The sequence below is a fragment of the Neoarius graeffei genome, chromosome 21 (genome assembly GCF_027579695.1).
Source record: "Neoarius graeffei isolate fNeoGra1 chromosome 21, fNeoGra1.pri, whole genome shotgun sequence".
In the NCBI taxonomy this organism is placed as follows: domain Eukaryota; kingdom Metazoa; phylum Chordata; class Actinopteri; order Siluriformes; family Ariidae; genus Neoarius; species Neoarius graeffei.
In genome coordinates, this window is record NC_083589.1 from 40990567 (window position 1) to 41134745 (window position 144179).

Sequence of the window (144179 nt, forward strand, 5' to 3'; positions counted from 1 at the left end):
TCAGGTGGAGGCTATTCACCACACGACAGTTGGAGGCTCAAAAGCTGCCTCCCACACGAGGGGCCTTACATGAAGCCATTGCTCGTGCACATTTTCAGGCAATAGTTTGGGATCAAGACCATGTTGCTAATCCAAATATACCATCCCACTCGATAATGGATGGGAGGAAGAGGAAGGCCGACTGTTACCAATTACATCGCGTGTTCCCAATGCCCCAGCCACAATTACACAGCTAGTAAAATGTGGCTGCAAGAAGACCCAATGCATGTCACACTGTTCTTGCAGGTCTCAGGGTATCAATTGTTCTGAGATGTGCCTGTGTGGAGCAGATGAAGAGGTTTGTGGAAATGTCAGCCAGGGAGATATGGTAGGAATTGATGATGAGGAGGAGGATGGAGACTGTTCAGTGTGATTGTGCAGTAGACAGCAGCACATAGGAAATTATATGTTTAATTAAAAATTGCTTCAGCTGTTCAGTTGTTTTGTTGTTTTTATTATTGTTTGTAATCTGTTTTCCATTGTTGAAATATTACTGGTTGAAATGAATCTATGAAACAGTTTTGTTGTTCAAAATAAAAAAAATTGAAATGTAGCTATTTTTAACATACAATGCCCAGCATTTTGTTCTGTTTTAACCTGTATGTTGCAAAATACCTTCATAAAAAAATTTAAAAAATAATAAAAAATATCTAAAATAATTATAAAAACAACTTTACCTGTAAAGAACATTATCTGTAAGATTTTTAATTAAAAAAATATTAATATAGGCCATATTAATGGCGCCCATTGCCGCAATATATAAAACATGATGAAAAAAAGGTGAGAAACTGGGGGAAAAAAATGGAGACATCATTTTTCTCAAAGTTCAGGGACCCCAGAAGACATTTCAACCAGTCTCCAAAAATTAACATTGAAATCCCACGAAAATACATAGGCTCCCCTACTATATGGGAAAAAGTTGTGAAACACATTGGGGATGCCACCCTGATTAATTTGACCAAGTTTCATGTATGCAAGTCAAGCGGTCTAGCGCCACCAATGGATCAAATTTGGAGTTGCGTCCATGAGTGTAACTTTTGAACCCTATGCCCGATTTTCAAAAATCAGGTACTGTTGGAATCCTTGGGTCAAGCCGAGTTCAACGCATCCTATGACGTAATTTTCCGCCATATTGGATTTTCCGCTATTTTGGATTTTGTTGAAAGTGAAACAAAATTTTCAGCGGTCGCAAATTTAGCCCGATTGTCATGAAAATTGGAATACATGGTCTTCAGGCCATTCCCCACAAAACTTACTTATAGCCGTTTAGAAATTCCAAAGCCTTTGCCTGCCACAGCCCAACGAAAACGGCGGTGAAGCCGCCAAACAGGAAGTGAGGTCATATCTTAGGAAAGGTTTGATGTTCCAAGTTCAAACTTGGTACATAGACTCTTGACCCCATCCTGAGGGCACTCATTAAATATGGTGACCTTTGACCTCTGGGGGCGCTATAATTCGTGAAAATGTGTTATAGCTCAGTAACGCTTTCACGTGTTGAAACCAAATTTGGTACATGGACGGATTATTCAGTTAAGACTATGAAACCATTATATGGTGACCTTTGACCTCGAGGGGGCGCTATTTTCCCCCATATTGAATTTTATCAAAAGTGAAAGCAAATTTTCACAGGTCACAAATTTTGCCCAATCTTAATGTAAATTGGCACAGATGGCCTTCAGGCCATTCCGCACAATCTCTACTTACAGCCGCTTTGACATTCCAAAGCATTCACCCCTCAGAGCCAATCAAAATTGGTTGCGAAGCCGCCAAACAGGATGTGAGGTCATATCTCAGGAACGCTTTGATGTACCAACTTCAAACTTGGTATATTGACTTGGGTCCACATCCTAGTGGGGCTCAACAAATCTGGTGACCTTTGACCTCTGGAGGGCACTATAGTTTGTGAAAACGGCTTTTTTTCACAGGTCACAAATTTTGCCCAATATTAATGAAAATTGGCATAGATGGTCTTTTGGCCATTCCCCACAATCTCTGCTTATAACTGTTTTCACATTTCATTTTAACATTATGTTATAAGACCATATTTTATAGGTCACACAGGTCACACATTTTCTTATGAAATTGGTAACAGCTGATCTTCAGACCAATCCTCACAAAAGGTACTAATTGTCACAGTGTCAATTTTTTAAAGCATTTACCCAAAAGCCCCCAAGCAGGAGATAAGTTCACATCTCTGTGAATCTTTGGTTGTTTGTCATGCAACATGCAGTCAGCGTTGCACCTGAAGACCATTGCGGACGCTGCCATTTCTGCTAGACCCTCACATTGCTGCTTGCAGCTATATTTTAGTACAAACTTTGTTATATATCTTTATTTTATGACTTGTACATTATCGAGTCAGGACAAAGACATTTTAGATTCCAAACAGTTCTCAGCACAAAAAAAAAATTCAATGTTACAGAAAAATGTTTGTATGTCAGTAAAGAAATCAGTATATTGTGTAAGAGACACTTTTCAGACAATATCAGGGCTCGACATTAACTTTTTAATCCACTTGTTCAGTCAGACAAGCAGCAAGATTCTTCGCTTGTCCTGATCATGTATTAACTTGTCCTGACCATAACATTTTTATTACTACGTATTTACTAGTTCAATGAAAGGAAAGTGATTAATAAAGTTTATCAAAAAGCAGGTATAATCATTATGCTTTCACGATTTTTAATTTTTCAATAAAACTCAAACTTTAACTGTAACAATAGACAGAAATTATCCAATGCCCCATTATGGTGCAACAGGCGAGTGGCCTAATGGTTAGCGTGTCTGCCTCTTGATCAGGAGATTGCGAGTTCTACTCACAGTTGGGTCATACCAAAGACCATCATAAAAATGGTACCTACTGCCATCTGGCAAGGCATGCTGCAATTCAAATGTGAATGGGGAGTTAAACTCTCACGGTTACCAGAGGACTAGCCCCCCACTGTAACCCTAGCTATGTAATAGGCGAGAGGCCGAGGGCTACGGAAACAGAGATTGGCATCGCCACATGGCGTGGGAAGGGCTTTGGCCATTATGGTGCATGTGTTGTTATTCTAACTTCTTCTTCAAGTCCATTGCAATCTCAGATGTCGTTCTGCCAGTATCGGGCACAGGCCACAGCTGATGGGGTAGGTTCTGCCAGGTCTTCTGGACTACACCGGGGAGTGTCAACACATTCCAGTAGATGGGACATTGTCTACACCTATCCACAGCTGCATGTGTCTTCTGTCGTGTACTTCCAAGCTTTCATCAGTGCTTTGCACCTCCCCTGTTCTACACGCAGTCTGTTTAGTGATTTCCAGGTTAGCCAGCCAAGGTCGTGGCCACTAGCAAGGCTTTCTGTGGGTGTGATTCCTCTGTCCAACCATTCAAGTGTTTGTGTGTCATAAGTTTGCCATTCACCTTTCCAGATGTTGGCCCTTGCTTCCTGTTTGGTTGTCTGGAGGGGCAGGACTGTTTGCATGAAGCTGGCTCTGGATGGAAGCCTACGTTGGGGTGCTACATGGCCATGCAAAGGGTGTCTGGTGTCTGTCTCCTGTGTTCTCCGCTTATCTCGGGCGATAACTGATCATCTGATGTGTGGGGGAGAGATGTCGGCTAGCACATAGAGGCACGGGATAGGTGTTGTCTTGACACATCCCGTGATAATGCGACAGGTGTCATTTAGGGCTGTGTCTACCAGTTTGGTGTGACGTGATCGGCTCCAGCTTGAACGGGCATACTCTGCTGTGGAGAAACACAGTGCACGGATTGTTGGTGGGTCTGCGCCCCACTTGGAGCTCACTAGTTTACGCAGGATGTTGTTGCAGGTGTTGATCTTGGCTTTGGTGTTTTCCATGTGTTTCTTAAAGGAGAGTGTCCTATCAAGTGTAACTCCAAGGCACATTGGGTGTGGGTGGTTAGAGAGTTTGTGGCCATCCCAAGTGATGTTCAGTTCTTTTTTGGCATCTTGGTTTCTCAGGTAGAAATTGCATAGTTGGGTTTTTAATGGGTTGGGTTTCAGGTGGTTCTTACTGTAATAGCTTGACATGTCTTGGAGAGCACTTTCAATGACAAACTCAATTTTCCAGAAGTCAACTTGTTGGGTGGTGATGCAGAGGTCATCTGCGTAGATGAAGCGCTGGCATTCTGGGGGCAGTGGCTGATCATTTGTGTATATATTGAAAAGGAGAGGGGCTAGTACGCTACCTTGTGGTAGGTCGTTCTTTTGGGCTTTCCATTTACTCCTCTGGTCATTCAGCTGGATGTAGAAGTGCCTGTTGTTGAGAAGGCTCTTGATCACTTGACACAAGTTCAGGTCACCGGTCATGTCAAGTAGTTTCCTGACCATTGCACAATGTTGGACAGTGCCATAGGCTGCAGTCAGATCTATAAATGCTGCTCCAGTTATGAGTTTGCCTTCAAAGCCACCCTCAATGTGTTGGGTGAGTTTGAGTAGCTGTCCAGCGCAAGAACTGCCAGGACAAAAGCCAGCTTGATCTTTAGTCACCTTGGTGTCTGTGAGTGGCATGAGGCATTGTACAACCCCGATTCCAAAAAAGTTGGGACAAAGTACAAATTGTAAATAAAAACGGAATGCAATAATTTACAAATCTCAAAAACTGATATTGTATTCATAATAGAACATAGACAACATATCAAATGTCAAAAGTGAGACATTTTGAAATTTCATGCCAAATATTGGCTCATTTGAAATTTCATGACAGCAACACATCTCAAAAAAGTTGGGACAGGGGCAATAAGACAGGGGCAATAAGAGGCTGGAAAAGTTAAAGGTACAAAAAAGGAACAGCTGGAGGACCAAATTGCAACTCATTAGGTCAACTGGTAATAGGTCATTAACATGACTGGGTATAAAAAGAGCATCTTGGAGTGGCAGTGGCTCTCAGAAGTAAAGATGGGAAGAGGATCACCAATCCCCCTAATTCTGCACCGACAAATAGTGGAGCAATATCAGAAAGGAGTTCGACAGTGTAAAATTGCAAAGAGTTTGAACATATCATCATCTACAGTGCATAATATCATCAAAAGATTCAGAGAATCTGGAAGAATCTCTGTGCGTAAGGGTCAAGGCTGGAAAACCATACTGGGTGCCCGTGATCTTCAGGCCCTTAGACGGCACTGCATCACATACAGGCATGCTTCTGTATTGGAAATCACAAAATGGGCTCAGGAATATTTCCAGAGAACGTTATCTGTGAACACGATTCACTGTGCCATCCGCCGTTGCCAGCTAAAACTCTATAGTTCAAAGAAGCCGTATCTAAACACGATCCAGAAGCACAGACCTCTTCTCTGGGCCAAGGCTCATTTAAAATGGACTGTGGCAAAGTGGAAAACTGTTCTGTGGTCAGACGAATCAAAATTTGAAGTTCTTTATAGAAATCAGGGACACCGTGTCATTCGGACTAAAGAGGAGAAGGACAACCCAAGTTGTTATCAGCGCTCAGTTCAGAAGCCTGCATCTCTGATGGTATGGGGTTGCATTAGTGCATGTGGCATGGGCAGCTTACACATCTGGAAAGACACCATCAATGCTGAAAGGTATATCCAGGTTCTAGAGCAACATATGCTCCCATCCAGACAATGTCTCTTTCAGGGAAGACCTTGCATTTTCCAACATGACAATGCCAAACCACATACTGCATCAATTACAGCATCATGGCTGCGTAGAAGAAGGGTCCGGGTACTGAACTGGCCAGCCTGCAGTCCAGATCTTTCACCCATAGAAAACGTTTGGCGCATCGTAAAACGGAAGATACGACAAAAAAGACCTAAGACAGTTGAGCAACTAGAATCCTACATTAGACAAGAATGGGTTAACATTCCTATCCCTAAACTTGAGCAACTTGTCTCCTCAGTCCCCAGACGTTTACAGACTGTTGTAAAGAGAAAAGGGGATGTCTCACAGTGGTAAACATGGCCTTGTCCCAACTTTTTTGAGATGTGTTGTTGTCATTAAATTTAAAATCACCTAATTTTTCTCTTTAAATGCTAAATTTTCTCAGTTTAAACATCTGATATGTCATCTATGTTTAAACTGAGAAAATGTATCATTTAAAGAGAAAAATTAGGTGATTTTAAATTTCATGACAATAACACATCTCAAAAAAGTTGGGACAAGGCCATGTTTACCACTGTGAGACATCCCCTTTTCTCTTTACAACAATCTGTAAATGTCTGGGGACTGAGGAGACAAGTTGCTCAAGTTTAGGGATAGGAATGTTAACCCATTCTTGTCTAATGTAGGATTCTAGTTGCTCAACTGTCTTAGGTCTTTTTTGTCGTATCTTCCGTTTTATGATGCGCCAAACGTTTTCTATGGGTGAAAGATCTGGACTGCAGGCTGGCCAGTTCAGTACCCGGACCCTTCTTCTACGCAGCCATGATGCTGTAATTGATGCAGTATGTGGTTTGGCATTGTCATGTTGGAAAATGCAAGGTCTTCCCTGAAAGAGACATCATCTGGATGGGAGCATATGTTGCTCAGAACCTGGATATACCTTTCAGCATTGATGGTGTCTTTCCAGATGTGTAAGCTGCCCATGCCACATGCACTAATGCAACCCCATACCATCAGAGATGCAGGCTTCTGAACTGAGCACTGATAACAACTTGGGTCATCCTTCTCCTCTTTAGTCCGAATGACACGGCATCCCTGATTTCCATAAAGAACTTCAAATTTTGATTCGTCTGACCACAGAACAGTTTTCCACTTTGCCACAGTCCATTTTAAATGAGCCTTGGCCCAGAGAAGACGTCTGCGCTTCTGGATCATGTTTAGATACGGCTTCTTCTTTGAACTATAGAGTTTTAGCTGGCAACGGCGGATGGCACGGTGAATTGTGTTCACAGATAATGTTCTCTGGAAATATTCCTGAGCCCATTTTGTGATTTCCAATATAGAAGCATGCCTGTATGTGATGCAGTGCCGTCTAAGGGCCCGAAGATCACGGGCACCCAGTATGGTTTTCCGGCCTTGACCCTTACGCACAGAGATTCTTCCAGATTCTCTGAATCTTTTGATGATATTATGCACTGTAGATGATGATATGTTCAAACTCTTTGCAATTTTACACTGTCGAACTCCTTTCTGATATTGCTCCACTATTTGTCGGTGCAGAATTAGGGGGATTGGTGATCCTCTTCCCATCTTTACTTCTGAGAGCCGCTGCCACTCCAAGATGCTCTTTTTATACCCAGTCATGTTAATGACCTATTGCCAATTGACCTAATGAGTTGCAATTTGGTCCTCCAGCTGTTCCTTTTTTGTACCTTTAACTTTTCCAGCCTCTTATTGCCCCTGTCCCAACTTTTTTGAGATGTGTTGCTGTCATGAAATTTCAAATGAGCCAATATTTGGCATGAAATTTCAAAATGTCTCACTTTCAACATTTGATATGTTGTCTATGTTCTATTGTGAATACAATATCAGTTTTTGAGATTTGTAAATTATTGCATTCCGTTTTTATTTACAATTTGTACTTTGTCCCAACTTTTTTGGAATCGGGGTTGTACTAACAGCCTCTCATACAGCTTTTAAGTGATACAGAGGAGGGAGATGGGGTGGTAGCTCTTTGGGGATGATGGATCTTTGCCGGGTTTGAGGATTGCAAAAACTTTGGCCTTTCTCCAGACAGGAGGAATGCTTTTCTGTGCCATACATATGTTTATCATCTCCAGGAGCCAGGTCTTTGCATAAGGTCCCAGGTGCTGTAGCATTTCCACCAGTATGTCATCAATCCCTGCTGCTTTCCCGGGTTTCAGCTTTCCCATTGCAATTTTGAGTTCTTCTATATCAAAGGATTTGGTGAGAGGACTGGCTGGTTGTGACTGGTCTGATACCACTGTATGGCGGTGTTCTCCTGTGGGACGGCGGTGATTTTGGCTACGGCCGTTAGCCACCAGCTGTGATGCAACAGAATTTATTGTGACTATTGCGTTTATGGGAAGTGTGGTGTAGTCTTTGCCAAGATGGCAGATTGTGGCCCATGCCTTCCTGCTGTTGTTTGTCATATTGCTGTTTTCTATCATCTCCTTCCAAACCTTCCTTCGTTCTTCCCCGACTTCACAAATCAAGGTCTCTCCAAGTTCCATGGTGGTAGACGAGAAAGGGTCCTTGTTATATTCCTCATAATAGGCTCTCAGCAGGTCGCTGGATATTTCTGATAGCCCAGGAATATACTGTGTCTGACACCCTCTGGGTATGTGACGTCTGGCTGCCCTCTTCACCAAGTCTGTGAAGTTGGTGTAGTTATTGGGGTGCGGTGGTATGTTGGATATGGAGTGCTCAATCTCCTTTTGGAATGACAACCAGTCAGCTTTCTGTATGTTAAACCTTCTGCGGAAAGAGACGGTTATTGCTTGGAGTGCAGATCTGACTGTGATGGCAATTGGTCGGTGCTGGGTATGAGGGATGGGATCCAGGACTTCCTTCACACTTCTGGAAGTGATTTCACTGCTCACACAGGTGAGGTCTGGGTTATATTCCTGTTTCCATCTGGCGCTGTGGAAAGACTTGGGTAGTTTGGTATTGTGGATTAGTGTCAGGTGTTTAGACTCAAGCCAGATTTCAACTTCATCTCCATCTTGGTTGTTGCTCTCATAGCCCCATGATGTGCTGTGGGCATTGAAGTCGCCGATGCTGATGTGGAATCTCCTTTTGCATCTTTCTGGTAGTTCTGTGTGAATAAAGGGGGTGGTTTGTACACAGATGTAACAGAGACATTTGGGAGGGCAACTGTGATGGTTTCTATGTGCCCCTCTGTGGTGTGGGTACAGACTTCCTCAATCTTGAGGTTTGGTCGGCTGAAAACGGCTGATCCATACTGTCTGTGTCGGATCTCTGCAACCAGTTTCATTCCAGGGATGACCGGTCGATATTGTGCAGGGCTGATGTGGGTTTCCTGCATGCACAGTACTGTATGTCAAAGCGGTTGGCCATTGTTGCCAGTATGTCTGCCTTGCATCTAGAGAAACCTTCGATGTTGATTGAGACGATTGACAGTGCAGGTCTGGTGAGGGGCAGGTGCTTGTGGCGCTGTCAAGATTTAGCATGTGTCTTCATCGTTTGATTGCGCGGGTAAGTATACAGAGATTGGCCTACTGGCAGTATCAGATTAGAAAGTCCTAACCCATTACCTGATATGCAGTTTTAAAGGAGAACTGAAGGCAAATTTTTTATTCTCAAAATTCTATTTCTCTCATTTTATTAAATATAGGAATGAATTTTTGATAGCTATTTTGTCACTGCTGTAGCAAGTTATGAGTGTTTGAAATATGCTCTGTAATATATCAGTCCATATGTCGAAGCAATGGCCGTAAATGAGATTCAATGACACCTGTGCAAGACATTGTAGGACAGAAGTAAAACGTACAGCGGAAATCAAAGTGACCAACATCTGTCAGCGTTGTCAAAAGATGTGCGCGCCCTCCTTTGAATGCTGATGTAATCAAGCTGGAAGTTTTGTTTGTTTTGATAGCAATCAGGAAACTTTGAAAAAAGTAGGCAGTAATTGTCATTTAAACTCGTTTTTGTGCAATATTTCGTTTGGAAAATAGTTTTCAAAATGGCGGCACTGATACCTGGCTGACACTTCACGTTTCGAAGTCTCACACAAGTCTCGTGAAGATCGCGTGGATAAGCAACACCTGACGTGGACCAAACGAACTAAATTCAACATGGCTAAAAACCAAATAGGCCGATAAGTATAATATTTAATTGCAATTAGTTGCCAATATGAGTCACGATATAAGGTTACTAAAACTGAAAATGTAATTGAATAACACGTTAATTAAGAAATAAAGCAAGTTTTTAAAAAATGACTCCTTTAATAGTTAGACTCACCCAAATTCAAAGCTTTTGGAGGAAATACAGTTAAATCTTGGTTAATCCAGTAAAACCTGAAGTATAAATTAATTTAAAAAAACTGAAAGAAAACAAGTTGGAAATAACAGTGACAGTGACAATCACTTTGTGAATGAAAAACTGTGAGTTCAGCACTGTTGTAAAATTCCTGCGAAATATTTTATGACATGTGATGGTTAATGTGTATCACACAAGAAAAAAAAATAAAATGAATGTCCGAATGAAATGAAGATTCACCACAGATATTTATTTTATTGAGGTATTTGATCACAATTTCTCTGATTTTGATTAATTCAAAGTCTAATAATCTATAATTAGATATTATGATATGGTTATTTTTACACACGCACCTGCTGTACTCGGCTTCCCCGGAATTTCATAAACAATAACACGGCTGGATCACTGAGGTGACTGAACTAGTTTTGTTGGAATTTTATTGATGTAACTCTGGAATAATTACTATAAAAATGTTGATTTTTAACAATCCCTAAAAGATGTGGTCTCTAAAAGATATGAAAGCATAAGGTATCATTACTATATTGTCTGGGGCGGTTATATGTAATACTCTGTTGAGAAATTTTCTCTCATCTGTAAACCAGATTAGATAGGCTTATATGTAGAAAATGTGACAAAATATGTAGACTACTTATACTACTTATGTAAACTGATTATTACCATTATTTAACTCTTTTTTTTTTATATTTGATTACAACTTTAAGCAAGTCTTCAAGGAGTGTGGCCTTATCATGTAGCCTTAGCAGCAAGCCAGCTAGTGTAAATAACATGCACATTAACAAATTACACTGTTAAACTCACTTCAATATGTCTTTAACAATCGTTTAAGCCACCATGGGCAATGCTAGTCACTGTTACAAAGTCACTGTCACAAATAGCACAGCACGCAACGCCGTCTTTTTTTTTTTTTTTAAACCCATATAAGGTAAGGGTACACTTTCGTGTAGTCTGAGGAGAAATGGATTTTGTATTTCCATTTTATGGGGCATTCTGGCATGACGCTCCTGGATACATCGAACTGATGTACTCTCGGTCCGGGAGAAAAGATGTGAAGCCTGCCCACACAGAACACCGATTGGTCTGCTTAACAAGACAGAGCAATCAGGATGCATGTGTGCTTTCTCTCTCTCTCAATACTGGGAAATTGTATCTAATTTGCAGTCGCCAGGGAGCTGCAATGCAAGAGACTCTTGGAACTTCCAGAAGAGATGGGAATAATTCAACTTGTCCTGTTGAACAAGCAGATGCAGATTTGACTTGTCCAGACCAAACGTTTGGTTGGCCCGTCCAGTCGGACTAGTGTTAATGTTGAGCCCTATGTGTGTCTATATATATATATATATATATATATATATATATATATACACTAGTATATATATACAGTGGGGCAAAAAAGTATTTAGTCAGTCACCGATTGTGCAAGTTCTCCCACTTAAAAAGATGAGAGAGGCCTGTAATTTTCATCATAGGTATACCTCAACTATGAGAGACAAAATGAGAAAAAAAAAATCCAGAAAATCACATTGTCTGATTTTTAAAGAATTTATTTGCAAATTATGGTGGAAAATAAGTATTTGGTCAATAACAAAAGTTCATCTCAATACTTTGTTATATACCGTTTGTTGGCAATGACAGAGGTCAAACGTTTTCTGTAAGTCTTCACAAGGTTTTCACACACTGTTGCTGGTATTTTGGTCCATTCCTCCATGCAGATCTCCTCTAGAGCAGTGATGTTTTGGGGCTGTCGCTGGGCAACACGGACTTTCAACTCCCTCCAAAGATTTTCTATGGGGTTGAGATCTGGAGACTGGCTAGGCCACTCCAGGACCTTGAAATGCTTCTTATGAAGCCACTCCTTTGTTGCCCGGGTGGTGTGTTTGGGATCATTTTCATGCTGAAAGACCCAGCCACGTTTCATCTTCAGTGCCCTTGCTGATGGAAGGAGGTTTTCACTCAAAATCTCACGATACATGGCCCCATTCATTCTTTCCTTTACACGAATCAGTCGTCCTGGTCCCTTTGCAGAAAAACAGCCCCAAAGCATGATGTTTCCACCCCCATGCTTCACAGTAGGTATGGTGTTCTTTGGATGCAACTTGGCATTCTTTCTCCTCCAAACACGACAAGTTGAGTTTTTACCAAAAAGTTCTATTTTGGTTTCATCTGACTGTATGACATTCTCCCAATCCTCTTCTGGATCATCCAAATGCTCTCTAGCAAACTTCAGATGGGCCTGGACATGTACTGGCTTAAGCAGAGGGACACGTCTGGCACTGCAAGATTTGAGTCCCTGGCGGCGTAGTGTGTTACTGATGGTAGCCTTTGTTACTTTGGTCCCAGCTCTCTGCAGGTCATTCACTAGGTCCTCCCATGTGGTTCTGGGATTTTTGCTCACCGTTCTTGTGATCATTTTGACCCCACAGGGTGAGATCTTGCGTGGAGCACCAGATCGAGGGAGATTATCAGTGGTCTTGTATGTCTTCCATTTTCTAATAATTGCTTCCACAGTTGATTTCTTCACACCAAGCTGCTTACCTATTGCAGATTCAGTCTTCCCAGCCTGGTGCAGGTCTACAATTTTGTTTCTGGTGTCCTTTGACAGCTCTTTGGTCTTGGCCATAGTGGAGTTTGGAGTGTGACTGTTTGAGGTTGTGGACAGGTGTCTTTTATACTGATAACGAGTTCAAACAGGTGCCATTAATACAGGTAACGAGTGGAGGACAGAGGAGCCTCTTAAAGAAGTTGTTACAGGTCTGTGAGAGCCAGAAATCTTGCTTGTTTGTAGGTGACCAAATACTTATTTTACCGAGGAATTTACCAATTAATTCATTAAAAATCCTACAATGTGATTTCCTGGATTCTTCCCCCCATTCTGTCTCTCATAGTTGAGGTGTACCTATGATGAAAATTACAGGCCTCTCTCATCTTTTTAAGTGGGAGAACTTGCACAATTGGTGGCTGACTAAATACTTTTTTGCCCCACTGTATATATATATGTATATATACATATATATACATACATATATATATAGTGGCATGCAAAAGTTTGGGCACCCTTACTGAAAATGTCTGTTACTGTGAATAGTTAAGTGAGCAGAAGATGAACTGATCACCAAAAGGCATAAAGATGACATATTCCTTTTCAGCGTTTTCTGCAAGATTTGTGTATTATTTTTGTTTTGTACAATTGGAGAGTGAAAAAAGAAAAGGAACACCATGCGAAAGTTTGGGCACCCCAATACATTTGAGTTCTCAGGTAACTTTCACCAAGGTTCCAGACCTTAATTAGCTTATTGAGCTGTGGCTTGTTCAAATTCTTCGTTAGGAAAGGTCAGATGATGCAGATTTCAAAGCTGTATAAATTCTCTGACTCCTCAAACTTGTCCCTAAAATCAACAGCCATGGGCTCCTCTAAGCAACTCCCTTGCATTCTGAATAATCAAATAATTGATGCTCACAAAGCAGGAGAAGGCTACAAGAACGTAGCAAAGTGTTTTCAGGAAGTTGTTTCCTCAGATTGTAATGTTATTAAGAAATGGCAGTTAACAGAAAGAGTGGAGATGAAGGTGAGGTCTGGAAGATGAAGAAAACTTTCTGAAAGAACTGCTTGTTGGATTGCTAGAAAGGCAAATAAAAACCCCTGTTTGACTGCAAAAGACCTTCAGAAAGATTTAGCAGACCCTGGAGTGGTGGTGCACTGTTCTACTATGCAGCGACACCTGAACAAATATGACCTTCATGGGAGAGTCATCAGAAGAAAACCTTTCCTGCGTCCTAGCCACAAAATTCAGCGTCTGAAGTTTGCAAATGAACATCTAAATAAGCATGATGCATTTTGGAAACAAGTCCTGTGGACTGATGAAATCAAACTAGAACTTTTTGGCCACAATGTGCAAAGGTATGTTTGGAGAAAAAAGGGTGCCAAATTCCAGGAAAAGAACACCTCTCCAACTCTGAAGCATGGGTGTGGATCGATCATGCTTTGGGGTTGTGTTGCAGCCAGTGGCACAGGGCACATTTCATTGGTCGAGGGAAGCAAGGATTTGAATAAATACCAGCAAATTCTGGAAGCAAACATCACACCATCTGTAAAAAGGTTGAAGTTAAAAAGAGGATGGGTCCTACAATAAGACGATGATCCAAAACACACCTCAAAATCTACAATGGAATACCTCAAGAGGCACAAGCTGAAGGTTTTGCCCTGGCCCTCACAGTCCCCTGACCTAAACATCATTGAAAATCTGTGGATAGATCTCAAAAGAGCAGTGCATGCAAGACAGCCCAAGAAACTTGTAGAACTGAAAGCCTTTTGCAAGGACGAATGTGTGAAAATCCCCCAGGTAAGAACTGAAAGATTATTAGCTGGCTACAAAAAGTGCTTACAAGCTGTGATACTTGCCAAAAGGGGTGTTACTCGGTACTAACCATGCAGGGTGCCCAAACTTTTGCTTCGGGCCCTTTTCCTTTTTTGACATTTTGAAAATGTAAAAGAAGAAAATAAAAAAAAATGTTTTTGCTTAAAATATAAAGGGAATGAGTCATCCTTAACTTTATGCCTTTTGGAGATCATTTCATCTTCAACTTGCTTAACTGAGGGCGGCACAGTGGTGTAGTGGTTAGCATTGTCGCCTCACAGCAAGAAGGTCCGGGTTCGAGCCCTGTGGCCGGCGAGGGCCTTTCTGTGTGGAGTTTGCATGTTCTCCCCGTGTCCGCGTGGGTTTCCTCCGGGTGCTCCGGTTTCCCCCACAGTCCAAAGACATGCAGGTTAGGTTAACTGGTGACTCTAAATTGACCGTAGGTGTGAATGTGAGTGTGAATGGTTGTCTGTGTCTATGTGTTAGCCCTGTGATGACCTGGCGACTTGTCCAGGGTGAACCCCGCCTTTCGCCCATAGTCAGCTGGGATAGGCTCCAGCTTGCCTCCGACCCTGTAGAACAGGATAAAGCAGCTAGAGATGAGATGAGACTTGCTTAACTGTTCACAGTAACAGCAATTTTGACCAGGGGAGCCCAAAGTTTTGCATACCACTGTATATAAAATGAAGGCTGCTGGGTCTGTAAGCTGCTCAGTAAAACTTACAGCTTATTTCCTTATAAAACTGCACACATTGTACCTGAGACTGTTTTTTTAAGCAAATTATCATCACACCCAATATTAATTTTGTTTCATATATTACTGTTTACTGCTCTTTATAACTTTTACACAGTTCTGTGTGTGTGCACAGTACCAGTCAATAGTTTGGACACGCCTACTCATTCATAGACTTTTGCTTATTTTTATTAATTAAAAAACACTTCATGTCTTAAAGTAATAATGACCTCAGTGGAGCTTCATATGCATATACACTTGCCCACTTGAAAGTAAAAAGCTTCCACTTGCATTGTGTAAAAGTTACTTGCAGCATTTAACTCGTCGCAATGGGTAAAAAAATATTTGTAATGTTGCCTGAAGATAACACCGTACCATAGAGGGTTAAACATAAGCCTCATCATCAGCTCTTCAGAGAGCTGATAATGTTTTGCTGATTAACTCAGACTTTTAAACATTTCTTCCTCATATTTATCCATGATTTTTTACATTGTAGATCAACAACAATATCTAAGGTCAGTAAATCACCGTATGTGATGAATCAGTAAGATTAGAACACTTACCAGCTCACAATAATGTATTTATCAGCTCATCCTGTGTTTTGCCAAGTGACTGCTGGATTTATTTATTTAACAGGATTATCAAAATAAAATGAATAAATGCTCTTTTTTTTGTGGGGAAAGTACTTTATGTATTTGCAAAAAATTTTAAATTCTTTTATTAGTTTATGTGTATTCCTATGAAGGTAGGATAGTGCCATATATCCGAAGAAGAGCAGACTATGATTTGCACTTGTAAAACCCGTAATTCGCAACTTGTGAATGCGCATCTCAGAGTTTGTTACTATGAAGGTAGGATAGTGCCATTCTTCAGATATATGGCACTATCCTACCTTCATATATTCCACAATACATGCAATGGCTCATGCTTACAGCTGGTGGCAGCAGATTTTGTGAACAAACTGCAGCTTGACTGCTGTCTTTTCACCAAGCACAACTTGCTGCTCCAACAGAGACACAGCTGAAGTCATTATTTCTCTCTCTGATACAAAATCTAATTTATTCCAGTTTTCCTGAATCGGGCTGGTTGGTCTCCAAATCCACACAAGTCTTGATATAGATATAATCGTGCAAAGAACTTGAAACAGGTCATTGTTATTGATGGATATTTTGGTTCAGGTTGAAGTACTGAAGATTTTGGAAAACGTGGAGAATACAGTCTTTAATTTGCGCATTTTGATGTCTGTTCAGTTACCTAGATTTATGTACATTGCACCAATTAGGTTAAACTGAATTTTGAACTCATCAGGTATTTATTGATCAAATTTTAAATTGTACCGCAAATCTAAACATGGCTTAGGAGTTAATCAGTGATGAAATTTTGAGTATGACTTTCATCTGGGATTTGTTTTGATTATCCATCATGAAAAATTGAATAGGTCTTCGTAACAATGACCTCAGGAATAATGATTACTGGTATTTTCCCCCTTTTTTTTAATGAAAGCTACAAAAACCTTACATCTGATTAAAACTCATTGTTTTCTGCAGTTTAAATCTGCACATTGAAATTTAACTTTATTTTAGTGTATATTAATGGAATAAAAAGATTAATGTTAACTTGGGTTTACTATAGAACTAAAACCAGAAATAAAAGGTTTTAAATGGGTATAATTGTTAAATTTATTTAAAAAAAAAAAACCATCCACCCCACCAAGGGTGGCACAGTGGGGACTGAATTTGCTGAAAGATTTCTATACAATTTTCCAAATTTTTACTATTTTTCTATCATTTCCATCTTGGAGCTAGCCATTTTTACAGCAACTTACAAAAGTTATTCCTGAGACAGGTTGACAAATATTCACACGCACACACAGTACTTTGATAAACTAGAAGGCCAACATTTATTGGTTAATTATATCTGCATTTGGTCAAACAAAACATATAAGCAATGTGCTTTTGAAACTTTGCACTGGAATGTCCTTATTTAAAGCATGTTCTTCTGTACATTAAGTAATTTCCACTCTGGTTATTCAGATTGATGTTACTAATGGCCTGCGCCATGGCTCTGCATGTGTCTGTTCAAGTGTGTGCGACGTGTGTAGCTCTTCTGGCAGATAGTACAGGGGAAAGGTTTCACCCCCGAGTGAGTGTACATGTGTTTATTCCAGTCGTATCTCCGTATGAAGGTCTTGCCACACTGAGTGCAAGAATATGGGCGTTCTCCCGTGTGAACTCGCTTATGAGCCGTCAGGTGGCTTGACACAACGAATCTTTTATCACAAATGCTGCAGCAGTAGGGCTTCTCACCAGTGTGACTGCGCTCGTGCACCTGCAGCTCTCCGGCAGAGATGAAGCCTTTTCCACAATGACGGCACAAGTAGGGCTTCTCGCCAGTATGGATTCGTACATGGATATTGAGGTTACCTAGCAGCGAGAAGCATTTCCCGCAGTGAGGGCACATGTGCGGCCGCTCACCTGAGTGACACCTCATGTGTGATTTCAGCTGGACCTTGCTGAAAAAGCGCTTGCCACACTGTGTGCAGAGGTATGGCTTATCTCCCGTGTGGTTTGAGAGATGTGCAAGCAGACTGTGGTGCAGAGCAAAGCACTTCCCACACTGGTCGCACTGATGCGGTCTGTACTCTGGGTGAGTTTTCAGGTGCACTCTCAAATCGCTGAGCAGGACAAACGACTCGTCACAGAAGCGACACTTCCCCGGTTCACGTTCCTTTCGAGAAGGCTGCTTGGTTTTATCCGTATGGACCCTCTGGTGCAACACCCTGCCTCGATACGAGCCAAAAGTCATGTCGCATTTGTCACAGGTGTAAACACCATTTACTGCAGGACCCATGTGCTCTCGTCTGTGAGCCACTAAGCCTGTGAGACTTCGGAACACCTTCCCACACTCCGGGCACTTGTGTGTGCAGACCACCTTGTGGGCCTGCTGGTGTTTGTACCAGTTCGAGAGAGACCTGAAGGCTGCCCCGCACTTGATGCATTTGTATGTCCTCATACGACAGCCTCTCTGCCGGTGCAGAGTTAGGAGTTTTGAATCTCTGAAAATTTGCCCACATTCAAAACACTTGACAGATGCTGCGAGTCTGTGACTCTCCTGGTGTTTATGGAGCTCTGAGCGATATGCAAAACGCTTTCCACACTTCAGACACTTGTGTAAAAGCCTGCCAAGTAGGTAAGAACTCTTTAAAGGTATCTTTGGAGAGTCGATTGCCAATGGATTGCTGGGAGATTGCTCCAACTCTGGTACTTCAGCAGTTACCTCTGAAAACACAAGGGAGGAGGTCTTAGAACAAAACAGCTTACTTAACTTTAAAACAAACACAATCCTGAAGTGAAATTGGTACACTATACAAACGGTTCTCAAAATGGGGTCTGATGTATACCCAGGTGTCCATCAATTATTTTCCAGTGGATTAAAGGCCAATTTATGCTGACAACCCAGTCCTCGCAGATGGTGTCTGCGTAGCCTGCCCCACCTTCGCAGACGCTCTGCGCGCACCTCCTAAAAACTGTGACCACCACAGAAGCCTCGCAGACAAGAGGGCTCTGATTGGTCCACTCTACATCCGCTGTACACGCACTTCCGGTTCCCTGCTTTCCCGGTTTGTTTTGTTTTCACGACCGCCATTTTTAAAAACACGAGCGAAGATGGAGCAGCACGAAGAGCGGTTGATCGAGGAAGTGAGGAAGTACGTACATCTATACGACTCCAGTTCTAGTCATTATAAGTAACCGGAGGATAAACACTCCACTAACCACACCCACCAACTACGCCTAGCAACTTCGCGCCCCCTTGCGTTGTGGCGGTGAATAACATCGCGCACGCCTATTACTCCCCGCTCAACGATAAATTACAACTGTCTGCGAAAAGCTATCTGCGAAAGCCTTGTCGCAAGAGCATACAGAGGCCTTAAGACTCAAGCAATAGAATGAATTTCAATATTTCGGTTATAAATAAATAAATAAAAATATTCCAAAGTTTATAGCACCAGCACAACCTGCCCAAATGGTTAACACTGAAGAATAATGACCTTTTTTTTTTTTTTGTTAATTATGGTTCTTGTTACCTTTTGATGTTTTCAGTACAGTATGGAATTTAATTTTTCAGACCTACTGGAACCCCCACTTCAGTGATTACACAAGGAACAAAACAAGACAAGGTGTGCTGATCTAGGAAAATAATTAACAACCGGATGGTGTGATGTCACCTGACACAAAATATACAAGTTTTATAAGAAGCTACACAAGTGTTTTTATCAGCGATTGTCTTTTAACGAACGTTGGTGGAGGCTCTTCGATTGCACTTTCTGTATTCAGTATTTCTGTGGTTTACTGAGAATCCCCTTCCATATTTAATGATGGAAATCTATGCAATTTATGCAGTTTAGCTTTAATGCTGACTAATTTTGGGAAAAACTCGACAAGCATGCTGTTAATTATACGGAATGCATCAAATCTTCATTTTAAAACTGTAGCCCCGTTTGGTTTTGAGAACAGAATTAACTGCTGCAAGCATTAAAGAGACAGATTTAAACCCCCCAACCCCAAGAAAGGATCCCTAGCTTCATGTTATTTAATAATAAAAAAAAAAAATTAAAAAAAACCCTCCAAAAATGGCAGTATTATTGCACAACTATACACTTAAGAACATTACAGTACCCACCTCCCTGAGCTGCTTCCTCCACAACAGTCCTACAAAAAGAAAAAAACATTTGACTCATTTGATAAAATAATTTACATTATTTAAAAAAAACAAAAAGGGGGGGGGTTAGCGTTTCAGTAACTTACTGCTGTGGATCACATTGGTCAGTGACCCCCTCATCATTCTCTCTGTTTGCTGCAGATTGCAAAACCTCCAGTGGTTGAGTGATCTTTGTATGTGCAACTCTGGGAATCACCATTTGCTGTTCAGCTGCAATATCGTCTGCTGCAGGTATTGCTTCAGATATGGCACTTCCTGTTTCATCAGTAGTTTTCAGCTCCAAATCAACCCCTGTGCTCTGCAGAGTTGCAGCCACCTCAACTGGCATATCGGTCTCCTTTTCCAAATGTTTAATAGCCTCCTTGATCTCTCTCTCAAAGGTCTGTCTCTCTGAATCTTCCTCCATTGCACTATCGCTGGCTCTTACGTATTCTGCAGCTACAGTTCCATCAAGGCCTGAACTGATGTCTTCATCCTGGATACCATCATCTGGTGCACTCTCCCCATCCTCCGGTCCTTGGGAGAGGGGCTGCGTTTGTGTGGTTATCACCATATCAGTTAGGGACAAAGAGGAGAGGATTCTGTCTTCCACAATCGATGGGAGAGCTAAAAACGTAAACATATATATATACACAAACAAATCATCAATCCTCTCAAAGACACTAAAGAATGACGAATAATTCTTATTTCCCCATGTCAGTTATTATATACAGAATAAACCTTACCATTATCCTCCAAAGTCCCGCAAATACCAATTTGCATCAAAGGTAATAAACTCTCCGTTCTGCAAACAGACTCCAGGTACTCGTTCCACTCCCAGGGGCAGGCACTGAGCCACGACGAAGTCTGGAGGAGGGGGAATACAGTAGGTTTCACTCATTTGAAGCATGACAGCAATCAGGTGTAACACACAAACCTGCAGAGAGGCTTGTGATCGTGGTCCTACCTGTTTAAAGCTGGGTATTGGCAGCAGCTGCTCCAGTCTCGAGAGAAAATGGCCAACCAGAACTTGCAGTGCTTGGTCAAATTCTGGACCATACTCATGTGGGAACACCTCCTAGAACACACACATTATCATACAGTACAATGACTTCAGTCTTTTTAAACCAGTGTACCTGCAACACTACAGCCACATGCAGAACAAAAGTCAGTCAGATCACTGTTTAAAAGTGGCCACATGTACTTGGTACAGGGTAATTCCGCCCCAAATAACCAGATTTAGAAAAATGTTCACCACTGACCATCTCAGATTTGCTTCATACTTTCTGGAAATATTGTCAGTGTGCCCAATAAATAGTGTACAAAATTTTAGGCTTGTACCTTCATTAGTTTCTGAGATATAGGGGCTTTAAAAAAGGGGCGTGGCCCCAATGTCACTGTTGAAACGTGTGCTACAGAAAACGGACCTAACTTCCAGAAGTCATTACTTTTAAACCATTCATGCAAGATACATGAAATTTTCAAGGATTGTTCTTCAGTGCCAGACACCTTTAAATACTAAAATAGAAAGTTCACAGTTCAATATTTGCCAAGTTATGGCTTGCTGAAAATCATAAAAAAAATGTCTTCTTTCGTGCTTTGGAGCAACTTTGACACCCCATATCTCCACATTAAAGCACACCAGGTCTTTCAAATTTTCTTATTTATTACTCATGTTATAGTACTCTTTAGGCAACTAGGTGTGTGTTCAAAAGAAATCAAACTTTGATTTATTAGGCTTTTAAAAAAAAATTGCACCTATAATTCAAATGCATATTACAAATGTATGACAAGGTTTACCATAAAAACAATTATACCACTGGAAAGAGCTTTTTTTTTTTATTAGCAAATGCACAAAATATGAAGTTGGTACCCTAAACCAAACTATAAATATTAAGGTATCAAGTACGGCATGTTTTACGATAGACAGAAATGCTGTTTTAAGACATATAATCTACTTGGATGCATCCAGAGATGCACAAAAACTGAAAACCCACAAAATTCATGAGGATTTTTATCACCATCCCTTAGAAGCACACATTTGAGCTTACATTTGCCAGCCAGATACATCCCCAGCTGAAAAAAGGTCATTTACTTCAGTGACGGATCAGCAGCCCAATACAAAAACTATAAAAATTTCACAAATCTAATAAAGCATGCAGATGATTTTGGACTTTTGGCAGAATGGCATTTCTTTGCCACTTCTCATGGTAAATCACCCTGTGATGGTATTGGAGGCATTGTAAAGCGGTCAGCAGCTCGAGCTACCTTACAGGCAGTCACAAGTGATCACATACTGTGCTCACTCTAGGACCCAAATTGTTTTAGCAAAAAGTGCTAAAGACTCAAATTTTTCTTTAGCAATTTGCAATTTTGCTTAGCAAGAAATGCTAAAACAATTTTCTTTTTAGCAAAGTATTTTTTTTAGCAAGATATGTTATACTTCTAAATGTTTCTTGCACTGACATAATATTAAAAATGAATTGTTATTGTAGTTTGTTGGTGAATCCTCTTATTTTGATCATTTCATCAACTGTATATATGTAATGAAATTGTGTGTTTAATTTAACCCGCTTAATCTGGTTTACAGAGTCCATATTTTTCATTATAATTATATCTAACATCTGGTGTGATGTGCTTTGCATTCTTTGCTATCTATGCACCTTTTAGCCCTTAGTCACCCTCTGTAGGCCCGTGTGTGTTTAGGGGGAGGGGGTGTCTTTATGGGTAGGATGAAGGGAGCTCAGGGAGTTAAAATCAATGGTTGTTTCTTATAAATTAATTTCATAACCCAAATATAATGATATTCACCATTAATTTATCAAATGAAACACTTGCAGTCAAAACTTTGAACCATGTGCGTCAAAACGCTCTGAAAACAAGGTACACTTGGTCGATATATCCTGGTTCATCTGGGAGTTCTTGCAAAGTTCTGTCAGGGTTGATATTATGTAGAAAATACGTCTTTAGAATGGTTATATCGTGTTTTTATCCCTAACTGAGAAAGCTAACAGAATATTCTAATATGTTCTCACTTTTTAGATAAGTTTTTGTCATACGTAAAGTCGGATAATTTATTTTAAACAAACCTCGCTATAATCTTGTTCACTAATGAGCGAGAATTGCCGACATTATCAGCGCAACTCGGAAATTGATCATTTTATATGTAAGGTCTGATGCTATTGGAAGACGTAATTTGCGGTCAACCAATAAGAAGCTTCGAAACTCGGGGGCGTTGGTTATAAATCAAAACATCGAAGATGGACACGAAAGGCAGGGCCTGAATTTCATTTTTCAGAATGGGGGGGAATTCCCCCCCTTAGTGACTCAAATTGGGGGGGATTTACACAGTTTGGGGGGGATTTATACAGTTTGTGGGGAACGCTACTTGTGGGCTTAAATAGCTTAGGTCTTACCTTCTGCCACTACTCAGATTGAAGATCTCTACAGTATGTAACCTTTTGTCACCATTTGAGGTATCCTTTTTAGTAGACTTTTCATTTTGATATCTCCAAATTTGGATAGCATTGTCAGACAAAGGCCGGGTGGATAAATGCAAGTATTATTCCCACCAGCCGTCTAAGATATGGACTGTTCAGTTTCAGGTGGAGGGTAGAAAACCACCACAAAATGAAAGAGATCCTTTACAGCATGACATTGCTGACTGACTGTATTATGCCATCAAACACCAATAGCCTTTTTCTAGCAGTACGAGTAAGGCTCTAGGAAGAGTTTAGAAGGTTGTGTGCCTTTTAGTTAAGCTAATTTTACAACCTCCTTAGTGTTGCTTTACACAGCTGCTTCTTCCTCATCTTCATGCACTATTCTTTAAGTGTCACTGCTTTGTTTAATTATAAAAAAGAAAAAAAATCAGTCTGTTCTTAATAGCACTCAATTAATTTATTGACACAACAAGTCTAACTTAAAATCTAACTTAAACCAGTCTGCTGACTTTTCAGGATTCTCTTAACTATGTTTGTGTTATTTGTCTCTTCTTTTAGTGGCCATCTCTTTAATCAGTGACCTTTGCTTTTTCCTTTTATATCATCTTTTTTTATCAGCTTTTATATCATTTTTCTATTCTCATGTTTGATCTGATCATCCCTGTCCTCTGTTTAATGTCTACAATTAAAATAAGAAAACACTATCAAACTGTTCTTAACACTGAATGAATTTACAAACTTTGTTTCAGTCCACATATAGAACGTTAACATGACAACAGTCTTTGTTGACTTTTCAGGATTCTCTTATACCATATAACCCTGTCTCCTGTGTCATATGCCATCTTTAATTTTAAAAAAATCAAATTGTTCTCAACACTGAACAATTCATCTTTGCTGAGTGCAGGATTCTTGTACATATGTAGTCTTTCCTACTCTTTCTCCTAGTGGTCATCCCTTTTGTCAGCATCAGTGTCCTTTGCTTTTCCTTGTAAATACTTTTTTCTTATAGCCATGCTCTGATCTAATCCCCTTCGCAACGTCGACGTTAACGTTAGCTGTCTCGTCCTGTGTATTCTCAACGGTATCACTCACACTGCTATTACCACCATCGGATTCAGGAGTTTTCCTCTTAGCAGGGGAAACTTCTGCCACTGCACTTGTACGTTTTAGCCAGCGGTCCAGGTTTGTTTTACAGCTAAAGTCCGAGAGAGGAAGAGTGCGCACGCTGTATCTGTGTGTGAACTGTCTGTGTCTGCTGTTTTTTTTTTTCTGAGTAGGCTACAGGGGGAGAGGGGGGGGTCAGTCAGTAAAAGGACTGTTCAATTCAAGTAACCTTGAGAACAGAAGGTAGTTGCGCATTCACACTGATCCATTATTAGATTGACGTTGTCAGGCAATGCAGTAATGTGTGCGGGAATCTCTCGCACTGGAATCGTTAAAGGTGCGGGAATTTTAAAAAAAAAATATATATATATATATATATATATATATATATATATATATATATATATATATATATATATATATATACACGCGATACCCGCAATTCCGCACCCAAATTCAGGCCCTGAAAGGTACTGTTTATCTTGAGAAATCGCAACTGTTTGATGGATTTTGCTTAAACTTTAAATGACTTTCGCATAAAATGCGAATACAGATGATTTTCTTTTCGCAAATTGGAATAAAACTTCGCAATTTGCGGACGTGCGAGTGGCTAGCATGAGCCCAGACATATTAACCCCATCTGATCTGTTTTTGTGGGCAGAAAAACATCAAGAACATCCATTTCATCTGGGTTGGTACAGGGGAAGTTATGGAGAGTGGAAAGGCATTGGAGACAAGATTATCAAGGTCAGCTACTATTCCTGGAACAAGAGACAACCACTCATTCATTCCAATCATGTCCAACCGGCTGCAGGTCAGCAGGGTGTCGGGTGGCCCTAGCTGCATTGTGGGAATCGAGTGGGAATCGGCCACAAGTAATGCATAAAACCCCTGTTAAATCAGCAGTCTCTCTGGCAGATACAATTCCTGGTAAATATGTTGTATGTTTGTATGACAGACAGTGGTGGATAGGCAACATTCGTGCATTATCAGAGGAGGAACAAGATGTACAAGTAACATTTATACATCCTCATGGTCCCTCTCAGACTTACAGCTGGCCCAGGAGAGAGGATAACTGTTGGGTCCCTCTGGTGCATGCCATGAAAATCATTGATGCCCCATTTACATCAACTGGCAGGCAGTATAAACTTCCATCTGATGTGGAAAAGCAAAATCACTGTTTAAGCTCTTCAAATAAAGTATTTTTAAGGTGGTTATTTTTCCTACACTGTAGATTTGTAATCATATTGTAATATGCCTTAAAACAGCATTTCCGTCTATCGTAAAACATGCCGTACTTGATACCTTAATATTTATAGTTTGGTTTAGGGTACCAACTTGATAATTTTGTGCATTTGCTAATCAGAACAAGCTCTTTCCAGTAGTATAATTGTTTTTATGATAGACCTTGTCATACATTTGTAATATGTATTTGAATTATAGGTGCAAAATGTTTTTTTTTAAAGCCTAATAAATCAGAAAGTTTGATTTCTTTTGAGCACATACCTAGTTTCCTAAAGAGTACTATAACATGAGTAATAAATAAGAAAATTTGAAAAATCTGGTGTGCTTTAATGTGGAGATATGGGGGGGGTTGGGGTCAAAGTTACTCCAAAGCACGACAAGATATTTTTTTATGATTTTCAACAAGCCATAACTTGGCAAATATTGAACTGTGAACTTTCCATTTTAGTATTTAAAGGCGTCTGGCATTGAAGAACAATCCTTGAAAATTTCATGCATCTTGCATGAATAGTTTAAAAGTAAATGACTTCTGGAAGTTAGGTCCGTTTTCTGTAGCACGCGTTTCAACAGTGACATTGGGGCCGCGCCCCTTTTTTTAAACCCCTATATCTCAGAAACTAATGAAGGTACAAGCCTAAAATTTTGTACACTATTTATTGGGCACGCTGACAATACAGGTAGTCGTCGACTTACAACCTATGCAACTTACGACCGATCGACTTTACGACCGTCTGGTTATGACTGGCAAGTGTTTCCCGGCAGCACCTCTCGCCGCGTACGACAGTTTCCGCCTCAGCTCCCGGCAGCGCCTCTCGCCGCGTACGACAGTTTCCGCCCCAGCTCCCGGAAGCACCCCTCGCTGGATACGACAGTTTCCGCCCCAGCTCCCGGCAGCACCTCTCGCCGCGTACGACAGTTTCCGCCTCAGCTCCCGGCAGCGCCTCTCGCCGCGTACGACAGTTTGCGCCCCAGCTCCCGGAAGCACCCCTCGCTGGATACGACAGTTTCCGCCCCAGCTCCCGGCAGCGCCTCTCGCTGCATACGAGTTTCCGCCCCAGCTCCCGACAGCCTCTCGGCACATACAACAGTTTCCGCCCCAGCTCCAGGCACACGCGCAATCTCTCTCACAATCCGTCATACAGTTTCCGCCCCAGCTCCTGGTTTATGAAACGAGCAAATGCTCCTGCCAGCCCGAGTGCTGCAACAGCTGATGATGACGTAGACGACCCACAGCCAAGCACCAGTGATGCCAGCGGTCACTAAATTTTGTATTTTGCTATGTTTTACATTTGTATTTTGGTACGTTATAAACTAAAATGTTTTCTATTTTTCACACCTGTATTCCGTATTTTTTGATTTGCACATATTAAATGAACTGTACTGTACGCAGTGTAGTATGCAGTGTTTGACTTAAACCAAATAATGAGCCAAGGTAATGAAATAAGAAAATGTTGATAAAATAAGACTTTAAGATGATTACAATATCATTACACATCACAATATACTTACGTTCATTTAACATAGGCCGACTTACGACCAGATCGGTTTACGACCGGTCAGTCGTAACCAAACGCAGTCGTAAGTCGACGACTACCTGTATTTCCAGAAAGTATGAAGCAAATCTGAGATGGTCAGTGGCGAGGCCTCTGGTGATTTCACATGGTTTGACCCTACAGTGACAATAAATTGATTCTGGCCAACAGACTCAGGGTCAGAGTGTCTTACTCCTAGTCTTGACTGCAAATGGGCCAGTATAATCAAGGTTATGCTTGGTCTGATTCATATCTTTATGGTGAATAAAGTGTTGAGACCAGCTGTATGCATCAGGATACACAATACAAGTGGGAGCTTTTTACTCTCAAGTGGGCAAGTGAAAATGTATATGAGAAGGTGAATATGTATATAAAGAGTCACTGAATTAAGCTCTCCTGTCATCCATTTTGAACTACTTGCAAAAACAAATCCTTTTACTACAGTACCACTCAGAAGTTTGGACACACCTAATTCAATGGTTTTTCTTCTATATTAAGACACTTCATGTCTTAATGATGGACTGTTGTGTCTCATTACTTAGTTGAGCAGCTCTGGACATAATATGGATTACTACAGTTGTGGAACAGGGCTATTTACTGAATTTTTATTACAACCCCGATTCCAAAAAAGTTGGGACAAAGTACAAATTGTAAATAAAAATGGAATGCAATGATGTGGAAGTTTCAAAATTCCATATTTTATTCAGAATAGAACATAGATGACATATCAAATGTTTAAACTGAGAAAATATATCATTTAAAGAGAAAAATTAGGGGATTTTAAAAATTCATGACAACAACACATCTCAAAAAAGTTGGGACAAGGCCATGTTTACCACTGTGAGACATCCCCTTTTCTCTTTACAACAGTCTGTAAACGTCTGGGGACTGAGGAGACAAGTTGCTCAAGTTTAGGGATAGGAATGTTAACCCATTCTTGTCTAATGTAGGATCCTAGTTGCTCAACTGTCTTAGGTCTTTTTTGTCTTATCTTCCGTTTTATGATGCGCCAAATGTTTTCTATGGGTGAAAGATTTGGACTGCAGGCTGGCCAGTTCAGTACCCGGACCCTTCTTCTACGCAGCCATAATGCTGTAATTGATGCAGTATGTGGTTTGGCATTGTCATGTTGGAAAATGCAAGGTCTTCCCTGAAAGAGACGTCGTCTGGATGGGAGCATATGTTGCTCTAGAACCTGGATATACCTTTCAGCATTGATGGTGTCTTTCCAGATGTGTAAGCTGCCCATGCCACACGCACTAATGCAACCCCATACCATCAGAGATGCAGGCTTCTGAACTGAGCGCTGATAACAACTTGGGTCGTCCTTCTCCTCTTTAGTCCGAATGACACGGCGTCCCTGATTTCCATAAAGAACTTCAAATTGTGATTCGTCTGACCACAGAACAGTTTTCCACTTTGCCACAGTCCATTCTAAATGTGCCTTGGCCCAGAGAAGACATCTGCGCTTCTGGATCATGTTTAGATATGGCTTCTTCTTTGAACTATAGAGTTTTAGCTGGCAACGGCGGATGGCACGGTGAATTGTGTTCACAGATAATGTTCTCTGGAAATATTCCTGAGCCCATTTTGTGATTTCCAATACAGAAGCATGCCTGTATGTGATGCAGTGCCGTCTAAGGGCCCGAAGATCACGGGCACCCAGTATGGTTTTCTGGCCTTGACCCTTACGCACAGAGATTCTTCCAGATTCTCTGAATCTTTCGATGATATTATGCACTGTAGATGATGATATGTTCAAACTCTTTGCAGTTTTACACTGTCGAACTCCTTTCTGATATTGCTCCACTATTTGTCGGCGCAGAATTAGGGGGATTGGTGATCCTCTTCCCATCTTTACTTCTGAGAGCCGCTGCCACTCCAAGATGCTCTTTTTATACCCAGTCATGTTAATGACCTATTGCCAATTGACCTAATGAGTTGCAATTTGGTCCTCCAGCTGTTCCTTTTTTGTACCTTTAACTTTTCCAGCCTCTTATTGCCCCTGTCCCAACTTTTTTGAGATGTGCTGCGGTCATGAAATTTCAAATGAGCCAATATTTGGCATGAAATTTCAAAATGTCTCACTTTCAACATCTGATATGTTGTCTATGTTCTATTGTGAATACAATATCAGTTTGCATTCCGTTTTTATTTACAATTTGTACTTTGTCCCAACTTTTTTGGAATCAGGGTTGTATTTACTATTTGATCTCAAATGCATGAACAATGCAAGAAATTGCACTTTTTAACTTTTGACGAGGCACACCTGTTAATTGAAAAAAGTGTTCCAGGTGACTACCTCATGAAGCTGGTTAAGATAATGCCAATAGTGTGCAAAGTGTCAAGGTAACCGCTGGCTACTTTGAAGAATCTAAAATATAATTATTTATTTTTTTACACAATTTTCATCGACCACAATTCTGTACATGTTCCATATGTTATTTCATAGTTTTGATGTCTTCAGTATTGTTCTACAATGTAGAAAATAGTCAAAATACAGAAGAACCTATGAATACAAAGTGCAATTTTTTTTTAATGTATAAGATTTTAAGTAAAAAATTTTCAAGTACTGCGCAGCAACATTTTTGCATGGTGGTAACTGTAATAACGGAAGTGGGGATGATCCTTGTGGTTTTCTGGAAAGGACACTTTGACAGACTCATTTCAACCACATGTGAAGCTCTGCTGCAAATGTGTCTCACATCTGTTTCAAATCCTATTTTTTCTCTGTGCAACAACTACAGAGTATTCTGCTTCAAAATACAAAAAGTGTCATTAGAATTAAATGAAGTGACCACAAGGTCAAAACTCAGGCCACATTTGACTCTTACAATTAGAGACATTACTGCTGTAGGTAGGGCTGGTGTGTCCCTGTAAAATAAGGTACAAGAAACTCCAGCATATATACACTGGACCTAGTTGCAGGAGTTAGTTGGTGTTATTCAAAGACAACCATGACTGCAAAACGGCTCATAAATTCATCACTCAGCTTGGGCCAGGACATCAAATTATTCAAGCTCGCTTTTTTTTTTTTTAAACTCTTCTTTAGAAAACATATCTTGATCACTTTGATCCCTCATTTTTTGTGCTAATAAAACAAACAACTGCACTGGTCGGTTCACCCTTATCAACTCAGAGGCCTCTGAATAAAATACATACGCTTGTTGAGTACCAAGTTGGGTTTCCTTTCGGAAATTAGCACAGGATTTCATCACCTCCAGATTATTGTACTTTGCAACATGCCGATGGCTAGCTAAAGGAGCAAACTTCAAGCATGTCTTTGCTGAGCGACTCATTATAGGGTAGGTGAAAAATTATGTAAATGTGTTTTTACATAACTTTACATTTAATTTTACACATTACTGCTTTAACTGCTCTGTTTCTAATCAAGTGTGGTAACGTGACCTGAACTGACCTGAAAGAAGTATTCCTTTTTGGCAGGATCCTCCAGCAGTCCCAGCACAAGTGTTAGAAGGTTTGCCTGCAAGATATCTGCCTCTGTATCAATTCCCTGAGAACACAGAAGGCCTTTTAGAAACGAGCAGAACAAGCACAACATTGCTAAGCAAACATTTTTCCCCAGTCAGAACAAAAACTAAGCTACAATCAAAATATCTGACCCTACACTTTTTCAAAACCTGCCTACCTTTGATGAATGAGAGGACTGAATCCTCTGTATATGTGACTTCACTGTCTCAAGGTCAGCTGGCAGTTCACCTCGGCACATCTCAAGAATCATCTGACACACACACAAAATCAGCACACAGAGAACATCAGTTTTCTTGAATACCACACCTCTGTTCTGTCCCTTTCTGTGCAATAATCCATACTTTTACTGGCTCCATTTCTGCTCACCTTTGCTCTGAGCCCCATTACCAGAGTGGCCTTCTGTCTGCTTGTCAAGACCTCTGGGACAAGCCTTGTAACTAAGGAGACAAATTCTTCTAGCTTTCCATAATGCTCCAGATGTTGCTGTTGGGCAATTTTCCACATAAAGGCAGACATTAGCCGGAGAGGTGGAACCAGTAAGCGCAGTGAGGAAATCGGTGGGACAGAACCTACGAAGAAAACAACATGTAATAGTATAAATGCAGTGTTATTTCCCCCAAGGTAGATCTTTGTCACCATGTGGGGTCCAGACCCCCAGAGGTCTGTGAAGCATAGCCATGATTTTTTTGTTTTGCTATTATTATTATCATTGTGCTACATGGCTGGAAATCACAACGTCACATTATTAAAAGTTATATTAGGGGTCCAAGAATCAAAGCCAGCATAATGTGTTCTATAATTGGAAATTTCAGCAACAGAAAGTTATATGGCCCCCAAAAATCTTAATATTTTTAAATAATTTTCATGAAATAAAAGCTATACTGGGGCGGCACGGTGGTGTAGTGGTTAGCGCTGTCGCCTCACAGCAAGAAGGTCCAGGTTCGAGCCCCATGATCGGCGAGGGCCTTTCTGCGCGGAGTTTGCATGTTCTCCCCGTGTCCGCGTGGGTTTCCTCCGGGTGCTCCGGTTTCCCCCACAGTCCAAAGACATGCAAGTTAGGTTAACTGGTGACTCTAAATTGACCGTAGGTGTGAATGTGAGTGTGAATGGTTGTCTGTGTCTATGTGTCAGCCCTGTGATGACCTGGCGACTTGTCCAGGGTGTACCCCGCCTTTCGCCCGTAGTCGGCTGGGATAGGCTCCAGCTTGCCTGCGACCCTGTAGAAGGATAAAGCGGCTAGAGATAATGAGATGAGAAAAGCTATACTGTGGGGGCCCGTGGGATTTAGCAAAAAGGCAGCAAAAGACATTGAGAACCACTGTTTAGATTAACTACAGAGATCAGCACGCGCTTTCATCTCGCAATAATACACACAGTTACCATAAACATTATCTGCCCTCCATGTGTCAGCTACTAATATTTTATAAAAGATCAAGTTACACGGGTTCAACACCATACTTAATACATCTAAAAAGATAGAAGGCTTTTGACCGAGGCTCTGTTTGGGTCATCTTTTACTGTCGTCGTTGCCGATGGAAACGCGCATGCGCTGTCTGTTCGGACAGATAAAAGTTTCATTTCACCCGCCGAAACCTAAAATCCCGCCTACTGAGCTGTCATTGGATAAATTACCACTCTGTATTAAGGAGCAGCTCGCTGATTGGGCAACACTGGGCGGCGGGATAAACGCTCTTACCGGATGTCAGATGTAACAGGTTATGGCAGTAAAAAATAAATCATTATGACAGTTACGCATTTTAACACAAGTTTAGTCGCTCATATCCGTTTTTAACTTATTAAATGCCTACTGACACTCGGTTAACACCAAATTAACCCAAACTCGCTGCTAAATTCAGGAAGTTTGTCCACACTGTAGCGTTCCCACACTCTGCAGTCATGTAGGACTGAAGGTGCTTACGGAAATTACTTACATACACCACCACTTAACAACATGCATTTTATGGTTAGTGACCGACGTTAAAATAATAAAGAGAAACAAAGAAAAACTAATAATCGCGGTTCCCCGTTACGGTAAACCATCATACTCACTACTAAAGCAGTATTCATTTTTAAACCAATTTTTTAAAAAATGGAAGTAAAATACTCCTGATATCATAAAACACAATTATGGTTGACCAAAGCAAAAATATACATATCCCATAGTGTGCTTCAATAATTTAGCTGGACTTTGTACTAAAAGGTGACTACCGTACTTGTAGACACCAAATACGCATGCGTGAAAACAACCAAGCGCGTAACAGTTAAAAGTATTTCCTACCCGTATTTTGGTAAACAAGTCTTCCTGCGCTACGATTGGCTGAAAAGAAACGAGATGAAACTCTACGAGCCAATCCTACGTAATGACCGCAAACCAGCCCAAGCGAGGAGGAGGGACTTGTCAGAAAACGGGTGACAACCGTTAACGTCGCTTTAAAAAAAAAAAAAGTTTTTACGTGTCAGAATGAGGTACTGAATCGGAATGTATATATTATATACATAAAGCCAACGGGAAAAGTTAACTCGAGACCAAAATACAATCCGTGAGCACAACATTCAAAGACGTAGGCCCTGTCTCAAACCATTCCCTCGCCACTTCGCCTCCGTTGTAAGGGACACTACTATTTAGGTTTCACCGCCAAAAGAACCGACCGATAAAGTGATTTTAGCACCGAAAGATTTCAGAAGAGCCTCGAGCCGCGCTGCCCATGTATCGGTTATTACAAGAAACGACAAATATTTTTGTATCCGAGCCCTCTGGGAGTCCATTAACGTTCCTCTTGTAATAATTTCTCAGATAATAATTTTTAAAAAGAAGTGCGAACAGTCTTCTAGCATCAACACGGCGGAAAACGAGTATAAATTATCCAGCACTACTCCGATGAACACCACTAGCTTATCCGCTTGCTAACTGGCCGTCAAGTGTTCTACCAACGCAGTACTGGATTTATAAACGTCCTACTTACAACACAGTCGCCAAATACAACACATATATAGCTGTTCGAAGACAATAATAACTCCTACCCATCATGATGTTAAAGAACCACCGCTGAGTTTCTGTTTCAATGCCCTGTGTTACTAGCTGTCGTTGCAATGGATTGTTGTACGGCCGAGAGACAGTACTGCGCATGCGCCCTGGGGCACCAAGTAGCACCCTACCGAACGTAGGGAGCGGAATTTGTGATTCGACTATAAAATGGCGGACTCCCAAAGCAGCACACTATATAGTGAATAGGGTGTGGTTTCGGACATAGCCACAAGACAACATGGCGACTGTAGCTGAGGGCGAAGGTGGAGTGTGCTGCAACGACTTTTGAGACAAGGCCTCAAATTTCATATCAGAAAAAAAGTGGTTTTTCCGTGTTGTTGGATGATAAATAACTATGTGGATGATGAAACTGTAAAATACGTAAATGCTATTTTATTTTGTGTGTGATCAACATTTTGTTAGGTATTATAACCCAGGTAAAGTATTGGATAAACGTCAATAAAGGTGGTGATCTTTATACAGACTAGTTTGCCTGAACTGGTTTCACTCTGGCAATATAACTGTTTAAAAATACTTCAGAAATGTATTTATTGTTCTGATGAGATATCTCTACAGAACTGTACTCTCGGTTTTTCCCCATTTTTAATATTTTTTTTCCTTTCAAGCTTCTTTACTGATAAATGGATGCATTTTGCTTGTACGTAAGGAGTTAGGAGTAAAAATAAATAAATACTGAGATACTTTAGTATAGAAAGACACTAAATGTCACTGATTTGCATCCATGTTAATGGCATGAAAACTGACCTTCATATGATTCCCCATTCGAAAAAGAACAGTAAAGAACTTATAAGAATTTACCACTGTCTTAGTAGTAAATCCTTATAAATATAAGGATAAATCCTTATAAGGATTTATAAATAAATATATATGCCATGTATGATTTACTCCTGAAAGTGGCCCATTTTGCATTTTCCTCATACAAATTTTTTATGAAAATCTAGTATGTATGAAGTGAACATTGTGCATGGTTTTTACAGATAATGTGTATGATGAATTACACCGTCTTTGTATGCTTCATGTAATATTTGTAGTTTTAAATTATATTTTACAGTTAAAAATGTACATGCCTTTTATATGTAAATCCAACACAAACATATGTGGATTTACATATAAAAGGCATATACATTTTAAACTCATCTCATCTCATTATCTCTAGCTGCTTTATCCTTCTACAGGGTCGCAAGCAAGCTGGAGCCTATCCCAGCTGACTACGGGCGAAAGGCGGGGTACACCCTGGACAAGTCGCCAGGTCATCACAGGGCACATTTTAAACTGTAAAATATAATTTAAAACTACAAACATTACATGAAGCATACAAAGACGGTGTAATTCATCATACACATTATCTGTAAAAACCATGCACAATGTTCACTTCATACATACTAGATTTTCATAAAAAAATTTGTATGAGGAAAATGCAAAATGGGCCACTTTCAGGAGTAAATCATACATGGCATATATATTTATTTATAAATCCTTATAAGGATTTATCCTGATATTTATAAGGATTTACTACTAAGACAGTGGTAAACTCTTATAAGTTCTTTACTGTTCTTTTTCGTATGGGTCACTTCTAATATATATTTTTTAATGCTTTACTATATGGATGGCATGGTGGTGTGTTGCTGCCTCCCAGTTCCAGGGTTCTGTCTTGAACTGGGCTTACTCTTTTTACAGAGTTTCTGTGCCTTGTCTTCCTGTGTCCATATGGGTTTACTCTGGGTTCTCCACTTTACTCCAAACTCCCACAAACTCTGTAGGTGGGTGGACTAGTTATGCAAAAGGAGCTTGGGTGTTAATAGATGTATAATACACCACTCACACTCATAATAGTGCTATTATGCTGTTTTGGTGTCCTGTGGGATGGGAAGTAAAACATCCATCCATCCATTATCTGTAGCTGCTTATCCTGTCCTACAGGGTCGCAGGCAAGCTGGAGCCTATCCCAGCTGACTATGGGTGAGAGGCAGGGTACACCCTGGACAACTCGCCAGGTCATACAGATACAGCTGATACAGAGACAGACAACCATTCACATTCACACCTACGGTCAATTTAGAGCTACCAATTAGCCTAACCTGCATGTCTTTGGACTGTGGAGGAAACCCACGCGGACAACATTCAAACTCCACACAGAAAGGCCCTCGTCGGCTGCTGGGCTCGAACCCAGGGCCTCCTTGCTGTGAGGCGACAGTGCTAACCACTACACCACCGTGCTACCAGAGAATAAAACAGCAAAGTCTAAATGTAAATCTTTCTAGCAACCTAATAACGTCTTTTGCCACAGCACCAGTGGGGATTGAAACCACTGGATTAACAAGTTGTGACCAGTTATGACATTACTGGTGGTGGCGAAAACGATGATGCACTGATAATTGATGGAACTACGAACACCTGCATGATCCAAATACTCATACTGTCTCACTGTAAAGTCTCTCATCTCATTATCTCTAGCCGCTTTATCCTTCTACAGGGTCGCAGGCGAGCTGGAGCCTATCCCAGCTGACTACGGGCGAAAGGCAGGGTACACCCTGGACGAGTCGCCAGGTCATCACAGGGCTGACACATAGACACAGACAACCATTCACACTCACATTCACACCTACGCTCAATTTAGAGTCACCAGTTAACCTAACCTGCATGTCTTTGGACTGTGGGGGAAACCGGAGCACCCGGAGGAAACCCACGCAGACATGGGGAGAACATGCAAACTCCACACAGAAAGGCCCTCGCCAGCCATGGGGCTCGAACCCAGGACCTTCTTGCTGTGAGGCGACAGCACTAAGCACTACACCACCGTGCCGCCCACTGTAAAGTGATTGGCAGCAAATTCAAAAACAACAAATATTGGTAGATATGGCTTAAAATTGGACTGACAGGGAAATAAAAGAACTGTTGGCTGCTTATGTGAAAATGGTGGTGTTTGTGGCCATAGTGACAAATAACTACCTTGGGGGAAATAACATTGCTTTGCATTTATACCATTACACATTTTGTTTTCCACTCTCCTTAGGCAATGAGTCCCAACAATTTCCTCACTGCAATTACTGGTTCCACTTCTCTGGCTAATGTCTGCTTTTATATGGAAAATTGCCTAACAGCAACATCTGGAGCATTCTGGAAACTAGAAGAACATATCTCCTTAGTCACCTAGTGGTCTTGACCGCTGGTGGCATGGTGATGCAGTGGTGAGCACAGTCACCTCACAGCAAGAAGGTTCTGGGTTCAAACCTCATGGCCAACTGGGGCTTTTCTGTCTGGAGTTTATATGTTCTCCCCGTGTGGGTTTCCTCCCACAGTCCAAAAACATGCAGGTCAGGTCAGGTGGTTCCTCTAAATTGCCCACTGATGTGAGTGCGAACAGTTGTTAGTCTCTGTTTTAGCCCTGTGGTGGATTGGCAGCCAGGGTGTACCCTGTCTCTCACCCAAAGTCAGCTGGGAATGGCTCCAGTTTATAGATAAGATTTAATCAGCAGTACAGATAGTGGATGGATATCTGATACTGTTTGTGATGCTGTGGGATATGTCATGTTGCTCACTATCTAGATAATACTTTAACTTGAGCTTTTCACAACAATATTGTGTCTCGTAAAGTATACATCATAGCCGGTCTTGCATGTTTTACACATTTTGTAGAGGTTCGTGCTCTGTAGCATGAAATTAAATACAGTCAGGTGGGAATACATGACACCCATCTCATCTCATTATCTCTAGCCGCTTTATCCTTCTACAGGGTCGCAGGCAAGCTGGAGCCTATCCCAGCTGACTACGGGCGAAAGGCGGGGTACACCCTGGACAAGTCACCAGGTCATCACAGGGCTGACACATAGACACAGACAACCATTCACACTCACATTCACACCTACGCTCAATTTAGAGTCACCAGTTAACCTAACCTGCATGTCTTTGGACTGTGGGGGAAACCGGAGCACCCGGAGGAAACCCACGCGGACACGGGGAGAACATGCAAACTCCACACAGAAAGGCCCTCGCCGGCCATGGGGCTCGAACCCAGGACCTTCTTGCTGTGAGGCGACAGCGCTAACCACTACACCACCGTGCCGCCCCTACATGACACCCATTAATTTAAAATTACCAAGACTGAGTGGGAATGACAATTTGTTATCTATCCCATGTTGTTCTTACCTGATGCATTAACAGGTTTCTTATGTGAAAGGGGTTTAAATGTGGGTGTGCAACGTTGTCCTGTACCCCACACCCAGTGTTACTGAGATACTCCAAATCTACCATGATTAGGACAAATCAATTTCTGAAGATAAATTAATGCAATCACTTTTATTACCAGTTATGCAACAGTTAGTTCCAGCCCACTGATTTAATTGGACAAGTGGCATTTCAAGCGTATTTAGTATAACAGCACTTGTATAGTTCACTGTTTGCATCACTCCATTTGTCTCTGTTCACTAGATAAAATTCATCCATCCATTATCTGTAGCCGCTTATCCTGTTCTACAGGGTCGCAGGCAAGCTGGAGCCTATCCCAGCTGTCTATGGGCGAGAGGCGGGGTACACCCTGGACAAGTCGCCAGGTTATCACAGGGCCGACACATAGAGACAAACAACCATTCACACTCACACCTACAATCAATTTAGAGCCATCAATTAGCCTAACCTGCATGTCTTTGGACTGTGGGGAAAACTGGAGCACCCATAGAAAACTCACACAGACACGGGGAGAACATGCAAACTCCACACAGAAAGGCCCTCGCCGGCCGCTGGGCTCGAACCCAGGACCTTGCTGTGAGGCAACAGTGCTAACCACTACACCACCATGCCACCCTACATAAAATTCAAATTTTAGCAATAATATGTTACACTGAAACTGTTGCTGCAGTTAGTACGGGCTGTCTGTCTACCATAGCAACACTCAATACTATCTAGCTGTGACTTCTTTGGGAACTATTTTAGTTGAGTGAGCAAAAAGAAACAAAGTAATGCACCATATTTTGTATGAAATGTCAGCTGGTGTTAATTTGCACATAAAACTGTTGTATAAAAGCAGTATCACACTTACAATTGTGCTGTTGATTACCTGTGAACCAAACTGATGCCATGCTGATATTCAGTATAACAACACTCTTGCTCATGCAATATTGCTTTAATAATTTGAAAATTGAGCATTAGAAACATATGGTTTTGTAAGTGATAGAAGTTTAATGAGAAATTTGTGCAATAATTCTGTTCACTGAATGCATTTAGTGTCAAAGCCATGAAAAACAGATTTATACTGTGATCAGATGACATGAATTCAGCCCGATTTTGACACGATTTTGTTGTGGCCAACAAATTTCCAGCATCATGCCCAAAAACAAATGCCGGGAATAAAGAATGGGCCTTGTAGTATGACAGAATTGAAGAATGCTGATGTGGCGTCTGGGATACCACATGACACCCTGACGAAAAGTCTAGCATGATCAATGATTGGTCAGGGTCAAACTTATAATGCTGTCAGTCTCCCCACCAAGACATGGCTAGAATTAATGGCACTATGATTACCTAATCTGACATGGTGACCATCGAGAAAGACAAAATTATCGTGTTGTTTGATTCCAGCTTCACAGATTATGACACAAAGACAGGTGTTGGGTTAAGATGTGAAGGGTTTGGAAGAAGTGAATTTTGTACTGTAAAATTGCTTGTTGGAAAATAAACCAAAACTAAAATATTATCAACCAACTTCTATGAGTGAAGCTAAAAGTGTGAATAGACATGAGTGCTTTTTAGAAACTGGCTATAAATTGTGCACTCTATTTTGAATGTCAAGTTTTGAATCTCAGTTTGGATTTCTAAATGAAGGACAAAATTCAGTTTCAGTTCAAACTTCATAATAATAATAATAATAATAATAATAATAATAAATAATGAAAGAAGGAGGAACAAAGAAAGATAGAATGTGTGGGGAAAGAGATGAGAAGATCATGCATATTCTCGGTGAATGCAGCAAGTTGGTCCAGACAGATTATAAAAAGAAACATGACAATGTGGCCACAATGATTCACCGAGAATTAAGCGAGAAGTATGGATTCGATCACAGTAAAAAGTGGTATGATCACAGAGCAGAATCAGCATTGGAGAATGAAGATACAAAGATACTCTGGGATTTCAACATCAAAACTGACAAAGTGATAGAAGCTAGGAGGCCTGATATTGTTGTAGTTGATAAGAGGAACAGTGAAACTATTATTATTGATGTGGCAGTGCCTGGAGAGTGAAGGATAAGGAGGCTGAGAAGATAGCTAAATACCAAGATCTGGCAACTGAAATTAATAAGATGGGGCAAACTCAAGCAAAAGTGATCCCAATAATGATTGGTGCTCTTGGTGCAAAGTGTCTGTTTACTGAAAGACTAGCTTTGCTGGGAGTACACCCAAAGAGAATAGACAACATCCAACAAGTGGTACTAGACAGATGGCAGAGACCAGCTACTGACATAATGTTGTGATATCTCATCTCATTATCTCTAGCCGCTTTATCCTGTTCTACAGGGTCGCAGGCAAGCTGGAGCCTATCCCAGCTGACTACAGGCGAAAGGTGGGGTACACCCTGGACAAGTTGCCAGGTCATCACAGGGCTGACACATAGACACAGACAACCATTCACACTCACATTCACACCTACGGTTAATTTTAGAGTCACCAGTTAACCTAACCTGCATGTCTTTGGACTGTGGGGGAAACCGGAGCACCCGGAGGAAACCCATGCGGACACGGGGAGAACATGCAAACTCCACACAGAAAAGCTCTTGCCGGCCGCTGGGCTCGAACCCAGAACCTTCTTGCTGTGAGGCGACAGTGCTAACTACTACACCACCGTGCTGCCCCCTATTAATAATAATAATAATAATAATAATAATAATAGGGCGGGCGGCACGGTGGTGTAGTGGTTAGCGCTGTCGCCTCACAGCAAGAAGGTCCTGGGTTCGAGCCCCATGGCCGGCAAGGGCCTTTCTGTGTGGAGTTTGCATGTTCTCCCCGTGTCCGCGTGGGTTTCCTCTGGGTGCTCCGGTTTCCCCCACAGTCCAAAGACATGCAGGTTAGGTTAACTGGTGACTCTAAAATTAACCGTAGGTGTGAATGTGAGTGTGAATGGTTGTCTGTGTCTATGTGTCAGCCCTGTGATGACCTGGCGACTTGTCCAGGGTGTACCCCGCCTTTCGCCCGTAGTCAGCTGGGATAGGCTCCAGCTTGCCTGCGACCCTGTAGAAGGATAAAGCGGCTAGAGATAATGAGATGAGATGAGATGAGATAATAGGGTGGCACGGCGGTATAGTGATTAGCGCTGTCGCCTCACAGCAAGAAGGTCCAGGTCCGAGCCCCGTGGCTGGTGAGGGCCTTTCTGTGTGGAGTTTGCATGTTCTCCCCGTGTCCGCGTGGGTTTCCTCCGGGTGCTCCGGTTTCCCCCACAGTCCAAAGACATGCAGGTTAGGTTAACTGGTGACTCTAAATTGAGCGTAGGTGTGAATGTGAGTGTGAATGGTTGTCTGTGTCTATGTGTCAGCCCTGTGATGACCTGGCGACTTGTCCAGGGTGTACCCCGCCTTTCGCCCGTAGTCAGCTGGGATAGGCTCCAGCTTGCCTGCGACCCTGTAGAAGGATAAAGCGGCTAGAGATAATGAGATGAGATGAGATAATAAACTCAGTTCTGTAGGGTCTCACTTTGCTCCACACCTGCAGGGGGCGCGATTCAGTGAACACACACACCAGCATACAAGACTGAAACGGAGGAGGATGAAATAAACACAGCACAGGAGAGAAGATATTAATAATAAATACTTTCGAAAGCCTTTTTCTCACTGCGTTATGATAGGTTTCAGCATCTTGAATAAGTTTAAATTAACGGACGGGACTAAAGATGCATTCCACAGAAGAAGGTAAACTGTGTCTATAATCCAGTGAATACTGATCATCATGAACTGATGATAATCTGAATGGCTGTGTGCGCACAAACTGTACATTGTCTCCCTTTTGTGCCCGTGTTTAGGTGATGCGTTGTTTCTGCGCTGTCTGCTTTCTCCTCTCAGACTGCTCTCTGCAGCCATGTGGCACCTGATCCAGCAGGAAGCAGTTATACACTATGGCATGCTGGAGGAGTTTGTGTCTTTCATCACAGACACTTTCCCTGATCTGCTGAGCTACAAAGAGAAGACTCAGCTCACCATGGGTCTCAGAGCAAGGGTGAGCAAAACATTACTGCACAACATTCACCACCAGAGGCTCCTGGCACGAAATCTAATAAACATAAATCCATCAGAATCATAATTTTCATCCAGTCTGAGGCTACAGTGAACACCAGCTCATTGAAACCACAGCTGAGGATTAGAAAAACACCTGGTGATCACTGAACTCTGAAGCCATCCATCCATTATCTGTAACCACTTCTCCTGTACAGGGTCGTGGGCAAGCTGGAGCCTATCCCGCTTGAGAGGTGGGGTACACCCTGAACAAGTCACCAGATCATCGCAGGGCTGACACATGTGCCCCTTTTCCATCAAAGCAGTTCCAGGGCTGGTTCGGGGCCAGTGCTTAGTTTGAAACCGGGTTTTCTGTTTCCACTGACAAAGAACTGGCTCTGGGGCCAGAAAAACCGGTTCCAGGCTAGCACCAACTCTCTGCTGGGCCAGAGGAAAGAACCGCTTACGTCAGCGGGGGGTGGGGGGGCGAGTTGTTAAGACCAACAACAATAGCAAGACCGCGAAAGGTTGCCATTTTTAAGCGACGAGAAGCAGCAGCTGTACAAACGTGAAGTCATCCATTATTGTTGTTGTTGCTGCTGCTGCTTCTTCTTCTCCGTGTTGTTGCGTCGATGTTCGCGCCAAGGTTTATGCAAATGCAACGACGTAACTGACGTATACAGCGACGTAACTGAAGTATACAGCGACGTAATGACGTGGCTCCCCTCAGCACCCCAAGCTATGGAAAAGCAAACTGGTTCTCAGCTGGCTCGCAAGTTGAACGAGTTGTGAACCAGGCCAGCACCAGCACTGGCCACGAACCAGCCCAGGAACTGATTTGGTGGAAAAGGGTTAATCACATTCACACCTACATTCAATTTAGAGCCACCAATTAGCCTAACCTGCATGTCTTTGGACTGTAGGGGAAACCGGAGGAAACCCACACAGACATGGGGAGAACACAAATTCCATACGGAAAGGCCCCTGTCAGCCGTTGGGCTCGATCCCAGAACCTTCTTGCTGTGAAGTGACAGTGCCAACCATTGTGCCACCCCCACTCTGAAACCAGTTTGAGACAATTTTTTATTTGTAACATGGTGCATTATCATGCTGCAAAAGAAGATAAGTTGTGGCCATGAAGGGCTGCACATGATCAGCAGCAATACTCAGATAGGCTGTGGCATTCAAGCAATGATTAAATATCACACTTTGGGCTTGGTAATACCAATCGTTACACCACCTCCACCAGCCTGGACTGTTGATACAACACAAGATAGGTTGGGTCCATGGATTCATGCTGTTGGTGCCAAATTCTGACCCTACCATCTGTGTGCCTCAGTTGAAATTGATATTCATCAGACAAAGCCATGTTTTGTTTTGGTTTTTTGTTTTTTTTTCTTTCTCCCTGTCTTCAACTATCCAGTTTTGGAGAACTTTTACCTTTTGAAGCCTCAGATCCCTGTTCTTAGCTGACAGAAGTGGAACCCGATGTGATCTGCTGTTGTAGCTCTCCGCCTTGAGGTTTGACAGTGTTGTGCCTTCTGAGATGCTTTACTGCTCACTACAGTTTGTTAAAAAAAAAAAAATATATATATATATAAATAAAATATAAAGCCTAGGTCACAACTGGACGTACGATTTTTTGGCCGTGCGATTTTTGGCGTTTCCCAAATCACTGCGTTTTTTTTTGTTCGTGGAGAAAGACGCACGTTGGGCGTAAGTTTGTCTTGCAACCTGAAAAAAACGTAAGCGCCCGTAGAGTTTGTTTGACATGACAAAGAACCTCTGCGGCCAGTCTACAGCTCGAAAATCAGCACGTCACACGTGCGCCGTCTGTGCGTTTCTTGCGTTTTTTGCACGTATACCGGCCATAGGAGCACGTACAGCCGGTTGTGACCTAGGCTTAATTTGAATTACTGTAGACATCTTGTCCAACCAGTTTGGTCATTCTCCTCTGACTTCTTACATCAACAAGGCGGTTTTGCCCACAGTGGATTTGTCTTTCGTGTAATTTTGTGTGTGAGACACTGTTCTGTGTGAAAATCCCAGGAGAGCAGCAGTTTCTGAAATACTCAAAAGGGCACCAACAACCATGCCATGGTTAAACTTCCTGAAATCACCCCCAACCCCCATTCTGATGTTTGATATGAACATGAACTGAAGCACTTGACCTGTATCTGTGTGATTTGCTGCATGATGCGTTCAGTCTTGTCATATGATTGGCTGATTGGATAACTTTGTGAATGTTCAGGGGTTTCTATTGAAGTGGCCATTGGAGTGAGTACATTTTAAAGTAAAGACAAGCATTACATTAGTATAAGGACATTCAGATAGTCAAGTATCTTGAAAAAAATCATTTAAAAAAATGTTTCATGCGACTCAATGGTTGTACAAATTGCCTACTGTAAAGCAGAGAGACAGTTTATCTGAGGAAGTAAAAATACATGAAAAGGCTGTATTCTGTCCTGCAGCATCCTGTCAGTTTCTTTTTTTGTGGGACTTGATGAGGCTACAACACCTTCTTGGACTGGATTACATTTTTGTCCAAGTGGTTCTGCGCATATACTGTTTGGATAGACCTACACGTTCATAGGTTTTTCTGTATTTTGACTATTTTCTACATTGTAGAACCATACTAAAGACATCAAAACTATGAAATAACAGATGGAATTATGAACAAAAAAGACTTGAAGCAAAATCTATTTAATATTTTAGATTCTTCAAAGTGCGGCACGGTGGTGTAGTGGTTAGCGCTGTCGCCTCACAGCAAGAAGGTCCTGGGTTCGAGCCCCGTGGCCGGCGAGGGCCTTTCTGTGTGGAGTTTGCATGTTCTCCCCGTGTCCGCGTGGGTTTCCTCCGGGTGCTCCGGTTTTCCCCACAGTCCAAAGACATGCAGGTTAGGTTAACTGGTGACTCTAAATTGACCGTAGGTGTGAATGTGAGTGTGAATGGTTGTCTGTGTCTATGTGTCAGCCCTGTGATGACCTGGCGACTTGTCCAGGGTGTACCCCGCCTTTTGCCCGTAGTCAGCTGGGATAGGATCCAGCTTGCCTGTGACCCTGTAGAAGGATAAAGCGGCTAGAGATAATGAGATGAGATGAGATTCTTCAAAGTAGCCACCGTTTACCTTGATGCCACTTTGCACACTATTGGCATTATCTTAACCAGCTTTATGAGGTCGTCACCTGGAATGCTTTTCAATTAACAGGTGCCATGTCAAAAGTTAGTTAGTGCAATTTCTTGCCTTCTTAATGTGTTTGAGATCAAACAGTAAATAGTAAATAATAAAAATACAGTAAATAGCCCTTTTCCACAACTGTAGTAATCCATATTATGTCAAGAACCGCTCAAGTAAAGAGAAACGACATCCATCATTACTTTAAGACAGGAAGTGTCTTTTAATTAATAAAAATAAAGAAAAAACATTGACTTATAAGCTGTGTCTAAACTTTTGACTGGTACTGTAGGTTGAAGCGTACTTCAGACCAGGTTGAATGAATTTGAAGTGTATATGAAGAAGCCCATGAGACATTTCAAAGATTCAGAATTGCTCAAGATTGTTACACTTGCACTCAAACTACTAATAGTGCAATAATGATGGTGGTGGTGGATTGGGTTACACACATTTGATAGTGAGTATTGGTTTTAGGGCTGAATCTGCTCTAAAATTCTGCATTGGAATATGATTTGATTTGAAATGTGAATATTAACGTCGGAAAAAGCCCTCCATCCTGAATACTTCCTATGTTGGAAGTATGCCATTTTACCTCTGACTGTTAAAAAGGACTGGCACTGGATGCATCTTCCAAAAAACTTCACTGTATCAACAATATTAATATAATCCTGTGGTTTGTACAACCAGCACTGCCAGAGCTGTGTTGTGAAAGACCATAGATCTCCTTGGCTCCACTGGAGTGCTGTGGTCACGTGGTTCGAGATGGGTAAACAAACGCCTACACGCCTCATGCGTTTGTATGGATTATCTGTATTCATGAACTACAACGTCTCAGATACAGCTCAAAATGGAACATTATTGCGCAGCTTATGGCTGCAATAACAATTCAACTGATAGTAATCCATCATTTCATTCTTTTCCGAGTGATAAAAGACATCAGGAGGTAAGAAATTATTAAATTTATAAACAAATTCGCATTGTTTGGTAGTTGTATGCGCTGTAGCATTGAAACCTTCATTTACCACACTTTGAAAGATTGATTCGTGATAGTAATCATGGACACTTGTCATTTTATCGAATGTTTTTTGTCCAAATTGTATCACTGGCTGCACTAGTAGAGCTGTTAGCGACCGCCATTTTGGATTTGCGTTTACCCATTTCAGATCACGTGATCTTGAGTCCGAGGAGGTCTATTAATTAACGCCTTCTGACCAGTTAGAGTTGAGTTCACTAGTCCTGTGATATTATGAAGGGGGGAAAGTTTTAAAACCTTGGTCTCTCTCTCTCTCTGTCCCCCCCCAGCTTGTTCTGGAGTTATGTGGCATGGAGATTCCAGCTGATCCAGATACAATTCGGGCCCATTTACAGCGGATCGAGACCCTTATTGCTCTTCATAAGGAACTGGAGGTCAGACATCTCTTATTCAGGCTTCATATGCAGTGACTTAGTGTATGTCTTCTAAGGTAAGATGTAGTTGTAACACTGTTAGACATCTAATGTTAAAGAAACAGTTCAGCTGAAAGATTTTCAAAATTTTACATAAAATATAGCCAATGAACCAAGTTATGTTTAGTTCTTGAATTCAGCTGCTTTAGTGTTTCAGCTACCAGTTTAGCATTGTATAAGCTATTACCGTATTTTCCGGACTATACGTCGCTCCGGAGTTTAAGTCACATCAGCCAAAAAATGCATTATGAAGACGAAAAAAACATATATACGTCGCACCGGACTATAAGTCGCACTTTTTTGAAGGGTTATTCTATCCATAGAATCTGTGATTGTATCTGATAAGCGGCGCGTGGTTACTGCGCGACTGCATTGTTTATTTAATAAACGAACAGCTGAGCAGTGATAACGCGCCCTTTGCCCTGTAAGTAGCCTAGTCTGATTATTTTAAATATCTACTACTATCTTTAATACTATCACTATCGTTATTACTAATAGCCTATATTATTATTATTATAATTAATATTAGTAGCCTATTACTGATGCATTAATCAGTTTGCTTTTAGAATATTTTTACCGGTAGGGCTTATTATCGCCCCATGGCTCTTTCATCTTTGTTATTAAAGCTGTAGTCATCATCGAGGAGTGTCATTCTTCATTTTTGTCGAATTTTATTTCATCAAATCAGAGGTCAAGTAGGCTATCATCTCCAAAGACGGGTACGGTAGTAAAAACAACCGTCTAGTGAAAAAAAAAAACAACAACCGCTTTTAAATCCCCTACTTAAATCCTTAAAATGAGTCATTTAACTCATGTCTTGTGTGATCTGATCTCCAATGGTGAAATAAACCGGTTGTGATGAGTACAGTCTGTTATTTTAGAAGATAAATGTAATATATAATTTAATATATAGACTAATAAAAATTAATATTTTATAATATAATATCACAACATATTACTGTCTGTAACTGTTTGTCACTAAAGCGTTTTCTAAGATCATAATGTCTGATATTATTATTATTATACACACACAATAAGCGCATGTGTGTAAAGTTATAGTAAACCACCCCCCACCTTTTTTTTTTTTTTTGAGTCGCCGGACCCACCCACCTCCTGCGTTCCGGGACCTCCCACTTCACAAATTAAGCACTGCCTAAAATCACTACATAACTTATTTAAATAACTATAGGCCTATCATTAATAATAAAACACAGGTCAATCAAGTTTATCAAGCTGATGATTTCACTCCAAATCAGCAAATCCATTGAATTCCTCATCCTCGGTGTCGCATCTGAACAACTCTGCCAACTCCAGCGGCAGATGAAGCGCCGTTTCCTCTTCTTCTGCGTGGCTGTCGTCAGACTCAGCATCAGCTCCAGTTATTCCGCGGTGAAAAAAAAAAAACATATATACGTCGCACCGGAGTATAAGTCGCATTGCCAGCCGAACCATGAAAAAAAGTGCGACTTATAGTCCGAAAAATACGGTACTTTGAATGTTTGAGTCATGAGTCCATGCTTTAGCCTGGTTATCTCATCTCATTATCTCTAGCCGCTTTATCCTTCTACAGGGTCGCAGGCAAGCTGGAGCCTATCCCAGCTGACTACGGGCGAAAGGCGGGGTACACCCTGGACAAGTCGCCAGGTCATCACAGGGCTGACACATAGACACAGACAACCATTCACACTCACATTCACACCTACGGTCAATTTAGAGTCACCAGTTAACCTAACCTGCATGTCTTTGGACCGTGGGGGAAACCGGAGCACCCGGAGGAAACCCACGCGGACACGGGGAGAACATGCAAACTCCACACAGAAAGGCCCTCGCCGGCCCCGGGGCTCGAACCCAGGACCTTCTTGCTGTGAGGCGACAGCGCTAACCACTACACCACCGTGCCGCCCTAGCCTGGTTATATTTTTTTAATTTTCTTTGTTCTAGTCTGGTGATGCTCATGTGGAAGAATCTGGAGCAAACTTTGTGGCTCTGGTGCAGATTTTAATGAAGGACCCAGCTGAGAGAAGCATCTTCTTTAAGGTCAGATGTGCATTATCGGAACATTTGTAATATTTGTAAAAGATACAGTTTTCTATTTACGAGACTGATATACTGCTTTTTGTACATGAAAACATATCTTGAATAATTTTATTTTAAAGGATGTATATCCCTTGGAGTATGGTGCAAAGTTCAATATGGCGTTACAGAAGCTGATGTGGCTGTTCCTGTCCAGGCTAGAAAATGCTCTCCCACAGCCTACTATGGAGGAGGTATGAAGACAGTATCATCGTAGTAGAATCAAATAGTCTTTATTTTGTGCTGATGAGACAAGAAATAGCAAGTCCATACGTTCATTTTAATATGAAGCTCTTGGGTAGGTTCGTCATGTAAATGGGTATGATCAATTATTTTGCATCAGTGCTGTTTAAGCAATTAGCCGAGATCAAATCACAACTGCAGGGAATGAATTAGATCTGCATTGTAGAAAGTGCCAGCTTTTCAGTTTAGGGCTCTGTCCAAGACGTTTATGGTTTTTCCTCATCTGTTTGTCTTGTTAGGAAAAGAGGTGGCCTTGATGGTGCCATTCGAACACATTCATAATCTTAGGCTACGTTCACACTGCAGGCTGAAGTGACTCAAATCCGATCTTTTCGCCCATATGTGACCTGTATCCGATCTTTTATTGACAATATGAACGACACAGATCCGATTTTTTTCAAATCCGACCCAGGCCGTTTGGATATGTGGTCCTAATTCCGATTCCTATCCGCTCTTTTCATATGCGACTTCAGTCTGAACCGCCAGGTCGCATTCATCCGTCTTACACGTCATCAACAAGCCACAAACGTCACTATTCTGCACTGAAGTAGGCGGCGGGTCTCTCAAAAAAAGTTACAACAACATGGCGCATAATCACGGGCGCAGATAGAGGGTGGGACTCGTCCCACCCAGATTTAAATTCACCTCGTTCGGTCCCCCCCACTTATAGGGAGGAAAAAACGTCTATGCTGTCTTTCTTTGCATAAGGCAAACCTCACGGAAAAATCAAAAGACTAATTACCATTCGGTTTATTGAGGTGCACAGCAGTATATACATAGTTGCAACAACTCACATAAAACAAAGACTGATATTCGGTTGGTTGAGCTGCGCAGACTGCACAGGTTGCGAGCTCGAGCTTGGTTGCTATGGTAACCCACAACAAGTTTGACAGGCATATCGGGGTTGGGGTTGGTTTGCTGGCAGCTTTGTCCCTCCCAGTTCAAAAAACGTATCTGCGCCCCTGCGCATGACATCAATGTGAGGGACGCTTCGGGCTGTGAAGGTTCTGAATCTTCTCAATGGAAGGACGCAGAGGTTAGGGAGCTGATTTCCATTTGGGGGGATACAGCTATTCAAGCTAGATTGGATGGATCATACCGCAACCGGGCGGTTTTACTTCCGTAAACACTGGCCATGCTCACTGCGTGTGACGTCGTCGTATCCTGCAATGCGCATGCGGAACACTTTTAGGTCGCTTTTCGTTCATACTGAGGATCACATACAAGTCGCATATATTTGTTAATGTGAATGACCTCACAAAAAAATCGGATTTCACAAAAAAAATCGGAATTGAGCATTAAGCCTTGCAGTGTGAACATAGCATTAGTTTTGAACCATTCCAGCTCAGCTTTAACAGAATTCTCACGGTCATTGTCTTGTTGGAAGGCGAACCTCCGCACCAGTCTCACAGTCTCAAGTCTTTTCCATCCATTTTGCCCAAACTCTCAACCCTGACCAGTTTGCCAGTGGCTTCTGATGAAAGGCATTGATGCAACATGATGCGACCACCACCATGTTTCACTGTGGGAATGGCCATCTTGGTGGTGAGCAGGGTTGATTGTTCTGCCAAACATAGTGCTTTGTGAATACTTATGTAAGGCACTGTAGGTTAGACCAGGGGTTCTCACAGTGGGGTATGTGATTTTTGTTATGTTGCGATCGTGGTCGAAATCACAAACTGTTATATTGCGTTCTTATAATTAATGACCTATTTGATTGATCCCTTGACTCAAGTGGGTTCAAGCCAAACTTCAGTATCTTAAGAACAAAAAGCCTATAAATAGTGTGAACTTGGACATGTTGTGTTCTGTTGGTGGAAAGTTCAGGAATTTAAAGCTCTGTGGCTTTAAAGGAACAGTCCACCGTACTTCCATAATGAAATATGTTCTTCTCTGAATTGAGACGAGCTGATCCGTACCTCTCCGAGCTTTGCGCGACCTCCCAGTCAGTCAGACGCGCTGTTACTCCTGTTAGCAATGTAGCTAGGCTCAGCATGGCCAATGGTATTTTTTGGGGCTGTAGTTAGATGTGACCAAACTCTTCCACGTTTTTCCTGTTTACATAGGTTTATATGACCAGTGACATGAAACAAAGTTCAGTTATACAAATTGAAACGTGGCGATTTTCTATGCTATGGAAAGTCCGCACTATAATGACAGGCGTACTAACACCTTCTGCGCGCTTCGACAGCGCATTGATACCTTCACTCAATTCAGAGAAGAACATATTTCATTATGGAAGTACGGTGGACTGTTCCTTTAATACATAGACATTGCGCTGTACTGTAGAAAATGTCTACAAAAATATTGTAGACATTTAAATAAAGAGGCTGCTATTTTTTCATGGAAAAGGGTGAGTGGAATTGATTGATTTTACATAGAAAGGGAGCATGAGGCAACATGGAGCAAGCATCAGTAATAGGATGTGGTATTTTCACTAAGAGGACACTGAGGTGGGCGGCACGGTGGTGTAGTGGTTAGCGCTGTCGCCTCACAGCAAGAAGGTCCTGGGTTCGAGCCCCGGGGCCGGCGAGGGCCTTTCTGTGTGGAGTTTGCATGTTCTCCCCGTGTCCGCGTGGGTTTCCTCCGGGTGCTCCGGTTTCCCCCACAGTCCAAAGACATGTAGGTTAGGTTAACTGGTGACTCTAAATTGACCGTAGGTGTGAATGGTTGTCTGTGTCAGCCCTGTGATGACCTGGCGACTTGTCCAGGGTGTACCCCGCCTTTCGCCCGTAGTCAGCTGGGATAGGCTCCAGCTTGCCTGCGACCCTGTAGAAGGATAAAGCGGCTAGAGATAATGAGATGAGATGAGGACACTGAGGTTTTCACCACTGATTATCATGTGGATATTTTCCTCAACAATAGATTGCACTGCACAATCTAATAACACACTTATTCATAACATAATACACACACTCCATAGAATTAAATATCATTTCACAAAAAAAAATGAATTCCTAAATTGTACTGATTGCATTTATTACCACTGGGTCATAGCCCAGGGATGAGATGGCTATTGCGTTTTTCTGAAGAATAACGTCATGTTGGAAAACAAATACATAGTCAGTGATAGACTGACTATTGTTCCAGTTGGTGTTGTGACTCACTGGAATTTTAACTGAAACAGTGACTATGAGGATAAAGTGCAGATGATCAGCATGCATGCCAGGTGAACTGTGTAAACCCCTTTTTATACATGCATTCACTCATAATAAAAGATATGGAAAATAATTTAAAAGGCTGAGCAAAGCCCAGTTAATTAAGAAGCGGATTAAACTTTCCTGGCTTTGACTATATTTTTATTGTTTTCCATCTTTTTCCCCCCTTCCAGGCTGCCCATATGCTCAGCACTGCCCCTTCAGTCATGGAGGAATGTTTTCAGTCTCTCTCACAACCTCAGCAAATGAGAAACCTTCTTAAATACCAAAGAGAAACCAATGTAGAAATGAAAGGTGATCCCCCCCCCCCCCCATTTTTTTGACCTGAAACTGACTTTTTCTCTTGTTTGGCTTGGTCAAGACCCTATATATTTTATATAGCAAGGGTGAAAATTAGATTTAAAAAAGCTTTCTTTTTAAAACTGTTGTTGAGTTTTTGTGTTTGTTTTTTTCCCAGATATTTACATTTTTATCTTTAATTCCTCTTTTCAGAAACTACACAGTCATGGTCCACTGCTGCTGCTGATTGCATACTTTCCTGTCTTGGCAGTCCTCGATTAGCACAAATTTTTCTCAGAGAACAGACGCCTCTAAGCACACAGTCAGAGTTGGTGCTTGACGACGTCCCTTCATATTGCCAAGAGGTCCAGGTGGAATCGGTGGTTATTACCCAATACATTGAGAATGAGCTGGAGACGAGCACGTCTGAGGAAAATGATGGTAGCATACAATATGATGCACAAGAGACCAAAGAATATGGTCCAGCAGACACTAAAAATTCCAGTGAAGTTGTTTATGAAGAGATTGAATCTATGGACTTGTGCACTGTGGACACTGATTTGGATGAGAGATCTGAAAAGCAAGATCCTGTCGAAGTGAGTATTGTGGACATGGAAGCTGTTGATGGGAGACAGGAATCCCTAACTCAAGAAGAGAAGGGAATGGTGACGAATCAGAAGGAAGCAACAGATTTGATTAGCCTGTGCATGATTAAACAACCTTTTGTTAAACTGGAAAGGCTTGACCTTTCTGGTAGACAGTGTTATAAGACTTTTAATCCTGGAGCACCAAAACGAGGTCAAGGCCGGCAAAAGAAAGATCCCCAAAATAAAACAATGTGCAGGAAGAAGCGGGAAGAGAAAAAAGTTATGGTTCCAGCTGCATCAATTAACAAGTATGGCATAATAATAATAATCATCACCTTGCATTTTTTGAAAAAGAAACATACATACTTTTTCTGGTGACCTTTTTTTCTTTACCTATTCTGTGCAGGCCTACAAGATTCAAAAATGGCATTTCCAGCATTGTTCCAAAGTTAAAGAAGACATGTAAGAAGCATTTGATCACTCTTCATACTTATAACCATTTGGTCATAACAATGCTTGGGTTAAGATAACAAATATGAGCCTGCTTCTACAGCACTTTTATACTAATAAAAGAAGGTGGCTCATGTAACATGCACAGTGTAATCATAATAATATTGTTACTTCTGCCAATTGTACCAGCTAGCTTATCTGTCTAGAGCTATGAACAACAAAAATAAGAATGATTTTCTATATTTGAGGATTCCATTCCCATGAGATTACAATGTGTGCTGGCAGTTCAAGAAAAAAAATGTCGAGCATGAAAGCAGCCTGAGAGCTTGAGAAGGTTTCACTTACGAGTATGGTATACGGAGCTGCTGGTACAACCTCTTGTGCTCTTCGGTGAAAAATCATTGTAGGAGGTGAAACGTATTACATTTAGAAGATGGCTTTGGACAATTAATACAAACGCTTTTGTTATGATGGCTGAGGACTACAATTGTCATGATAACTTTCAGACTGTAGTTGCCATGAACAGTTTTGCACTCAAATCTCCATCAGTGGGGCGGCACGGTGGTGTAGTGGTTAGCGCTGTCACCTCACAGCAAGAAGGTCCGGGTTCGAGCCCCATGGCCGGCGAGGGCCTTTCTGTGTGGAGTTTGCATGTTCTCCCCGTGTCCGCGTGGGTTTCCTCCGGGTGCTCCGGTTTCCCCCACAGTCCAAAGACATGCAGGTTAGGTTAACTGGTGACTCTAAATTGACTGTAGGTGTGAGTGTGAATGGTTGTCTGTGTCTATGTGTCAGCCCTGTGATGACCTGGCGACTTGTCCAGGGTGTACCCCGCCTTTCGCCCGTAGTCAGCTGGGATAGGCTCCAGCTTGCCTGCGACCCTGTAGAACAGGATAAAGTGGCTAGAGGTAATGAGATGAGATCTCCATCAGTAAAGAGTTGATAACTTCAACAAAATAGACTTCATGTTAAAACTATAATGAATTTCCTGGTTACACAGTTGTACTTTGTGACTATTAGGACACAGTTATAAAAGCGAGTTAGTTATAATTGCGCTCTCTGTTATCACCCAAATGTAGATGGGTTCCCCTTTTGAGTCTGGTTCTTTTCAAGGTTTCTTCCTCATGTCGTCTCAGGGAGTTTTTCCTTGCCGTAGTCACAGCATCGCCTCAGGCTTGCTCATCAGGGATAATTTTATAAATTCATATGTTTAAAATTTATATCTGGACTTTATATATTTCTGTAAAGATACTTTGCAACAATGTCTATTGTTAACATAGTGTAGGTGCAATAGGTTTATCGAGTCAGTCTCATGCAAAAAGGGATCAGTCTCAAATTCATTAATCATTAATTCAAGTGTGTAATAGTTTATAGCTAAACTATTAAAATCAATGGAATAACTTAGTGGTGATGCTGTGAATATTGTAGCTCTAATATAATACGTTTACTCTAGATCTATAACATTCATATAACAACCAAATGGGCGAAGGCAATTAGAATACTTGTTTGGCAGAGGTTGGCACTCAGTGAATATTGTAGCAATAGACAGGACAGTTTACTCCAAAGGTACCATTTATTGAAATAGCTGACATGAATTAGCAAACTAATACTGATCAGATATAGCAACAATAGCAGCCAAGGAATACTTCAATATAAATGGTGATACAATGTATACAAGTAATAATCAGTAGTGTATAAAGCAATAGTCAGTAGTAAGTAGAACAATAACCAGCAGTAAACAGGATGTGAAATCAGCAGTGAATATGATGATAACCAAGGCACTAATGGTGATCAGAAGTAATGGGCTATATGCAAGTGTTACAGTGTAGGGGCGAGTGAATGTTAAAATGTGAGAGGGAAAATCACGTGTTTGTGTGTCTGTGTGTGTGAGTGTAGGCGTGCGTGTGCGCAGCTGCGCACTAATGAGATGAGGAGGAGCTAGGGAGAGACAGCGTGTGCAGGCGCACGACAAAGAGGAGGGGAGTGAGGGAACGAGGCTGTGTGCAGCGCGTGTGTGGGAGATGGGTGTGGTATGTGAATATAGTGCATGGGCCTTTGTGCTAGGCGCCGCCTAAAGGGGGGGATGGGCAACAATGAGAGCGCACGAGGGAGAGTAACAAAAGATCTGTAACTCAAGCGCTAGTCTCAACTAGGCCTTAAACCCAAACTTCTACCCAACCCTTAGCTAATCCTGAAATCCCAACGTTGAGGGGTGTAGCGTGGCGGAGGGAGTTAAAAAGAGAGAGAGAGAACGAGAATGCGTGCATGATCTAACTAATATGAATGGTAAACAAAGCAAATCAAACAACACGCGGTCTAAAACCGACTGTCATGTGAATCAAAATGCATACATTTAAACCATGAATGAATTCAAATAAACAACACTCTTCGCATTAACTAGCCACAGCTAAGACTAACAATTGCCCAGATGCCAGCCTTACTTGAGATTGCTCTTGCTTGGCGATTGAAAGTGCGCCGTCTGTTATCTGAAGACAGCGCGGAGCGCAGGTCCAGGGAGAAAACAGTTCTGTTCCTTTTGCTTTTACAGCTCGTCAGCTGAAGATCTTCGGTGTCCCATCGGTCGTCCGATGATCTGGAAGGAATCTTGCTTGTAGTTTGTCGACGCTGCGAAAGGGAAAAGGGATCCGGTCGCCTTTTCTCTTTAAAATACTGCGTGGGCTGCAGTAACTCACTGGTTCAGTTATTATTACAACTATGCGAAGATCAAATATATTGAACTTTGGCTAAAGGTCCGGTATCAATAGCACGTTCTTTGTTCCTCTTTAGCACAGATACAACGACGTCTCTTTCACGCATGGGGATCCACCGCCAGAGAGAAAGAATTTCGATTCCGCCGCGGGTTTTAAAGCACAGTTGTGACGTCACTGTATTTGGTATCCGGTATCATCTCTGTATCCAATACCATTACAGGGAGTCAGAAGAATGGGCGGAGATAGAACATGGCATCGAGTACAGGGATTGTTGTGTTCAATGCTGTAACAGTGGAAGGGGAGAAGATGGGCCATAAAGTGAAGCAGGGAATTGTGGGTACTATGGCTACGGCATGGCAGCCCCCCTACAATAGTAATACAAATAAAACTGATTTGACATGTAAAGCCACCAGGTAAGTGAATGCTTCGATGCTCTTGTCCCCATGGCTTGCTCAGAAAATCTCTAACTGTAGACCTGATACTAAAGCTAGCCTATTTATTATATGGATAAATGTATTTTTGCTCATTTTTGCTTCCTGTGCTAACAAACTGACACATCGAATTAATATTTCTGATTCTCTGCTTTAATAGATGACAGGTAAACACTGGTGATGATGTATTAGTCTCAAATATAGCAGTTATGTTGAATAAAAACCTTGGGTTTTGTCTATCCCTGTACTGTATTGCATGAGTTACCTTACTAAAATCAATGCTTGTGTTTCCAATCTTTGCATGTTTCCTAGATACAGTCGTGAAAAGGGCATCTGGGGAATATGGCTGCTCTCTTTGTTCCTTCCAGGATGGTGAGGAGATCCAGCTACACCACCACCTCACTGTTTATCATCCAGAAGAATACAAGCGACTTTGTGTGGCTGAAGAAGGAAAGGACCTTCAGGACATTGTGAGTGCACATAATGAATCAGAAACCCAGAAAAGCCCTGACAGTAAAGTTCGGTCCTACAGAGGAGTACCGGTCTGTAAAACATGCCCCACTTGTGGCAAGACATTCACTCGAAGCTCAGATATGAGAAGACATCAGGTGTCTCATACAGTGGATCGTCCTTTTGTATGCCGGTATTGCGGTAAGACCTTCAGGTACACCTTTGATTTGAGGAGACATCAGCAGCGTATGTGTGCACATAGAGATTATGTGGTGGTGTACCAGAGAAAGGGTGAAGTCACAGAGGATGGAAGTGTAGAAATCAAGGTGGATGATTCAGGAACTGTGTGTCAGGATCTCCACAACTCAGCCAAATCTAGTGAGAAAGCAGAATGTTTAAGTTCAGACTCGGTCATAAGTATTGGCTCTGGAATTCAGCCCAGCTCCCTGATGTCTGTAGAGAAGCTTGCTGTGAGTGATGTATCAGAGCCCACACATAGTTCAAGCTCAGTTCCGGTCAACTCGCACTCAAGACGTTACTTAAGATCCCCTTCATCTAATCATCCTCATAAGTGCTCTCAATGCGGCGAAGGCTTCAAGTATTCCTATAATCTCAAAAAACACGAAGATGTTTGTGAAGGAAAAAGTCAGTGCATGGGTTCAGCACAGCGCCTTTCCAAAGAGCAAGAGTCTGACACATCGGAGTCTGGCATCGGTGTCTCTCCAGATCTTTCACTTCAAGAAACCTTATGCTCGGATGAGCAAGAACAACAGGAGAATGCTGGTCAATCCACAAAGACCGATTCATTTCTGACCTGCGGTCAGTGTGAGAAGAAATTTAAAGACACTTATACACTAATAAAGCATAAGCAAATTTGTGCCAGAAGTGAGCGATGCTTCAAGTGTGTGAAATGTGATGCTTTGTTCAAGACGGTGCTTGATGTCCAGAAGCATACGCAAATTCACTGGGGGGAGGACCCGCTGCAGTGTTCCCACTGTGGTAAGTACTGTCTGAGTCAAAGTGAATTATCAAAGCATACATTGGTGCATGAGAAGGAGAGCAAGCATCCCTGCACTTTGTGCTCCGAGACTCTCGAGCGTCTCGATTCCCTGAGGGAGCACTACCTCAACGTCCATGATTTCAGAGGACCCTACCAGTGTTCTAAGTGTGATAAAACTCACACAGACCTCAAGGCTATAGTTAAACACATGAAGACGCATAATGAGGAGCGGCCTTACCAGTGTTCTCATTGCTCGAAGAGCTTCAAACAGCGCAGTGCACTCGCCACACATGCAAAAATTCACTCTGGTGACAAACCTTTCCTCTGTGAGGAGTGTGGGAAATGCTTCAGCAGCAACATCAGTCTGCAGAGGCACTCAGTGTCCCACAAAACGGAACGACCGTACACTTGTCCTCAGTGTAAAAATCGCTTTAAAACACATTACGCTCTCCGTAGCCATTTGCTCAAGCATACGACAGGAGCGAGCGTTCCCTGCGAGTTCTGCGGGAAGATGTTCTTCCGAGCATCTGCGCTGCACAGACACCACCGGACCCACACGGGAGAGAGGCCGTACAGCTGCTCTAAATGTGGCAAGACCTTCTTGACCAATGGTGAGGTTGCGAAACACATGCGCTATCATACCGGAGAGCGGCCCTTTCGGTGCATACTATGCTCGAAGACCTTCACGCAGACGTGTTACCTGAACGTCCACATGCGAATACATACAGGAGAGCGGCCTTACACGTGCAGCATTTGTAAAAGAGCCTTTGTTTGCAGTACACACTTAAAAAGACACATGTTCGTGCATACGCAGGAAAGGCCATTCAAATGTGACTGTGGAAAGGCTTTTAATCAGGCACATCCTTTAAAGGTGCACCAGAGAAGTCAATGTCTCTTGCCAAAGAAACAGCTTTAATTAAACATCTTGGATTCTGAGTCTTTTGTCCCAGATACACTCAGACCTTTAAAGACCCACAGCCATATATAATGCATCTCGGGTTGCTACCTGGTTTTCTTTATGTCTCCTTTAGCTGCAGAATAGGATGTGTTTTATTGTAGATGCTTGAAAGACTCAGACAAACTTTATTCATCCTCAAGATAATATATTAGATATATATTAGAAGTTTAATATATATATTAGAAGTTTCCTTCTGATGGTTTCTACTTTTCAAACATTGACGATATAAAACTGATTATAACTTGAAATTAAGTTTTGAACTCGGCAATGTGCCCCCCCCCCCCCCCCCCCCCCCCATCCACTATCATGATTATATTGTAATTATAAAAAGCTTGATGCATGCAACACAAAATAATTACACTTAAAGTTGACACTACACAATTCCTGAATTGTGAAAAAAAGGATAATTTACAAGTTATTTTGAAAGAAAAATAAAATCTCCTATATGCTCTATTCTGCCTCTGTAGCTTTTATAATACATTCACAATTACATCATATATATAAATAATCGTATGAATGGAACAGAATTGGGTCTATGCAGGAAATGCATTATATTTACAAATAATGTCAGTTATTGTAATTATCTGCATTTCCTACTACATGTAGAAATTATTCAAACATCCTGTTGGGAAAATTCTTGAAAACCGGAGAAGTCAACTGAGATATTGTGCATATACATACAGTATTGTTCATCCATCATCTGTAGCCGCTTATCCTGTGCAGGGTCGCAGGCAAGCTGGAGCCTATCCCAGCTGACGATGGGTAAGAGGCGGGGTACACCCTGGACAAGTTGCCAGATCATTGCAGGGCTGACACAGAGACAAACAACCATTCACACCTACAGTCAATTTAGGGCCACCAATTAACCTAACCTCCATGTCTTTGGACTGTGGGGGAAACCAGCGCACCCGGAGGAAACCCACACAGACAGGGGGAGAACATGCAAACTCCATACGGAAAGGCCGCTGTCAGCCACTGGGCTCAAACTCAGAACCTTCTTCCTGTGAGGCGACAGTGCTAACCACTACACCACCGTGCCACCCTATGGACATCATGTATCTATGTAAATTATATAATGATCATAAATACTACAAATGTAGAAAAGCATTACTGGTGCATCATCATTGTATAAAGCGGTATCCTAATGACATTATCACCTTTGCAGTTTTATCACATATTTGCAAACCTTATAAATCCTTTTGTGTTTGTGAGTAAAAGCGATACAGAGATGGCACTGGATACAAATGATCACATGATGGATGTTTAAATTAGTCAGAAATGGAGCACAACACCCTTTGAAGACTAAGTTCAAGAGTGTGGTTTCAGGCAGAAGTCATTCGTTCATTCATATTTCTTCACTGTTTTATCCTGTCCTACAGCACACTGGAACGGAGTCTATCGCGAGGCAGGAATATATCCTCCTCTAGGGGCAATTTAGAGTCGCCAATCTGCCTACATGGATGTTTTGGGGAGAGCGGAGAACTTGTAGGAAAACCATATGGGCATAAAGAACCTCCAAAACTCCACAGACTGTAACCAGAGCTCAGGAGTTGAACTGTGTAACCTGAAACTGTAAGGAACTGAAATGTTTATGCTGGTGGTATATTGGTGTATTGGGTAGTGTTGCTGCCTCAGGGGTCCTTGGTTCAATCTTGAGCTTGGGTTACTGCTTGTTTGGAAGGTCACATTTCCCTGTAATGGACAGGCATACTATCTAGAGTGAATTCTTCAGCATTGCACCCAGTGCTACCAGGATAGGCTCTGGATTCACCCTGCTCTGGCTAAAGCAGATTCTGAAAATGAATGTGTACAATTTTTATTTTTTACTTATTTGCATTTATGCATTTGTAATTGAAGCTTTACAGCTGAGTTCCATTAAATTTAAATTGTTTAATGTGGTTTGAATGTGGGGGGGCATGGTGGTGTGGTTAGCATTGTTGCCTCACAACAAGAAGGTTCTGAGTTCGAGCCCAGTGGCCGGCGGGAGCCTTTCTGTGTGGAGTTTGCATGTTCTCCCTGTGTCTGCGTGGGTTTCCCCCACAGTCCAAAGACATACAGGTTAGGCTAATTGGTGGCTCTAAATTGACCTTAGGTCTGAGTTTGAATGGTTGTTTTGTCTCTATGTGTCAACCCTGCAATGATCTGACAACTTGTCCAGGGTGTACCTTGCATCTCGCGCATAGTCAGCTGGGATAGGCTCCAGCTTGCTTGCAACCGTGCACAGGATAAGCGGTTACAGATAATGGATGGATGGTTTGAATGTGTGCAAGGTTTTAAATTCACTTTTATAATAATCAGGTGTAGAATTCCCCCCTCCCAATCCATTTCAAATTCAGTTCTTCAAAATTGGATTCAAATTTTGGCAATTTTTTTTTCCATTTCTACATCTCATCTCCTCTAGCCGCTTTATCCTGTTCTACAGGGTTGCAGGCAAGCTGGAGCCTATCCCAGCTGACTACGGGCGAAAGGCGGGGTACACCCTGGACAAGTCGCCAGGTCATCACAGGGCTGACACATAGACACAGACAACCATTCACACTCACACTCACACCTACGGTCAATTTAGAGTCACCAGTTAACCTAACCTGCATGTCTTTGGACTGTGGGGGAAACCGGAGCACCCGGAGGAAACCCACGCGGACACGGGGAGAACATGCAAACTCCGCACAGAAAGGCCCTCGCTGGCCATGGGGCTTGAACCTGGACCTTCTTGCTGTGAAGTGACAGCGCTAACCACTACACCACCATGCTGCCCCCTATTTCTACATTATTATGAAATTGAATTTGAAGTCTTGCACACAAAATTAAACAATGGACTCAAACCTTAGTTTGATCTCATCTCATTATCTCTAGCCGCTTTATCCTGTTCTACAGGGTCGCAGGCAAGCTGGAGCCTATCGCAGCTGACTACGGCTGAAAGGCGGGGTACACCCTGGACAAGTCGCCAGGTCATCACAGGGCTGACACATAGACACAGACAACCATTCACACTTACATTCACACCTACGGTCAATTTAGAGTCGCCAGTTAACCTAACCTGCATGTCTTTGGACTGTGGGGGAAACCGGAGCACCCGGAGGAAACCCATGGGGAGAACATGCAAACTCTACACAGAAAGGCCCTCACTGGCCATGGAGCTCGAACCCGGACCTTCTTGCTGTGAGGTGACAGCGCTAATCACTACACCACCGTGCCGCCCTTTAGTTTGATCTAATTCAACTAGAAATTCAAATGAAAATTCAGATTTGTACATCTTTAATTCAGAGCATAGTGGCACATTTCTCATCCTGTATTACTCATGTATTCTATAATAATAGCATCTGTCTGTCAAAAAATGCATATTTACATTCCCAGTATGCTGAAAGATTTTACCTGAAGGAGATTTGGATGAAACATAACCTTTATGATGTACATAGAAAAGTAGGCTACTTTTGTTTTGGAAAGCCAGCTGCACTCAGTGCCATCCTGCTCTGGTTCTTTTATGGCGAGTATGCACTTGACTAGCCAATTATGATGTAGGAAGTCTTATTTGCAGCCAATCATAAGGCTCGGGAGGCGGGATTTTCGGATGCAAGTATACTACGGTAGGCTCGTTGCCATGGACGTCCTCCTTCCAGGAAGCACCTGTGTTGTGTTGTTATTTCATTGTACACCTAGAGAACAATGCGTTTAAAAGACAAAATACCCGAGCTGTGACAAATAATTGAGAATTTGGTATGAGCTACTTTTAATAAAAGGATAACGGGACGACATTTGTTTTAAATTCAGCTGTTTTGGACCTCATTACGTACTGGTTCTGCTGCTAGGTGGCTAGTTGGGATGCTCCACTGTCCTTAAGCGGTAAGTGTCCTGATTAAATCTCCTGGCATCCTGGATGACAGAAGTGTGTGTGTTTATTACTTAAGTTCTTCATGATCTTCAGGGTTGGTTCTTGATGGGTGGAGGCAAGCTACCTCTTTGCCCCCTGCAATGAGGAGAAGGTCCTGTGGTCCTGCCCATCTCTACAGGAGGCATGATGGCTGGTAAGGTGAAGTGGGTGACAGACATAGAGAAATCTGTGCTGGTCAACAACTTTGAGAAGAGAGGATGGATCCAAGTGACCGATACTGAAGACTGGAACTTTTACTGGCAAGCCAGCAGTTGTTTTTTTTTTTTTAATCAATATATAAGCATCTATACATTTAAGGGAAAAGTCCACATACATAAAATTTATATTGACATATTTGTGGCAGGGCGGCACAGTGGTGTAGTGGTTAGCGCTGTCGCCTCACAGCAAGAAGGTCCTGGGTTCGAGCCCCATGGCCGGCGAGGGCCTTTCTGTGCGGAGTTTGCATGTTCTCCCCGTGTCCGCGTGGGTTTCCTCCGGGTGCTCCGGTTTCCCCCACAGTCCAAAGACATGCAGGTTAGGTTAACTGGTGACTCTAAATTGACCGTAGGTATGAATGTGAGTGTGAATGGTTGTCTGTGTCTATGTGTCAGCCCTGCGATGACCTGGCGACTTGTCCAGGGTGTACCCCGCCTTTTGCCCGTAGTCAGCTGGGATAGGCTCCAGCTTGCCTGCGACCCTGTAGAAGGATAAAGCGGCTAGAGATAATGAGATGAGATGAGATATTTGTGGTAGCACGACGTTGCAGTGACTAGCACTGTCACCTCATAACAAGCAAGTTCTGGGTTCGAACTTGTCAGTAAACTGAGGGACTTTCTGTGTGGCAAAGTCTTTTTTTTTTGTTCTCCCTGTGCCTCCGTGGGTTTCCTCCAGTTTCCTCCACAGCTGAAAGACGTGTCAACTGGACACTCTAAATTTCCCATAAGTGTGCATGTGAGTGTGAATGGTTGTTTTTCTTTCTGTATTATCCTTATGATAGACAGATGACCTGTCCAGGGTGTACCCTGCCTCTCACCCGATATCAGCTGGGATTGGCTTCAGGTCACCCTGAACCCATAATGGATAAGTAGTATAGAAAATAACTGGATTAAATATTTGTGATGTGTTTAGTGATTCTGGTGCTAATGTGTTGGTTAGTGTGTTATTCCTGTGAGAGGTTAATGGTTGTGTGCCACAATAATGTAAAAGGAGGCAGAAATCGAAACATAAGGAATAATGATGGGCGGCACGGTGGTGTAGTGGTTAGCGCTGTCATCTCACAGCAAGAAGGTCCGGGTTCGAGCCCCGTGGCCGGCGAGGGCCTTTCTGTGCGGAGTTTGCATGTTCTCCCCGTGTCCGTGTGGGTTTCCTCCGGGTGCTCCGGTTTCCCCCACAGTCCAAAGACATGCAGGTTAGGTTAACTGGTGACTCTAAATTGACCGTAGGTGTGAATGTGAGTGTGAATGGTTGTCTGTGTCTATGTGTCAGCCCTGTGATGACCTGGCAACTTGTCCAGGGTGTACCCCGCCTTTCGCCCGTAGTCAGCTGGGATAGGCTCCAGCTTGCCTGCGACCCTGTAGAACAGGATAAAGCGGCTAGAGATAATGAGATGAGATGAGGAATAATGATAAGATTCTGACTGGCATAGCTATACACAGATCAGACGTTAACTCAGAATTTAATCATAAAGTCAATCTTTTGCACAACTGAAATTAATGTTGATTTGTAAATATTAATGTTCAATTTCTTCACAGTGGATTTTTCCTTTAAAGTGATTTGTATCATCAAATGCAACTCTCCCCCTCCCCCCCCCCCTTAAAGGAACAGTCCACCGTACTTCCAGAATGAAATATGCTCTTATTTGAATTGAGACAAGCTGCTCCGTACCTGTCCGAGCTTTGCGCGACCTCCCAGTCAGTCAGACGCAGTCAGACGCGCTATCACTCCTGTTAGCAATGTAGCTAGGCTCAGCATGGCTAATGGTATTTTTTGGGGCTGTAGTTAGATGCGACCAAACTCTTCCGTGTTTTTCCTGTTTACATAGGTTTATATGACCAGTGATATGAAACAAGTTCAGTTACACAAATTGAAACGTGGCGATTTTCTATGCTATGGAAAGTCCGCACTATAATGACAGGCGTACTAACACCTTCTGCGCGCTTCGGCAGCGCATTGATACAGAGCTCAGATATCAATGCGCTGCCGAAGCGCGCAGAAGGTGTTAGTACGCCTGTCATTATAGTGCGGACTTTCCATAGCATAGAAAATCGCCACGTTTCAATTTGTGTAACTGAACTTGTTTCATATCACTGGTCATATAAACCTATGTAAACAGGAAAAACGCGGAAGAGTTTGGTCGCATCTAACTACAGCCCCCAAAAATACCATTGGCCATACTGAACCTAGCTACATTGCTAACAGGAGTGACAGCGCGTCTGACTGCGTCTGACTGACTGGGAGGTCGCGCAAAGCTCGGAGAGGTACGGAGCAGCTCGTCTCAATTCAGATAAGAGCATATTTCATTATGGAAGTACGGTGGACTGTTCCTTTAAAGCTCACCTTTTGCCATGATTGAATGTGTCCTCTGCAGGATGAGCATCCAGACTATTCGCAATGTGTTCAGCGTAGACACGGGTTACCGCCTGTCTGATGATCAGATGGTTAATCATTTCCCAAACCACTATGAGTTGACCAGAAAGGATCTAATGATCAAGAACATTAAACGCTACAGGAAGGAGATGGAGAAGGAGAGCAGCCCTCTTGCTGAGAAAGATGAAAATGGGAAATATGTTTACCTGGGTATGCTTCACAGCTCGTATGCCCACACCACTGTTTTGTCAAATTGGCTACTCTGCTTCATCTTATCTGTCTGTTGTGAACAGATTTTGTGCCGGTGACATTCATGCTTCCAGCAGACTACAATCTTTTTGTGGAAGAATTCCGTAAGAGTCCGTCCAGCACATGGATTATGAAGCCTTGTGGGAAGGCTCAGGGCAAAGGCATCTTCCTTATAAACAAACTCTCACAGATCAAGAAATGGTCACGGGACAGCCGCACTTCCACGTAAGATGCACTAGGGGAGGTTAAAAAAAAAAAAAGGTCAAATGGCATGGATCTATATCTATTCATCATCCTTCCACATAAGTATACAGTATATATAAGATGAAAGGTGCCATGCATGTACTGTATGTATGTATGTATGTATGTATGTATGTGTACTAGTGCATCTCAAAAAATTAGAATATTGTGAAAAAGTTCAATATTTTCCATCAGGGGCGGCACGGTGGTGTAGTGGTTAGCGCTGTTGCCTCACAACAAGAAGGTCTGGGTTCAAGCCCCGTGGCCGGCGAGGGCCTTTCTGTGCGGAGTTTGCATGTTCTCCCCGTGTCCGCGTGGGTTTCCTCCGGGTGCTCCGGTTTCCCCCACAGTCCAAAGACATGCAGGTTAGGTTAACTGGTGACTCTAAATTGACCGTAGGTGTGAATGTGAGTGTGAATGGTTGTCTGTGTCTATGTGTCAGCCCTGTGATGACCTGGCGACTTGTCCAGGGTGTACCCCGCCTTTCGCCCGTAGTCAGCTGGGATAGGCTCCAGCTTGCCTGCGACCCTGTAGAAGGGTAAAGCGGCTAGAGATAATGAGATGAGAATGAGATTTTCCATCAGTTATTTAAGAAAGTGAAAATGTTATATATTATAGACTTATTACACATAAACTAAAATGTTTCAAGCATTTTTCTATTTTAATTTTAATCAGTATGGCATACAGTACAAAAACATAAAAAAAAACCCATCTCAGAATATTAGAATATTTCATTTCGAGTTTGAGTAAAACAGTATGAACACAGTGTATCTCTCAGTCTAGTTCAGTACACACAACCACAATCATGGGGAAGACTGCTGACTTGACTGTTGTCCAGAAGATGATCACTGATGCCCTCCACAAGGAGGGTAAGCCACAAAAGGTCATTGCTGAAAAGGGTGGCTGGAAAAGGTGCACAAGCAACAGGGATGGCCGCAGTCTTGAGAGGATTGTCAAAAAAAGTTGATCAAGAACTTGGGAGAGCTTCACAAGGAGTGGACTGAGGCTGGTGTCAGTGTATCAAGACCCATCACAAACAGACAAGAAAGGGGATACAACTTTCGCATTCCTAATATCAAGCTACTCTTGAGCCAGAGACAATGTCAGAAGTGTCTTATCTGGGCTAAGGAGAGAAATAAATGGACTGTTGCTCAGTGGTCCAAAGTCCTCTTTTCAGATGAAAGTACATTTTGCATTTAATTTGGAAATCACGGTTCTAGAGTCTGGAGGAAGAGTGGAGAGGCACAGAATCCAAGGTGTTTGAAGCCCAGTGTGAAGTTTCCACAGTCTGTGATGATTTGGGGTGCCATGTCATCTGCTGGTGTTGGTCCACTGTATTTTATCAAGTCCAAAGTCAACACAGCCATCTACCAGGAGATTTTAGAGCACTTCATGCTTCCATCTGCTGACGAGCTTTTTGGAGATGCTGATTTCCTTTTCCAGCAGGACTTAGCACCTACCCACAGTGCCAAAACTACTACCAAATGGTTTGCTGACCATGATATTACTGTGTTTGATTGGCCAGCCAACTTGCCTGACCTGAACCCCATAGAGAATCTATGGGGTATTGTCAAGAGGAAGATGAGAAACACCTGACCCAAAAATACAGATATGCTGAAGGCCACTATCAATGCAACCTGGGCTTCAGTAACACCTCAGCAGTGCCACAGACTGATCACCTCCATGCCACACCGCATTGATACAGTAATTCATGGTAAAGGAGCCCCAACCAAGTATTGAGTGTATAAATGAATATACTTTTCAGAAGTTGGACATTTCTGTATTGTAAATCCTTTTTTTGATTGATCTTAGGGAATATTCTAATAATTTGAGATACTGGGTTTCTGATTTTCATGAGCTATAAGCCATAATCATCAAAATTAAAACAAAAAAGGCTTTAAATATTTCACTTTACATGTAATGAATATAGAATATATGAAAGTTTACCTTTTTGAATTAAATTATGAAAAAAAGGAACTTTTTCATGGTATTCTAATTTTTTGAGATGCACTAGTATATGTATATAGCATTGGGTGATGCTAAAATTCATCATTTGGTTTATACAGATTATAGAATAGAATGCCTTTATTGTCATTGTATCGTTAAAAACCATACAACGAAATTTGGAGTGCAACTCCAGTAAGGTGCCATGAGCACAAAACAACAACAAAAAAACACTGCACCTTCATTGACAATGTACCATACAGTAACAAAAAGGACAATAGATGACAAATACAAAGACGACAAATGGCTGTAATAGCAAAAAAGAAGAAAAGATTATTGCACACACATGAGAATTAACATTCATCTTGTTTGACTGAGACTAGATTTGATAGATAAAATCTAAAAATGTATTAGATTTGACTATAGAACGTGTGTGAACATGGCTAATTAAAAGTGATAATTCAGTCATTTGGTCGTTAACTCGTTTTTCCTACTTATTTCTGGTTAAATGTGAATCGGTACATTTGTTCGTTGCTGCATACAAACACTACACAATTCCTTTGTGGCCTGAAATCATTATGGTTGTCTGATTTGCACCCCGTTGAGAGACTGTCCTATTTTATTTCTTCAGGTTCATGGCAGCTAACAGTGGAAAGGAGGCGTATGTGATCTCACTGTATATCGATAATCCCTTATTGATTGGTGGGAAAAAGTTCGATTTGCGTCTGTATGTTTTGGTCACAACCTACCGGCCTCTGAAGTGTTACATGTAAGCATTGATCAGGAGCCCTAAATCTCTTTAACCAGTGTTTTATAACAATTATTTAAAACTGGACCTATTGATGATGATGCTGTTCTTGGTTTTTCAGATATAAGCTTGGTTTTTGTCGGTTTTGCACTGTTAAGTACACTCCCAGTACCAGTGAACTGGACAACATGTTTGTGCATCTGACAAATGTGGCAATCCAGAAACATGGGGTGAGTATCATGTCAAGAGGAAACGGTGTCTGTGTTTGTATGTGTATGTTTACTCCTATTTGGTCATTTTTTAGTGTGCCTGTCCAGAGAATTTAAAAAAAGTTATAAAAGAAAATTTCCATGCTTTGGAAGAATCCTTCAAACATTAGCTTGTATGTTTTGTATTACTTTATCTCCATCTCTTGTCTTTGTTGGGAGTCTTTTAGAGGGAAAATTCATTATAAATTTATTGCTTATTGTAATTATACGCTTATACTAGATTACAGGTATGTTAAAGCCTCACTGTATTTTTGCTTATGCCACAATATCATGACTTAGTGTTTTTTAAATAATTACACCACAGCATTGGTGAACACTGCTCACTTCTGAAAGGTTAGAAGGTAATGATTAATTTTCTATCGCACCACGGCTCCGACAATAGTGCTGTCTGCAAGGTTTGTATACTATAAATACCCTCGATCTAAGACTTTGTGTCTATCAGAACAACATGTACGGAGAGGTTTCATACAAACGGATTTTGAAACCCGTGGAAGTAATATGGTGAAGTTTTCTGTTCGGTGATTATTTAGCATTTTGTAAAGGAAGCTCCAGTGACAGCGCTTTGTAACAGAGTTAAAGATGTTCCTTTAAAGTTTCTGACACAGGAAAGACTTTGTAGATTTTGTTTTATTAAATTCAAAAGAGAGAGCGAGGAGGGAAAACAAGAGAGGCTGGTGAGTGGCTAATGCTTTGTTTCTAGCTGTGATTACGAATCTGACAACAGGAACTAACGTGTTTTATGTGACATTCTGTAACATGAAATGTAACTATAAATGGATGAAAAGTGTGGTGTCATTGTTTAATTAATGCAAAACTGTAATCATTATCAATCAAATCGATGTGGTATAAGAGGAATAAGTGAGTTCAGACTGTGCTGTTTTTAGGGAAATAATCAACGTCACCTTGTAATAAGTCTCATCACACCACCCTGCCGTTCATTATTTTCCGATAAGAGCATGCTCCATCATGTTTTATTACTTACAGAAATACATGTACGTGCAACAGTAAGACCTCTGTGTGTTGTGCAGGATGATTATAATCCTGTACATGGAGGTAAATGGACAGTCAATAACCTCCGCCTGTATCTCGAGAGCACCAGAGGAAAGGAAGTCACTAACCGTCTCTTTGACCAGATCCACTGGATTGTGGTTCAGTCCCTCAAAGCTGTGGCTGTGAGTCAACACACACACACAGAGGCACGCATGCATGCGCATTTTACCAGTTAAATATATTAATTTATATTTCACCAATGCCAATCCTGATTTGAAGTAGCTAACGGTATTGTGATCAAATTATTTTGGTCAAAATAGCATCACATACATGAATACACTTTCCTAATAGAACTTTTGAAAAAGACATAGTCAGTGCTTCATAAGCATGATTTCAGCAATGCCTTGGATCCCTAATTTTAGATGATTTTATCAGCCAGCTGCTATTTCAGGTTGGATTATGTGGGCAGGATTTCAGTTTTATAATCAGACATTTGAGTTCAGTCCTTGCACAAGATAGTTCAGTGTTCTCCCCAGGATTAAAATAAAGCCCTAATTTTTGGGTGGCCACAGGCCGCCCTGTGTGGCTCGTAGGGTGGAGAGTACATAGGCATGCAGGGGGCTCCCCTCCTGCTGTTGGGGGGGCTCCCCCCGAAAATTTTGAAAAAAAGAGAGCCCATTTGGTGGCATCTGGTGACTTTTAGAAGCATTTTATGGTGGTACTGACACTGTCACTTTTTACTGTTAACATGGTTGAAAAGGGCGGCACGGTGGTGTAGTGGTTAGCGCTGTCGCCTCACAGCAAGAAGGTCCGGGTTCGAGCCCCATGGCCAGCGAGGGCCTTTCTGTGCGGAATTTGCATGTTCTCCCCGTGTCCGCGTGGGTTTCCTCCGGGTGCTCCGGTTTCCCCCACAGTCCAAAGACATGCAGGTTAGGTTAACTGGTGACTCTAAATTGACCGTAGGTGTGAATGTGAGTGTGAATGGTTGTCTGTGTCTATGTGTCAGCCCTGTGATGACCTGGCGACTTGTCCAGGGTGTACCCCGCCTTTCACCCGTAGTCAGCTGGGATAAGCTCCAGCTTGCCTGCGACCCTGTAGACAGGATAAAGTGGCTATAGATAATGAGATGAGATGAGATGGTTGAAAAGGTTGCTACAAGTGGAGGTCTGTGATGCTGTGGTTTGCAGCATGGGGTTCACATGAGCAATAAATAAAGTCATCATCTGACAACAATGTATTCTATATAATAAGCGGCAAAGTTTGTTTGTTTGTCTTGAGCTAACGTCGCCATTTCTTGACGGATTTTCACCAAATTTGGCAAGTAGGTCTGGGGAGGACCCGGAATTTTGCAGATACTGTATAAACAAAATTCATGTATGGGCCTCAGGGGGTCCTCGGTGGGCCCCTGGGTGGTAGATGTTTGGATTTTTGTTTGTCTTGGGTTAACATCACCATTTCTTGACTGATCTTCACCAAATTTGACATGGAAGTCTGGGGCAACCCAGAATTTTGCAAAACCCGAGCAACACCCAAGTAACCTGCTAGTTATATAATAATGCTGTTTTATTACCTGAACCACTGCCAGAACACCACTAACCAAAAGTTTAAATAAGTTCTGTTGTAATTAGGAAAAAAATAATACCCCCAGCAGACTGCATTTACTGCACAAATGCCCTTTATACTTGGGCCTACTTAATACTTCAAACACCAAAAGCACCTTAGAATAAACAACATGCTTGAGCAATAATACTGCTACTAGTACATGTAATTATTGTATTAATTAATAATATAATTATTGTACCATCCAGTATTAATAATACTGCTACTAGTACATGTAATTATTGTATTAATTAATAATATAATTATTGTACCATCCAGTATTAATAATACTGCTACTAGTACATGTAATTATTGTATTAATTAATAATATAATTATTGTACCATCCAGTATTAGATAAAATTAAAATAAAATCTTGTTTGAAAGTCTAGAGCAAGATATTTTGGTATTTTACAAAAAATAACACTTCAGGTATTGTTTTAACAATAATGAGCATCACTGTATAAATGATAGTGTAAGTAGCTGTGTAACTAGATGTCTTGGGGTTGCTGAGACATGGAGGGCAGGAATACCATCTAGCCCACAGTTCAGGTCAGAGTCCTTTGAGAGTAAATGCTTTGGCTTTTGCAACATTCTGTTCCCAAAGCTGATGTTGGGAGGAAAAAGTCTTTACACAAAGAAGGTTTTCTTGCTTTTGTAGTTTTTTGACTGTTCTTCCATGTCTGGACTCTTCGAGAAAAAGAAGGTATATTCTAACATATAGCTAATACTAACGCTAGGCCACAAATCTGCATAGTCACTCCAGTCGTTTTGAGGAATTTTGTACTGATCAGAACTGCTAATAAACTCTAATTTCAACGTATATCTATCCTTTGCTTCTTCAAACAACAGATGCCGGACAGTTTCACTTGGCTCCAGTATGTGAACAGTATGTAAACAAAGTTCGCTTGTCCCCCAGGCATAGGGAAGCAACGGTTGCTAAGGTAAATGTGACGTCAGTGCAAGGGTGCTCACCCGCGCACTGAAGCATCATGGTACCAGTGCAGCAGCAAAATGATTGAAGGCGTTTGTTGTGATTGGGGGATTTCCCAGGGGTATTTCCGGTCTGCCTGAGTGCATCATGGCAGCAAACTGGCCCCAATCACTGATTTTCCTTCAAAATATGCCCTGAACATCACAAGGTGGAAATCTGACGTGATTTTTCAGCATTTGTCGGAGCAGAAAAATAGCGTGTCAGCATGAAATTAAAGCGTGTCAGCCCTGACATGCAAAAGCGCTCTGGGGAGAACACTGTAGTTGAAAATGTTTTCACATTAAAGCTGATGCTGTGCACCTTCACCTGATAATCCTGGCTTTAATTTCAAGTCCAGTGTGAGCTGAAGCAGCAAAAGCCATCACTGTCCACATACACACCAAGCGTGTTGGTCGTATCGCTCTGTTTCTCTCTTCTTTCATAGTGACACTCCTATTGTTAGGCGGCACAAGCTGGAGCTTTTTTCATAACACAAATGCATTTTTCAGCGCTCAGTCTATGTCAGCTCTGTGATTAAGCAAATGGTAGTGTGTAATACTAATAATGAATGTATCTCAGTCAGTGTCACATGTTGTAACGTTTATACGAGCACAATGAGCGCTCAGTAGCAGGGTCAAAAGTTTGATTCATACTATGTATACCTTAGATGAACTGTCCTTTGGTGTAACATCATCTCATCTCATCTCATTATCTCTAGCCGCTTTATCCTGTTCTACAGGGTCGCAGGCAAGCTGGAGCCTATCCCAGCTGACTACGGGCGAAAGGCGGGGTACACCCTGGACAAGTCGCCAGGTCATCACAGGGCTGACACACAGACACAGACAACCATTCACACTCACATTCACACCTACGGTCAATTTAGAGTCACCAGTTAACCTAACCTGCATGTCTTTGGACTGTGGGGGAAACCGGAGCACCCGGAGGAAAGCCATGCAGACACGGGGAGAACATGCAAACTCCACACAGAAAGGCCCTCGTCGGCCACGGAGCTCGAACCTGTACCTTCTTGCTGTGAGGCGACAGCGCTAACCACTACGCTGCCCCTGTTACTTTCATGATCTTTAAATTAGTTGCATGATTTGTACTGCATTCACATGACAGGAAATTCCACAAATATAATCTAAAAATACATTTGTTTATGAAATGTTTGTGTGTTGAATCTGTACTTTGTGATAACTGTAAAATGAGGCACTGTGTCTGCCCAAGTACAGCTTTTTATTTGTAATGTTAATGCAGTTTCTTACTACAAAACACACACTTTTTACCCAATGCTTCCTTTGTTTCCTGTCTCTCACAGCCTGTTATGATCAACGACAAACACTGCTTCGAGTGCTACGGCTATGACATCATTATTGATGACAAGCTGAAGCCGTGGCTTATAGAGGTGAGTATTGTGTCCAGACTATTGTAACTTAGACTGACCTTGTGTTTTCCTAAAATACACTCGTCCAAAGAGTCATTTGATTTATTTGTGCATGTGTCAGAACTACACAGAGTTGTGCAGAAAAGGACAAAAAATCAAATTTTTCTTGCCTCATGGGAGATAATACATGAATAAGATATAATGTATGTTTGTTTCACTGCCATTTGATAATTTACTCATTAATATGACCACCATGACCTCATAAGGTTTACTGACTTGCTGTTTTGACGCCATTAGTTTTACATCTGGAGCTGGGTTGATTTGCCTTATTTGTCGGTAGTTTTATTTCATTCTGGATTCGCAGTGACAACTTCCATTGAATTGATCTTTTTTGCTATCTCAAGGGTGATGTTGATGATATATCATGAGCCACCTTTGTGCACATATTCAATTTTTGGCCTACAGTTCACAGAAAAATATTATACCAAGTAAAAAATTTTATGAATATAGGCAAGATATTATTTCAGAATATCTTGAATATCAGCAAGATCTTGTCTCATCTCATCTCATTATCTGTAGCCGCTTTATCCTTCTACAGGGTCGCAGGCAAGCTGGAGCCTATCTCAGCTGACTACGGGCGAAAGGCGGGGTACACCCTGGACAAGTCGCCAGGTCATCACAGGGCTGACACATAGACACAGACAACCATTCACACTCACATTCACACCTACGGTCAATTTAGAGTCACCAGTTAACCTAACCTGCATGTCTTTGGACTGTGGGGGAAACCGGAGCACCCGGAGGAAACCCACGCGGACACGGGGAGAACATGCAAACTCCACACAGAAAGGCCCTCGCCGGCCCCGGGGCTCGAACCCAGGACCTTCTTGCTGTGAGGCGACAGCGCTAACCACTACACCACCGTGCCGCCCTTGATATAAAATATTGCATAAAATCATAAAATGTAGGAAAACATTAAGTAAAAATATTTTGAATATAAGCAGATTCAAGAAATATTAATCATTAGTTTTTAAAAGAAATTTCAAGCTTTGTATTTTCTTATTCTAGCAGATAATTTTGCTTCTTTCAAGAAAGACACTATCTGCCAGTAGAACATGACTATTTTCAGCTTGAAATTTGTGCCCCCCCCCCCAAAAAAAAAAAGTCGAGAAATAGGTTCAATAATCTTATACAGTATTTGGTTTAGTACAATCTTGTAATCGGAAATACTAGAATAACTTGACCACATTCAAGATCTTATGTCTTTTTTTTTTTTGTAACTTCTGGTGTTCTACAAAGGAATAAATAAATGTGCTCATACAATACATGTGTGATATAAAATTTTGAACTCGGAAACTCACTTATCCAGAGTTCATATTTAGCAAGCTGCATGCACGGGCTTTTATTACTCCTGAGATGTGCAAATATTTTACTACAGACAAGCTGAAAAGCAGTTCTTGCTCAGTTCCAGAGATTTGTGAGGATAGGGTTTATTTTAGGCATAGGTATAGCATTTTATACAGTTAGGTCCATATATTTGGACACTGAGACAAATTTTGTTTTTTTACCTGTTTACTGAAACATATTCAAGTTATAGTTATATAATGGACATGGACATAAAGTCCAGACTTTCAGCTTTCATTTGAGGGTATCCACATTAAAATTGGATGAAGGGTTTAGGAGTTTCAGCTCCTTAACATGTGCCACCCTGTTTTTAAAGGGACCAAAAGTAATTGGACAATTGACTCAAAGGCTATTTCATGGGCAGGTGTGGGCAATTCCTTCGTTATGCCATTCTCAATTAAGCAGATAAAAGGCCTGGAGTTGATTTGAGGTGTGGTGCTTGCATTTGGAAGATTTTGCTGTGAAGAAAACATGCGGTCAAAGGAGCTCTCCATGCAGGTGAAACAAGCCATCCTTAAACTGCGAAAACAGGAAAAAAAAACCATCCGAGAAATTGCTACAATATTAGGAGTGGCAAAATCTACAGTTGGTACATCCTGAGAAAGAAAGAAAGCACTGGTGAACTCATCAATGCAAAAAGACCTGGACACTCACAGAAGACAACAGTGGTGGATGATTGCAGAATAATTTCCATGGTGAAGAGAAACCCCTTCACAACAGCCAACCAAGTGAACAACACTCTCCAGGAAGTAGGCGTATCAATATCCAAATCTACCATAAAGAGAAGACTGCATGAAAGTAAATACAGAGGGTTCACTGCACAGTGCAAGCCACTCATAAGCCTCAAGAATAAAAACGCTAGATTGGACTTTGCTAAAAAACATCTAAAAAAGCCAGCACAGTTCTGGAAGAACATTCTTTAGACAGATGAAACCAAGATCAACCTCTACCATAATGATGGAAAAAAAAAGTATGGTGAAGGCGTGGTACAGCTCATGATCCAAAGCATACCACATCATCTGTAAAACACGGCAGAGGCAGTGTGATGGCTTGGGCATGCATGGCTGCCAGTGGCACTGGGTCACTAGTGTTTATTGATGATGTGACACAGGACAGAAGCAGCCGGATGAATTCTGAGGTATTCAGAGACATACTGTGTGCTCAAATCCAGCCAAATGCAGCCAAACAGATTGGTCGGCGTTTCATAATACAGATGGACAATGACCCAAAACATAAAGCCAAAGCAACCCAGGAGTTTATAAAAGCAAAGAAGTGGAATATTCTTGAATGGCCAAGTCAGTCACCTGATCTCAACCCAATTGAGCATGCATTTCACTTGTTAAAGACTAAACTTCAGATAGAAAGGCCCACAAACAAACAGCAACTGAAAACCGCTGCAGTAAAGGCCTGGCAGAGCATTAAAAAAGAGGAAACACAGCGTCTGGTGATGTCCATGAGTTCAAGACTTCAGGGAGTCATTGCCAGCAAAGGGTTTTCAACCAAGTATTAGAAATGAACATTTTATTTACAATTATTTAATTTGTCCAATTACTTTTGAGCCCCTGAAATGAAGGGATTGTGTTTAAAAAATGCTTTAGTTCCTCACATTTTTATGCAATCATTTTGTTCAACCTACTGAATTAAAACTGAAAGTCTGAACTTCAACTACATCTGAATTGTTTTGTTCAAAATTCATTGTGGTAATGGACAGAACCAAAATTAGAAAAATGTTGTCTCTGTCCAAATATTTATGGACCTAACTAAGTGTTTATATGTATGATTACAGTATTTATAGTAATACGCCGTTCAGTGGGAAAACCCCATGAAGATAGGGTTACAAGTGGGTATGTGGGATGTATCGGTGTCGGTCTATCTGTAACTACATCAGCTATCGTGACAAAATTCTGAGGTTCTTTCCTTAGAAGCCAATGGTTTGCTTTAGAGTATAAGGGCCTAAAGATAAAGCAGGGTGTGTGCATGTGTGCATTCAAGCTTGTAGACTACACCCACCACTGCAGCACAGTAATGTAATACACTTCCTGCAGATAACAGCCTGGTTCTAAAGAAGACACGAGTGAACACCTCTGTATCAGTATGCTCATAAACCCTGCCTATCAGCACTCTTACAGATATTCTCTCTCTCTCTCTCTCTCTCTCTCTCTCTCAGGTAAATGCCTCCCCTTCACTCACCTCCAGTACTGCAAATGACCGCATTCTGAAGTACAATCTCATAAATGACACACTCAATATCGTTGCCCCAAATGGTGAGATCCCAGACTGCCGATGGAACCGCAGCCCACCTAAAGAGGCCCTTGGCAATTACCAAGTCCTGTGAGTACTTGGTTTTTCCACCAATAAGGATGCACAGCATGTCAGTGACTGGCAAACATCAGTAAAATTATAGATTACAGAAAGCAGAAAATGTAGCATATTTGCTTTTTTAATAACGCCTTAATATCAGTAGTGATCATTCTGGCACGAAGGCTTGTAGATCAGTAGATGTGAATCACATAGCTGTATGAGAAAGTTGAGAATAAGTATCAGGAGTTCTATAGAAGGAGTGCCTATATACAGGATATCACTGTGGCACAGCAAATAGTGGCCCCTGGTTTGATCCTGAGCTTAAGTTACTGCCTGTGTGGAGTTTCACATCCAGTTTCTTCCCATCTCTCAAAAACATGCAAGTAAGTCAATTAGCTACTCTAAGTCGTCCTTGGGTGAGAACGAGTGTGTGTATGTGCATGGAGTCCCATGATCGATGACTTCATATAGATTAAACTTGATCATTCAGAAAGATTGATTGTATTAATTTCCAGTGACTGTTTTTTTAAAATTGTATTAATTACACTGTATTAATTTCCGGTGCCTCTAGCGTACTGAAGTAGACTGAAAGCATGCCAGCAAAATCCTACATCATAATAGAGCCAGCATTTTCCTCCTAATTTGTCACCAGTCTATATATATAATACTTCTATGTGAAACATGTATGTATACCACATGCTGTTCACATCTGTGTTTACACTTCTCTGTTTCTCTCAGTTACGATGAGGAACAGGCTATGAGTGAGAATACAGATCGTGACCTCCGGAGTCGCTCGGGTCAGTCACTCGGGACAAAGAGCACAAAATCTGGCTGTGTGCGTCCAGTCACAGCCACCTGGAAGTGAGATCACAATCCTAACCACAGAGCTGACTTTTATTTCCTCCGTATGAAGCAGAGATGTACTGTGGCAACGTGGAAGATTTGAATGGGAAATATGAGAGAATTTACGTGTACATTCCTGCATGATCTTAAGACTACAGGGAAGACCAAGAGAGACAGAAGAGTCACTTTTGTTGCATGAGAAGTTTTAGGATTTTTTTTTTTGACAGTTCTCACAATTAAAAAGAACGTGAGAAGGAAAAATTAAATAAATAAGTGATAAAAAGCAGGAAAAATCATAACACTTTCACATAAAACTAGTTAAACTGTTATGGAAACAGTGTTTCTTGGTATTTTATATGAAATGTCACTGTCACTTTTTTATGTCACTTATTTATTGTTTATGCAATGTACTTAAAAATATGTACTAATGTATTTATGGAAAAGTGTCTTCAGTATTGTCTTCTGAATATGAAGACAGAAGAAAGATTTTGCAAAACATGATGTAAAATCTGGCCAGTAATGCAGCCTGCTTGTAAAGATGAAGTCCTGAAAATGGTTTTGAGAAGGTGGAGACAGTGATGGAATAAACTGTCCAAAATGTCTCTGCTCTGTGTCTTGGCTGGTTTTATTTCATGACACTGAGCAAGGTCACATTAACATCTGTGCCACTCAGTCATCAGATATTGTGATGTTGAAATTGTAATAAAATTAACACAAATGTGAATATGATCTGCACTAGCCATAAAGCAAGTTATTTGTGGTTTCCAAATAACTTTGTTTTCCACATTATTGTCCTTTTTAAGGCTTAAAGATAAATAGTGGGTGTGGTGATACTGTTCATTGCATGGGATCAAGATGCAAAGTGAGCTGCTGCAAAAAAAAAAACCCTTTGCACTTTTTAGAGTTTGTTTTCATGTATTTATCTTCCGTTCAATACTGCCACTTTTGCACAGTTTTTATTTTCATTCATCACAATGCTTATTTTTAGCACTATTAATGCACATTCACCTGTACAAAACACACACACACATTTTATATATAGCCCTGTGATTATCTGGCGACTTGTCCAGGGTGTACCCTGCCTCTCGCCCATAGTCAGCTGGGATAGGCTCCAGCTTGCCTGCGACCCTGCACAGGATAAGCGGTGATGGATGGATTTTTTTTTATGGTTATGTTTTTATCTGTATATTGTATAGTCAGCTTGTTCTTGGGATTTTTTTTTTCAGTTATATTTTATGGTATCCGGTGTGTCTTTTTCTTTTCACATATCTGATAACTTGCTGCTGTAACATAATGTCCCAGCTTGGGATCAATAAAGTATATTTATCAAACTAAAATTACCTGATTACAACATCAACAATATCACTATTACCTTTGAACCAAACTTATAGCTATTAGACAAGCCTGATTTGAATTAGGAGACAGAGAAAGGACTACAAATGTAACACACCCAACTGCTGCTATTTTCAACACCTCCCAGTGTTCTGCTGCACCTGTTTTTATTTAACACTAACACGAATTTGTGAACAACTTCTTCAAAAGCATGATACAAAGTTTCAGAACCTACATGAAACCACTAACAGGCCACATAACCAAAGAATATTTTTGAAGTCTGGTTTTGAACACATGGTATTTCCATTCAAAGAAATGTGAGGGTTTGATAATATAGATGGAAACCTCCATATTATAAAGGTTGCTGTATTTTACTTAGTAAAGTGAGTTTAAGAGTTTAAACCTTAAATCTGGTATAACTCGTGGTTGATAACTAAGTAAACTTTTAAGATTTCACACTCAGGGGAAGTGAAATTACATCCCTTGTTGCCAGATTGAATACAACTTTAATCACCTGTATCTCCTGGGATTCTCAGGAATACGTTGGTATTTGTTATGTCTTATCCTGAGAAATATATATATTTCTCAGGATATAACATAACAAATCCTTGATTTTTTTGTTTTGTTTGTTTTACATTAAGTGACGGCGGCACGGTGGTGTAGTGGTTAGCGCTGTCACCTCACAGCAAGAAGGTCCTGGGTTCGAGCCCCGGGGCCGGCGAGGGCCTTTCTGTGTGGAGTTTGCATGTTCTCCCCGTGTCCGCGTGGGTTTCCTCCGGGTGCTCCGGTTTCCCCCACAGTCCAAAGACATGCAGGTTAGGTTAACTGGTGACTCTAAATTGACCGTAGGTGTGAATGTGAGTGTGAATGGTTGTCTGTGTCTATGTGTCAGCCCTGTGATGACCTGGCGACTTGTCCAGAGTGTACCCCGCCTTTCGCCCGTAGTCAGCTGGGATAGGCTCCAGCTTGCCTGCGACCCTGTAGAAGGATAAAGTGGCTAGAGATAATGAGATGAATAAAATCATGACAGTTTTGCTAGAGTTGGGGAGGAGCTTCCGTGGTCAAGATAGCTTTTTTTTTAAGTCAGTCAGTCTTTTTCTTTTCTAGATGTTCTGATAAAATCAATCGTGTTTGCAAGGTCATCGCAAAATCATAGATAATCATTTGAAAAGTAATTTGGTCTAAAGCTGGCATAACTCTGATGAATGACACATTGTCCTTAGATATGAGAGGGTGTCAGACTTTAGTCAGCATTATCTGACATGGTGAAAGACAAATATATTGTGTCTACTGATGTTGGCATTAGTGAACCATACCATGGTGCAGTGGGTAATATTGCCACCTTATAGCTCCAGGGTCCGTGGTTTGATCCTGAGCTTAGTTGAAATGGTTTGTTTGAAAGGCTTGGCAGATTTGTACAGAGCTACAGAAAGTCTTGATAAGCCATGTGTCTACTGCTCCTTGTAGTTCATGACTAGACTATCCTACATCAGGGACAAAACATCTAGAAGTCCAGTTCCCCTGTACTTGCTTTAAGACACATCTAGGGGAAGCCATAGCCTAATGGTTAGAGACACAGCTTTGGGCCCAAAAGGTCCCTGGTTTGAGCTAGCAGGAATAGCTGATGTGTCCTTGAGCAAGCCACCTAACCCACAACTGCCCCCCATGCTGCTCTGGGTGTGTTGTATGTCGCTCTTGATAAGTGTGTCTGCTAAATGTAATATTCCAGGGCCTTCTTCTAGTTTCCTGAATTATTCCGGGCTTCCTCTGGCTCAGATTCAAATTGAAACCAAAGTTTGTTTTCATATACATAATAAATTATGTATATACACTACTTTCTACAATATATGAGATATTTTGTCATCTCATCTCATTATCTCTAGCCGCTTTATCCTTCTACAGGGTCGCAGACAAGCTGGAGCTGACTACGGGCGAAAGGCGGGGTACACCCTGGACAAGTCGCCAGGTCATCACAGGGCTGACACATAGACACAGACAACCATTCACACTCACATTCACGGTCAATTTAGAGTCACCAGTTAACCTAACCTGCATGTCTTTGGACTGTGGGGGAAACCGGAGCACCCAGAGGAAACCCACGCGGACAACATGCAAACTCCGCACAGAAAGGCCCTCGCCGGCCCCGGGGCTCGAACCCAGGACCTTCTTGCTGTGAGGCGACAGCGCTAACCACTACACCACCGTGCCGCCTGAGATATTTTGTGTATATCATAATTATGATGGGCGGCACGGTGGTGTAGTGGCTAGCGCTGTGGCCTCGCAGCAAGAAGGTCCGGGTTCGAGCCCCGTGGCCGGCGAGAGCCTTTCTGTGCGGAGTTTGCACGTTCTCCCCGTGTCCGCGTGGGTTTCCTCCGGGTGCTCCGGTTTTCCCCACAGTCCAAAGACATGCAGGTTAGGTTAACTGGTGACTCTAAATTGACCGTAGGTGTGAATGTGAGTGTGAATGGTTGTCTGTGTCTATGTGTCAGCCCTGTGATGACCTGGCGACTTGTCCAGGGTGTACCCCACCTTTCACCCGTAGTCAGCTGGGATAGGCTCCAGCTTGCCTGCGACCCTGTAGAACAGGATAAAGCGCCTAGAGTTAATGAGACGAGATGAAATCATATCTGGCAACCCTGCCTCCCAGATGAGGATCCTGTTAGAACCGAGCATTACGATTCACTTCATTCATTTGCGTTTTGAACTACCCGGTTTTTGATTCATTTCCTCAAGCACCAAGAAGAACAATATGCAGGAACAATCTATAGGCTGTCAGTCCGACCCTTCCGTGATGCAATGTTTAACATATCATAATATAATAATTAAAAAAAATGCAACACTTGATAATTCTTATTCGTTCTAATGAATCGATTCTCACGACTTCCTTGAAATAAAAGAGTCATTCAAAAGGAATCGATTCGTTCACGAGTCATCAGTAGATCCTCCTGCTGCTGCTTCCCTCTAAGCATTCGGCCATGAAAAACGGGGGTCTGAGGTGTACGACATATCAAACAAGATTCAGCATTTCCGCATAATTTGTCATTCAGATTGGACCAAGGTAAAGTAGATGTCTAATACTGTGTTTATAGTTTGTCTGGAGCCGTTTTTGTCTTTAAAAATGGTTTTGTGCAAGTCAGTGAATCATATAGCCAGCTAACGTTAGTAGCTAGCTTACTTAGCTGCATTAAACTACGGTTATTCTGTGTGAGATTACTTGCTAACTTTTTTTCCCTAGCAACCAAAGTTTATATAAACGTTATGTCACCTATATGACAGTTAAATACACAAAGTACAGTATAAAACTTATGGCAGTAAATGTGTGCGCTAACTAACTAGACTACTTCATGTTTATCTCGAAGTTAAGGGCTTTAAAACCCTTTTTCAGGTGTATAAAAAGAAATTGAACTGCTACAGGAGTTGTAATTATCTAAACAAACGTGTTAAACGTACAAACCATGCTTTCTTTCTGACATGAACAGTCACGCCAGTGTCATTGCACCACTGTGTAGTATATTCCTCTGCCACCTTTTTTTTTAAACAAGTATTGTGTGAGATTTTAAGTTCTTGCTTTTTATTTTTTGTGTTTTTCTTCCTTACATATTAGGCTGGGTGTTTTGTGTTGCGACAGCTGACTAAATCAGTTTTAGAAAGGCGGGGCAGGGCAGTTTTAACGTTTTCATGGGTTTCATACCAAATCCCCCTCCTGCTGGATATTTAGTGAACTATTTTAGGCGTAGAAGCCGTTTTTTTAGACCTCATGTAGTGCACTTGTAAAGAGAGCATTGAGCCGTTTCAGACCAGACTTCGGGTTTCTGTCAGAAGCCCCTTGACAATGTGTTTTTTCCTGTATACACCTTACTCAGAATACGTCTTGAACTAGATAACCTGTATGTAACTGTGCGAGAGATGCTCAGAATGTTGATTTAAGCTTAGGTTGATAGAAGTTTGTCTTAGGCTACCTTATTTTTATGTAAAAGTGTACACACTGCAGTCCTAACATAACCTTGAAGGATGTGAAACAGCTCTCATGACAAAAAAATGGGCGTACAATCTAAGCTTGTATTTGTTAATCTTGACTTTGATAAAGCGTAACCTTGAGGCAAACAGTTTAGCGTTTTGGTACGACTGATTTTAAAAAGCATTTTCCATCTGATGTACAGCGCTTATGGGTGAAGAAGAAGTGAAAGCACCCTTGTGCCACAGCGGTTCCTGCTTTTGTTGAGAATAAGAGCATCAGGCTCAGTGTAGGGGGAATCAGGAAGTAAGCTGGAAAAGCCCACAGTCATGATGTCCAACATTTCCCCTCTGTTATTTATAGTGTTTCCCTTCATTATGACGTATTTATTCTTTTCCTCTGTACTAGAATGCTGGGGAGGTGAGACAAGGACAGATCCATCTTCACAGGCACACAGGCGTCTGTCATTCCATCATCAGTCGTTCCATCCTCTATCCTAGCCTTTCTCAAGTGGGGTGCCGTCAAAAAATTATATATTCGCATCTCATTATCTGTAGCCGCTTTATCCTGTTCTACAGGGTCGCAAGTAAGCTGGAGCCTATCCCAGCTGACTACGGGCGAAAGGCAGGGTACACCCTGGACAAGTCGCCAGGTCATCACAGGGCTGACGCATAAACACAGACAACCATTCACACCTATGGTCAACTTAGTCACCAGTTAACCTAACCTGCATGTCTTTGGATTGTGGGGGGAACCGGAGCACCCGGAGGAAACCCACGCAGACGCAAGGAGAACATGCAAACTCCACACAGAAAGGCCCTCGTCGGCCACGGGGCTCGAACCTGGACCTTCTTGCTGTGAGGCGACAGCGCTAACCACTACACCACCATGCTGCCCGCATTATATATTCTAACATTGAAATAAATAAAATGAATTAAAATTCCAAAAAACGATAGTTACACTAATGCAGATCATCGCCGACTTATGCATCATCAAAATTTGTCTCACGGCCCCCTTTCCCATGTCACAACATCACTGCTGGGGTCAGCGTGGGGTCAGTGTATGGTCAGCATGACTGCGTATATTTTATATGGGGGTGCCTTGAGAATTTGCATACTTCTGAAGGGTGCTGTGACTGAAAAAAGGTTGAGAAACGCTGCTCTATCCAGTCACGCAGATATCAGAAATGACAGAACACTTACCCTTGAAGATTGTCTGACTATATTTGTAATGATGGCATGAGTTAGCAGCCTGTGTTATCATGAAATGAGCAAACTGTACACTTTGGCTCTGCACTGTGGCAGCTAAAGCAGCTAGGGTGCTGACTGAAACCGAGGGAATGTTTGTAGTCCAGGCTGAGTAGTTGTTGTACAAAAAATGTCTGATTATGTTCCCAAAAATGTGATCTGTTTGTAGTTGACTGTACAGCTGCACAAGGGACGCTTACTCAGAATTGCACGAGGGAATTAATGAGGTCATGTAGGGTCGGTGAGCCTTGGCTGAATTGTGTCTCCACAAGGATGCAGGAGAAATTTCCCAATAAGGTTAAAAAGTTGAGAAGTCGCCTCATTGGAAAGGCTTGTTGGTTTTTGTTAGTGACTTTTTACAATCATTACGTAAGAAGTGTTCAAATAGTGCTGGTATCAGGGGTGATAGCGTTCCGGCGCCGCGCCGGATTTCCGGCGTACCGTGGCTGGGGGAAAAAAAAAAATCTAGTTCGCCCATTGTCCTGTGTCATTCTGAGATGCGCAGATAGACAGTAAAGGGAATTCCGAATTCCCTTTACTGTCTATCTGCGCATCTCAGAATGACACAGGACAATGGGCGAACTAGATTTATTTATTTTTCCCCAGCCACGGTACGCCGGAAATCCGGCACGGCGCCGGAACGCTATCACTCCTGTGGTATAAATACACACCTTTTGACACTGAGTGCGTTTATATGCACATAGAGAAAATCGAATTTCTGCCGTTACTCGACTGAAATCGAAGTTCTGAATGCCATGGATACACCTTAGCTAGGCTGAAATTGAACCGAACTTGATTTCTCGTAATTGAGCTACACGACCTAGATTATGCGATTTTTGCCGAGCTACTTAGTGCATGTAACCCTATTGAGCTACGTAGTCGAGCTACTTACTTCAGCACTGCCCCTTCCGAAAGTGACGAGTGACGAGACCACAAGCGTGAAACACAACAGCCTCGGTCGGCATGACAACAGTAGTAGCGAGCAGCAGAAGAGGTCAGGAGGAACAAACGAAGAAGAGAAAATGACGAGCAGAAACGTGCACTTCTGGAGCAATGAGGAGACAGAGTTCATGTTCATTCAGCTTAAGGAGTTGAATATATTAAAATTCATGGACGGGAGAAAAACGCGCAATGGAAACCACGGAACTGATAACTTTGTTTACACTCTTGAATAGCTCTTCATGACGACAACCGGAAGTGTACCAACACGATGGGGCGTGTAGCGCCACCTGTGGCTCGGGTGCACAATGTACCTCACACAATAGCTCGATTTCCTTGTGTGCATGTAGGATTGGATTTCTCTGGCACCCCTGCTGGGACCCTTTGCTCGATTACCGACAGCAGCTCGATTTGGATGTGCATGTAAACGTACTGAGTGTTGACAAATGAGACTTTTCATATATCCACATGTGATTGATACTACAGGTTGGTATGGGGAAAGGTTTTTCTGAAATCAGAATATTGCGCAGTAAAATCCTGGAACAAAATTATTGGTGTTTTTAAGTTTTAAACACCTGTTAAATATCTGGATGGCTGTGAATCATGGTTGTAGATTTTGTTTAGTTCTTCTCATTGATATTCCCTATTTGTTTGCTTCCAGTTGACTCGCACGGTAATTTGATTACCACAGATTGAGCATTTACAGGCTCTTTTACTCCTAGGCAGATGTGTTTTGTGGTGGAGGAAATTGAGTCATTTTATTCTGGAAAAATTATTGTATTGGATATAAGCCAGCAGTGTGACTTGGTTTCTTATTTTATTGGAAAGTCATATATAGATATTTTTCACGCACCAGTGTAGCTACATGTATAGACCCTTCCCACGTGACGTCACGACAAACGCGGCCGCCATTTTGGACATGAACTACCAGTAGTCTACCACAGCCAACAACGAGGAACGATGGCGAAGCATCGAAAGGAATATAGCCATCAAAGAAAGTTTTTACTTTCAGCAAGACTTCCATCATGCCATTATATTGTTGTGCACCTGGATGTAGTAACCATCAACACAAGGCAAGATTTATCATTTTATCGGATCCCGACAGATGCTGACCGACGGAGAAGATGGATGGTCTCTAAAATATTGGCAAAATGATGTTTATTGACATAGCAATCATGTGTAACGGGAAGCATTTGCATATCCGAAGTGTTTACATCAAAGATAAAATAAACCGATATGACAATGACTGCTGCTGCCAGGTTGGGGGGACAAACTAGTAGAAAGGAAGTGTGCCAAAAGTGCCAACACACTTCCTTTGTGGTCGATTCTGCTTTAAGGTAAGATGCATTTAATTATTCGTCTGCTGTGGGTTTGGAATCGGTAGCCTGACCGATTCGTTCATGTTTGTGGTGCCATTTGTTTGTTGACGCGTGTTGAAATGGAAGATTGGTTGTTGACATGATTTCCAGTGATGCTTTGGTGCTGCTGTGGATCAGATGTGTTGAGTAGCCTGACTGTTTTTTTTTTTTTTCTTGCGTGTGGTATCATTGTTGACGCGAGGTTGTTTTTTGAACATGCCAATGCGGACACGATTTCCCCTGATGAGTTATGACTTCAGATGCGATGCGTGTGTGGAGGTGTGGAGTCCGCGTGATATGTGCGTAAGATAGGCTTCTCATATGTTTGGAGATCCGCGCTCTGAGACAAGCGCAAGCACCCCCCCCCCGAAAATATCGGCATAGTTCGAACACTGGGTTGGAGAAAGTAATGGCAAATAGTGAGTGCACAAACCATAGAAGGTAAACTGTACACAGCGCCAGGGCAGTGTGATGGTATGTCTACTTTTAGGCCAAGTTTACATTAGACCGTATCTGTCTCGTTTTCTTCGCGGATGCACTGTCCATTTACATTAAAACGCCTGGAAACGGGAATCCGCCAGGGTCCACGTATTCGATCCAGATCATGTCTGGTCCGGTGCTGTGTAAACATTGAGAATACGCGGATACGCTGTGCTGAGCTCTAGCTGGCGTCGTCATTGGACAACGTCACTGTGACATCCACCTTCCTGATTCGTTGGCGTTGGTCATGTGATGCGACTGCTGAAAAACGGCGCGGACTTCCGCCTTGTATCACCTTTCATTAAAGAGTATAAAAGTATGAAAATACTGCAAATACTGATGCAAATACTGCCCATTGTGTAGTTATGATTGTCTTTAGGCTTGCCATCCTTCCACTTGCAAGTGGTAAGTGACTTGCGCACAGCGGCTCAGTCCCGAATCACTGCTCGTGCACTTCACTCGCGCGCGCTCTGTGAGCTGCGCAGGGCCGGAGTGCGCACCCTCCAGAGGGCACTCGCTGTTCAGGGCGGAGTGATTTGGAGCGCAGCCGCTGAGGAGGAAGCGATGAGCCGCACTGACACATTTCTCAACTTGCGTGCCGAATTAGTCATGTGATTAGCGTATCCGTGTATTGGCGTTGCTGTGTGCACGCTAATCGTTTTTAAAAACGTTAATCTGATGATCCGCTGATACGGTCTAATGTAAACCCCACCTTAGATTGTGTTAGCTTATCAATGAACACACTCGTCATTCGACGAGTTTCACGTCTTTACGACGGATACTTAAATGTGTGTTAGGTATTATTGTTGCAGTCTAAGCAGTCATTGTAGCAGCTAGATGAGCGAGAACCGAAAGGGTCTGTGCCATAAACCGTTATTTCTTCATGTCCAAAATGGCGGTCGCGTTTACGAAGGTCACGTGAGTGAAAAGGGTCTATATGACCAGAAGCTAGAATAATTGGCCCTTTCTGTGAAATTAAGTTTAATATGGTTTGTTATTCACCAGCAAAAACAGGCTACAGTCACACTACAGCTCGATGAAAATGAGGCGTTTGGTGGCGGCGCTTCCCTGAGCTTCGTGAAAGATTCTTAAACCCATCTGCGAGTATCCGCTGCTTAGTTCAGTGCATGCATTGAAATTTTTCGTGACATTTTTAGCCACTCATGAGGTGGAGACATGCCAAAAAACAACTCCTGAAGCTCAGAGAACATTTGTTGGGCATCACAAGATTGGTGGTGATGCTCCCAATTTTTCATTGCCAAAAGTATTCACAAATCCATCGTGAGCTATAGTGTAACTGTAGCCTAAGTTTACTGTAATGCTGTGTTTGAAGGTTTGACGTAGGTAATTTAATTACAAGATGCCCAGGTTTGGCTCCCCCAAGTTGTAAAAATGATCTATGATGTTTCAAGGACCTTTTTTAAATTAAGCAGTCCTTGAAGGATAAAAGTTTCACAAAGGATAGATAATTGAGAAATTTGCACTTTATTTAATTTTCAGTGACTGTTTTTGTGAAAGTCTGACTTAAAAATCCTGCTTTCATCTTATCTGTCCTTATCTTTTGTTTGTCATACTCGGACACATTTGCTAAAATATATTCAATCTTGATAAGTTTCTTGATGGCAATAATACGCATATTACCCTTTCCTCCACCAGAAATATGTAACATCACCAAGCATTCAACATGGTTTTTGGGAAACTCAGTCAAATATTTTGTGATGAGGTCTGAGGCACTCAGATTGTGGAATAGGTCTGTCTGATTTCATTAATCATAGTGTCTGGAATCTGCACTTTACGCAGGTTTGAGTTGTAGCACACAGAGAACTTGGATTAATCAGGAGTCTCCCTGACTTCAGTTCTTATCAGAGTGCCTTCGCCCTCTGGTCTTTTAAACAGTGCTCACATGATTGAGTACTCTCTCTGTAGGGGCCTGTGTTTGCTTTGTGTGTCGTAATTTCTTAAGAATCCTGCTGCATAATGAAAACTCTTAATGAGGCTTATTGAGTGTTGGGCTGCCTTCTGTCCTCATTCTTTTCAGTAAAAGACTGATGTGTGTGTGTGTGTGTGTGTGTGGACTCTTGTAATTGTGTCAGAGTGGTCTATGTGAGTGTTTTTGATGTGCTAATGCAGCAATCAGGCTGCAAGCGTTCATGTTCATCGCATTTTTCCGATGTCTTTCTGTGAGTGACGTGCCTGTACAAGTCTCTTGGGATTTTCTCATACAACAGTCTCTAGAATTTACTCAATAGTACAATAAAGGAAAAGCACCCAGTGAGCGACAGTTCTGCAGATGAAAACGCCTTGTTGATGAGTGCGGTCAATGGACAATGGCCAGACTGGTTGAAGCTATCATTAAGGCTACATCCTCACGACAACGGCAATGAGATTTAAAAAAAATATATCGCGTCCACATGGGCAACGGATCAGTAAAATATCAGGTACATATGGCAACGCAACGCTTGCTGAAAACGATGCAATACACATGCCACACCTCTAGGTGCGCTGTAAGATGGTCCCATCGGAGACACCACAACAATAGAAGTAAGGACGCATGCACTTAAACTATTATGCGCGAGACTTCATATTAGCCACAAAGTCAGAAAAATCTGTTCGTAAAATTGTTATAATGACCAAATACAATGAAAAGTATTTTTCCAGTCTCACCTGTGAAAGGTAATCCCATGTGATCTCGTTTGGACGGCAAACCTGTTGGTACAGTTAAACGCAGCACATGAATGAGGCATTTTTATTCTCCGCTTTGACCCATCCAATATGGCGGCGAGGATGACACATGATTCTATGCGGAAGGCGGCGTCTTTAATGGTCCGGAATAAATTGAATGCTACATGTTGATGGATTACTTTGTTCTTCTACGCCCTTTTTGAGGAATGTATTGTAGGACTTAAACCAACATCTGAAGAGGTGAGATCGCTCCTTTTTTTTCCCTATTTTTGCTGGCGGGATTGACTCTCTCACTTTTCACCATTACACAATAAATATTCACAGTGAAAATATTTTGTAAGCGCGTTTCATGAACCAAGTTGTAGGATTTGTTAACAACTCGCATCGAGTTCGTTACATTTCTACCCGGCGTGAAGCACATGTGGTTGTGACGTCATCGTAAACAAATCTGTTCTACTCATCCAGACGACTTTGCAACGGCGCCGTTGCCAGATCTTTCCACTCTGGAACCCATTCTCAAAAGATTTCATTTTGGGGCACCCAAAACGCCGGTGCCGTGTGGACGCCAGGCCGAAACGATAAACAATTTTATCAGATTCACCTGAATCCGTTGCCGTGTGGACAGGGCCTAAAGCTATGGATAATTCGGATAATCACTTTGTACAATTGTGCTGAGCAGAAAAGCATCTCAGAATGCAAAGTTAATCAAACCTTGAGGTGGATGGAATACAACAGCAGAAGACCACATCAGGTTCCACTTCTGCCAGCCAAGAACAAGAATCTGAGGCTGCAGTGGGCACAAACTCGCCAAACGGTTGAAGACGAGAAAAATGTAGCCTGGTTTGATGAATCTTGATTTCTACTGAGGTACACAGATAGTACAGTCAGAATTTGGCACCAATAGCATGAATCCATGGACCTGACCTGCCTTGTTTCAACAGTTCAGGCTGATGGAGGTGTTGTAATGGTGTGGGCAATGTTTTCTTGGCACGCTTTGTTGGTACTAGGGCTGCAACAATTCACTAAGAGATGATTCTATTTGATTCACGATTCAGACCATTCGATTCTGCAACTAAATATAAAGGACACACAAACCTCAGATTTTAAACTTTAACAAAATCCCATTGAAATTTGTCTGGAAAGATGAAAACTTTCCAAATGCTGACTAGGGAGCAGGATATATAAGTGTAAAATGCTTAAAATATACAAGAAGTTAAAATAAGGATATTTTGGCAACTTGAATTGATGAATTCCTGAGCACAGAGCAGTGAGTATCAGTCATGCTCACTCACAAATACCTTCCTCTTCAAAGATTTATTTAATATTTATGCATATTCATAACATTTCAATCAGTACTGTCAGTACACTAGTACAAGTAACAGTAGTAATTCAGCAACATGTAAAACTCCTTTTTTTTTTTTTTTTTTGTGTGTGTAACTTTGGCTCTAAACTCTAACTGATGACAGGTAAAGTAAATCACATCAGTCAGTTTTAACTGTCCCCGCTTCCTAGTTTTACTACTTTCGTAACACTTTCATTTCGGTGGCACTTACTTCGTTTACATCCACGTTGTTTTCGCTTTCAATGATTTGCGAGGTTTGTAGTTGACGCGCCCTTATACTTCACATCACCATAACGTGCGGTACGTTGCAATGTCCTTCATGTCTTCTCGAAACCCAAAATGTAGCCAAACTTTCGATTTAAGATGAGACGAAGGATCTTTAAGCTTGGCTTCCACCGTTTTGGTGCCCAGCAACAGCGTTGCGATGTAAAGTGTTGGCTTTTCTGGTCAGGCAAGAGCAAGGACCCAAACCAATCAAACTGCATGGTTTATTTAGAAGTAAAGCTTTGCTCTATTCCAGCTGATCACTTTCTTGCATCGATGTAAGTGTAATGGTTACGTGATAAGTGCGTTTATAAACCAGTAAAAATTAAAAATGTTGCTGAATCAAACCAAAAATACAACTACATAGATCAATAATTGGTACAGCAGGTATGAACTCAATTTTCGGTGCACCGTGATGAATCGTTGCAGCCCTAGTTGGTACCAATCGATCATCACATGTATGCCAGAGACTGAGTATTGTTGTGGAAAGTGCACCTGAAAAGTCTTCAGGAATTGCATGGTGTTATGTCAATATGGACCAGAATCATAAAGGAAAGTTTCACATATTGTGGAGTCCATGCAACAAAGAATTGAGGCTGTTTTGAGAGCAAAGGGAGGCCCTATCCAGTAGTAATTTTTTGTTCCTAATTAAGTGCTCCATGAATGTATGTGCAGTACTGTTTGCCCTTCAGTTGCTTTAAAAGTTACACCTCAGTTCTTTTTACTCTTAAGCCTAGGTCACAACCGGACGTACGATTTTTTTTTTTTTGGCCGTACGATTTTTGACGTTTCCCAAATTGCGGGGTTTTTTTTATTGTTCGTGGAGAAAGACGCACGTTGGCCGTAAGTTTGTCTTGCAACCTGAAAAAAACATAAGCGCCCGTAGAGTTTGTTTGACATGACAAAGAACCTCTGCGGCCAGTCTACGGCTCGAAAATCAGCACGTCACATGCGCGCCCTCCATGCGTTTTTTGCACGTAGACCGGCCGTAGGAGCATGTACGGCCGGTTGTGACCGAGGCTTTATATAATGAGCAAACTGCACCAGTGCTGCTGTGTTTGCCAACCAGTCTGCAGCAGGGGTCAACAAAGCAGCAGCTTTGGACAAGATTATTTTTGGGTCCAGGCTGTGGTTTTGTTTTTATCTTCATAGTTGCCTGGCAAAAAGAAAAAATAAAAACACTACTACTTTGACTATTGCAAAACACAAGTTTTCATTTAGTATATAGGTTATTCCAGGTGATCTGGTTAGCAGTGGAACTATTTTTGCTAGGTGTATTTATGTTTGTTGCGGAAGCAAACAGGATGTACTATAGAAACATTGTTAGAAGAGGATAATAATTATATGCCTTAGTTTCTCTTAGTCTCGAATAATGCTTTACCTTTCTTGCCAAATATTACAGTATTATGTTAGCTGTCACTTTTTAGCGTGCTCAGTTATGTTAATGGGCAAAACAAATCATGGTACTAGGCAAATACACTGGAGAGTTTATTTACTCCATAGACTAATGAGTTTCTGATTTGTCCACCCCTACTGTGAATTGGATTATAAATGCGTAAGTGACTGATTCTCCATTTTAGGCTACGTTTACATTACGTCGAATCAGCGGATCATCAGATTAACGTTCTTAAAACGATTCGCGTTGACACTAAAACCGTTAGCCGTGCACACAGCAACACCAATACGCGGATACGCTCGGCTCCGCAGGCATCCTGCGCTCCAAATCACTCCACCCTGAACAGCGAGTGCCCTCTGGAGGGTGCGCACTCCGGCCCTGCGCAGCTCACAGAGCGCGCGAGTGAAGTGAACAAGCCACGATTCGGGACTGAGCCGCTGTGTGTGTGATCTCAGTGCACATCACTTACTACTTGCAAGTGGAAGGATGGCAAGCCTAAAGACAATCATAACTACACAATGGGCAGTATTTACATCAGTATTTGCAGTATTTTCATACTTTTATACTCTTTAATGAAAGGTGATACAAGGCGGAAGTCTGCGCCGTTTTTCAGCAGTCGCGTCACATGACCAACGCCAGCGAATCAGGAAGGTGGATGTCACAGTGACGTTGTCCAATGAGACGCCAGCTAGAGCTCAGCACAGCGTATTCGCGTATTCTCAATGTTTACACAGCACCGGAGCTGATACGATCTAGATTGAATACGTGGACGCTGGCAGATTCCCGTTTCCCCGCTTTTTCAGGGGGGTTAATGTAAACGGACAGTGCGTCCGCGAAGAAAACGAGACAGATACGGTCTAGTGTAAACGTAGCCTTAGAGTCTAGCAGTGTAAAGTTTTTATTGATTTCTAATTAGTGCTTCAGACTTAATATTTGGGATACAGCTGCACTGATTTTAAACGGCGTGTGTTGGGCTAAAGTCAGAAAACCAGAACAACTGAATCAAAACCATCTCCGTGAGCCTGTCACTCCCAGTAAAAGAGGCGTGGTCTGTGAGATTGTCAGAGTGAAGGATACTGAGGTGGGGTTTACATTAGACCGTATCAGCGGATCATCAAATTAACGTTTTTAAAACGATTCGCGTGCACACAGCAATGCCAATACACGATTCGCGTGCACACAGCAACGCCAATACACGGATACGCTCGGCTCTGCAGGCATCCTGCGCTCCAAATCACTCCGTCCTGAGCAGCAAGTGCCCTCTGGAGGGTGCGCACTCCGGCCCTGCGCAGCTCACAGAGCGCGCGAGTGAAGCGCACAAGCAGTGATTCGGGACTGAGCCGCTGTGTGTGTGATCCCAGTGCATATCAGGCATGCGCGTCACTTACCACTTGCAAGTGGAAGGATGGCAAGCCTAAAGACAATCATAACTACACAATGGGCAGTATTTGCAGTATTTTCATACTTTTATACTCTTTAATGAAAGGTGATACAAGGTGGAAGTCCGCGCCGTTTTTCAGCAGTCGCGTCACATGACCAACGCCAGCGAATCAGGAAGGTGGATGTCACAGTGACGTTGTCCAATGACGACGCCAGCTAGAGCTCAGCACAGCGCATCCGCGTATCTCAATGTTTACACAGCACCGGAGCTGACACGATCTGGATTGAATACGTGGACCCTGGCGGATTCCCGTTTCCAGGCGTTTTAATGTAAACGGACAGTGCATCCGCGAAGAAAACGAGACAGATATGGTCTAATGTAAACTTGGCCTAAATTGTGTTCAGATTATGTATCAATAGCTATGTTTACATGCGGTATAAACTTTGTGAGCTCAGTAACGTTTTTACTTGGATTAAGGTGTATCCATAAATTTTTTTTTTTTTTTTTTTTTTTTTTTTTTTTTTAATTCCACTTAAGTCCGTCATATTTATTAACATTATTAATCAGCAATAATGTAATTGTAGCTATTGATACTCAGGGTGCTTTCACATATGTTGCTTTTATCCCATCTAAGTGTAACCGTGGAATATTTTCCTCCTCAGTGCGGTTCATTTGGAGAGGCGAGAACACAGTAATCAACCTTGGGCCCCAAAAATAATCAGTTCAAGACCATCTGAGTGACGTAGTTTTGGTCCAGTTCTAGATGTGCAGTGCTAAACTGAGCGAAAGGACAGAACTGTAGTGCTGCAGGAAAGTGTTGTGTTATGGATATTTAGATCAGCAAAAAATGTGAGACACAATGTTTTAAGCTACTAATTTAGGGCTGTTTCTGTATTTTCTCCATGTTTGGTTGACCTTACTTTTTAAACTGTCCTTTCTGACGGACCTGACTCCAAGACTGGCCTGTTCGGATAATACATTTTGAACGTTTGCTGCAAAATACTGAAACCATCTCCGTGTTATCAGGAATATTACCACCAAATAAGCCACTGTAGATGGAAGCGTTGGGATTAAATACTTCATTGCTCCCTGTTAAGTGCATTCTTGTGTAAAATGTTGCTGGTCTGTGTGATGTTTTGAGGATCTGTTACGTAGTTACCAAAACAATGTCGCACTGTTGATTTGTTGTCAAGGATGTAAATGTGTGTTTATGTTCATTAGGAGGGAACTAGAAGCTGCTGCTGATTCATGATAATATTGCTCAGAGGTGTGATGAATCAGCTAAAGCAGACACACAGGCTCATCATCAGTCGTCATTCCCCCCCCCCCCCCCCCCAAAAAAAAAAAAAACGAGAGAGAGAGAACCTGGCTGGATTTTTTTTTTTTGCGCGCTGTAAGGGGATCTCCTGACTGTGCTGAATATATGGTCACCTTTAAAAGCCAAGGTGCATGTGCATGTTGGATTTGCAGCAATATTCGAGGGACTAATTGTGAAGTGGCAATAACTTGATATAGACCAGCACTGAAATTACCTTGATCTGCACATTGACCAGGCTTACCTATTTTATCTTGGAAAAAGAAATGGGGAAAGTAGAAAAAAAGTCACAAAAATATTCTGAGAAGAGTGAGCAAACATCAGATAAACAGTAAGCACTGTCGCTAAGCTTCCTTTTAGATGATGGTTGACTAATTGTTCATAGCGGATTTGTCAGTTGATTATTTGCATGTTGTGTGTTTTTTTTTTTTTTTAAATTCTGTATTCAATTATTTTGTTTTACAAGTGAATCAATGGGTGTAGCCAGAAATATAAACTTGGTGATGTGTAGAGAAACCACATTAGGTTTACTGAAGCCCAAACCAAAAGCCCTAGTCTGTGTTCACATCGATACCACATGCCAAAGCAATAAGTGTTAATGCTAATGCCAACTAAAGCTACACCACCACTTTAAAGAAACAACTCGTCACACTTTGCTAAATACGTGTGAAGCAAGAGGACTGCTACCACCAGCAAACACAATTAAGTCACTGTTAAGTACAGTAAACATGAAAGAATAAGCAACCTGCCTTTTGAGCACAGCCAAACAGCAGGGCTCTCTTTTAAACCAAAGAACTAATTGCTCACTCGACCAGTGAGCATAGTCGAGAAATCTGACACAGATGCCTCATGCCCTTTGGTTACTTATGGCCCTTTTCCACTACCCTTTTTCAGCTCACTTCAGCTCGCTTCAGCTCACTTCAGCCCGACACGGCTCGCGTTTCGACTACCAAAAACCAGCACGACTCGGCTCGTTTCAGCCCTGCTTAGCCCCTAAAACTCGCACCGTTTTGGAGTGGGGCTGAAGCGAGCCAAGCCGTGCCGAGTGAGGTTGGGGGCGTGAGCAGACACTCCCCTGTGCACTGATTGGTGAGGAGGAGTGTCTTCACATGCCCACACACGCCCCGCGAGCGCGCTGGGATCTGTAAACACCGCAAACCCGGAAGGAGAAGAATTATGAATTACGAGAATTTCTGAAGCCTTATGCGCCTCGCCTCATCTATACGCTCTTGCCAGTATCTGTTGGCGTTGTAGGTGACGACAAGCCACAGCACCAAGACCAGCAACACTAACGACTCCATGTCCTCCATGTTTATTGTTTACTATCCGGGTCGTGAGACTACCGCTTAAAAGCTCACTGAATCAGTGACATACAGAGCATCGTGGACGAGTTCGCGGAGCGCAAGGCTCGTCGTATGCCCTTCAAATAATGCGCGCAGTAGGCTATTGGTGTTTTATTATGAGCCATGTACAGTATGTCGCCGAATGTTTTTTTGTTTGAGTTACATGTTCGTTTGAAGGACTTAATGTACAAAATAACATAGTTGCACCCCGTAGTGTTGAAATTGGTAAACACAGTGCATTCAGTGAGGTTTGCACCGCCCTCCTTTTATTTCTGACTCTTCCTGTCACCGTTGCAACCTCTGAGCGCTCATTCGTATGCCCTTCAAATAATGTGCGCAGTATAGGCTATTGATGTTTTATTATGAGCCATGTACAGTATCCTAATGTTTTTTGTTTCTGAGTTACATGTTCGTTTGAAGGACATGATGTACTAAATAACATAGTTGCACCCGGTAGTGTTGAAATTGGTAAACACCGCAGTTGCGGACATTTTGTAGCCTAAAATGATGTTATGATAAGCTTTAATAAAGGGCCCGGTCATTTGCCCCGCCCCCGGCCCGGCTCTGACTTGTTCCGCCACTGTCACTGATGTCACTGTTTGCGCTGCTTAACGACATCACGTGACGTCCACCCACTTTCGCTAACTCCACCCAATGTGTCCACCCACTTCCAGCCAGCACGGTTCAGCGCGGTTGTAGTCGAAATGCAACTCCAACAGCCCCACTCAGCTCGACTCAGCACGGCACGGCTCAGCCGCGTTTGTAGTGGAAAAGCGGCATTATAAATCCAAACAGTTCTGGTAGTTGCATTTTATCAAATGTTTTATTTTTTGGACTTAGCCTGGAGGTGTTTTACCATAGCCATGCTATCCATATTCTATGGATTAGAGGGGTGTGTACATAATTATATATAATCAATCAATTAATTAATTTAGTGTCAATTTGCCAATTCCCTCCCACCCGCGAGCTCTAACTGCACCCCAGGGATAGTGAAGGCTGCCAGATGATTCCTCTGAGATATCGCCATCCTTTTGGGATGTTGTTCATGTTGCATTACAGGGCAGCGTAAAACACCCTGGAGGAATGTGCTATCTGCCTTCTGCCACATACTTAAGCTTACAGAAATTCACAATTTGCCAGTGTCACTGTGATTGACAGAGTATGCCATCCCTCCCACACAGTGGGCACAGACAGTCAGTTTGGCTGTGGCATTGTTAGGATTTAAAGGTCATAGGCAACAGTCTGAGGTGAAACGTAGAATATCAACTTTATTGTCTAGAAGAACGACCCAAAAAGCGAATTCAGTCTTCCTAGTGTCTAATTTGCACCCTAAAATTGAATAAACCGATTAAAATATACTGTTTTGCCCAATTTCCGAAGGTTTGTTTACGTCTCACTTATGCACACTTTCACTGCCAGGGGACCGTCGTCATGACGTCATTTAAGCCAAACAGACTGGGAGCAGTTCTGTGTTTACTTGCGAACCAAGCACACGTGTATGGACTTTGGTTGTGAGAGGTTGTGTAAAGTGTCTGATAGCAATTTTGAAGTAGGAACTCTCCAAATTTAAATATCGAGACGTGAAACCATATATGTATGAACCTATGGCCATTGCGAAGCAATCGGTGAATGTGGCTCACTGGGTTGACCGTGCGGCCTCGGAATCGGACAGCGACTCGGCCGACTCTGATCAGTGACGCCGGACCTCAACAAGACTCTTGCCCAAATGATTTATCCTGGTAGTTATGATAAATTCTTACTTTCGTCGTAATACTAAATAAGAGCCCTTTTGAAGAATAATTAAACCGCCCTCCCTAGTGGATATAGGGAACAGTTACTGGACAGTGCGCTGGTAGGCCATGTTAGTAACACGTGAATTTCCCCGATGTGGGATGAATAAAGTGAATCTAATCTAGCCTGCCATCCACGGCATTATACTGTTTATAGCCTACTCTAAGCGAGGAAATATCCCTTTGTCTCATTTCCACAATGATTGTACAGGATCCCTCGGGATTCTTGACTTGTCAATTGCAAGCAAAAGTAAAAATGTTAAGCTCCTTTTTGCTTGAGCTTTGCTTCTCCATTTCTTCTTTGACTGCTTGATTTTGTTTCATGCGCACAATCCACTCTCTCTGCCTCATCTCCTCTTCTGGAAAAAGCCAACCCTCTCGCTCCGCCTCGTCTCCTCTCTCGGAAAAAGGTAAAACCTTCTTCCTGAACCGGTCCCATTGTGACAGTTTACTGCACAGCAATAAGGCATGAATTTTCTTTGGAAATTCCTGAACGCACGTCTGCACTCAAGCCGAACGGCAATGTAAGTAAACGGAAGTGGACTCAAGTCAAGCGGTTTGTTTGTCTTAAATGACGTCACGCACCGAGTGGTCACGAACATAGCCGAACAGAAATTCGCCACGATCCGCGCTAACTTATTTTAATTATTACTTATTAACAATACTTCTTGGGACCAGAAGAAAATTACAGAGGGTTTTTTAACACAGCCTTTCTCAACCGGGGTGCTGTCTGGCTTCGTTAGGGGTGCTGTCAAAAAATTATATATTCTAACATTGAAATAAATAAAATGTTGATCATCGCCGCCTCATGCATCATCAAAATTTGTCTCGCGGCCCCCTTTGCCATGTCACAACGTCACTGCTGGGGTCAGCGTATGGTCAGCATGACTGCGTATATTTTATATGGGGGTGCCTTGAGAATTTGCATACTTCTGAAGGGTGCTATGACTGAAAAAAGGTTGAGAAACGCTGTTTTAGCATATACAGTTTCAAATATGCATAAAATTTAAAACCGTTGCCTATGAGCTTTAAACTTGTGATCTTCCAGTGATTGGGTTAATGTTTTCTGTTGCACCACTCAGGAGCTCCATATGTTAGTGTTTTGGTATTTATTATTATTATTATTATTATTATTATTATTGTTATTATTATTATTATTATTATTATTATTATTAAAAAGTGTACTTTTATCTTCAGATTGCTTGTTGGATTTTCTGGTTAGTATTGGTGGCAGCTTTGCTGAGCTGCAAGGTGCAAACTGCTTTAGCACTGCAGAAATATGCTGTGATAAATGCTGATTGCAATGGACAGAATGTTTTATGTAAAAAGATATTCCATGAAATCAAGTCATACATGAGGTGGTAGCCGACAAGGCGCATAGTGCTGAGTTGACTATAAGCCATGTACAAGATTTGTTTTATTCTGTCCACAGTTATTCCACTCAGTCACTGAATTTTTAGAAGCAGAGCATTTTTATTTTTTGCAAATTCAATAAATACAAACTTTTTATACAAAACGTCTGACAAAATCGCTTCTGCTTAGAATGTGAACAAACTGATGAAATAAGAGTAGCAATTTGTGAAAAATGCTATAATAATTCCTGAAAAATAAGACACGTTGTTACCATCAAATACTTTTATTCCATATTTTGTTGCTCTTGTATATTTTGGGGGATTTTCTTTTTGAATAGAGTTTTTATTTCATCCTTGGTTGGTTCAGCAACATGCTCCGCTATTTATTATTTTTCTTTACTCATGGTATGTTAGCTGATTATCCTATTAGTATTGTAGCCAATCAGAGCGTGAGATTGCTCATTTCCAATGAACGTGGATAGAATAAATATATAAAAATCAGAGATGTCCACAAGCACCGGCGACTAGTGGTTTTCTCCACCTACGCAAATGGTGTGCACCGGCTACTCGATCCCAGAGGAGGGGGGAAAAAAACAAAAAACCTTGCCTTTCAATGTTCAAGTGACTTTTATATCATCTCCACTGCCCATAATTTGCTGCCAATCCAATTATTTCACCATTAAATTGTCTTTGATTCTGGTCTAGCAGACACGCACTGCTAGACCAGAAAATTTCATGGTGAAATAATTGGATTGGCAGCAAATTATGGGCAGTGGAGATGATATAAAAGAATAAAAAGCCCCCCCCCCCCCCCCCCCCACACACACACACACACACACTAGCACACCCTTGGTGTGTCATGGTGGCTTTACCACTGCAAATTCCACAGCCACCTACTACTTTTTTTTTTTTTAAAAGCCGGCTACTTCAGATTTTCTGGAGAACCCTGTGTGTGTGTCGGCTCGGTTTTCCCTTTCAGGCGCTCTCGTTTTCTGTTAGAATTTGGTAAAGAAAAAAATATATTATTTACCAGCTTAAGGTCGGTCCGTATGGTGAAATGTATTTTTTATATATAATATATATGACACACACACCAGCTGGGAGGTCCGTATCGTGAAATACCATGACCCAAGGTCTTGAAAGTACTGACCGAGGTCACGGTATTTCACCATACGGACCGACCTTAAGCTGGTAAATAATATATATTTTTTCTTTACCAAATTCTAACAGAAAACGAGAGCGCCCGAAAGGGAAAACCGAGCCGAGCCACCATTTTGAATCCTCATTCACACCTTTCTCCTCAGTATACAAGTGCACTTCCATGGCAGGGAAAAAAAACTACATTTTGCCACCTATATTTATACAAATAGGAGTCACTCAGGATTCAGCCATGTTTTTGCTCAACCAAAGTTATACAGTATTATGAACTCGATGCGAGTTGTCAACAAATCCTATAACTTGGTTCATGAAACGCGCTTACAAAATATTTTCACTGTGAATATTTATTGTGTAATGGTGCAAAGTGAGAGAGAGAGAGAGAGTGAGAGAATAGCCCTTAGGGCAGAGTCTTTAGTCCAAACACTGCGGAAGCAGTGCCAAACTGCGCACCACCCGTGCACTTTCCAAAAACAAAAACAATCCCGCCAGCAAACATAGGAAAAAAAAAAAAAAGGAGCGATCTCACCTCTTCAGATGTTGGTTTAAGTCCGACAATACATTCCTCAAAAAGGGCATAGAAGAACAAAGTAATCCATCAACGTGTAGCATTCAATTTATTCCGGACCATTAAAGAATTCTGGAGGATATCAGAATGTTGGCATACCAGCTTCCATCTACCCCCATTCATTCCTCTCTCTCTCTCCATCTACCCCCATTCATTCCTCTTTCCGCGTCTTTCGTTTTACGCTACTGATTAATAATCAAAACTTTGTGGCTGATGCTACAGAAGAAGGGGTTTATGCGCATGTGTCTACTTCTTCTATTGTTCTGGTGTCTCCGATGGGACCGTCTTACAGCGCACGTAGAGGTGGCATGTGTATTGCATCGTTTTCAGCAAGTGTTGCGTTGCCATATGAACCTGATATTTTACTGATCCGTTGCCCATGTGGACGCGATATTTAAAAAAAAAAAAATCTCGTTGCCGTTGTCGTGTGGATGTAGCCTTACTTTGTTGTGAACTAAAACAACTGTTCTGAGATCATCTGAACAAAGTGGTATTCTTGGCTTTCAGTCACGTGAATTTTCTTAGCAATTTCACAGCTGGTGGTCAAGCAAACCAAAATGGCTGCTGTAGTGCAAACAACTAGCGATAACTTATCAGAGTATGCTCGTAATCTAGATGCCACTGCTGGCTTTAGATATATTCAGGAGATTGCTGTGTGCAATAGAATCGACCCTACAGTCTGGGAAAGAAGGATTTGTCATACAATCTTGAAAACTACCCTTCAAGTCGAGTTCCCTGGTATCTCGAACTATCTGGTGTTGCAGACATCCTTCTGCACCACAAAACAGATGAAAGCGTGGAAGAGTATGGAGGCTTACAACCTTTTTTTTTTTTTTTTGTATGTGGCTGGGTAAAGGACCTCGGTATCAAGTTGCTGCCAAATGAATCCTGTCTTGTTTTTGCCCATGTAAGTATGTTGTGTGGTGTTTTTATTTTATTTTTATAAAGCTTTTCGTTTGCATCTTTACAACGAAGCGCTGCAAGTTGAAGTGTAAACAAACAGTTTGCTTGATTCTCACTTGTGTTCGCTCTTATCACTCAGTAAATCATTCACAAAGATCATCAGAAACCCCTTTTAAAGACCTGGATCTTAGTTAAACAAAACGGAGAAGTGATCACGCCGCATTGTAATTATATGGCTGGGTAAGAATTTTGTTGCAACCTTCATGCATATGGACTTTATTATTCGTGGTTGTTTTGATCACTTGCACTTACTGAAAGACTTGTTGAAAAGACTGCTGGGACACCCTGTTAAAGAAAGTGAGGCGTGTTGTTTTCAGTATGGCAGCCATTGAGTGAGGAGTAAACAAAGAAACAGCTGGGAACTTTAGCGCTTCATGACTAAAAAAAAGTACCATAAAATAAGACACCGCAAGAAAAGTACTTGGAAAACACTAAGGACATAGCTGAAAGGGATATACAAACCTTTCACCAAGTGATCACTGCAAACTTTAGCATGCTTCAACTCGGCTCCCTTCAATTTCAGTAAGAGGTTCAAAAGCCACCTTTCTTGGCGTCTTTTTGTGAAATCCTGTGTTCGTTCCCCCCCCCCCTTTTTAAAATAGAAATTAGTTCATGGGGAACCGTGAAGAAACGTTTCAGTTTCACGGTTTGATTGATTCAGACAACCTAAAACAACGCAAGCGTAAGGTATTTTTCATGTGAGCAATGCACCTTCTTCGTACAAACTCTGTCAACTGAGCTTTGGTAGACCACCAGCTAAAGTTTTGAATAACTAATGAGAGGGCTGTGACATCACGTGAAACCAAGAATTGGTCTAGTTCCAAACGTACTTTAACATGATTGCAGTTTGAAAGAGATTTGACCCTGAATTGCTGCAGGAAGTGAAGAGAACATGCTGTATTTTTGGGTCACAGGCCATATATTTTGTAGATACGAGCTGTTAAAATGCCCTGTGAAAAAGAAACTAAGCTGAAGTGTTGGAGAATTATTTAAATATTTGCATTAACTGAAATACTAAAGTGCCAAACGTGGTTCAAAAATGCTTGAAACCTGTTATTTATATAGAAGCTTCTCTAAATTGTTTTTTTATTTAATTCGTTTTATTACAAGTGTTCGTAGTGCTTAGTAAATTTAAGTGATTATGAGCACTTGCCAAAGCTTTACCTTTTTTCATCAATGTGTTTTATAACAATTTAATGAAAGGGTTTTGTCTATGCTTTCAAGCCTTTTTTTTTTGCTCCCCCCCCCCCCCCGTATTTATTTATTTATTTTTCTCCCCCCCAGCCCTGAGACCTCCTACCGTACTTGCCCCAGGAGAGAAAGAGATTGATTGATTGATTTTATTTATTTAGGAGCGGGTGCATTTGTGAAAAGAAGCCACGTCAAAGACGAATAGGTGTGAAAATGCCTAGTTGGGGCAGCTCTGCTGGGAGCTGACGCTGCTTTGGATGACTTGGAGCATCTGAGGTGGATAGGAAATGGTGCTTGAATGGAGGTGGATGAGTGTGACAGAGGAGTCTCTGTCAGCAGTGTTCCACTGCAGTGCTCATCCAACAGCAACGGAAAAGCCTCCCAATGGGTGTGCTCTGACTTACAAAACCTGTGTGTGTGTCTCTACAGCTGCATTAGGCCAAGTTTACATTAGACCGTATCTGTCTCGTTTTCTTCGCGGATGCACTGTCCGTTTGCATTAAACCGCCTGGAAACGCCGGGAAACGGGAATCCGCCAGGGTCCACGTATTCAATCCAGATCGTGTCAGCTCCGGTGCTGTGTAAACATTGAGATACGCTGTGCTGAGCTCTAGCTGGCGTCGTCATTGGACAACGTCACTGTGACATCCACCTTCCTGATTCGCTGGCGTTGGTCATGTGACGCGACTGCTGAAAAACTTCCGCCTTGTATCACCTTTCATTAAAGAGTATAAAAGTATGAAAATACTGATGCAAATACTGCCCATTGTGTAGTTATGATTGTCTTTAGGCTTGCCATCCTTCCACTTGCAAGTGGTAAGTGATATGCGCTGGGATCACACACACAGCGGCTCAGTCCCGAATCACAGCTTGTGCACTTGACTCGCGCGCTCTGTGAGCTGCGCAAGGCCGGAGTGCGCACCCTCCAGAGGGCACTCGCTGTTCAGGGCGGAGTGATTTGGAGCGCAGGATGCCTGCGGAGCCGAGCGTATCCGTGTATTGGTGTTGCTGTGTGCATGCAAATCGTGTATTGGTGTTGCTGTGTGCACACTAATCGTTTTAAAAACGTTAATCTGATGATCCGCTGATACGGTCTAATGTAAACATGGGCTTAGTGTATCTGCTATCAGGCTCACTGATAGCAGATACACTTCCAGAAAAAACTTACTGTCCCACACAAGGCTTTAATTTTTTTTTCTTGGAAACTTGCGCACTGCTGTAAATGAAATTTGAATACGTATTAAGGTTATGTTGCTTCAACGACGAGGGTCATTTCCTTCTTAACTTTTTTTTTTTTTTATGAGCATGACAATCTTTGTTTCATCATCCCAAAAGACATCCTTTTCCCCATTCATTCTCCTCATTTCCATCTAAAAGTATCTGACCAAGCATGTTTACAGTATATTGTTGGCCTTTAGGCTAGAAATTTCCTCAGTTTGGTTGACCCTCTCACATATGTCGTAAAACACCGTCTCTAGGGCCTCTCTTCCAGGAGATTTACATCAAACTTTGTGTTTTGAGTTGGGCTGTGTCAGTGTATGTGTGAAGACTATACACTGCCTCAAGGTCGTGCTGTGGTGATGGTTGCTAAGCCTGTAAACACTTAGCCCATGTGACTGACTTGTATAAATAAGGTTATGAAGAAAAAATCTTTCCTCCTTCTTCCACTTTTTTCCACCTGCTTTTCCTCAAATACCTGGCTTTATGTAATACTGCTTTAGAAATAAAATCGTGGAAAGTATGAATTTCCCTGCTGCTACCCTGATAAGGTTCCGTCAGCGGGAGTGCAGGAAATTGTGTATGTGTGAGAGATGTCTGCAAGTGTTTATGAAGGTGTACTGTGTAAATCAGTGTTAAAGGGACAGGCGGTGCTGTAAGAATGGCAGGAATTTTCATCACTTCCTCTGGAAAAAATGTCTTGTGTCAAGGCAGTGAGTGATGTGTGTTCATGTGACTGTGTCACTATTGCACACTCGTGAAATGTGAGGAGCAGATTTCCTCATCATTCTCATTTGTACACCAGTTTTGGCAGCATGCCTCTCAGCTACTGTGAAATAGTACCCTACAAATTCTGATCAGTCTGTAGCTCTGACACATTTGGCCCTTTTCCACTACCCTTTCTCAGCTCACTTCAGCCCGACACGGCTCGCGTTTCGACTACCTCAGAGCAGCACGACTCAGCTCGCTTCAGCCCTACTTAGCACCCAAAACTCGCACGGTTTTGGAGTGGGGCTGAAGCGAGCCGAGCCGAGTGGGGCTAGGGGCGTGAGGAGACGCTCCCCTGTGCACTGATTGGTGAGGAGGAGTGTCCTCACATGCCCACACACGCCCCGCGAGCACGCTGGGATCTGTAAACACCGTAAACCCGGAAGAAGAATAATTACGAGAATTTCTGAAGCCTTATGCGCCTCGCCTCATCTATACGCTCTTGCCAGTATCTGTTGGTGTTGTCGGTGACAACAAGCCACAGCACCAAGACCAGCAACACTAACGACTCCATGTCCTCCATGTTTATTGTTTACTATCCGGGTCGTGAGACTACCGCTTAAAAGATCACTGATGTCACTGTTTGCGCCGCCTAACGACATCACGTGACGTCCACCCACTTTCGCTAACTCCACCCAATGTGTCCACCCACTTCCAGCCAGCACGGTTCAGCGCGGTTGTAGTCGAAATGCAACTCCAACAGCCCCACTCAGCTCGACTCAGCCCAACTCCGCACGGCACGGCTCAGCCCAACTCAGCCGCGTTGGTAGTGGAAAAGCGACAATTGTCTGCAATTTCAAGGACAGACTAAAGAAGCCTAAAGCCATGTGTCATTTCAGTTATTTACTTTTTCTATATTATTTCTGACTGTACTGAGTGCATTAAGGGTGGGTTATTTTTTATTTATTTTTATTTTTTTTGTAGACAGGAACCTATTTAACTAACTGTAAACTTCCTCTGTACAGATTCTTTTCATGAACCTTTAAGTAAGTTCTGTAAAATTTTCTCTGGAGCCATAGAGCTTTTCTATTCCTGAAGTTTCCAGAACACTTTGGGTTAATCATTCATAAAGGTTTGGATTAAACCCATTAAATTTACATGACCAGTCAAACCAGCTAATAATTTTACAAAAAGTCAATAATCTGTGAATCTTATAAGCATGCACCGATACTGGCATCGGCCCCGATACTCCACTAATATACTCGTACTTGTCAAACAGTTGCCGATACCATGAACCGATACCAGTGCCGATACCAATGTTCCCCGCAGCGCTTTTTGTTCCATTCGAGAGAGGAAAAAAAAACTGAAGCATTGTTGAGCTCAGGCTTGAGCATAATATGATAGGCTATACCATGCGCCAATAGTGTTCCGTGAAGCGCCTTTTGCCAGCGTCCGTTCGAGGAAAAAAAGCCTCTCCCAGGAAAAAAATTGTAAATCTCAAGCATTGAGCGTAGGCTAATTTCGTCAGAAGACAAAAAAAATTGTTCGACAACAACCCATTTTTCCATGACGAAGATGTTTGCGTAGTCATGAAACAGTGCCGTCACAACATCTTTCCCCAACACTGTCATTTTAAACATCTCTCCACACTCCACTCCCTTTCGCTGCCATACGCAGATAGGCCTACGCTAAGATCCCCAACGTTGTCCTTTTTTAATGTTGGCTATTCGCCTAGGTAAGGGTTTTGTAGGACAGGCTACTCACTAACAAACAAATGAAAATCGGATTTTTGTATAGGTGAATCCAACCGGCAGAGTTTTTAAGTACGAATCCAACCGAGAGAGTGAAGAGTGAGAGAGAGAGAGAGCTTTAAGAAATGGCTGATTGAGTTTTCCAACTTGTTTCAGTTGAGGGCAACGCTAAGACCAAGGAAATTGACGTCCCATCTACAGGTATGGAGCTCCACGAGCACGGGACGCGATGTTGCAAATGGACAGCAATAGCGTGTGCCTAACAAGTTCTGCGACTGAACAAGAGTGTGCTCGAGGCATTCAACTCTCCTGCAGCACACAGCAGGATGTGCGCACATGCACATGAGAGGAGGGAGGGAGGGGGGGCCATATTTTAGTCTGCATTACTGGCGATGGAAATTAAATAATACATCGTCGCCGGCCGCCACTGTTATCTTGTGCGCTCTCTGTGATGTTGCGATGGTCACTGCTCCTGCCTTTCACGCCCTTGTCTTGTTGCTAAATGTAATTGGAGTAGTTTAAGCGCACCACCAGAACAACCCTTAAGTCAACCAAGACTGCAATGTTGCGGAAGGCCGATGATAGAGGGGGTACGTGACCAGCGGAGTGAAATGATCACGCTGCATGTGGTAACTCGCTGCTCTCTCCTCCCTTCATCAACAATCGGTCTTACATGTTGCAAGAGTGCAAGTCTTTCTTGACTTCGAAAGTTGGACATTGTAATCTAATCCAAATAAATAGCAGCCTTTTTCAGAAATTGCAGCAGCTCATCTCATCTCATTATCTCTAGCCGCTTTATCCTTCTACAGGGTCGCAGGCAAGCTGGAGCCTATCCCAACTGACTACGGGCGAAAGGCGGGGTACACCCTGGACAAGTCGCCAGGTCATCACAGGGCTGACACATAGACACAGACAACCATTCACACTCACATTCACACCTACGGTCAATTTAGAGTCACCAGTTAACCTAACCTGCATGTCTTTGGACTGTGGGGGAAACCGGAGCACCCGGAGGAAACCCACGCGGACACGGGGAGAACATGCAAACTCCACACAGAAAGGCCCTCGCCGGCCCCGGGGCTCGAACCCAGGACCTTCTTGCTGTGAGGCGACAGCGCTAACCACTACACCACCGTGCCGCCAAATTGCAGCAGCTAAATATTTAATTCTTTGTGTAGGCTATTTGCAATGAGTGTAGTTTTCTGGGAGTGAATGTTGCGCGACAATCGAGAGAGGTTGCACACGGAAGCGCAGATAGCCTTGTAGTCCACGTTACACTGCCAGCAGACAGCGCCTCTTCATTTCACGGTAGTGTTTCTTTTGCAACATTGTTATGTAGGCCTAGCGCAGCAGCGCTTAGGTTTTGCAACATTATTGTAACAATGTTGCAAAAGATAAGCGCTACCGTGAAGAGGCGCTGTCTGGCTGTGTGACGTGGACTCAAGGCTACTCTGCGCTTCTGGAGCAGCGGAGATTGTCAATGTGAACCCGTGTGCATGATCACTCCAGTTAGAAAACAACATTCACGGGAAATAGATAAAGTAGGCCTATTAAATATTCAAATGCTGCAATTTTTGAAAAATTATATTTTAATAACATCAACAGTATCGGTATCGGTAGTACTCGGTATCGGCAAGTACTGAAATGATAGTACTCATACTCGTATCGGTTTTCACAAATGTGGTATTGGTGCATCTCTAGAATCTTACATGTTTTTTATTTTTTTTTTAAATAAGCCTTTGTGCTGTCGTCTTTGCTGTACTGAATCTCAGATTTTTGTAAAGGGAGTTTAGTTTTAAGAAGACTTTTGACCATCGGCTATTTTTAATTTTTCTCTCTCTCAACAAAGGCATCAATGCACTTCTGTAAGTCACTCTGGATTAAATGCTGCAAATAATATACTCTAATTTTGATAATGCTGGGTTATTTCCACATTGGTACTTTCATTTATTCACAAAAAAAAAATCATGATGCGGGTTGGTACCTGATACCTGGACCTTACTTTTGAGAAGCACTGGTTTACTTCATGTCCCTTCTATCTGATGTTCCTACTAACACTTTGGAAAGCTTGAACTGAAACCATCTAACAAATAAGTTGTATGAATGAATCTTATGGAACTTGTAAGTTATTGCATAGTAAGTAGTCCTACTTTAAAAATAAGGTCGTAAGGCACTTTCGGACTAGAGAAACGTTTTTGTAGTTTATATAACCGTTGGAGGACGTTCTCCCTGTTTCATGTGTCCGTGGTTCTTAGATCACTGTTTTGAGGGGCTTTTTTCGTGCCTATTTCAGGGTAGGTACTTCTACAGCACAAAAGAAACCATGAGTGATTAGTCGTACATGAGCCAATGAAGCATCAGCAACTGCTGTTTTTAAAAAATCTGTGTAAAATGTTAGTCATGTAAACAGCTCTTTATGTTAGCATTAAAAATGGAGGAAAAAAACATGGACTAGTGGTCGCATTCCTATGCAAAGGAGGAAATGCAGTGTGGGGTGGCTTTTTTTTTGGGGGGGGGGAGACATGTCGAAGCAAAATAAGAATCTTAGGTAGCATTACCCGCTAACGTCATGGTAGCAATCTGGCTTATGTAACTTCACCATTCTTACTCGTGTGTGTGTGTGTGTGTGTGTGTGTGTTCACTGCTTCAGATGGGTTAAATGGGCACAGAGGTTAAATTTCACTGTGCGCTTAAGTCTGCTTGAGTGTACGTGTAACAAAGGCTGCTTGACTTGGCTTGGTGGTGTGAATGCAAACGGGGGGGGAAGGCCCTTGGTGGTATGTAGGTCTCAGGGGAGCTTCCCAGTGGGATGATGTTCTCAATACGTACCTAGAACTGTTGGGTCTGAAAGAGCCTAGAGAATTTGAGTCAAGGCTGACAACAGAACGGATTGAAAAGAATCTCACATTGACAGATCCCAGAACGGTTTGTGTGAAATTGCTAACATTTTACAGGCCAACATGGATATGACAGTCAAAGATATTTTAGAAAAGTGCATAGTTTTGGGTCAAATATAATGGCAACTAAAGTGTGACACACACTACTCCTTTGTTCAAGCCATAATACTCCTGTTCTGCAAAATGAAGACATGTCAAAATGCAAATATACACAAATGAAATACAGTTTTTCTTTTTCAGATAATCAAAACAGGCAGTCATGTCTGACTACACTGGCTCTTTGAATGATGTTTCCAGTGACAGTTTTTGGGAGGTAAGATACACTCATGCACATCACACTTTTCATTTGCAGTTACACAGGTGACATGACTGTTATTTTTGTCTCTTTCTCTGCGGCCCAGGTTGGGAATTACAAACGGGCTGTAAAGCGGGTAGATGATGGGAATCGTCTGTGTAATGACTTGATGAACTGTATTCACGAGCGAGCTCGCATTGAAAAGGCATACGCACAGCAGTTGACTGAATGGGCCAAGCGCTGGAGACAACTGATAGACAGAGGTGAGGATCTTCTTGAGCTGTAAAGGCCAATTTATGCTGACAACCCAGTCCTCGCAGACAGCGCCGCAGACAGCGTCTGCGTAGCCCCCCCACCTTCGCAGACGCTCTGCGCGCACCTCCCAAAAATTGTGACCACCGCAGAAGCCTCGCAGACAAGAGGGCTCCGATTGGTCCACTCTACATCCGCTGTACACGTACTTCCGCTTCCCTACTTTCCCGGTTTGTTTTGTTTTCACTACCGCCATTTTTAAAAACACGAGCGAAGATGGAGCAGCACGAAGAGCGGTTGATCGAGGAAGTGAGGAAGTGTGTACATCTATACGACTCCAGTTCTAGTCATTATAAGTAACCGGAGGATAAACACTCCACTAACCACACCCACCAACTACTCCTAGCGATTTCACAACTTCACGCCCCCTTGCGTTGTAGCGGTGAATAACATCGCGCACGCCTATTACTCCCCGCTCAACGATAAATTACAACTGTCTGCGAAAAGCTATCTGCGAAAGCCTTGTCGCAAGAGCATGCAGAGGCCTTAAGAAATGGCTGGAACATTCCAGACAGAAACCCATTAGTCATAGCTACTCCCTCAGCTGTTTGGGTTTTTCTTAGGCTACATCCACACGACAACGGCAACGAGATTTTTTTTTTTTTTTAAATATCGCGTCCACATGGGCAACGGATCAGTAAAATATCAGGTCCATATGGCAACGCAACGCTTGCTGAAAACGATGCAATACACATGCCACACCACTACGTGCGCTGTAAGACGGTCCCATCGGAGACACCAGAACAATAGAAGAAGTAGGACGCGTGCGCATGTAACGGGTTTATTTTTTTCCACTTGCCATTGTGTGTAGTGGTGGGGAAATTCTGCGCTGGCCCTTTAAGAGCGCAGGTAGTTATGGGAACTAGGCGCTGGCCTCTTTCAGTTCATTTTGGAAATGTAAGCGCTAATGTGTGTGTGAACATTTTGAAAAGCAGTCTTATCCAATAAAAAAAAGAAATTCAAGAAATGGTTCAGTTACTTGTTTATTTAAAAGAAAAGCTGTATACAAAAGTGAATGCAATGCAGTGGTTCATACAAAACAGTCTGTTGAAGGGTCTTCTGACCCTTTCCCCTCTGCCTCCATTATAGTCGGGTAACTGTTGCTTTGTGTGGAAGGCTGTACTTTCTGTTCATCAAAGCAGGTGTAAATTGTCTGTCTGGCAGGTCAGTCAGGTTAATGTGTAAACAATTTCAATTTCTGTTACGAATGATGCGCGCGAGAGTGCTGCTTGTTCTAGTCATGTGGTTGTGACGTCATTGTAAACAAATCCGTTCTACTCATCCAGACGACTTCGCAACGGCGCCGTTGCCAGATTTTTTCACTCTGGAACCTGTTCTCAAAATATTTCGTTTTGGGGCACCCAAAACACCGGTGCCGTGTGGACGCCAGGGCGAAACGATAAACAATTTTATCAGATTCACCTGAATCCGTTGCCGTGTGGACAGGGCCTTAGAAGCAGTCCTCTGTTCTTCTGCATTAGATGTCATTGACCTCTGTATTGGTAGCATTGTTCTCATTCTACACATTGCTTGAGATATTGTACATCCTGAATCTGTGTACTTCATTGTGGTGGGGAAAATGAATTTTGGCAACTAACCGTTTTTTCCTCTTTGTCCTTTTTGCTGATTAGAGCCTTCGAGGCTGGGAGTGTAGCTCATAGTTAAAGCTGAATGATGAGGTTGGGCTGATTTTGATTGATCTGCTGTTATATTGCAGGGCCTCAGTACGGGACAGTAGAGCGGGCCTGGTGTGCTCTGATGATGGAAGCAGAGAAGGTCAGCGATCTCCACATGGAGATAAAGGGTGTTCTCATGAGTGAAGACTATGAAAAAGTGAAAAATTGGCAGAAAGATGCCTACCACAGGCAGATGATTGGTGGGTTCAAGGAAACGAAAGAGGCTGAGGATGGCTATCGCAAAGCTCAAAAACCTTGGGCCAAGAAACTTAAAGAGGTACAACACAACAAGGCAAACATAATATTGTTTTCCCCCAAATGGAAAAGTTTGACTGGTCTCTTACAAAAGACCGCACGTTTTTAAAAGATTTCTTTGACCCTTTTTGGCTCTTTAGTTAAGATACTCACTGTGTTTTTGTTTAATCCCTATCTCTCTGTGACTGCATGATTAGTGAAACAAAAATCACACCGCAGTTAACAAGTCAGGTTTTGTATTAATTCATCTTTCAGTAGGATTTAGGAAACTTGAACTCATCTCTCGTTATCTGTAGCCGCTTTATCCTGTTCTACAGGATCGCAGGCAAGCTGGAGCCTATCCCAGCTGACTACGGGCGAAAGGCGGGGTACACCCTGGACAAGTCGCCAGGTCATCACAGGGCTAACACATAGACACAGACAACCATTCACACTCACATTCACACCTACGGTCAATTTAGAGTCACCAGTTAACCTAACCTGCATGTCTTTGGACTGTGGGGGAAACCGGAGCACCTGGAGGAAACCCACGCGGACACAGGGAGAACATGTAAACTCCGCACAGAAAGGCCCTCGCCGGCCACGGGGCTTGAACCCGGACCTTCTTGCTGTGAGGCGACAGTGCTAACCACTACACCACCGTGCCACCAGGAAACTTGTGTATATATATATATTTTTTAAGTCAGGGTAACCTGCTCTTTTTTTTTTTTTTCCCCCCCATTCTCTCCCCCGCAGACATGCCAGTTCTCTCATGTTCCCAGTATAAACCCAAGAACCAGTGACATTAGGTGATTTCAGACCAAACTGGTCTAGAGACTTGTGCCCCTTTTCCACCAAAGCAGTTCCAGGGCTGGGTCGGGGCCAGTGCTTAGTTTGGAACCGGGTTTTCTGTTTCCACTGACAAAGAACTGGCTCTGGGGCCAGAAAAACCGGTTCCAGGCTAGCACCAACTCTCTGCTGGGCCAGAGGAAAGAACCGCTTACGTCAGCGGGGGGGGCAGAGTTGTTAAGACCAACAACAATAACAAGACCGCGAAAGATCGCCATTTTTAAGCGACAAGAAGCAGCAGCTGTACAAACGCGAAGTCATCCATTATTATTGTTGTTGCTGCTGCTTCTTCCGTGGTGTTGTTTTTGCTTCGATATTCGCGCCAAGGTTTATGCAAACGTAGCGACGTAACTGACGTATACAGCGACGTAACTGACGTATACAGCGATGTAATGACATGGCTTCCCTTGGCACCGCGAGCTATGGAAAAGCAAACTGGTTCTCAGCTGGCTCGCAAGTTGAACGAGTTGTGAATAGGGATGGCGAAAACTAAAAAAAAATCTTGACCGACCACCGAGCCTCATTAGCCGGTTAAAGTCGGTTAACCTATGAGTTTAAACAGGGATGCAAACGGCGTGCCTTTTGGCGGATGCCACCTTTTTCACGGCTGAATCGTGCAGATCCGATGATTTTTTTTGGGGGGGGGGTTGGAGTGTCTGAATAATTTCATTAGAGTAAATTCTGTGTTAAAATTACTAAATGAGCAAATGCCGTTACCGTCCATGAAACATAGGAAGTATTTTTTTTAAAGATATTTTTTTGGGCTTTTTTTCACCTTTATTGGATAGGACAGTGTAGAGACAGGACAGGAAATGAGTGGGAGAGAGAGATGGGGAGGGATCGGGAAATGACCTCGGGTCGGAATCGAACCCGGGTCCCCAGATTTATGGTATGGCGCCTTAGCCACCTGAGCCACTGGACTTCAATGGACTTCACTGTTGGTCCATTTGTCCATGGTTTTTATTTTAGTGTGCGCTTCTTTTTCTTTTTTTTTTTTAATGGAACAGCTGTTTGTTTACACGGCTAATATTTTACACAGATTTTTAAAAATGGCAGTTGCTGGTGCTGCATTAATTTGTGTTCAACCTATCAACATGCACTTATGTCTGGACCAGTCACTGTACACTTGCATCACTTGTGGTTCCTCTTGTGCTGTGAGAGTATGTTGAAGTAGGAGCTAATAAAAAGGTTCCTCAAAACAGCATTTTAAGCATGCCGATTGTCCTCAGTTCCTGCCATGCAGACACAAAAAAGCAGGAACTTCCTCCAACAGTTCAAAGAACTATGAAAATGTTCCTCCGATCCGAAAACACCTATTAGGGGCATGTTTTTTTTTGATGTAGGGATTACACAACTATTAATTTTACACTCGTTAACTAGTAATTCAAAAGAGTAGCTGATTCGTCTTTTTTTTTTTTTTTTTCAATAGCTAAAGCAAAAACTTTCAGGATATGTGTATTTTTAATCTTTTTTTTTTTTTTTTAAAGTACAACCAAGAGTGCATCAATGTGCATGTCACTTAACAGCCACAGATTTTTTTTTAATCCTATAAATATATTATAGTATTTAAGGACTTGCCCATTTTTAAAATGCATTCGTGTGGATGAGCTCATGCCTCAGCTAAAATAGTTGATTAACTGAGAGGAGGAACATGCATTGCAGAAATTCCTGATAGCTTAGTGATGGATGCAGTGTCTGGGCAGTTTATCAAACTCCAGTGTCTGAAAGGGTGGGTTTCCTAGCTATTCAGATGTTGTACAGGCTGAATGTATCTGTATCTCTCAGGAGATAAACTTCTCAAGCTCTCATAAGTTACAGAACTTCTGAGTATTTGTTCCATTCTACTTTAACTGATTTTACTACTTGAAGCTGTTTGTGGGACCCCCTTGAGATCTTTTATTTGCAAATATCAGTGGGTTTTTATGTACTAATTTACAGGTTGTGGTTTCCTGAGTGCCCTTGTGTGGTCAGGCTTAAAGCAGATACGCAGAGCCTTTTTATTTTTAAATAAATTTGAGTGGATAGTATCTCCATCCTTGACTCTTGTATGCTGCATAAATGGGGAATTTAAAAAAATATATTTTTGAGAGTTAAAATCGACTGCAAAGTTGGCATTCGAGCTGCCCTGCTGAGCCAGCCAGTCCTGAGTGCGTGACATCGCAGCAGGAACCGGTTTTAAGGCCGAGGCCTTTGACAGCTATAGACCAAAGTCATATTAATAAAAATTTATGGTGAAAGTAAGAAATACCATTACTGACTTGCTCAACTAAGACTGATTTGACTTCATTGATTGTGGGTTGACTCACATTAAAACAGGATAGGTGTTATAACTTATGCAACATACATGCATGGATTTTCACTGATAAAACGTAAAAGGGTAATTAAATAATCAGATGAACTGAGACGATCACATTCTGAAGCAAATTAAATCTTATACCAGTAACTTAAACGCACAATACAAGTTAGATGTATTAATCTAAATGCAGGTAAATGTTTTTTTTTGTTTTTTTTTTTTTTTTTTTTTTTTAGTCGGCGCTTACCCGTCTGTGTTCTCGCTTCTTGAAGGCCGATCTTGTGGCCGATTTTGTTTTTGAAACAGTCTGACTTTCAGTTGTTCGTTCAATTCTCCGTTCATTCACTTCTTCCACATAAGGGTGAGATGGCAGCAATATCCAGTTTAGAAATAAGACAGCTGCTCCATTCATTCACTTTTCATACTGTGTAGTCTGCCATTACTGCTCAGCTCAGGCAATTACTAAAGGGCCCATGGCATGGTGGTTTGTTGATGCTTTAAATGGGCTCGTGGAGGCTTCCGGATGTTATATCCGCAGCCTTTCTCGAAATGAACCCTCGGTACGTAGATATAGCCTCCTGGAAGAAAGCCCCATTTCAGCGCTTTTCCCAGTGCGTCGTTTTGCTAATGAGAAGCAGGAGGCGGGGAAGGATAGACGGTGGGGGTGTGCCATGGGGGGAGGGGGAGGGGCTGCCGTCTGCCTCCCAAGCCGGCCGAGAGCGCTCCTCGTCGGGCACGGCCAGGCAGGCGAATGCCCTGATCCGTCCGCCCTGTCTTAAAAAAAAAAAAAAAAAAAAAGGTACAACTCGAGCCCATGGTAAAACTGGGACTTTGTCATTTTTTCCCGCCTGAGGCCCATGGTAAAACTGAGCAGTGGGACTTTGTCATTTTTTTTCCGCATGAGGCCCATGGTAAAACTGCACTTCCAGGAGGGGCTGCCGTCTGCCTCCCAAGCCGGCCGAAAGCGCTCCTCGTCAGGCACGGCCAGGCGGGCAAATGCCCTGGTCCGTCCGCCCTGTCTAAAAAAAAAAAAAATGGTACAACTCGAGCCCATGTACCTGGCTAACTGCAGGAAGCGGTTAGCTGCACAGCTAATGTAGCCATTGCTAGGCTAACGCACCGATTTTACAACACGGCAAAACGACCAGTTATACACTTACTTGTTCGGTGTTTGTTGCTGATGCGGCAGGGATGCTTGGCACAGACCCAGGCTTCAGTGACAGTTGATGTGCAAAACCTGCCCTGCTGTCCCAAGTTGTGGAAACGTTCATCAGGAAAATGCTTCTGACAAACATACACCGTCTTAGGTAGACTCGACGGCGTATTATTGAAGTAAATAAAATTAAGCCACTGCGTCTTCAGGGGCTCTCCCGTCGGCAGTAAAAACAGACTCCTTTCTGTATTGTCACATCCATGTACAGTGCAATTTCCATGTTGTGTCTTCTATGGGCTCCTCACTACAAAATGTAGTCATGTGTTCTGCACATGCGCAGTAGGCTTGGTAGGACAAACAGCAACTTTTGAGTTGGGAGGGCAATCCATACAGTGGGTGGGAATCCAGAGGGGGGGGCGTGGGGATCATCTCCCTTGCTGACGTAGGCAAGGGAAGAGTTTATCAACGCGCCGTTTTGATGCGCCATTCTCAAATGTTGGGCATAGTTTGGTTTTCACATTATGAAATTTCTAGCCACTGGGGTGACTTAAGAAGGTCAGAGGAACTCATTTTAACATTAAAAAACCTCAGAAAGTGAAAATTTCATGCCATGGTACCTTAAAACCCGGGACGGAATGGGATGTCACCGGTTTTAGCAACAACTGCGGGGCGGTCACTGCCCGAGCGATATGTCCCGTCCCGGGTTTTAGCAACAACCCTCAGCTCACTCCAGGAGGACTGGTGCAACTGAACTCACTTTTTTTTCTTTTTAAATAAAATAAATACTTTCCTTTTTCTTGTTTTCTTTTCCTTTAATTGTTGGTACTGCACCCTCTTTCAAGACGGGCTTATAGCCAACGCTCAGCAGCTCAGAGGTCTCATACGAGTCCTCAGTAAAATGTGCAGAGCAGAAAAGAGACCACTTTGTAGCTGCCCAGTGTGCCCATGAACTTCTTGCAAAACGCATCCAAATCTTTGCAGTTTGAACATTCTTGGGCCATGAATGCAATGTAAATCCACCTACTGTCATGTTGCTGTACTAGCCAGCAATACATCTACGTGGCATGGCGATAAATTGGCTCAAAATGGAGGATCGGAGTTGCAGTCAGCTCTGTGTTTTAGTATAGCGGAAATGGCGATGAGACCGAAAGACTTCCTGCTGTAACGTCAACGTCATTCAATCAGACCACTACCTATATAAATCATTTTAATCGTAAAAAATTACTCTAGATTTATTGTTAATGCTTAAAACGCTTCCTGTGCCATTCTTGAGGTCTCAAGGCATTCATAAACGAAAGTGAGGCCATGGCTCTGCGTATATGCTTAAAACATTGTTCTGTCCATTCCAGCAGACACTGTATATAAACTTCCTGTTACCTTTTGATATACACGTGTGTTAGTGCAAAAGCACAGAAGACGACACACTTTCAGAGTGTGCTTTTGTTTTAATGAGCACCCTGTCCCTGTTTCTTCAGGTGGACTTGATGAAGAAGGCCTACCACACAGCCTGCAAGGAAGAAAAGTTGGCTACCAGCAGGGAGAACAACAGCAAGATGGAGAGTAGCAATTCTGAGACCCAGAAAAAACTCCAAGACAAAGTAGAGAAGTGCCAGCAGGATGTACAGAAGGTGTGTATGTGCATGTGCAGGCATGTTTAAAAATGTGTTTAAGACAATCAGGTGAATCGTAGTTTGATAAAGGCTTCCTTTTTAATCCTAGTGATTTTTTTTGATGTTGTTTACACATTGCACCATGTCCTAACTTGGTATTTACAGTTAGTTCAAGGACAAAAATGAGCAAACTAAAGCTGCCACATTTGTTGAATTCAAAACGTAATTAGTTTATAGATTTAATATTTCAATGCACTTGGCTGTATAATGCCATAAATAAAGTGAACATTACTGATTGCACTTCACTGTGCATTTGTAAGGTGAAAATTAGTCACTTTCTCAAGTTCACAAGAAAATAGCATAATGTCTATTATTATTATTTTTTTTTTAAAGTTAGTTTTACTATTTTTAAATTTAGTTGCTAAATTTTACTTTCATTAAGCTCACTCCATAGGGTAAAAAATAATGGTATTGTATTAATGCACTGCATGTCCAATAAAACACCATTTAAGATTCGGCTATAGAAGTGACTCCAATTAGTTGAAGTAGTTTTTGGTTAATGTTGGCTGATATGGTGCCTGTTGTTCACATTGCTGTGTATGTGGAAAAATGGAATAGAAGACGTTATGTAATGTAATGTACTGGTTTGAATGTGTTCGCTGGATGCATCAGACTAAGGAGCGCTATGAGAAGGCCCTGGAGGACCTGGATAAGGTAACACCTCAGTACATCGAGAACATGGAACAGGTGTTTGAGCAGTGGCAGCAGTTTGAGAACAAGAGACTGCATTTCTTCAAAGAGGTCCTACTGGAGGTCAAACAGCACCTTGACCTCTCTACCAATCACAAGTAAGAGATAAACACTGCTTTAGGCCAGCCTTATACCGTACTTGACACACAAGTATGTTCATTTTCATACGAAGATGTTGCATGGGCGCTGTTCACATACTCGCCTGTGTACGTTTTGTGTACCTGGAGCATTTAAGGCATAGACAAAAGAGCAGGTCAGGGCTGGGGGAAAAAAAAGCCCTCCAAAAAATTAACTAAAATTCTTCTGTCAAGCATATTTGTCTCTGTGGAACAAAGATTTGTAGCCTAGAGCTAAGCACTTGTGGTTAAGATTTAAAAGGCAAGATTTGTCATTTGTGTTCACTGCTTATCGGGAATTTTGTAAGTAAATAATTTTGTGTAGCTGTTCCATCACAAATGTTGGGCAATAAAACAAAGAGAATTGTTAATTAAAAACAGGCCAAAGAGGAAAAAGTTCACAAGACTGCAGGATACGCAGGGTAACACTCGCTTGCTCTTGCTGCCTATAATTCTGAAAAAATGCAGCTTATTTTACCAAGAAACCAGAACATGTAAACTCCTCTGTCCTGAAGACTTTCTTATGCTGGGGAACTTTGCAAAGCACTATGACTGACTGTTATAAAACTCTTACAGCCAAGACTCTTTCCATGAATGTTAAAGCTGTGCTGTCATCATAAATTAATGTACACCCTCTGACCAATCAGATGTTTTACACTCTTGTGCAATATGTGTTGCTATGTATGACACTATGTAGTGTTTTAAAGTGTGGTTTTCATCACTCAGGTTCCAGGATGTGTATCATGCATTGGAGGACACGATCCAGGCAGCTGATGCAGAGGAAGATCTGAAATGGTTCCGTTCCAACCATGGTGCAGGCATGCCTATGAACTGGCCTCAGTTTGAGGTACACGCACACACCACATTCTCGTACTTCTGTCTTTGTGGGGACACTCATTGATATAATGCATTCCCTAGCCCCTTACCTTAACTATCACAAAAAAAAAAAAGCCTAAACCCAAGGGCGCAGATAGCACGGGGGACGGGGGGGGACATGTCCCCCCCAGATTTATAGTGACCCCCATCTGTCCCCCCCACCCACCGTCCCTATGTAAGGCGCCACACATGGGTAGAAAAAGTGAGGATTAATGTTCCGTTAGTTAGACTAACTTACACTGCAGCACAAAGTTGAAATGGCAGCAGCAGCAGCCTTGTCAGTGATCAATCCACATTTTCCCCTTCTTGAATCGGTGTAGGCTGGAGCAGATCCTTGCAGAGTTGGGAAAGCAAGGTGTTCATTTTCCACGTAATTCTCGGTTAATAACACTGCACAGCTCATCCATTTGATAGCAGCGGTGTTTCTGCTGCGACTAATGGTGCGTTCAGTTGTACTTGTAAGTCGGAAAAGCATTGAAATCCAGCATCTCCCAGCATAAACGTTGGGGTTTTCGTTTCATTTCATTAACTGGCCATTTTTTTCGAATTCCATGTTCCATGATGTCCCAGTTTTTAAACTGGGAAGCGCTCAGTTCTGAGGTTATGTTGCTCGGCGCTCCAAGTTCCGACTTCCAATGTAAATGTAACGCACCATCTCGACCCCGGGGTCCTAAGGGGAGCTGGGGACTTTGCCTGTCGCGGTAACCATAGTGATCATAAACAACTGTCTAATGACCGAGCTGGTGATCTTTCTGCCACATTAAGCCAGAGAAGAGGGGAAAAAAAAAATCAGTGTTTGTTTCAAGAACCAAAAGATGTAAATATCCTTTGCCTGTTGCCTTTCCCAGATGTGACAAATACTTGTTTTGTAATGTTGAGTAGCTAGTCTGATAATAATAAGAAGGAATTTGGACTTACCTGAAGTAGGCTAAATGTAAAATAACAGCATTCTAGGCTGTAGGTGAATATCTTTTAATGTTGTTATTTTTATGTATAATGTTATTTTAGTAAGCAGCAACTGTTAACTGAAATTGAGATTCAAGATGTGAACATTGTCCTCCTGGCCTGCAGGCAATCCCTGGTGGGGTCAACAATGAAAAAACAAAAAACAATTACAGCGTTTTTTCAAAAACCGAGCAATACCATTTACACAAAATGGAATCATTTGCTGACAGCTCTGCGCCCCTGCCTAAACCTAATTCTAACCTAAACCCAAAACTAAGTCTTAACCCTCCAGCTAAAATGTTTTCGCTTCCCAGAAAGATCTTGGCTCTATTGGTTTAAAAAAAAAAAAGTATTGCTCCTCAATGTGTGTGTGTGTTATTGATCTATCTATCTGTGATATTACAGTTGCGCAAAGATATGAAGTTTATCTTTGAGTGGTGAATGTATATATTCATGAGTGAGTGAAGCGAAAATGTTTTCAACTTGAGAATATAAACTTCATATCTTCATGCCACTGTGTAATGTTCTTTTTTAACACACATGCACAAAAAATATGCAAGTTAATTAAAAATTTTAATTTTGAACCAATTGACCATTTCAACAATGTGCGCCGAGTCAGTGGGAAAACACTGGGAATGACCTCATTGGAGTGAAATGTCACTCCGATCCGCAGTGTATTTTGTATGAAAGATGCAAGTTTTTCAACATGTCTTCAAGCTAACGTGTGGTGATTCCCCCCCCCCCCCCCCCCCCCCCCCCCCCCCCCCATTATACAGACAAATTCACAAAGTACCCAAACTTATCAAAGCAATTCATCAGTTTCCTCATGAGTGACAGTGATGTCATGGTTTTGGTTCTCCATTTCCTGGATGTAGCTCGTGTGAAAAATGAGTGGTGCATTTCCCAGTAAAACACTTGTCTGATTTGATTGATTTAATTATAATGCACATACTGGAGCAAAAGCAACTGAATGCACTAAACTGGTCAGACTTGTATGTTTGAGACACAAAAAGTCTCTAATCTCTATAGAGTAGTTACTTTGAGTAAACTTTGTTCCATTTGTAACAGTTTGTAAGAGGTCCTTGTGTTCAGAGTAATTTTTATCTTTCTGTATCATTTGAGCTGCAGGAAGAGAGAGAACCAGTCTGTCAGGATTTGCCCTGTTGTGCACATTTTAGTTAGAAATTTGCATCTGTTTTTCTTGAGTGCATAATGAATCGATCTCTTTCTTCCACTCCTATTTGTTTCTTTCTCGGTTTATTTTTTTACTTTTTTTTTTTTTTTAACATGCTTATTATTCTTAATACACTACCGTTCAAAAGTTTGGGGTCACTTTGAAATGTCCTTCTTTTTGAAAGAAAAGCACTGTTCTTTTCAGTGAAGATCACTTTAAACTAATCAGAAATCCACTCTATACATTGCTAATGTGGTAAATGACTATTCTAGCTGCAAATGTCTGGTTTTTGGTGCAATATCTCCATAGGTGTATAGAGGCCCATTTCCAGCAACTCTCACTCCAGTGTTCTAATGGTACAATGTGTTTGCTCATTGCCTCAGAAGGCTAATGGATGATTAGAAAACCCTTGTACAATCATGTTAGCACAGCTGAAAACAGTTGAGCTCTTTAGAGAAGCTATAAAACTGACCTTCCTTTGAGCAGATTGAGTTTCTGGAGCATCACATTTGTGGGGTCGATTAAATGCTCAAAATGGCCAGAAAAATGTCTTGACTATATTTTCTATTCATTTTACAACTTATGGTGGGAAATAAAAGTGTGACACTTCATGGAAAACACAAAATTGTCTGGGCGACCCCAAACTTTTGAACGGTAGTGTAGTCTGAAGGAAAGATAGCTTCTCCTAATCCATTCATCATAGAAGTGGCATGGGAGACTGGCTGCGTCACACACTGACCCACTGCATCTTTTTGTGCTAACTGGGTTATTCCATATGACCTTTTTAAATACAACTGGCAAATGACTTATTGCTGAATGAATGGCGTGAGGAAGTCGTGGCTTTTTCTCACCAATTTATTAATGGCTCTTTACATGTCAAGTTGGTTTATCAAGACCGATCTTTACCAGCAAGTGGCTCATCCCTGTTGGTCAGAATAACAGAAACATTGCCATGATTAATTATGGCATCCTCATCTGATCATTTTTTTTTTTTTCTTTGGTTATAAGCTGCTGCAGTACAAATATGCTGGCAAATCAGTCACTCATAATGCAGATGAGTCGTCATTTTGGTTACATTCATGAGGAAAATGCAGCTACAACAGTCTGCTACAGTAAAAGATCTAGTGCAGTGTAAAAATTTAATAAATGTACATATTGTTCCATACAAAATTGGCATGTTAAGCATTTGGAATTGTCCTCTCAGTTGAAGGTCTATGCCAAAAGCGGTGATTTTTCATTTAATAAAAAAAAAGCATCATGCATCCCTTTTATAGCTTCCTGTTTCAGCTTCACAACTCAACATGTGGATCAGCCTTTAACAAAGAAACAACTTCTATTAAACATTGCAGATTGGCATGTGACCTGCTGGCAAATGGTGTTACTTTCCCAGGGAGTCTGGTGTTTTTCTGACTAACCCGCTCCCTCTCTGCTCTAATCCAGAAGGTGGACTTATCACAATCACGTTTCCATAAGAGAAGGTCCATTATAGTGAGTTTTGCATGGCTGAATTTAATGTTTCTGTCATAAGGGTTTCTGGGTTTTTCTGACCTTTTACGTGTGTGTGTGTGTGTGTGAGAGAGAGAGAGTGAGAGTGTGAGTGATTGATTAACAGTGCAGATCAAGTCTCGCATTAAAGTGCTTGTCTTACGAAAATGACATCAGAAAATCCCAGGTTTTCTGTGTGTGATATGCTCAAATAGGTTGTATAGCTCACCGACAAATAAAAAATGGGTTCGAAAAAGTCCCCCCCCCCCCATCTGAATTCTGTTCCAAAAATCACTAAAAGCTTGTCCATCATTGTTAGATTGCAACGATTTCTAGATCAGTGGCACTGCATGTGTGATGTCGTATGTGCCACTGCTGCCTTTTGTGTCCACGCTGACTCCATAATTTTCTCTGCAGTGGCGTGCGTTCTTGATATTAATTCTTTTGAAAAAGACAATGAAAGCTACAAGGGGATGGTACACAAGTCATGAAGATGATTTATATTTTATAATTGTAATAATTTTAAGTTCCTGTAGTAGGGAATATTCAGTGCTGTTTTAGGCACACCAGATCCATTAAATACTTAGGAATGTAATGGATTTGAAGTCAGATTTAAATAAAGGAAATTAAAAAAAAGCACAAATATAAAGAAATAAAACCTGTATATGTACCTGCTGCAACAGTTACTGGAGAATCAACCATAGTTTTTAATGTATTCACCTAGTTGCTTTTGATTGACCTTGTGTTTCCTTTTCTTTTACTTTACATTCCCGTTCCAGCCTTTTAATTTTGGACTGCAGAGCTTTCTTATCTGATTTCAGAGTTAGGCAGTTATCATGCTGTAAATTTGAGGAAAGAGGTGTACTTGATGACAATGGCTTTCTTGTAAAGTGAGAGTTGCAAAAGTACTTGAATGAGAGTGGAGTTGTGAAACGCTTTTATGGTTGCAGAGATGCGGTGATTTTAGTCAAAATCAATAACTGTAATTGCATGCTGATGACCCCCCCCCCCCCCAAAAAAAAAGTTGTAGCACAAAATAGAAAGGGTCTACATGGTCCTAACTGGTACTTTTAGAAACAGAAAAGGTTGTAGTTTTTATGAGCAACTTGGTTTTGGAGGTTAACCCTAACAAATTCCTGACTGCTGCATGCTTGCTGCACAGAATGCATATGGCGCAACGCGTCACCCGCTTCTGCTGGCTCCAGCGCTGAAAGTGCCCAACACAAGCTTGACACTTACTGTGCGGTGAGCTCTTTAGGATGGCACTTCTGACTTTTGTTTCCAGATCCTAGGAACTGCTCTGTGTACCAAACGTTGTTCAAATCCTTCTATGTGAATTTGGCTCACCAATTTATCTTTTTCAAAATGTATGGAGCAGACACCAAACCATCCTGTCAGCTTGAAGTTCTCTCTCTTTGTTCGTAAAAATCGAACCAATTTATTCCTTAAGTGTCCTGCTGACTTTGGGCTATAATGGATCGAAACATTAAAATAAATTATTAAAAATTTTAGACAGTTAACTATTTAACGTCTTGTTTTATAAGGTATAATTTCCAGGGGTGATGTCATTTTCGTAAGACTAGCACTTGGTGTCCTGCAAGTCCGAATGTACTAGCAACAATAGGTATGGTGTATACACTCCCATATTTCCTGGGCGGTTTAAACTCAAAAGTGATTTATATTCAGATTATTTCTTTAAGTAAAAAAAAAAGCATTTATAGGTTTGCCATAACAACTGTAATGTTGTAAAATCAGTTATTAGGTATTTTTATAACCAAATTAATGATCACGTTTTTAGACCATTTTAACATCCGTAAATTTGGCATGCATTACAGTACAATAGGCTATAATAGAATGGTGTGTTAATACTGAGTCTGGTTGCTGAAAGCACTGCTTCTGTGCTTTAAATTAATACCCAAAATCAGTACATGATGTTGGTCATGGTGTGTACAGTATTTCTGTAATGTTCTCGTGTACACACAGGAAGCTTTTTTTTTTTTTTTAGTTTTTTTTTTTGCCTGCTGCTGTGTATCACATTTACAGAATTAACTTTTGAGTCAAAAGCACGCACAAGGTAGGATAATGTGGAGATCAACAGTAAAGTGAAACTGATTTACAAACGGGTGAGAATGAGTTGAGGCAAATATCCTGCACAGACTCCCTCAGAATAAGGACACGTGACGCTTCTCAAATTCCGTGGTTTTCTGTAGTTGCTGTGCACAACCACTCTGAAGTTCACTTGGCTAACTACTGAGTAACTACTACGAGTAACTGCTAGCCAATTGTACTCCAGTAGGTGGGATTTGCACTTTAGTCAATTATTTAAACTTTTAGCCACTTACTTACAAAGACTGCCTGTTTGTGTGTGACATTATTCTCGAAAAGTTTTCTGTTATCCAAAGAATCTACAAATACACCGGTCAATAAACATGATCTGAAATGTTTCATCTTATCAAGGAGGGTGAAGGATTTATCTGGTACAGAATTCCCTAATTTAATCTGGGGAAAAACAAATGGGTATGTGTATAAACTTTGGTACAGTGCATGCAAACCGTATTCAAACAGTAATATAAATACAATTTTACAAGGTTAGGTGAACATTTTAATCCGTGTGTTTGGACTCGCAGCAGCTGGGGAATGTGGCTTTTGCGTCTGGCTGACATTCTGTTCGTATCTGGACTGTATTGCGCTCTCTACTAAGCTGCTTCATCACTGTGTGGGCCCTGGTTTGGGGTGTGGGTCAATGTTTGAGTGTGCGTGCCCAGTGTATGTTTGCTTAGTTAGTCGTACTGATTGGGAGATGTAAGCTGGCACAGCAGCCCTCTTTTCTCCTTTTATTAGTGACTGTGTGTGTGTGTGTGTGTCTGTTTTATCAGGACTGGTCCATAGACTTAAATCGGACACTGACTCGCAGAGAAAAAAAGAAGCCAAGTGATGAAGTAACACTTACAGGCATCAGTCAAACAGGAGAACGAGCAGCCAAGACCAATAACAGGTAACTGGTATATTCCACTTCCTCATTTAGAGGATGTCTGTGCATCCATACTCAGAATTACAAGAGTGAGTGAATGGCTGTGTTTACACAGTGTGTGTAGATTTAATTCAGAATTTAAAACACCCAAAGTACCGTATCCTATTTAGAGCTACATAGCTGTAGAATCAGGCCTTAAAGAAACAGTCCACCGTACTTCCATAATGAAATATGCTCTTATCTTAATTGAGACGAGCTGCTCCGTACCTCTCCGAGCTTTGCGCGACCTCCCAGTCAGTCAGACGCGCTGTCACTCCTGTTAGCAATGTAGCTAGGCTCAGTATGGCCAACGGTGTTTTTTGGGGCTGTAGTTAGATGCGACCAAACTCTTCTGCGTTTTTCCTGTTTACATAGGTTTATATGACCAGTGATATGAAACAAGTTCAGTTGCACAAATTGAAACGTGGCGATTTTCTATGCTATGGAAAGTCCGCACTATAATGACAGGCGTACTAACACCTTCTGCGCGCTTCGGCAGCGCATTGATATCTGAGCTCCGTATCAATGCGCTGCCGAAGCGCGCAGAAGGTGTTAGTACGCCTGTCATTATAGTGCGGACTTTCCATAGCATAGAAAATCGCCACGTTTCAATTTGTGCAACTGAACTTGTTTCATATCACTGGTCATATAAACCTATGTAAACAGGAAAAACGCGGAAGAGTTTGGTCGCATCTAACTACAGCCCCAAAAAATACCATTGGCCATGCTGAGCCTAGCTACATTGCTAACAGGAGTGACAGCGCGTCTGACTGCGTCTGACTGACTGGGAGGTCGCGCAAAGCTCGGAGAGGTACGGAGCAGCTCGTCTCAATTCAGATAAGAGCATATTTCATTATGGAAGTACGGTGGACTGTTCCTTTAAAGGAAAATTTAGAAATGTGTATATATATATATTTTTTAAATTAAAACAATAAAGGTTAGATAATGCATACCCAAGCTGTTTTTTACGCAGTTTAATCCAATTTTCCCAAGAGTAATAATGTCAAAAATAGAATTGTTTATTTTTCCATTTTTTTTTATTTTAAAGGCTTAGTGTTATCCATGCACCAGGAGGTGGAAACAGCAGCACTTTTTTTTTATCCTTCTTTTGGCCAGTTGGTGCATAATCCCTGCCCTGCTTCTTAAAATTAAGATATCTAAAAGCAAATCTTATACACACTTTAAGCTTAATTTGCAAATGCCTACCTGAATTATTTAGCAATATAGGAAAACACTGATCACGAGTTGAGAAATGCTAGGAGTATTTCTTTAATTATCCTCCTTCACCTTTAACATCACACTTAACTCGTTTACAGTGTAAGAGTAAACCTTAAAGATGGCTGAACGGGATGTGTTTAGTGTACGTTTAAAATACCTGTATATGAAGATAACTTCTGTCTGCCTTTTTTCATAGGGACTGTGTGTGTGTGTGTGTGTGTGTACAGAGGGAGTTACCTATAAGAATGTGAAGTGTTCCAGGAGTGCTTAACCTTTATCTAACTTAGTAGGCTGAGATTGGATTTGGGGCCCTATCCATACACACGAATATTTTTGAACAGAGTTTTTACCTCTCCGTTTATTTAAAAAAAAAAAAAAAATCCCATCCAGAGTGTTTTTGGAATTATCTTTGTCCACAAGAAAACCCATAAATGATTTTAAAATCGCTCACATGCCAGTTATCGTGTGTGTGTGTTCGTTCCTGAGGAAAGACGTGCAAGTAATGATTTCACTGTGCTTTGGTGCACGTGACAAACGCTACGTTCACACTGCAAGGCTTAATGCTCAATTCCGATTTTTTTGTGAAATCCGATTTTTTTGTGAGGTCGTTCACATTAACAAATATATGCGACTTGTATGTGATCCTCAGTATGAACGAAAAGCGACCTAAAAGTGTTCCGCATGCGCATTGCAGGATACGACGATGTCACACGCAGTGAGCATGGCCAGTGTTTACGCAAGTAAAAACGCCCGGTTGCGGTATGACTCATCCAATCTAGCTTGAATAGCTGTATCGCCCCCAAATGGAAATCAGCTCCCTAACCTCTGCGTCCTTCCATTGAGAAGATTCAGAACCTTCACAGCCCGAAGCGTCCCTCGCATTGATGTCATGCGCAGGGGCGCAGATACGTTTTTTGAACTGGGAGGGACAAAAAACTGGGGGGGGGGGACAAAGCTGCCAGCAAACCAACCCCAAACCCCGATATGCCTGTCAAACTTGTTGTTAGTAACCATAGCAACCAAGCTCGAGCTCGCAACCTGTGCAGTCTGCGCAGCTCAACCAACCGAATATCAGTCTTTTGTTTTGAGTTGTTGCAACTATATACTGCTGTGCACCTCAATAAACCGAATGGTAATTAGTCTTTTGATTTTTCCGTGAGGTTTGCCTTATGCAAAGAAAGACAGCATCTCCCTATAAGTGGGGGGGGACCGAACGAGGTGAATTTTTAAATCTGGGTGGGACGAGTCCCACCCTCTATCTGCGCCTGTGATTATGCGCCATGTTGTTGTAACTTTTTTGAGAGACCCGCCGCCTACTTCAGCGCAGAATAGTGACGTTTGTGGCTTGTTGATGACATGTAAGTCGGATGAATGCGACCTGGCGGTTCAGACTGAAGTCGCATATGAAAAGAGTGGATAGGAATCGGAATTAGGACCACATATCCAAACGGCCTGGGTCGGATTTGAAAAAATCGGATCTGTGTCGTTCATATTGTCAATAAAAGATCGGATACAGGTCACATATGGGCGAAAAGATCGGATTTGAGTCACTTCAGCCTGCAGTGTGAACGTAGTCATAGTGACCTCAATGCAACAGTTGATGCAATAACATTTAAGAGCTGCATATTGACGGAGAATAGGAGAAATATGGGCAGGGGGAATACCAACATGATTAAGAGCTCACTCATTTCTTCATCTTCAGTAGAAAATATCCTGATGGAGGGTATGCATTGACGTCACTTTCTAGCTGGAACACATCCCGCTCAGTCGGACTGAGTGGCAAAACTTACTGCAACATGTTTGACGTTAATAAGGGAAACAGTGAGTCTGGGAGGAGAAAGGATGTTTGCTTGCTTAAATTAAGGGCAGTTGGACTCGATAGTGATCCTTGTACTCTTCCAAAGAACCAGTGGTGCATGAACATCAATAAAGTCTCTCTCTCTCTGGATTATAAAGAGAGTTCAGGAATGTGATTCTGCCACCCATATGCATGCTAATAATCAATTTCAGCATATTTTTCAACACAACTTTTATCTGGCTAACTGTTTAAATCAGCTTTGTGGATTACCCCTTATAAGGAAAATTGGGTTTGTCTTGGTTGGCTAACACTATCCTAACTGCTTCCCCCTTTGTTTGTAGAATACAAGACTCCTCATTGTGGATGTTGATTAAAAACACTGACAACCTATGGTTACACAAATATAAATGAAAGATGCTAATTTTATTGATGAGTAGTCATTACAGTATATAATTTGAGGTATGAGAGAGAGATTTTTTTTTTAAATACAGAAATGCAGCATACAGGTCACAAAATGGTGACCACAAATCCACATTTCTGTGCCTGCATTCCAGTTGTTTCTTTAAATTGTGGCAATCCAATTAATTCTCTTTTTTAATGTAGCTTTTGGCAGTCTATAAAAAGAGAGCTCCGATTTCCTGTTGAATCCATTTATACAGTCAATCACATAGTATCCCTTTCCCATTTTAGATGTGTTTTTGCAGTATTCAAGCTGAATACTAATACCGCCAGTCGTCTTTTCGCCTCTCAGTGGGCGTAATCATGGGGACTTCTGTATACGGTGGAGTCACATGCATACTGTCACACAAACAGCCACTGTCTGATCACACTGGTTATAATGTGTCTGAGGCAGATCTTTTGTGCTGTCAGTTTGCTGGTCCAGAGATTGAGTATCGTCAGGCCACTGTTTGAAATCTGAATGATGCAGAGTGTAAATATTACACAAGTCCTGTTCCTCAGTAAAAAGAGCCAGTTGCCTTGTTGGTAAAGATGTTGGTGAAAAAGCCCAGCACATCATTTTCTTACTGATGCGTTAACACGTTATAGGATGCATTGCTCCATTTGTCAAGGAAAAATGCACATGCTCAGATTTTTTGGCTTGGTTAATTTTAAGAGCTGTAATAAAAATCAGTGTTTAAAACGTTACCGTCTATATTTCTGGTGTATAGGTCTCCCCCATTCAAGTAGAGTGCTGCCAACATGATCTATGAGTGGGCAGACTTTTTGTTTAGTCATAAGTGGTACTGTGTAATGTTTAACCTTTATTTTACTGATGTCCAAATGATCAGACTGTTCTGTTTGATGCTTGAGGTTGTTCCAATCATTGTTTTAATGTCTTTCTAATGCAATGCTTTCTGTAGAAGCTGCATTATGGTACCATCGTTTCCAAACAACTTGTCCAAATCCTGTTTTTCTTCACATTTATTAGCGTGACTGTGCCCAGTAGCACAGAACCAGTGGGCTTAAACCCATTTGACGATGAGGATGACGAGGAGGTGACGCCAGCAGAGCAACCCAACAGCAGTCCGGCCAGTGTGAAAAAAGAGGAAGTTGTTGCCAAAATGTTGGTGAACGGAAAGCACCTGCTCCTGTTTTGCTCTCGTTCATTGCATATCTGCTTTCCCTCACTGTGTTGTTGTCTTATGCCAATCTTGTTTCCTTTTTGCTTTCATTTTCCTTCAGTTGTCTCTTCCAGGTGCCTGTTATTTCTCTGCATGGTTGCACAGTGTAGCGCATGTGTTAAACACGTGCTCTGTGTGTTTGTTCCACAGTGTAACCTAGTTGTGAACCACGCAACTGTTCAGTCAGATCTTTGTAAATCCGTACTAGAGACTTCACACAGCAAAATGAACATTACATGCTAGGGCTGTTCAGAACGTTCCTCATAAAAACTAAACTTTCCTGTGTGAAGATAATTCACACAGGCCAAATTCTGTATGGCTTACTGTTCAATGTATTATGCTCACTTTTTAAAAAAACAAAACAAAAAAAAGTGAAATTAGGAAAATTTGTCAATGTGCATTTGTTCAGAGACCTTTTCTTATATTTTCTAAGGGTAGTGTATCACTGGGCTGCGACAGCTTGCAACAAATTGCAAACGTCATTCGCGAGAGTTTCAAGTGTCTTGAAACGTTCATGGGGCTTCTCAATTTCCTCGCATGAGTTGCAAAGTGTCGCTCCTTCGTCGCTGAAATTTTGAACATGTTCAAAAAACTTTTGCGACAAAATTTCTCTCAAAATAGCCGCAAATGCGTCGCAAAGCCGTCACGAACCCTTCTCAAGTCTGCTTCCATGAGACAAAGTGCGAGCCAGTATCTCACTGGGCCGCGACTAGTTGGAGATACAATTGCGGTAAAATATGCAAATATCAATTCAATGTGATTCCAAGTGAAAAATTGTCACTAATTCGCATATTTTATCGCAATTGTTTTGTGTCCAACTAGTCGCAGGCTGTTGCAGCCCGGTGAGATACTGGCTTAAGTGACGAGTTATTCAGCCCAAGCAGTTCGGAAATGTATTTCTGCCTTTGAATATATGAATACAGTGTGAATTTTATGGAAGTTCAAAGAGTATTTTAACATTGTGGGTTTTTTCATGTTGAACATTTACCATACTGTTTGTTAAGCTTTTCAAAAACCAAATGAAATCCAGCATCCTGAATCAAAATCGGTGAGTAGGGCTGTCCGATCTTATTGGCGAAGGGTCAGTATGCCTTCAGGGGTGTCCCTCCCTCCCCCCAAGCCAAGGAACTATGCAGGATTCTACCTGTTTGGTTGGAATGAAAACCCTGCTTTGTGGCTATGATTGGGTTAGATAGTTCTCACACCTAAAATTAATAAGTACTTTTAATCAAGTTGTAGTAAATGTGCAGAATTAAGTGTGTTTTTCATGCAAACTGATCTGACTGTAACACTGCTCTGTTTTGTCTGATTTCCTTTTTCTTAGTTTTTTGTTGTTCTTGTTGCTTGTATTCTCTTTCCCCTCTGTGGTTGGTTAACAGAATGCAAACAGTTCCAGTTGCCTGATGCTTACCTTGTGTTTTTGAGCCAACACTTAATCTGTGCTTGTTAGCTGAATTCTGACGTAATCAGACTTTCTCTTTCAAACTTATCAGTGTTGTGATAAACAGGTATGCTGTTCACTGAGTGAGGGATTCTGGGTGGTGATACTGTGGCATGTGCTTGGGCTTTTGGTTGGGTTTGTGTATTTTTTATTTTTTTTTCTTTCCCCCCCACTTGGGGTTGTTTTTTACTTTGTCCCTTGCCTCTGAATCTTTCTGCCTTCCGCCACCTTTGGCCTGTTATACTGAATGTCTAAATGTTGACAGCTGGCAGTCGGCATGTTCTGTTCTGACAGCTGACAGTTGTTCAAGGATGTTTTCTTTTCTCATAGTACCAGCAACGTGGAGAAGACACTGGATTCCTCAGATGAGGAAACTGGGAACCCTTTTGCAGCAGACACCAATGGAAACGGGAATCCGTTTGAGGATGAGCCAGGTTCACCTAGGGTTTCAGTTCCTGTACGAGCTCTATACGACTACGAGGGCCAGGAGCAGGATGAGCTGAGCTTCAAAGCAGGTACAGGAGCATCGGGACAAATGCACACCGAGAACCTGGTAACAGTTTTTTTCCACAACAAAAAGGACTAGAATTGTTGCCACTACAAACCTGGAACTTGGCATCTTCCACTGGCCACCATTATGTCTGCTCAAGATTGGCACCAACAGGACCTTATGGTACTCAATACTGGGACAAGCAGCATTGCTTAGTTCAGATTGGTTATGCATATCACAACACTCAACATAATTGAACTTTGCATACAGAGGTGATGACATCTGTGATTTACAGCGATACAGGAGACCTCTGTAACTGCTAAAGAAGCAGTCAGGCCAAACACGTACAATTTGCCCAGCTGAAAAAGGCATTTTACTGAAGTGAAAGAATGCACCAAATTTATATATGTTCACTGATTACTTTATTAGGAATGCTGGTACACCTGCTCATTCATACAATTATCCAGCAAGTTACTCATGTGGCTGCAGTGCATAAAGTCATGCTGATACAGATCAAGAGCTTCAGTTCATGTTCACATCAGAATGGGGGGATGTCATCACTGATTTTGATTGTGGCATGGTTGTTGGTGCCAGACAGGCTGATTTTGACGATTTCAGAAACTGCTAAACTCTTGGGATTTTCACACGCAACAGTCTCTAGGGTTTACACAGAATGGTGTGAAAAACATTCAGTGAGCAGCAGGTCTGTGTGTGGAAACATCTTGTTTATGAGAGAGGTCAGAGAGAATGACCAGACTGTTTCCAGCTGACAGGAAGTCTATGGTACCTCAAATAACCACTGATTAAAACCATAGTGAGCAGAAAAGCTTACTTAGACTGTCTTAGACTGGACAACGCACCAGACTTTGAGGCAGAGGGGCTACAATAGCAGAAGACCACATCAGGTACCACTTTTGTCAGCCAAGAACAGGAATCTAAGGCTACAGGGGGCACAGGCTCAACCAAATGAGACGGCTGAAAACTGGAAAAAAATCAAGTGGTTTTTCCCCCAGTCTTCAACTGGAGGAGAACAAATACAGCACACACATCCTGATGATGATTTTATTAATCATTAGTTAATTTTGCATCTATTTTTGTTTTAAATGTAATGCGTAAGTCAATTATGTGCCTCTGTCTCACTTTCCATTGTTCTCTCTGTCTGAAAGGTGATGAATTTATTAAAATTGGAGAGGAGGATGAGCAAGGGTGGTGCAAAGGACGCCTGAAAGATGGCCGTGTTGGACTCTACCCAGCTAATTATGTGGAGGACATTCAGTGACCAGAGAGGAGAGGAAGAAAGCAAGGCAGAGAGGAGAAATAAGGGGTGGGGCAATTTCTGATGATGGGAAGCTGCTCCTTATTCCCCCCCTTGTGGTGGAGGCTGGACCAACTGCTGCAATAATCCAAAATGTCTTTCCACCCGAAATTTTCTGATTAGATTCTGCCCTTTTTTGGAGATCTAGGAGCGGATACCATGTCATGACCTCATCACAAATAGTTTTTAATAAAGGCTGTAAACAGGTCTGCACAAAAGGGCAACATGCTGTGCTTAATTACTTACTTAGAACACATTCAACATGTGATCCATTTTTAAGTGCTGAATTAAGGGTCATTAGACTAACAATTCATACCAAGTTTGGTCTCAATTCTGGATCTAATTGCAACCAAGAGCATCTTGAGATGGAACTTTTCACAGATTATTGCTTCTCTGTTGCTCTTATCCTGCTCAAGGTCAGAGAAACCTGCTTTGTTAAAAACAAACATAATCATTTGTTTTATCTGACTGATGCATTTTCATACACGTTACATTTAAAAAAAAAAAAAAGAGAAAAAAAAAGCTATTTTGGTAATTACCTTATAGCCAAGACATGCAGACTACATAGTGACGGTATTGCCGTATTATGAACATTAGACATCTTCAGAGTATCTTATTTTTCAACATTGAAGTCTAGAGGTTTTATTTTCCAACCAGATTTTAATTATTTTTTACAAAGTGTATGCGTGGATGGATGCATTTTTGAATAGTCAGTTTGATCCTGAGCTAAACTAGACCAAAGTCAAGTTGAATGCTGGAGTAGTTTTTCAGGGATGAGATGAAGTGTGGTCGTTGTCCCAGGCGACTGGTGTGTGCTGTTCACCTTCGCTGCTGGTCAAGTCAGAAACTTTTTTTTCCTTTCATGAGCGTAGTTTGTTACATTTCTTGTTTGAGCAATATCTTGTTTTGTATCAAATAATTTTTTGTTTTTGGGGAAGGTCTCTCACTTGAAGTTGTCAGTTTTATTTTAATCTGCACTGGACAGTTCACAGCAGATGCACAGGAAAAAAAATGTGGTTCTTTTGTTAAAGCTTGTTACAAACACAATGTCCACTTTGCATGAAATGTTTCACATCAAGATAATGTAAGGAAAAAAATGCAGACGCGTGCTAGTATTTGTGCATATATGTTACAATGAACAAGTTGAGCATTTTTAAATTTGATCTTGGGATGGACAGTACAAGTTAAAAATTGAGACTTTTTTTAAAAAACTAATTTAATTTATAAAATGCCATAAGTGCTTCAAGTTTTGCTCCTGGAAAACTGCTGTGATTCAGAATTAGAATGTATATGAATAAGCATTTATGTAATATGAATTTTTGTTACCTGTATCACTGAGGTTTTTTTTTTTCTTCATTTCATTCTTGCAGTTGGTCATACTGAGTTATATAGACACACCGTTATCAGTTGATTTGAATTGTCTTCTTTGGAGTTTGTTCTGAGAGTTTCTAACTGGTATTCCTCTCACCACCTGCCCAGTAGTGGCTGTGCCCTATTACCCTAATCTCATAAGAGCAAATGAATTTTGAATGTATCTTAAATTTGCTGCAGTTATTGAGAAGTGACATGTTTAACTTTTGGGCAGCTGTGCCTGCATAGTAACCATGTTAAATGTTCACCTTGGCAGTTGGCAAATAAATGATTTAACATGAGTGTCACTTTTTGGATTGATGTTGAAGGAAGCATTTGTAATCCTAACCTATTTTTGTCCAGTGAGAGTGCAAACCATCTCCCAGATGTCTGACAAACGATATCAAAACTGCATCCTGTGCAGTTCAATAGTATGTTTTTAATAAGTCATGTCAATTGTGATTGGGAACAGAAAATATTTAGCTTTACTACCTTGTTTATTCCTTTTATACCACTAAACATTTCAAATTTTATATTAAAGAATAACATTTTTTTTTCTTTACGTCTAGTTATGTTTAAGGTTGCATAAGGTCCACCAAATAAGTTAATAGCTGTTGTCAGTAATAACATTAAATTATTTATTTAACTTATTTATTTAACAAATTATTTCATCAGCATTCTGAAGCGTGGAGCGAGTATGAGGGGGTGTGTATCATTTAACAGAAAACCACGTGACCCATGACACCTCGGTTTGTTTGGGTCACGGCGCATTTTATCCTGAGTGGGTGAGAAAAGGGACCGCCTCCATTCAGGGACCCCCCCCATCTTTTTTCTCATCTCATTATCTGTAGCTGCTTTATCCTGTTCTACAGGGTCACAGGCAAGCTGGAGCCTATCCGAGCTGACTATGGGTGAAAGGCGGGGTACACCCTGGACAAGTCGCCAGGTCATCACAGGGCTGACACATAGGTGGGGTTTACATTAGACCGTATCAGCGGATCATCAGATAAACGTTTTTAAAACGATTAACATGCACACAGCAACACCAATACACGATTCGCCTGCACACAGCAACGCCAATACACGGATACGCTCGGCTCCGCAGGCATCCTGTGCTCCAAATCACTCCGCCCTGAACAGCGAGTGCCCTCTGGAGGGTGCGCACTCCGGCCCTGCGCAGCTCACACAGCGCGCAAGTGAAGCACACGAGCAGTGATTCGGGACTGAGCCGTTGTGCGTGTGCTCTCAGTGCATGTCGGGCATGCGCGTCACCACTTGCAAGTGGAAGGATGGCAAGCCTAAAGACAATCATAACTACACAATGGGCAGTATTTGCATCAGTATTTGCAGTATTTTCATACTTTTATACTCTTTAATGAAAGGTGATACAAGGCGGAAGTCAGCGCCGTTTTTCAGCAGTCGCGTCACATGACCAACGCCAGCGAATCAGGAAGGTGGATGTCACAGTGACGTCGTCCAATGACGACGCCAGCTAGAGCTCAGCACAGCGTATCCGCGTATCTCAATGTTTACACAGCACCAGACCAGACACGATCTGGATTGAATACGTGGACCCTGGCGGATTCCCGTTTCCAGGCGTTTTAATGTAAACGGACAGTGCATCCGCGAAGAAAACGAGACAGATACGGTCTAATGTAAACTTGGCCATAGACACAGACAACCATTCACACCTACGGTCAATTTAGAGTCACCAGTTAACCTAACCTGCATGTCTTTGGACTGTGGGGGAAACCGGAGCACCTGGAGGAAACCCACACGGACACAGAAAGGCCCTCGCCGGCCACGGGGCTCGAACCCGGACCTTCTTGCTGTGAGGCGACAGCGCTAACCACTACACCACCGTGCCGTCCCCATCTTTTTTATTATGTGTTTATTTATTGTATCTGAGGTGGAAGCTTAATAAAATTTAATAAAGTGTTATTCAGTAGTTCCAGCTGCAGCAGAGCTCACAGTCCACCTACCCCTCTCTGTTTATGGACACCTTTTTATTGTGCAGACAATTATACTAAACAGAAATTCATGCAGGGCGGCACGGTGGTGCAGTGGTTAGCGCTGTCGCCTCACAGCAAGAAGGTCCTGGGTTCGAGCCCCGGGGCCGGCGAGGGCCTTTCTGTGCGGAGTTTGCATGTTCTCCCCGTGTCCGCGTGGGTTTCCTCCGGGTGCTCCGGTTTCCCCCACAGTCCAAAGACATGCAGGTTAGGTTAACTGGTGACTCTAAATTGACCGTAGGTGTGAATGTGAGTGTGAATGGTTGTCTGTGTCTATGTGTCAGCCCTGTGATGACCTGGCGACTTGTCCAGGGTGTACCCCGCCTTTCGCCCATAGTCAGCTGGGATAGGCTCCAGCTTGCCTGCGACCCTGTAGAAGGATAAAGCGGCTAGAGATAATGAGATGAGATGAGAAATTCATGCAAAGAGACTGTGTGAGAAAATAAGAATAGACATCAAATAACAAAAAGGCACATGAAAATTTTCAATTTATTTTAAATGGAATGTCATGTAAATAATAATGCAAAGTAACAAAACACTGCTCTAATGTAGAACTTAAACCGTGCAGTACATGTCTCGGAACAGCAGGTGTCGTTAGTGAACTCTGTTGAATGAGTAATGAACCTTTTAGTTCATTACTAAAAGGTTCATTACTCTTTTAGTGAATCACGACTGAGGCCTGGGTTGTCATCGGTCACGTGATTTTCTGAGACCGATACACGCCTCGAAGCTGGCTTCATTTGCCACGCCCCCCCATACTCCATACGCGCTTCAGAGCCTCATCTGGCCATCACTAATGGCCCTTTTCCACTACCCTTTTTCAGCTCACTTCAGCCTGACACAGCTCGCATTTCGACTACCTCAGAGCGGCGCGACTCAGCTCGCTTCAGCCCGACTCAGCACACAAAACTCGCACGGTTTTGGAGTAGGGCTGAAGCGAGCCAAACCGAGCCGAGTGGGGCTAGGAGCGTGAGGAGGCACTCCCCTGTGCACTGATTGGTGAGGAGGAGTGTCCTCACATGTCCACACACGCCCCGTGAGTACGCTGGGATCTGTAAACACCGTAAACCCGGAAGAAAAAGAATTACGAGAATTTCTGAAGCCTTATGCGCCTCGCCTCATCTATACGCTCTTGCCAGTATCTGTTGGCGTTGTCAGTGACAACAAGCCACAGCACCAAGACCAGCAACACTAACGACTCCATGTCCTCCATGTTTATTGTTTACTATCCGGGGCGTGAGACTACCGCTTAAAAGGTCACTGATGTCACTGTTTGCGCTGCCTAACGACATCACGTGACGTCCACCCACTTTCGCTAACTCCACCCAATGTGTCCACCCACTTCCAGCCAGCATGGTTCAGCGCGGTTGTAGTCGAAATGCAACTCCAACAGCCCCGCTCAGCTCGACTCAGCCCAACTCAGCCGCGTTGGTAGTGGAAAAGCGGCATAAGTTCCAGAGTGAAAAAAACCAACCCAACCTGTGTTACTGAGAAACCACAAAGACTTTCCGATTTGAAAACTTAGTTACAGCTTTACTCTTGACTCTTACAAAGCTCTTACACTGGAGACTCCTTTCAAAAATGCCAGGGCCTCCTCACTGAAAACTTAATCATAAAACTGAACAAACTGATTAGGAAGGCAGGCTCTGTCCTGGGCTGTGCACTGGACTCAGTGGATGTAGTGGGGGAGAGGAGGATGTTGGCCATCTTGTCATCCTTAATGGTGAACACCTCCCATCCACTGCAGGAGACAGTAGCAGCACTGGGTAGCTCCTTCAGTGACCGGCTCCTCCATCTGCGGTGTGTTAAGGAGAGATACAGCAGCTCCTTCCTCCCTACTGCTGTGAGACTGTACAACCGGCACCTCACCAAGCACAGCACCAGACACTCCTCACAATAATCAACAATACTGTCCAGATCACTTCTACATCCAGAGACCCCTCTGAACATATACTGTGTGCATTGACTATCAGCATCAGTACTTTACAGCGAACTGCTAGCTACACATAGTTAAAATGGCTCTTGTGCAATATACAGTTGTGTTCAAAATAATAGCAGTGTGTTTAAAAACGTGAGTAAAGCTCAAAATCCTTATAATAGTTTTTATTTCCATGCATTGGGAACACTGCACATTATATTCTACATCAAAACATGAAGAAAAATGTATGAATATTTTAATTACTTTACAGAAAATGAAGAAAAATGAACATTGGGCTGTTCAAAAAAATAGCAGTGTCTGCATTTTTCATTACAAACTCCAAATATTTACTGTATAAACTGAAAAAATCTTAAAGGAACAGTCCACCGTACTTCCATAATGAAATATGCTCTTATCTGAATTGAGACGAGCTGCTCCGTACCTCTCCGAGCTTTGCGCGACCTCCCAGTCAGTCAGACGCAGTCAGACGCGCTGTCACTCCTGTTAGCAATGTAGCTAGGCTCAGTATGGCCAATGGTATTTTTTGGGGCTGTAGTTAGATGCGACCAAACTCTTCCGCGTTTTTCCTGTTTACATAGGTTTATATGACCAGTGATATGAAACAAGTTCAGTTACACAAATTGAAATGTAGCGATTTTCTATGCTATGGAAAGTCCGCACTATAATGACAGGTGTACTAACACCTTCTGCGCGCTTCGGCAGCGCATTGATATCTGAGCTCCGTATCAATGCGCTGCCGAAGCACGCAGGTGTTAGTACGCCTGTCATTATAGTGCGGACTTTCCTCACCAATCAGTGCGGACATTAAGTCTTCACAGACATACTATCTGGGTAATACTTACACGTGCAATACCACCTTTTTAATACACTTATGTTAACGATATATCTGCAAACCTGTTCTTCTTCTTTTTCTTTTGGCTGCTCCCGATTAGGGGTCGCCACAGCGGATCTTTCGTCTCCATTGCTCCCTGTCTTCCGCATCCTTCTCGACCACACCTGCCACTTTCATGTCCTCTCTCACCACATCCATGTATCTCCTCTTTGGCCTTCCTCGTTTTCGTTTGCTTGGCAACTCCATCCTCAACATTCTCCTTCCAACATTCTCTGCATCTCTTCTCAGGATGTGCCCGTACCATCTCAGTCTCGTCTCTCTTAGCTTAATTCCCAAGCTCTCCACGTGCCGTCCCTTTGATATGCTCGTTCCTTATCTTGTCCAACCTCCCATCACAAACCTTAACATCCTCAACTTTGCCTCCTGTCTCTTCGTTAAGGGTACGGTCTCCAATCCATACATCACAGCTGGGTGTCACTACTGTCTTATACATCTTACCTTTCACTTTTTCTGGGACTTTCCGATCACAAATGACTCCCAAAATCCTTCTCCAACTGCTCCACCCTGCCTGCACTCGCTTTCTCACCTCACTATCGCAGCCCCCATTTTCCTGCACAGTTGACCCTGAATTATTGTTTCTGATTGGTCAGAAAGATGCGATTGTTTGTCTGGAGTTCTGTTCTGACAACTGCAAACCTGTTAATTTATGCAAATGAGTCAATTTTTAAAATCTCTAAATCTGTAGTTTATTTCTCATATATATCCTTTTTGTATGCTTAGTACTTTTGCACTATTCCTTCACTGCCTTATCTTTTTCTCTTTATATATTTTGCTGCTGCAACAATGTAAATTTCCGCTTGTGGGATAATAAAAGGCTATCTTATCTTATATTAACAATCAGATGTCTTTTAAAATCTGGTTATGTGAAGCGCTTGCCATACAAGTCCCTATGTAAGTTGTGACTAAAGGAAAGATAATGCATTAATAAGAACGAGTGAGATCATATAAACCTTGCAACCAGAACAGTTGTCAGAACAACACCAGACAAACAATCGCAACTTTCTGACCAATCAGAATCAATAATTCGACAGTGCTTGGGTATAAAGTACATACAGGCCCAATACTGATTGGGTTTAAACAGTCTAACAGTGAATCTTTATATTATACACTAAGTAACTTTAAAAACGCACATTGATAAAACTTGCTGAATTCGTGCTGAGTTTATCTCAAGAAGAAAAGAAATATATCACAATGGAAAAATAACTTCGTTCCGCCCGAATAAGTTCCAAATCTGTGCTCAAATCAGAATTTAAGGGAGTTGTACTCAATAACGTACAATATGACTCGGGTAGTCAATGACATGGACAGGCTTTAATTTTCAAACAAATTGTGCATACACTGTACACACACAATCTTGCCTATAAATACCCGGGGGAAATGATGGGAAAATTGTCATTATTGAAGATGCCACGCCTACGCCAAAATCAACGTGAACAGGCCATCGGGATGTTGCATGCTGGAAGTACACAGACAGAGGTCGCCCGGCACTTCGGTGTTCATCATTCGACCATTTCCCGTTTGAGTCAGCGTTACAGACAGATAGGGAGCACCAGGGATCGTCCACGCCCTGGTCAGCCTCGAGTCACGACGCCAGTTCAGGATCAGCACATCAGGCTAGCTCACCTCCGTGACAGATTCCTGACACCCTCAGTCACTGCTGCTGAGACCCCTGGACGACACAGACCCAGAATCTCCAGCATGACGGTCCGAACATGGACCAACTGTCACTGAATTTTTTTTGTTGTGAATTAATTCTTGAGTTTGACAATAAATGTCCTTTATCGATGTTTCAAGATGTGTGTGCATTACATACAATATCATAAATTTCACATATATGCATGGATCTAAAGTGATATCGTGTTGAATTCCATTGTGCGTTTTTAAAGTTACTTAGTGTATATATATATATAAAACTATACTGAAAAAGTACAAAACAAATATGGCAACATCACATTATCATCCTGGGAAGAACAGAGGAATTATCAACCTGAACAATCTGGTAAAAATCTAGTATAAACAACTTATAACACAAAGAATGGTTATATATTAGCCAAAATATTTGTTTTTATAACAAACGCAGCAAAATGTAACTCGGTCAATTAAGCATGACCAACAAATTTGGCCCGTTTTGGAGATAATTAAACCTGGCAGTGAGTCGTCTGAGACCCGAAATGAGCACAATCACTAAATCCCCATGTTTTGTTTCTCAGATTAAGAAGAAAACAGCTGCATTTGTCCGGTCCAGTGTTGCCAGGTGCGTGGTTTTTGCGTTAAATTGAGATACTTTTGTTTCTCTTTTGATTCTTCCACGCTGCACAACTGAGAGACACAGGAAATCATTCCTACCTGTTGTAGTCAAGCTGTACAATGCCAATGTATAACTGTGGTACACTGTCTTACCATGTATACTGTATCCTTAACTCAGGTGCAATATATGTATATAGGAATCATTGTATATAAAATCACTTCATTTTGCTTTTACTTGTTATTGAACTAATTTAAATTTATTTTATTTATTCTTTTTTTCCAGACGATTTTATCTTCTATTTTTAGACATGTTTACTTCTTCTTTGATTCAGCAGCTTGGT

General features: G+C 42.0%; 4 protein-coding genes across 11 annotated transcripts; 3 read left to right on the top strand and 1 right to left on the bottom strand.

The window, feature by feature from the left end:
* Positions 1–14024: 14024 nt before the first annotated feature.
* LOC132869744 (zinc finger protein 271-like) lies at positions 14025–60524 on the top strand. 5 transcript variants are annotated; one of them, XM_060903126.1, is made up of 10 exons: positions 41298–41458; positions 41609–41762; positions 46236–46340; positions 48321–48416; positions 48536–48646; positions 52027–52147; positions 52346–53027; positions 53126–53181; positions 56621–56778; positions 60096–60524. In XM_060903126.1, the coding sequence occupies exons 1-10, from the start codon at positions 41388–41390 to the stop codon at positions 60141–60143; spliced, it is 1602 nt and encodes a 533-aa protein (XP_060759109.1). In that variant the 5' UTR covers positions 41298–41387; the 3' UTR covers positions 60144–60524. The 5 variants fall into 5 exon arrangements, with proteins under 5 accessions (XP_060759107.1, XP_060759109.1, XP_060759105.1 ...); XM_060903124.1 differs by lacking the exons at positions 41298–41458; positions 60096–60524 and adding an exon at positions 14025–14259 and having other exon boundaries at positions 56621–58679; XM_060903122.1 differs by lacking the exon at positions 60096–60524 and having other exon boundaries at positions 56621–58679.
* On the bottom strand, positions 16884–33679 carry LOC132869743 (zinc finger protein ZFMSA12A-like). 3 transcript variants are annotated; one of them, XM_060903119.1, is made up of 9 exons: positions 33543–33679; positions 30888–31090; positions 30679–30771; positions 30448–30543; positions 20673–20783; positions 20452–20572; positions 19813–20332; positions 19688–19716; positions 16884–18285 (listed from the first exon to the last, which is right to left on the bottom strand). In XM_060903119.1, exons 1-9 carry the CDS (start codon positions 33646–33648, stop codon positions 17051–17053), a joined length of 2514 nt encoding a protein of 837 aa, XP_060759102.1. In that variant the 5' UTR covers positions 33649–33679; the 3' UTR covers positions 16884–17050. The 3 variants fall into 3 exon arrangements, with proteins under 3 accessions (XP_060759102.1, XP_060759103.1, XP_060759104.1); XM_060903120.1 differs by lacking the exon at positions 33543–33679 and adding an exon at positions 32571–33473; XM_060903121.1 differs by lacking the exons at positions 30448–30543; positions 30679–30771; positions 30888–31090; positions 33543–33679 and adding an exon at positions 25305–25420.
* A 1786-nt stretch (positions 60525–62310) lies between the features above and the next one.
* On the top strand, positions 62311–78714 carry ttll1 (tubulin tyrosine ligase-like family, member 1). The gene is made up of 10 exons (XM_060903127.1): positions 62311–62556; positions 62639–62844; positions 65172–65380; positions 65464–65644; positions 68235–68372; positions 68473–68581; positions 69649–69792; positions 73499–73585; positions 77136–77299; positions 78008–78714. The coding sequence occupies exons 2-10, from the start codon at positions 62729–62731 to the stop codon at positions 78132–78134; spliced, it is 1275 nt and encodes a 424-aa protein (XP_060759110.1). The 5' UTR covers positions 62311–62556; positions 62639–62728; the 3' UTR covers positions 78135–78714.
* A 3665-nt stretch (positions 78715–82379) lies between these two features.
* Positions 82380–137053, top strand: pacsin2 (protein kinase C and casein kinase substrate in neurons 2). Of its 2 annotated transcripts, XM_060903128.1 has the most exons (11): positions 82381–82502; positions 110980–111052; positions 111141–111297; positions 113064–113299; positions 119027–119179; positions 119834–120009; positions 120754–120874; positions 127384–127502; positions 131963–132097; positions 133927–134111; positions 135253–137053. In XM_060903128.1, the coding sequence occupies exons 2-11, from the start codon at positions 110999–111001 to the stop codon at positions 135363–135365; spliced, it is 1449 nt and encodes a 482-aa protein (XP_060759111.1). In that variant the 5' UTR covers positions 82381–82502; positions 110980–110998; the 3' UTR covers positions 135366–137053. The 2 variants fall into 2 exon arrangements, with proteins under 2 accessions (XP_060759112.1, XP_060759111.1); XM_060903129.1 differs by lacking the exon at positions 131963–132097 and having other exon boundaries at positions 82380–82502.
* The last annotated feature ends 7126 nt before the right edge of the window (positions 137054–144179 follow it).

Excerpts from the sequence above, each read along its gene's own strand:
- LOC132869744 (XM_060903122.1), top strand. The coding sequence starts at position 41,388 with ATGATAGGTTTCAGCATCTTGAATAAGTTTAAATTAACGGACGGGACT. Across the intron at positions 48,647-52,026 it reads CACAGCCTACTATGGAGGAG|GCTGCCCATATGCTCAGCAC; the intron begins GTATGAAGACAG and ends CCCCCCTTCCAG. Across the intron at positions 53,028-53,125 it reads CCAGCTGCATCAATTAACAA|GCCTACAAGATTCAAAAATG; the intron begins GTATGGCATAAT and ends TATTCTGTGCAG.
- ttll1 (XM_060903127.1), top strand. The coding sequence starts at position 62,729 with ATGATGGCTGGTAAGGTGAAGTGGGTGACAGACATAGAGAAATCTGTG. Across the intron at positions 65,381-65,463 it reads TGGGAAATATGTTTACCTGG|ATTTTGTGCCGGTGACATTC; the intron begins GTATGCTTCACA and ends TGTTGTGAACAG. Across the intron at positions 65,645-68,234 it reads CGGGACAGCCGCACTTCCAC|GTTCATGGCAGCTAACAGTG; the intron begins GTAAGATGCACT and ends TTATTTCTTCAG.
- LOC132869743 (XM_060903119.1), bottom strand. The coding sequence starts at position 33,648 with ATGCGCAGTACTGTCTCTCGGCCGTACAACAATCCATTGCAACGACAG. Across the intron at positions 20,573-20,672 it reads CAATACCCAGCTTTAAACAG|ACTTCGTCGTGGCTCAGTGC; the intron begins GTAGGACCACGA and ends CCCCTCCTCCAG. Across the intron at positions 18,286-19,687 it reads GGAGGAAGCAGCTCAGGGAG|AGGTAACTGCTGAAGTACCA; the intron begins GTGGGTACTGTA and ends TTGTGTTTTCAG.
- pacsin2 (XM_060903128.1), top strand. The coding sequence starts at position 110,999 with ATGTCTGACTACACTGGCTCTTTGAATGATGTTTCCAGTGACAGTTTT. Across the intron at positions 113,300-119,026 it reads GGGCCAAGAAACTTAAAGAG|GTGGACTTGATGAAGAAGGC; the intron begins GTACAACACAAC and ends CTGTTTCTTCAG. Across the intron at positions 120,010-120,753 it reads GACCTCTCTACCAATCACAA|GTTCCAGGATGTGTATCATG; the intron begins GTAAGAGATAAA and ends TTCATCACTCAG.